Source organism: Cuculus canorus, chromosome 1 (genome assembly GCF_017976375.1).
Source record: "Cuculus canorus isolate bCucCan1 chromosome 1, bCucCan1.pri, whole genome shotgun sequence".
NCBI lineage: Eukaryota > Metazoa > Chordata > Aves > Cuculiformes > Cuculidae > Cuculus > Cuculus canorus.
The window spans coordinates 104,110,538-104,246,627 of NC_071401.1; the positions used below are offsets into that span (position 1 = coordinate 104,110,538).

Below are 136,090 nucleotides of genomic sequence, written 5' to 3' on the forward strand. Positions count from 1 at the left end.
GAGAGAGAAACTCAAGAACTCACACTTAGAATGGGGTGGGAAAGGGGCTCACAAAGGAAGCAATAGGCTATAGAAAGACTTCTCTGATTGCACTTTCATATGTATGGTGCCTGAGTATCCTGATCTACAGCTTGATCCCTCCATGACGGTGAGCATTAGGGCTAGGAGGGAGTCAAAGCCTACAGCTACTTTTGTGTCGGAGCAGCGAAGGACTGGCAAAGTAGCAGGCTACAAAAGGATTAATCATCTGACAGCTTTGTCATCTGGGCTTTGACTGGAGGTTCTTGCCTGAGACTCAGTGAATGTTAAGACATAGTACTGGGGATAAACACAGCGAAGGTTAGGAGAGAGATAAAATTTAGAGATCCTCTACTAGTGGGATTGGAAAGTGTCTGTCAAGGAAAGTGGTGTGCTATAAAGATTTCTCTCCTGAACATTTTTCATTAGGTCTGCTGCTGGAAGTCAAGGGATAGGATTCAGGCCACTCAGCATTGAAGACATTTTTAGAATTAGGAGAGATACAAAGCCTAGATTTTCTTTTCATTTAGACTGTATCTGCAAAGGAGCTTCCAAGGAAAGCCATAGGTATGTTATTACCCTGACAAATTTATCACCTGGGCCACGGATTGGAATCCTGGTGAAAGGCCGAACTCTGTAATGCTCAGAATTAGGATTAGATGTACAAGAGATAAAGCGCAGAGCTCTTGTTGGAGTAAGACTTTAAAGGGAAGGTATGGGCATCTGACAACTTCTTCATCTGGGTTGCACATGAAGGTCCTGAGGTAAAGCCTGTCTCTCTGTGACAGTTATTGTAAAGGAAATTGTCGGGGTGAAGAGAGAGACAAAACCTGGTGCTTGTGATAGAGTGAAGTTGGAAGAGATCTGCCAATAGAAATGGTGAGAAATGGTGAGCTACAAAAATATTATTCTATTTAACATTTTTTTTCAATTTGGGCTTTGCTAAGGGACCCTGTGGCAGGCCTGAACTTTCCAAAATGGTTTGCATTTGGTGCCAGAAGAGAGACAAAGGCCGATGGGGTTGCAAAGTAGCTGCCAAGGGATGTGGTGGTCTACACAACCTTTGTTCCCCTGACCTTTGAGTTCTGTCCATGACTAGGGTTGCCAGGTCAGTGATGAGCAAAGGCCATACTTGAGGGTTAGGGTTAGTGTAAGCATCAAGACAGAGACAAAGCCTAGGGCTCTTATTGGAGTCAAACTGCAAAGGGGCTGCCAAAGGAAGTGATGAGTATTAGTGTCATGACTTTTTTGTCTAGCCATGCACAAGGGATCCTTAAGGAACAGCAAAGGCCAAGGAATAGAGGTGAGGTTAGAGCTGGGTTTAAGGTTATGTTTCAGTTTGGAGACAAAACCTAGGTGATTCATTGGAGTGCATGTGCAAAAGCTGTACTGGAAAATAGGCCAGGCTGCTAAAAGCTTTCTTCCCTGACTACATTTTAATTTATACCATATCTGAGGGTCTTAGGCTAGTGCTGGGCCAAGGCCAAGCTAAACAGTTGGGTTTATGCTTAACTTTACAGAATCTTGTTCTTCTGTTGCAAAATGACTGGAAAGGATCTACTGAGGTCAGTAATAGGTGATCACGACATTGACTAACTTTTGGGTTAGGGTTAGGAGAGTGGCAAAGCATTAAGGTTTAATTGGAGTGTGACAGCAAAGAGAAGCTGAGGGTAGGATTAGGCTGCTAAATATTTCTCTCTTCATGCTGTTTTTGTCAGAGCCATGACTGGTACCCTGGGTTAAAGTTCAGCTCATTCTTCACTTTAGAGTTAGGGTTACAGTTAGGAAAGAGATACAGCCTATATCCCCCACTGGAATACAGCTGCAAAGAGGTTGCTAAGGGAAGAGATAGGTTGCCAAAATATTTCTTTTCTGGGTGACTGCTGTTCATCCTAAACTGAAGCGTAGTCCATATCCACCATTAGGATTAGCATTATAGTTAGGCAAAGATTAGGAGAGAAACAAGTCTAGCGGCTCTGGGTAGAGTGAGGCTGCATAAGGGCTGCCAAGGGGAGGGGTAGGCTGCAAGACCATTTCTTCTGTAATAACTTTTACATCTCATCCATGGTTTGAGGTCCATTACTCAGAGCACAATACATTTTGGGCTTACTGTTAAAAGTACAATGAAGATCAAGTTTAGTGATAGGGGGACAATGTCTAGATCTCCAGCTGTAGTGGGGCTGCAAAAAGGCTGACAAGAGGACTGGTATACGGCAGAACAATTTCTCTCCTGACATCTTTCTTATCTGCATGATGGTTTCTGAGTGTGGAACTAGTCTCAGCCCATCCTGATAGCTAGGGTTAAGTTTAGGAGAGACATAGTTCACACTTTATTTGCTCAACCCTATAATCAATTTTCATTTTCCTTTCTAAGAGACCTCAGTATTTATAGAATATCAGTCCATCACACTGGAAGTTACACCCTTAGGCTGGTGTGATGGCTCTGTATGTCAGGGAGTTAGTTCCTTCAACTTGCTGCAGTCAATTTACTTTTGACAACCAAGAAATTTGATTTTTATAATGAGGCATAAATCACAGAAAAGGGTTGCCTATAACAGACTTCAGCAGAGTTAGAGGTAAGAGTACAGGAGTTCATATCAACAGAATTTTATAATAGAAAGGTGCACACTAAAGGACATACTCTTGATGGAGAAATTTGGGACAGATAGGTTATAGTTACATGGCTTGGAGGTTTAAAAGCTGTTGTTTTCTTGTTATGGTTCATTGTTGTTCTGATATGGTATTTGGTAAGATATATAATAATACCACTGAGCCAGGAGGCTGACTGAAAACAGAAAGACGGGGTGAAGTGCAGCATACCTGAAACACCTGCAGTACGTCTCACTGCTCAGTACACTGTGCTGCATGTTTGCTAAATTGAATTATACCTTTAAATTAATTCCATTGAATGTGAGATGAATGAATTATAAATAATCCTCAGTGAGGCTATAAATATAGCTTGATAGAACCTACCACCACAAACAGGAAAAGCCTATAAAAATATATTTGCATGTTTACATATCATTCCCCTGTGGTGGATCAGCAAGCAGAAAGAAGTCTAAAACCACAGGGGGAAGGTTTAAACAGGATGATGCAGACATTAGTGAATGATTAACAGTAATTTCACAAAGGTAGAGGGTAAGCTGGGCAATTTGTAGAATCTCACAAATGTGTTTTGAACAATTAACTGAAATTGCTCTGCACAAGTTTAATTAAGGCTGCCACTGACTAGCCAGAAATATTTTACTCAGTGTATAGACTGACTATACATACTATGTGGAAGGCACAGCATTAACTATTATGAAAATGTTCAAGTGTTCTTGGGCCTGTCTGGGCCATATACTTCTTTGACAACTCATGTCCAAAGAACAGAGGGAGTCACTCAGTAAACATTACAGAGTTCTTCTGAAAGCCCTCTGGTAGCTTCTGACAGAGTCTTCTTAATAGAGTGCATATACAAATACAGCGTACATACTCAGCAAGCTCTGCGGGCCAACACATGAGCGAATAGGGTCAGATCCCTGTCCCCTTTGGTGAAATGATGGATGCTGCTTTCAACACTCTTGACATTTCTACAAAGCTGCAAAAAACAGACTGAGTCTTGTGTCTGCAAGTGAAGTCAAGGAAGGGAATGACTGGAGCTGTCTCATATACTCTTTCACTCCTGCTTCCTCTAACACCCCAGCTCTCCCCCTCCTTCTTGTTGCTCTTGATAGTTTATGGTCCTGAATGCAATTTGTCCCTGGCTGGTTAAGTTAGTATCTTCAAATGCTGATTACTGTCTTTTATAAGTAATACTCTTTTGGCACAGCTGGACACAGTCATGACAAAAAGTGACACCTGTGTTATTTAATTATTTTTTTTTCCTTTTTGTCAGAAGGAGAAAAAAAAAATAGTGGCTTTAATAAATTATGATTAGAGCTGATTAGGAAATAAGTATTTCCTGGAAAGCATTTTGAGAGGAAGCACAAATTTTCCATTAAATAGATTAAAGAATTCTTTTCACAGTGTTATCAAAATCTTCTTACATGTCTTTTTACTCTGTTGTTAAATGTTCTTCCAGCTTTTTATCTCATATATTCTGTTTTCTGTTTTCACAAAGAGGCTCTGGTTGCCTTTATCCCAAGAGAAGGTTTGTTGATTGTCAGATAGTGGTAGGCCGGGTAAATCTCTCTGATGACTGTTGAATGCAGCTCTTCCTTCTAAACAGTCCCATGAATGTTATTAAAAAATTAGTAGCCAATACGGTACACTTGCATGGTAGACATAGCAACATATAAGTTTAACATCATATATTATCAATGTGCTTTACTAATAAGACCTCTACATCCCAGTCAGAATTTCTGTGCCTTCACAAGAATTGACAAAGATATCTTTTAGAAATAGATCCTCCTGTGACTGAAACCCCTGTTGCTTTTATGCTCAAATCACAGTTTACTTTTGTTCCACCCACTGGCTTGGTGCTTAACAATGTACTTTGAATATATTTTGAATACTTAATATTTTGGATATAGTTAGTATTTTATTTACATGTCTCCTATAGTATGTTGTTTGCAGAGTCATAGTATTACTCAAGCAGTAACTTTGCACATCTCAGAAATCCCAGCATTACTTCAGTAGGAGTTTATATGAATGTTCAGTTCCAAAATATCTCAGTTATCTTGTTTACAATGGTTTCCAACCTAACGCAAATTGACTAAAAAACTAAGTTTATTGCTCCATTAAGAACATCATGTGTCTTGGTCTATATTTGTATCCAAGGCCTAAACTTAATTTCTACTATACCAGCTATGTTATTTCTATTCTTTTATTGAGAGTTATAAAAACTAACTAGTTATCAGCTAGCCATTTCAAAAGCCTGCTTGCATTCTGTTTGTATACCTCTAAAATATTGCTTACAATAGTACAACAAACAACACATAGTCAAGTAGTACAACAGCCACAAAAAGTCTGAAAAAAAAGTAGTTAGGTCTGGAAACCATGAAATAGCTTTGGAACAGGTTAAGGGTGTTCTTATCAACCTGCTTACATGCTTTGTTTGCTCTAATAGCACTTTACATAGTCATTATTAATTAGCTCATCTTCTTCTATCAGTGTCTTAAACAAAGCAGTGATGATATTATTATGGTTTGCTTTGGCATTTATGAAACATGCTATATCTACCTGTAACTGATTGTAGGGGGAGCTGGAAGAGCATATGTTTTAGATTGCTTCATTTTCTGTTATCAGAAAATCTGTCAACCTTAGCTGGAAGGTTTTAGCTTTACTTCAAGGAGGCCTCTACAATGTGTCATGCCCTTGAGAAGCATTTGTTGTTTAATTTTATGAAACAATGCTCAGGTCAAACTGAAGAGTAGCCAAGTCCCCCTACTCCTCCTCCTTTTTTTGTTCCCCCCTCCTATTCTTCAGAGGCCCTGGGGATGGGCAGGGAACTGAATGTAGCTTCTGAGGAGGGGTCCTAGGCAGGAGGCAGAGCCTCACAGGCTGCCATCCAAATTCCTGGGGATGTCATTGGGATAGGGTTGAAGTAGGAAGCAGGGCAGGGAAGCAGGCTGTTGCCAGCAGTTCCCCATGTTCTCTGATGTTTTCAGAATCAAGGTAAGTCATTCTCTTGCCTCTTGAGGTATCTACTTTGGAGGGAGCCTCCCAGTGTCAGGTTTTGTATGCCCTCTCTTCTCCTACATGATCCCTAGGATCACTGTCAATATCGATAACAAAGAATCATAGAATCATAGAATCTCCAGGTTGGAAAGGACCCACTGGATCATCGAGTCCAACCATTCCTAACACTCCCTAAACCATGTCCTTAAGCACTTCATCCACCCGTTCCTTAAACACCTCCAGGGAAGGCAACCCGACCACCTCCCTGGGCAGCCTATTCCAGTGCCCGATGACTCTTTCCATGAAGAATTTTGTTCTGATATCCAGTCTGAACCTTCCCTGGCAGAGCTTCAGACCGTTCCCCCTTGTCCTGTCCCCTGTCACTTGGGAGAAGAGACCAGCTCCCTCCTCTCCACAACCTCCTTTCAGATAGTTGTAGACAGTAATAAGGTCTCCCCTCAGCCTCCTCTTCTCCAGGCTAAACAACCCCAGCTCTCTCAGCTGCTCCTCATAAGACTTGTTCTCCAGCCCCCTCACCAGCTTCATTGCTCTTCTCTGGACACGCTCCAGAGCCTCAACATCCTTCTTGTGGTGAGGGGCCCAGAACTGAACACAGTACTTGAGGTGCGGTCTCACCAGTGCCGAGTACAGAGGGAGAATAACCTCCCTGGACCTGCTGGTCACACTGTTTCTGATACAAGCCAAGATGCCATTGGCCTTCTTGGCCACCTGGGCACACTGCTGGCTCATGTTCCGTCGACTGTCAACCAACACCCCCAGGTCCTTCTCCTCCGTGCAGCTCTCCAGCCACTCTTCCCCCAGTTTGTATCACTGCATAGGGTTGTTGTGCCCCAAGTGCAGGACCCGGCATTTGGCCTTGTTGAACCTCATGCCATTGGCCTTGGCCCAGTGGTCCAGTCTGTTCAGATCCCTTTGCAGAGCCTCTCTACCCTCCAGCAGATCCACACTTCCTCCCAGCTTAGTGTTGTCCGCAAAGTTGCTGAGGGTGTAATCAATGCCTTCATCCAGGTCATTGATAAAGACATTGAACAGGGCTGGACCCAGTACTGAGCCCTGAGGAACCCCACTTGTGACTGGCCTCCAGCTGGAGTTAACTCCATTGACCACCACTCTCTGGGCCCGGCCATGCAACCAGTTTTCAGCCCAGGAGAGTGTGTGCCTGTCCAGGCCAGAGGTTGACAGTTTCTAAAGCAGAAGGCTGTGACAAACTCTGTCAAAGGCTTTACTGAAGTCCAAGAAGACTACATCCACAGCCTTTCCCCATCCAGTAGTCGAGTCATTTTGTCATAGAAGGCGAACAGGAGTTTTATTGGCATATGCAGTGTGAAGCAGCTGTCTCTAAGTCAGCAGGCTTCCCTCTGCAGAAATGGGTTACCTGCCTCCACAGAAAATTCCACAGACCTCTTTTCTCCACCTTGAATTCAGAATGTATAAATTAGGTTTGACAATTTTAAAGTCTTCGAAGCAAGCATCAAGTTTCAGAGAAAGTGCTGGATTGTTGTCATCTGGTTGTGAGATGACAGACTACTGTTTAGCTGGATTTAGGTCATAGGGTGGGATGGACTGTAGTCTTCAAGTTAGTCCCAGGATGTGAGATAGATAGTAAGATGTTATTATGAAATTCAATGTAACAAAAAGGTTACAGAGGAACTCTTTCTCTGGCAGAGTGTTTCAATGATTGTGGCTGTCTTACATGCTGCACTGTGGCTGCAAATTCTTCAAAGTATCTGCTTCTTCCTGTAAGCATAATCTCAATTTTGGCTTAACATGAACCAGCTGTTCCACAACCATATGGTGACCTGAGAAAGACACTGAACTGACTGGATTTCTGTGGTGTTACTGAATGTAAGTTTTATGTGGATGAGGGAAAACACAACATAGAGAAGTTTATTAAATTGGTGTCTCTCTTTCTCTGAACTCACTTGCACTATTGGAGCAGCTGCTTGTACTCAGCCTCTAAACTGACTCAGGCAATTTACTGCAATAGTTTCTAAATCAGTCCCTTTATCTCCAGTGAACAGAAAGCAGCAAAACGCACATCTGATTAGTCAAATTCAACACAAAACTTAAGCTTCCTTAGAGAGAAAGAAATGAGTCCTAACCATGACTGAACAGGTTAATGGCAAATCTGTACCAAATAAACTCATTCTGCAATATGAAAACAGAGTCAAAGACATTAGACATAGGCAATAGCATATTTAAGCTATGATTAAAAGAGTGCCTCAAGCCATATTTGTCAGCAACTATTTCTGCATAAAGAGTATCTTGTAATTAAAGAAAGATTACAATTGAGTCCAATCTTAACACTTTATGTAGCAGATTTTCTGTAAGCAAAGTAATTAGTTTGGCTTAACTCTGTATTCCAAGCAACCTTTAATGGAAGGTCTACTTCACTGAAAACTGCCATCCATCTTTTACATTCAACAATTTTATCTGACCTGGCTTCCTTAAGCATTTTGCTTTTTTCTTTTCAAAGATTAAAAAATACACTGTAGAGTAAAATTATCTCAGCTTTGAAAATATGAAATTGCATCTGAAGCAGTGCTTCAGTATGTAGTAATTTACTATGGTAGCTCTAAAGCACAGATGGGAGAGTTTAGAAAGAGGATTAAACTGCTTTCCATATCCTAAACTTTATCAGGGATAACACAGAAAACTCTGTCATTCATTACTGCCTGGGGAGTTCTTAAGTGTTAACAATTTATCTAGCTGATACACTATTTTTTTTTTCATTAGCAATAACAGACTGCAATAGAAATGAAAGTCAAAGTTGCATTGCAAGAGTTTTATTCACATGCCAAACCAAGGAAATTAATTGCTTCACCTGGAAATATTGATCATAGTACATCTAAGCCAAAGTTTAAGTGCATGGACCCGAGAAATGCACTGCTGAAAAATTTATCTCCCTGGGTCTTTATTTCTAAAAGGCTAGTTTAGCTGTATTATAAATAAATAGTGAAAATAGAAGAAGAATACTTCATGTCATACAAGTTTTGTGTTCATACACCATGCTTCACATCACAAATCCAAAATGTTTTAGGATTAAGTTCAGCATTTATTAAATTAAAAAGAAAAAAAAATTAATTAACATTTAGCAGACTTTGGATCAGGTCTACCCAAAGATTCTGCTGATAATACCAATTAATGCAAGAGATTACAACCAAAGTCTCATTATCCCTTGTAATTATATCACTTCATGTTTGTTTTCACTTGTATGCTTTGGTATTTTTCCTAGACACTACTGTATAAGCTGTGCACTTAGATTTAGCACAGCTTTGTGACTGCGTTAGTTTTTCAATGCTCTCTGAGTTTCTACAAATCCACTTATAATGCTCAAGGGCCAAGTTTACTGTGATTTTCTGTAAAAAGAAGATAACATAATAGAATTCTTGATCAGTTTGTAAATAAACCCATTCAAGTAACATGGATTTTAATAAGAAAGAGAGCAACAGATCTATACTTGCAGAGTTCACAAGCTGTTATTTTAAGCTGGCATATGGAATATATAAACACATATACTTTTCTGCCTCAAGAATAAACACTTCATCCTGAAGGTGGTTAAGTTGATTTAAAAATTTCCCTTAAGATTTCACTGTCAAATTCAGCAGGACTTCTGTGTGAAAGCCTGGACCTCTCATAGACAGCTGCGCTGAATTTCTCTGTTACATAGTATTTATTGCCTCAATTTCCACTGCAAATGTTTGCTACCAGATCTGTTTCTCATCTCCTAGCTTTTGTCCTATTCATCTTTGCTCCCATTGTTTTCTTGTAGGCTGGACTCTAGCTTATCTTCTACTGCTAGGATTAATATAGAATCAACAGGTAACATGCAAGTGTAGGATATCTTTTGAAGATGAGAAAATATCTCTGGAGTGCTTAAGACCACATGAGCTGACATAAAGCTCAGTATACTGAGGTGTTTGGACAAGAACAGATGAGTATCCTGTCTCCAACAGTGAAAGCAATTGTTATTAGTTATATTCAGAAAAATAGTTCTATCCCTTGTATTGTGGTTTTTCTTTTCGACCATCTAATCCCTTAATGACATATTATACTTCAGTTGCTGTATGCGAGATAAATAATACATCCCTTGAAGTAAGTGTAAACCGACACTCAGCAAAGCAACTTATGATAGCAGTAAGAGTTTCCAGTTCTGGGCTAAACTGGAACACAGATACCCTCTCCTATTGAATTTTCACATAGCACCACTATTTTCTCTTAAATAAGATTCCCCGTATCCATTCAATTCAACTGGATTTTTACAGCAAGGTTCTGTTGACAAAATGGTTTGATTCCCCTGTGGTTAATGCTACATCCAGTAGCAAACTACAAGTAATTGGCTCATTGCATTTGGCTTTCCCAATATCTTTACAAAATGGCTCCTTCCTCACCCTGACAGTTTCTCTCCTGTAAATCCCTGAGACTGGGAAAAGGAGGCAGGGAATGAGCAGAGCAAGGAGATAGAGAAAGAAGATGCATGCCCTCCTTTGTTCCTCCAGGGGTCATGCATTGGAGATAATAAAGAAAATCAGAGACTGGCAATTGTACAATATATGCTGCACAGTTTACAAATAGCTGAAGAATTAAACTATTTCCAGTTTTACCCTGATGACAAGCAAGTAACTTTGCTGGGTGCTCAGGGCACAAGTCTACAAGTCTGGACTGCAGTTTATATTTCTGTCTTCATACTTCTTGCTTTAGCGCCTAAAGCTAGTCCTCCAAAATATTTTATTTTATTTGCTGCAACAATTTTCATTTCTGTTCCAGTGAACTAAATTAATATTTAATGTTTATTGAAGCTGGGACTGGGGAATCCAATTGTATCCCCTGTCGAGTGACTGCTGTAGCAACCAGGCCAGAGAGTCATATGCAAACATATGCACACTCCACATCCCTTCTTAGCTCAACTAGTATATAATTAGTCTGTATAAAGCAGAATAGCCAATTCAAGATTCTGGATAAGGACAAAGTCCTTGAAAGGTTGTTCAAGATATCACACCGAAGAGGAAAACAGAAATGACAAAGAGAATTTGAACTCTAATTCCCATTGTGAGCAAGGATGATGCAGTTCTGGGCTGCAGTCAGTGGGCTGTTAGTGAAGAGGCAAGTCCTATCCGCTCCTTTACCTTTATTCTCTACAAAGCTTCACTGAATACGTGTGTTCTGAGGAAAACTGTCAGATTAATCCCTGATATAACATGGAATATGAATGCATAAATTACGCATTCATGTTATGATTTATCTTAAATGTAGGGTAGCTGTCTTGCTGCTCTATAGGCACAAGAATTCTACAGTATCTGGATTTCTTCACAGGCAGACTTTACATTTCTAAGTATATTTAAGCACCTAAAGAGTGAGGGAGAAACTTAAACTACAGATTTGAGCATTTTGGATTCATCATCAGCGACCACTAGATGATATGTATATGGTGATCTTGACAATAGACTCGGCTGTGTGATAACATGGGGATAATACCACCTTTTTCCTTTCATGGTGATGTTCAAATAATAACTGTGTTAAAGATTGTTAAGTCTTAGATCTGATAATAATGATACTGTCTGCTTGCCTATGATTAAGGTGGGAATGTATATCTAGCACAGCCAAATTTGAAGTCCCACCTACACACTGTCCTGGGTAAAACTACTTTGTAGCACTAAACCAACATGAGTGGTATTCCCTAAGCTATTCCTGATGGACATTTGGAGCTTGTTTGTAGACACTACTTTCTGCATGCAGCAGTATTTTCTTTTGTCTGTTATTAGGGTAACAGGTTGTTGATCCACAACTGTATTCAATAGATTTGAAGTAAATCTTGGTTTTTCCATGTTTACCCAGGGTAAAAAAAGTAATCTGTTCCATTGAATCCTACTTGGAAGAACTTGAGTGAAATATGAGCTTAGGGAGTCACAGAGGGGTGGGTCTTTCTTTGATATACAAGTCTGCAATTATATCAGTTGTTTGTGCTCTTTTTGCAGATCTCTGGATGCCAGTCTTCTTCAAGAACTGTCCTGATTGTTCCTTTTTCTCACAAGTTAAGAGACGCTAGGCTACCCATGTAGAAGTTCCTATGCAAATACAGAAATACTGCTGTGTAGTTTCCCCTCTGACTCCCACGTCTATCTGTCTGTAATTCATTAGGATTACATTAATTCTCCTGTTGAAACATTCTGTTCTCCCTAAAGCAGAACAGCACCGAAATTTCCTCAACAGTGGTTTTGATTTGGTTGTCTTTTTTTCTCCTCTAATGTTTGTTTCATGTATGTTCCAGTTTTCAAGTTACCCACCACAGATTTTGATGATTTGCCTGACTTAATCATGTTCTTCTAAATCTGGGTACAGGGGTCAAGAAAGGTTTCCTACTCAATCTTTAATAAGGTTTCAAGAACAGCCAAATCCAAGAATCCTGTTTAACTAGGATGGATTTAAATGAGTGATAATATCAAGTTACTAGTTCCGAGACACTTTGGCAGCCTGAGGTACCAAGAGGACTCAGCTACAGCAAGCAAGGCGGTTCTCCACAGAAATGAATATGCACTGGTATGCTGCCAGGGTTATTCTATGGTTGTAGACAGCATCTACAGTTCCTACTATGTAAGCCTGAGTTTAATGCAACTACTACAGTGTGTATTTGATGCAATTTTTTACCGGCGTGTGATAATCAAATTTAAATTTTGTTTTCTCCATATGATTAAGAAACACACAGATATCCTGTGGTTTTCCTGCAAACAGTCTTGACAGCAGTGTACAGACTTCTTCCCCTTAACATTAGCCTTTTCTACACATTCAAGTACCTAAAGAAAAGCTAGTAATTTTGCCAGTAGCGGATACAGATGATATTTTGCAGGTATATAAATATATGAGTTGCCATAGGGTATGAGGACTGCTACTTTTTTTAAAGGAGCCCTAAGAGGCAAATGTTTGTCTCTCACATGGCATGGCATGTTTGTAGAAGTGAAGGAAAGTGCTATAACACATGGAGAGGCAGTAAGACAGTATAGCAGGGTCATGGATAGTAAAAAATGAGGACACTCCAAGCTGGAGGCTCTGCAGATCACGAGCACAGGGCTGTAAACAGCTTAAATTACCACAGCACCAGTTGGTGTATACTTGCCTCTAAAAAACAGTGCTGTTGCAAAAATTAGCTACATGGCTGTAACTGTTTGGTGACATTGGATGAGCAGACATAACTCAGACTAAAAATATGAAGGTCTGCTAATGTCTACCAAATAACGGCCTATCCACATTAACTTCCAAAGAATATAACAGTCCAAACAGTATGGAACTGTTAAGCTACGTAAAACAGTAAGGTGGGAAGAAGCGCTTTGTGTAGCAACATGGACTATTTTATGTGGTTGATTCCAGTTGATCGCTATATTTGAAGTCCTAAAGTGTTTAGACCATTGTCTTCTTAAGAAAATTTTGTACTTCCTGGTTGCATTGGAGCTCATACTTCAGAACTGGTCTAGAGCATTAGCTTTTATCACTGTATTTTACTAAGTACAGATTGAAACCTTGGCTACAGAGTGTTAGATGAAAGCTTTATTTGGCGTAGGTTAGAAAGACTGTCCTCAGGCTGTATCCAACTTTGTGTGTAAACTGGTGGAGAAACTCTTGAACGAAGTTGCTAGAAGTGCTCAGATCAATAGATGGATTCCTTTTGGCTTCATTTAGCTTTGGATAAGGGTCTCAAGGAAGAAATAGATGACTAAAGTCCTTAACCTGAATTCTCATAGGCAAAAGTGGAGAGGCAATCTTTCTTGCAGAGTGAATTGGAAGACCTCTGCTAGCCTTTCAAAGTTATGTTCTTAAATGCTCATGCAAGGCCTAGGTGGCTACAAACTTACGGAGCAGCATTGATTGTTTGGAGCTGTTTCAAGCAGGGTGTGCTTAATAAGACTGTCATCTTGATATTAAAAAGAGCCATGAAAGTAAAAGGGAAGTAGGGTGATGGGGAGCTAAATGTTTGCAAAACAAGCTGATTCTTTGAATTTCCCAATCCATTACATAACAAAATTGTATGAACTGTGTGATTAAGAATACTAAGTAGTAAGTACAGAAATCAATTCTGTTTAGTGATGATTCAAATCTCTTTGAGGCTATAAAATGTTTTTTAAAGTCTAAGGAGGTGGAGAGTGGCATCTTTCCTATAAATGCATAGAATTAGTAAGCACAGGGGATTTATTTAACCAGGAAACTTACATTATTTATATTGGACATCTCATTTTCAAGGTGCTCCTGGAAGATAATGACTCCTACACCCATAATTCACTGTAGACATCAGTTTTGTCTGATAATACATAAATTCGCCTGACGATAGAATTTAGCAGTTTTCACTCTGAATTGCAGTATAGTGCTAGATAGAAATAAAGAATATGTGGGCCAGATTCACTGAGTTTCAGTAAAATCACAGAGCAGAGGATTTGACCCTCCCATTTAGGAAATACACATTTCCTCTCTAGAACAGAAATACAGTTTTTCATTTGATAAAAAGATGACTGCTCTGCAAAAAATATAAATAACCTGGGAAAAGTGAAAGAACAATGTAATTATTTGTCCTAAAACCAGAGTTTGTTTCAAAGTGTAGCTGAATGCTACAATGAATTGTATAGGAAACAACATGTGCTTTTATGATGTTGTGACTAAATGTGATCAGTTAGCAAGAGAAGGTGCATGAAATTCTGATTGCACAGAATTTTCTGGGAATATTGCCAGTGACTTTAATAAGCACCGACTTTCTCTGGGATTCTGGAAATTGTGAAAGCATTTTACTTACTTCTTCAATTCTGAGTTACAGAATATTGGTTCTTCGTGTTTTTATTTGCTTGATTTTCTGGGCTGACGTAAATGTGATGGCTATTTGTGCTGAGTGAGCTTAAAATAATCTTTAACTGAGCTAAACTTTATTGCAAATCTTTGTTGCAAAGGTGTAATATCTGTTGTGTTGAATTGATCATTGCATCTGTAAAACTGTCTTTTCAAAGGAGGAATGTAATGCTGCAATTTGGCAGGGGTGAGAGAGGTTGAAAAGCTTTTTCTTTACCAATTTTTAATTGGCTGCTGAACATAAAAGGAGGAAATGAAGAAGCTGTCTCTAAATTGAAGGAGATTCTAAAAGAAAAGAAAAATCAATAACGTTTAAAGAATCAGATTTTTAGTTAGTACTTCATGGGTCCTTTCCAAACTATTAAGTAGATGTAATTTAGAGCCAGTGATTGGAACATTTGACTAGGGAATATCAAATGCTAGTAGCTCTTTCTTAGAGACACTACTATGTTTGTGGTCAGAAATGGAGTATTCTACCATTTGGAGTGTCTTCAGGGGATGTTTATGATAGAAAATGTTAAACTTGTTTAATAATAACAGTTTCCTAAATTCAAATAGCAGCTTCTCCTAAAGCACTCAGTCACAGGTTGTGACTTAACAAGGAGAGTGTTCTACACAGAACTGCTTTGTTGTCTGCCTGTTGTAAGGGAACAGGAGGAGGTGAAATGAGGCAGGGGTTTTACACAGTGTGGCACATATATAGTTGCCTTCATATGTTAAAGAATACGTAGTGTATTGAGTAGACGCTGAAAGTAGGCTCAGTCTCTTTCCAATGAGATGGGAGAGCCAGAAGAAAGCCTCTAACTGACTGAATTAATTTCTGAATTTCTGAATCTCCCAGTTTCCACCAGGATAGCCTGTGGAACATAATAGCAACACACTGTTTTTACCTTGAGCTCATGATAAAGTAATAATTCAGCCTTGTATCTGGAAAGAATAGAGAAATTTAACTAATTAGCATATGGTAATTTATGTATTTAACACATACTACATCAAACAGAAGCATTGTTGCTCTCAGTTTTAAATCTGTTTGAGGATGCTCAGATGACAGATGATGATCAGAGAAGTAGACGTACATTTTCGTTAAGGATAGATATGCTATGGGAGGAAAAAAGGAAGGGAGAAGGAAAAAGGGGTGAATAGTAGTTCCATGTTTACTAAAACATGACCAGGTTAATAACTACTAATACATTATTTTTCCTCGTCTAGCAAACCAAGGAAATCTGTGGGATGCAAATCTCTGCTGTTGAGTTCTCCCAGTGACAGATTAAGCCACATCAGTAGAATGGATAGGATAGGACTTGGGAGTCTGGGGCCAAGGCTGAATTGTGAGTACCTGAAACATCGCTTGACCTTAACTGTTTGTATATTTGGCTAGGTTATGGGTTGCCACTTACCACTGAAATCCAGTCTCCTGAACAGGCCAGGATGCCTAGAGATCTCAGATATGAAGTCTTTTCCTTGTGCAGGAATAGAAACCTCAACATACGAAAGCCTCAATTTTGTGAACATTTTTTAATCTTTTAAGGTGTTTGAACTACTTGCAAGAACATAGAACCTGAGTATGTAGAAATCACACAGCAGTGAAAAAAGAAAATTAAATGCTAGCAGTAGTGCAATATTAGATCCAGAAAATGTAGGTTCAGGTATTTTCTGTCTGGTAAAACTGACCTATGTACCCTCATTATAAAGTAGGTTTTCTGTTCTGGTATATTTCTGCTCTTTCAAATTGCTCTATTTATCCCAGGTAAGATGTACATAAATGACAGAACACTGACGGTACCTTTAATTTTGTACTACTTAGTTACAGGTTTTGTAATTATTATAAAAGCTCAAATTCTTTACACAAACAGCTGTGATATCAAGTGGCATTAAGAACTCTTGCTGAGTATTTTATTTATATTATTCATCCTGATCAACAAATCATAAGCTATTGCATCTTATTATAAATATTATAGTGTTTCCTCACAGCTGGTAACATTTTCAGTAGTCTAGGACTGGAACCTGATGGGTAATGCCATCTATAGTTTATACCTATCAACTAACTTGACCCTTACAGATGGTTATATCAGTCAATTAGTAGATGTCTTAAACGTTATCTTTTCATAAGAGGAATCCTAATACTGTAAGTACTCAAAACCAAATTTGCAGTCTTTAGTCTTAGGGTCTTAGTGGCTTGCATCAAGTAGGATCCCACTTAAAGTCTTTACTGAAGGCTATTTCTTGTAAAGCTATTAGCCCGCTGGAAGGAAAATCAAAGAGGGTTAAATTTCTGTTTCTCAAGTGGGATATTTGAACTGAATATTTTAAATCTGACTGAAACAACTTTCACCCAATACTGTCACAGTAATGCCGTCAGTATAGATATATGCAGAGAGCTGATACAGCAGGAAACAAAACGATAAGCACACCAGGAAATGAAATGAGAGTATTTGGGTACTGCGGGTCTGCTTTTCAGAGAATGAAGGAAGTCAAACAAGCCATGTGGCACATCCACTCAGGAGACATATTCGCAGAACCTAAACTGCTGTGACTCCCAGTTTCAATCTCCTGCTCTGCATTTGTGAAAAGCTAGCCTCTGTTTTTACATTTTACTTCAATGGAATAGTGTCTAGCTCACGATATTTCAACCCTGATGCAATCAATTTCTTCCTTCTAAATGGCGAAGCAAGGAAAATCCGAAACAAAAGTTGGCCCACTGCCCTAGAAAGTTTCCAGATGAGTATTTGTCTCTTTCCACAAAAGGTTGTCTTGTAAAGCTCTCCATTTTTGCCATCCTGCATAGTTGCTTGCCACATACGTGTATGTCTATAAGAGTAGATAGAGGATACTTTTAATCTTTTATTATTTTTCTTAAATTATTCTCTTTTCTGCATGTCTATGAATATAAGAAAATAAAACTGAATAGCTCAGCATAAGATCTGTGCTTTCTTAATTACATCTGTGGTATAAAATTAAGAAACTTCCTTCTAAAAGTTTCAGAGTAAGTATGCATAGCAAACCCCTTGCAAAATGGGATGCTTTTGTTAACCCCAAATCAAGAGATTTAATTAGTCTAAATGAAAATCATATCTCCATCAATTACTTACATGTTGCTTCCTTGTGTCTTGTCATTTTACTAATCCTTCCATGTTTCTGGAGTTTTCCAGACAGCAATAAAAAAAAAAGGAAATTCTCTGTATCCGGGACAGGGCACTTTTGATAATTACTTTCATAGTACTTTGCATATGAGGTTTCTGCTGTTATTTCAGCTTTTCCAGGGGGAGAACCTGAGGGACAGGAAGGACAAGAACTTGCTTCCTCACAAAGAAACTACCTAGTCAGTGACAAATCAAATGCAAACCCATCTGTGGCAATCTAGACCTCTCAGATATCTATTTTTGTATGATCACATTAAAAAAGTGTCAGTAGGTGGTAACTGAAAAAATCAGTTAGTGTTCTTTAGGTTTGTAGGAAGAGTAAATGAGAAGACTCTTGTTAACAGGCTTCTTATCTATAATGTTTTTCATGAAGCTCTCCATAGCCAACCCTACATTTCCAATATGTGGAACTAACCTGAAATTATATCTGAAAAGGAGGGATGGGAAAAGCATTCAAAAAGGATTTTTGTATACTTCACCGTAAGTAGGAAAAGTGCAAACTAAAGACTTTTTTTCCTTTTAAAATCTTGACTCTTATCTGTCCTCCGGTGTTTGTTGGCATGCCTTTGTGTTAGCCACCTTTGTGTCTTGTTCAGGGTAGTAGCTAACTTACGTTAAAATATATTTATCCTGCCAAAAAATGGATGTTTCAAATTCACTGGAGTGCAGGATCAAACTGCAAAGTGACTATAATATACTGAGATAGTCAGAAGTATGAGCAATGAAAGACATGCTTGGCATTTACAAATATGCAGCTCTGGGCCCAAAAAAGGCAAATCAAGATCTTGGTCACAAAATAACACTACCTCTCCATTTGTGGTGAATATCAACTTGTCTGGTTAGTAACAATGGCTGCTTGTTCATGTAACCAAATATCACAGCATTCACATAAGAGCTATGGGAATTTAATTGCAGGTTGGAAGGCAATATTATTCCCAAACCAGCCTAATTTCGGGTATTTAATAATCTGAAACAACATGTGACTCACAAGGCTTTCATCATTATTTCTTCCTCAAACTGTTCTACTACACTACAGGTATTTATACCACTTTGTCCACTACAGCTGGTTTATACCAGCTTCTGATATAGACTACTGTTTTTCTTTATAATTGCTAATCCTTTGTCTACCTGTCTATATAGACTGTAATACTTCTCATTATAACCCATGGATCAGCTTTGAATACTTCCAATTTTTTTAATTTCTAGATTTGCCATGTTTTCTAATAGCAAAATTGGTTTAGTCCTAATCTGTATCATTAAGCAGTCAACAAGTCAGAATTATTGTTTAGTGTTCAGGCCCAGGGTGTGAGGTTTTTCTTTGGTTTTGTTGTGGGTTTTTTTGTAATATTTTGATTGTGACACACAGGTTTATTTTCCAAGATCCCTAAGTAAGTTGCCTCCACTCAAAAATGTAGTTAAACAATAATTACTGAATTTTGTAAATTAATTCATTTGTATAGAAAATCAGCATTTTTTAATAATTTCTATCTGTCTTTTGATAATCTGAGTAAACTGAGAAGATTTGCTTTGGAGTTAGCTGTATGTTCCAGTGGTCTTAGGCAGAAAGAGTTTTATTTCTATTAGATGATAAACTAAATGGAAACGCGCTTGCAAGAGAGCATTCCCCAAGTCCATCATAATCATTCAGACCACGCTTTTGTTCTGTTGGTAAACACTGTTCTTTAATTCAGGAAACAGTTTGTATTGGCCTAGGCAAGCCTGTCTCATTTGATAATGGGCTCTGAATCCAGTGGATTATTGCAGGGATTTTATCTTGCGGTAATCTCCAGGGAGAAATGTACAAACAGCTGGGAGAGCAAGGAGGAGCTGCATTGTGCAGCAGGAGTTTGTGGAGCAGAATTTTGGGGTGCTGGAGTGGATCTCAATACCAACATGAACCTTTTCTGTTTTTCTCTGGTAAGTGCATACATGCACATTTTTATTTAGTTGGTTACTGCATTGATAAACTGGACTGCTGGGTGTGTTTGGATGGAAAAAATCAAAGTGTTATATCACAAACTGTGCAAGGGTTGTGTAATGACAGTGAGTCTCTCTAGCATAAATGAAAGAATTAATGTATGAGAAATTGTACATAGCAAAATATTATTCAATAAAAATAAGATTGAGCAAAATGCATCTAATATACTATGCAATATCTGTGACTATTACAAAAATATGCACATTTAAATATGAAGCAGTAAAAAGTCTCAAAGGTATGTTAAAATTACTAAATATATGTATGTTATTATTTGCTTCAAGCTATATTATTTTTTAGATAGTAGTATCTTTTCCTTTCTAAGTAGTTTGGGAGAACTGCTACATTTCACATTTTCTATTAACTAAGCATGAATTCATAGTCATTGGGGCTGATCCAGTCATACAGCAATATTTACTGACAGACAGAGGAGTTGATTTAAGACCCTCTTCAGGCTTCTTTTTTTTTTCACTTTCTCTTTTATTTTTTTCTCTTTCTTTACCCCAAGACAACTGGTCAGGATGAACAGGTAAATCAGGATAGGAAGTGCACTGAAACTGTTTCTGTTTTCAAAGCTTAACCATCTGCCAGTACTCAGAGCTCAGTTTTAGCAGTTGTAATTAGATGACTGTATTTGCTGTAATTACACAGCACAGCGATTTTTTTTGCCCATTTTTCATCTTTTGTCCAGATGTTTAGTATTTCTTCCTCATATGTTTAGAAAGAACAATAAAAATCAATATTCAAACTGCACCAATACAAATTCCAGTAGGGGAACTGCTTTGTGTAAACTTTTGTTTCTGATTGCTAATGGTGTCTTAGTGCAAAGTATGGGTGTTCTTCAGATCATAAGGATTAAAAGCTGTTTCAGAGTACTTAAAGTAAAACACAGTGGTATTTTAGGATTCTGTGACAAGAGTCCCTCATAAAAAGTAATTTCCTGGGAATTCAATGACACTTTTGATGATAGTTTAATGTGAATACCTGTGTATTTGTTCAAAGTTAACAATGGCTTTGTGGAACAAACTGCAACAGCTTGAAAATAGTCATTCCTGCAGACCATCAGGACAAAACTATTCCATCAATATTTTACTGTTCCATTGGGGCAGCTTCTTGCTTTCTATGTAGTTCAATTTTTTTTAAAAAGTGTTGAACGGCATATCAGTTGAGAAATGAGCATTTAGATAAAATGTGGCGTAGATTGAGAGGGTCGAGTTACCGTTTCTCTGTTAAAGCAGGTGTGTAGCAACTGGAGTTTCTCCCAGAGTCATAATGACTGCAGTAATAATGGACAGGTCAAACAAGTGAAAGCTAGTGCTATGATAGTTTCTGTAATGCAATAATTAGTTCTGTTAAAACATTGCTGCTAAGAAGATAACCTTCATTCTTTACAAGCTTTCCGTGGGAGCCATTCTGCCTGCTGTGGTAATCTTTTGAGTACCCAGTATCAAGATCTAAAGATAATTCATAGGTGACTAATGTATTTCGTAAAACTTAGTGTCCTCCCTATGCATGCAACATGGTGCAGTTACTTTCTGTAATCAGATTGCCTAGCTTGGAAATGACCTGGTGATCCAAGTGCTACATTTACTCTGCTGGCCTGTGTGAAAAAGCTGTCGACAAAGTGGTTGAAGTATTGGTATGAGGGTGTTTTTCTCCGCAGGAGCAAGCAAAACATAGTACACAGCAACAAAGTAATAAAGCTTTAAAAGCATCTTTTAAAGATACAAAGGAAGTAGTTCTTTAGTAGGTGCAAATAGCCACTGATGAATAGAAATCATTGCTACTTTACATCAAGTGTACTTCTAGAGTAACTGTTAAACCTGAAACCTTGGAAGAGAAGATTAATGGCAAACAGAATAAAATAAGTTTTCCAAAATAAACCAGTGTTCTCATGGAAGTATTTTCCTTGTATATATTTCAGACTGCAAATTATGTCCTTGTATATACATATGTGTACATATGCATAGATTTTTATGATACCATCTTTTATATAGAGGCAATGGATTTCTACCCTATGGAATATAATGGTTGAAGTAACATGCAAACTGAAGGACAACCTGAGGGAATGACAGAATGTTCTGTTTAAAAACAGGGTAGAAACCAACTTCTGGCTGATCCAGCGGCTGAACTACTGTGTAGTAAAAGAAGCATCAGTTTATCCTGTTGGATTTGACTTCCTGTGTGTTTTGCTTTCTTACCTGTTCATAAAACTGCAACATATTTGTAGCATGAAAGACACAGTGTTATGCAAGTGGTGTCATGGAGCTTGAAGACACTCAAGAATCGCAAGATTTTGTAAGAGTTTTGGAGCTTGGACTGGGCTCTGCCCTTCTCAAGGAGGCAGACAATTTTTTTTTTCCAATTTGTTGCCACCTAGAAGCCCTTTGATCTCCTAGTATGAGTGCTGCAGGATGGGATGATGTCCTTCCAGCAGTGCTTTGCATCCTGATTTGACTTCAGAATGATTTGGTTTCTCAACTGAGATGAATTTTGCATCAGACTCATTGCCCTGGTCTCAAGAGATTTCCTGAAAAATTAGATTTACCTTCAAAACCTTGTGTCCCTTTTCCATTTACAAAATGATCAGAAGCATAAATATTCCTTCTTTTGTAGACCTATGATTAAAAGGTCAACCTTAGACCCTGGGTTTGCAGTCTTCTCTATCTTATGGTGCTTGGCATGTGAGACAATCAAATCAGAAATTCTTTTTGTATTATGGGCAATACACGGAAAGGTGCCCAAATCAAGCACTACTTCTGTATGAATTGCAAGATATTATGTTGCCAAACCATTTATTTTGATACCCTGACTAAAAAATGACAGCATCCTACAAATCTGAGAAAGGATGTTATTGAACTGTTAAGTCCTTTAGTTAAGACAGAAGTTTTTTCTTGAATTACTTTCCTGAATCAGCTCTCCAATTTCCAAGCTATATATGCTGGGGCTAGCATCAATTCCCCTGGAACGCTTTCAGTTTATCCTGTCCTGAGTTACTTTCTTGTCCAATAGGGTATCCTTTTATTGGTTTGGTAGCATTCACTCCTGGAAACAGAAGATATGTCTACTTTGATGGGGCCATCTCTGAACACGGTTGAACACTTAGTATAAATAAGAGGCTTTTCAAAGATTTCTCTATGGAGGTTCCAACTAAGCAGTGCTGTGTGAAATGGAAAACTTTACTGATATTGTGATGTTTTTGTAGACCTAACTTAAAACAAAAATTTTAAAAAAGGAAGCAGAAAAATTCTATTTCAGTTAAATACTTTGTGTCGCCCTGAAAGAAAGTTAGTTCTTTCAGTAATTCCCACTTTCAAGAGAAATATAGTCCTTCAAAATATAAAACCCTTCAACAAACACTTTCGTAAACTGAAGGCACACTCTCTCTTTGTTAGGTGCTTTCTTTCTCACTCTTTTGTGCTTTCTCATGCATGCTTCCTGTCTTCACAACCGTGTGCCCTTTCTTGTGATCCTGTGCTCTCTCTCTCTCATATCCGTGCTTGGGTTCTTGTATGAGATATTTTTTTGCTACCTCACTTCTTTTGTGTCATCTCTTTTTCCTGCTCACTACCTTTCTCTGTTCCCTTCTTGTGCACTTACTTTCTTGAAAGCTTTCTCTCCCTGACTTTACTCTTTCTCTATCTAGCTCCTTCTTTGTCTTATTCTTGCTCCCTTACCTTCTCTCATTCTCACACACAATCACTCTGTGGTTGCTCTTTCTTTGTCACCCTTTCTTGCACCCACACCCTTTCTCACACCCTTACTCCCTTCCTTATGCCTCTTCTCATGCCCCCAGCCCACTACTTGTGACCTTATGCCCTTTCTTGTGACATTGCTCTCGTGCTTTTTCATGCCTTAGCATGCAACTTCTCATACCACTCTCTTCATGTGACATCTTTCCAGCTCTTTTTATTTATACATTCTCTCCCCTTTTCTTGAGTGTTTGCTTTCTCACTCACCCCTTATCTCTCTTTCCCTCTTTCTCCCCTCTCTCTCTGTTCTGCTTATCCTCTTGTGCCTTTTCTCACATCTTCACACCCTTTCTGGCACCTCACACACTTTCTTACAATACTCTGCTTTTCCTTGTAACCTCATGCCTTTTCTCACAACTTTGCACACTAACAGCCTCACATCCTTTCTTACAACCTTACATTCAGTCTTTCTCACAACCTCATGCTTGCTTTGTTAGGCGCACAGTATTTCTTGCACCATGCCTCTCTCTTTCTCTTTCCACCTCTATCCCAAGTGTGCTCTCACAATTTCTGTTCTTTTCTCACTCCCTCCTGCATTTTGTTGCTTGCTCAAGCCCTCACTCTCTCCTGTGCTGCCTTTCTTCTATACACTAATGCTTCCTTGTGTGTTCCTTTTCTCAAGTGCTCTGACTTTCTCATGTGCTCACTCTTCTCTCTGCACTTGCACTTTATCACATATTCACACACATTACACCACTGCCCCCACTTTGTCGTGTCCACCCTTTCCCTCACACTTATGCTCTCTCTCTCCATTTCTCCCTCCCATTTTCTCTTTTTTCTGTTTCTCATTCTCCCTCTTTCCATTATGTCCACTCTTACTTGTGGACACTTGTTTTTCTTCATGCATGCTTATTCTCATATCCTTTTTCTTTACTCTGCACTGTTTCACATAATGACAGTAGGTTTGAAAAGACATTTAAGATCATCAAGTCCAACTGTTAACCACTTCTACAGGTCTTTTAAACACTCCCCTTGTGAGTTCACATGCTTGTGCCCTCACATTCCATTTTTCTCATGCTCTCCTGCTTGTTTTCTCAGGCCTGCTTTTTCTTTCACATGCCATGTTTTCCCAGCACACTCACTCTTTCTTGTATTCTCTCTCTTCTTCCCTTTTTCTTGCATTCTTTCTTTATCTTTCTCTCTCATGTGCAGTTTCTTGCACACTTGCTCATGAATGCTCGAACTCTTTTTGCACACTTTCCTTTTTCAAGTACTCACCCATTCTCATGCTTTTACCTTTCTTGCACTCTTGCTCTTCTCTGTGTACTTGCTTCCTTGTGCTCTCATGCTCTGTTGTCCTCAACCCTGCTGCCTTTTCTTACACACACTCTTTCCTGTGCATTCATGCTTGGTCTCTTCTCACAAGCATTCTCCTTTTTTTTGTGAGCATTCCCTCTCTTGTGTGTTTGCTCTTCCTTTCTCTCATATTCACATTCTCATTCTCTCTCTTATGTACTTTCGCACATGCTCACTCTTTCTTGCATGCAGGCATTCTTTCTCATTTCTACTTTTCTGACACTCTCAATTTCTTGTGCCCTCACAGACTTTCTCTCAACTTTGTGCTTGTTCCCTTTCACAACATTATGTTTACTTTCTCTAGCTCTCTCTCTCCACCACACCCTCTCTCTCTCTTTTTCTCTCCTTCTTGTGCTGTGTTCCTCTTTATTAGTTGTGTTTCCCATTCCTGGAATTTTCCCCTTTCTTCGTGGCCTTGCTTTTTTTTTGTGCTTTTTCTTTTTTCCTCACGTATGCTTGCTGTTTCTCTTGCCACCATGTTCTTATATGCTTCTGTGCTTTACGTCTGTCTTGAGCCTTCCTTTTTCTGTGCAGCCTCTACCTTCCCATACTCTCATACTCATTGCTTTTCCTGTGAACTTTCTTTTCATTTGATATTTCTTATGCACTCTCTCTTACATGTTCTTTAGCACCCTTTGCTACGTTTTTTTTCTCTCTCTTGACCTCACCTTCCCTCTTTCTCTTTCAGTCTTTCTTCTTTTATAAATCTTTTTCTCTTTCTTGCTTTTTTTTGTCTTTCTTGCCCTCTCTCTTTCTGTCATGCTCACACTCTTCTCTCATTCATGCTGACTTTTTCTTTCACGCTTGCTTTTTCTGAACATTGGCACACTCTTTCTCATGCCCACTCCTTTTCTCATGCCCTCACTCTGTTTCCCATGCCTGGTCTCTCTTACACCTTTACTTTCTTTCTCACAACCCCGAACTATTTCTTGCAACCTTATGGCCTTTTCTGCAAACATGCACTCACTCTTTTCCCTGTCCTCATGCTCATTTTCTTCCTTATGCCTTCACTTTTGCACACCTTTCCACACATTCTCTTTCATATGTACTACTTCCCCATTTCTTGTGTGCTCTTTCTCACACGTGCTTTTGCTCTTCAAAGGGATCTGAACAGGCTGGACCCGTGGGCTGAGACCAATGATATGAGGTGTAACAAGGCCAAATGCCGGGTTCTGCACTTGGGGCACAACAACCCTATGCAGTGCTACAGACTAGGAGAAGTCTGGCTAGAAAGCTGCATGGAGGAGAAGGACCTGGGGGTAATGGTTGACAGCTGACTGAACATGAGCCAGCAGTGTGCCCAGGTGGCCAAGAAGGCCAATGGCATCTTGGCTTGTATCAGAAACAGTGTGACCAGCAGGTCCAGGGAGGTTATTCTCCGTCTGTACTCGGCACTGGTGAGACCACACCTTAAGTACTGTGTTCAGTTCTGGGCCCCTCACCACAAGAAGGATGTTGAGGCTCTGGAGCGTGTCCAGAGAAGAGCAACGAAGCTGGTGAAGGGGCTGGAGAACAAGTCTTACGAGGAGCAGCTGAGGGAACTGGGGTTGTTTAGCCTGGAGAAGAGGAGGCTGAAGAGCGACCTCACTGCTCTCTGCAACTACCCGAAAGAAGGTTGTGGAGAGGAGGGTGCTGGCCTCTTCTCCCAAGGGGCAGAAGATGGGACAAGGGGGAATGGCCTCAAGCTCCATCAGGAGAGGTTCAGGCTGGACATAAGAAAAAAAATTCACAGAAAGGGTCATCGGGCACTGGCAGAGGCTGCCCAGGGAGGTGGTTGATTCACCGTCCTTGGAGGTATTTAAAAGACAGGTAGATGAGGCTCTCAGAGACATGGTTTAGTAGTTGATAGAAATGATTGGACTCGATGATCCAAGAGATCTTTTCCAACTTAGTGATTCTATAAACATTGTGGTTGCAAAAACTAGTCCCATCTTTGAACTGGCATTTCACCAGTGCAATAATCTTGCACGTAAAGCTTTACACATTAACAGTGTAACTTCAAATATAAATCTGTATTTATCTTCTGTACTGAAAGAACAAGTGGTTTTAAATAATAATATACCATGCTAATTTCAATAATGTTGCTCTTCTGTAAGTCACACTGTCATTAATTTGATTTGTTTCTTAACTAATGAAGTTAAAATCAGTAATCAGAATTCATTGGGAAAATATTTAGTGCAGGTCAAAGTGACAACATCTAAAATCTAGGATTATTAGTGTCTTATTTTTGCCATCTGCTTTCTCATTTAACTCTTGAATTATCAAACGGTTGTGTGGATACTTAATCCTGATTCTTAGAATTGTGGGATATATGTGAAAATCTTAGATTCTGTTACAATGCTTATATTCCTGGTGGCTGGAAAAAAAGAACACTTACATGTGGCTTATAACATAGAGTTCAAAAAATTGAATGCAAATGGAATTTATTTTTAATTCTACACATTCTCATGATTTTGGGGTCCAAGATCATGGCTTTCAGATTCTGGGAGCTGGCAGTACTTCTGCCATTTTTTTCTAAGGAATAGGGTTAACTTTCTGTGTCAAATCACCTTCTTCTGATGAAGAAAAGGAACTAACTATAAAACAGTTTTCTAGTTTATGTAGAAATTTTTGTGGTTTATAGGTTTTGTTATTTTCACAGGAATTTTCTTGCAGTATTCACATGGAGGTTTACACCTGATTTTACTCATTCTGAGCAGTTAATGTTCATATTTGCTTATGTTCATGTTTTGCTAATGTTCATTTCAGCTTTGCTCCTGTCAATCTGTGTAATCTATGCCATGATAACTGTGAATTTCAGCATTTGGTTAGTTACTATAATCAATTTCTTATGCTTTTTTTTCAGAGAAAGAAGTAAACAAAATACTTCAAAAGGGAGAAAAATTATTTGTAAATTACAGAAACTGCTTTTTTAGTTACTATTATTTCAATGTGTTCAGAAGTGTTCATCTTTGAAAATCTGTTTAAATGTATTTTAGGAGGGCTCAATGGACAGCTTGTATGAGCCTGTCCCAGAACGTCAAGAACCCAAAGATACAACTACTGCTAACAGTCGGGCTAGCAGTCCAGTGGGCATGCATGTAAATTGTGGACTACCTGACAGGTCTATGTCTTTGGTAAGTAAAGTTTAATTGCGGAGTATGCAATACATTGTGCAAAAAACTATTGCTTTGTATGCAGGCACACATGTTCAGCTGGTTTAACTGCCAGTTTGAACGACTTAGGGTCTTTAGAGCCACTGTTCAAATCTCGTGTCTTTAGCCAGTGACCTGATTTCTGTCCAGTCTTAACAAGCATATTTGAAAAACAGGTCATGAGTTTCTATACAGCTAGCAGCAAAGTGAGATTAGTGAAGCTTCACTGTAAGAGGAAATTTCTCTTTGCAAGTAAGACCATATGAAAATGCTGGGTATAGATTTTAGTAGAGTTTATCTCTACAGGATATACTATTAATGTCTCTGATTGTCCTTTTTATTGACAAAATTGCATTTCAAAAGTGTGAGTTGTATGAATTTTGTAACCAATAGCCTCTGGAGCAAACTTTATATTTTACAAGACCTCAATAGGTAAACCTGTGAAGGAGGTTGTCTTCTGGGTTTTTTTCTTCCTAAATAATGCTATCGTGCTTAATTCTCTTTTTATTGGTATAATATATTATGACCACTTTGGCAAATATTTTAACATAGTATATTAAATCTCATAATCTTTTTCATTTCATAATCTTTGTTCTCTGCTTAAAATGTTCTTCAATTTGTAATTACTATCGCTATCTATACCAATATATGATGCATTGAGGTGAAGGAATAAAGAGAAAACAGGGTGTTCATTATTCAAAGAGGAGCGACTGTCCTGCCTTCAGAAATTACACCAGGTTTTACCCATATGCAGTCTGGCTTAGGTAGTGTGTACCCGTGAGACTGCTGGGCCTATGGTATTGCACTATCACAAAGCGGGTTTGCACACAGGATTTGCATGGAGAGAGTGCTGGAGCTGGCAGGATAGGAGAACAGCACGGAAACTGTGGCATGCACTTGTTGAATTCCTAGAGGAATGGAGGTAAATTGTTTTTCTCCAAACCTTCTGCTGCAGCCATCTCATGCTGCACCTGCTCTCTCTTCTGCTATTCACCTTGGTGCTGTAAATAATGGTCCTGGTTTTGAGAGCATAGTAGTGTGGAGATCTCAAGAGGATTCTTCATAGCAACAGTACAGATCTATGAGCCTAGGGTCTGAAATGTACCTGCATTATAATTTTACTGTAGTGGGTGGAAGATGCTGTCCTGTGTGACAGGCTTCTCCCCATTATCTGGTTGTGACCTTGTTACTATAAAAATGAGCCACCTCTACCCTGTCAACAGCTAAGTGTGTTTAACCATTGTTGTGAAATACAACTGTAACCTGATCCTAGCATGCTTGCAGTATTTGGGTTCTTCAAAGCTCTAGCTGCTTGGCTGCTAGGCTTGTGTTACACAACCATATTGAAACATGCCATTCTACTGACAAAGGTGGGCACTACAGTTCAGCTCCTACACCTATTCAGTCGTATTTGCCTTTGCTGTGACTACAAACCAACTTAAAAGCTAATGACAACTGCACTAATTTCTTTGACCGATAGATGCTTATCTTTTAGGAACAGTATTCAGACAAAGTAAAACAAAAACTGAAAGCAGAATTGTTTCCTGGTTTGTATCCAGCGTGTGACAGGTGATGTCCTAATATACTTTGCAATAGATAAGGACTAGAAAGTATCTTTTATCTTCTCCTGGTATGGTTGAGACACATCCCTAACACTATGTGCTGCATCAGGTTTTCACAAAGTGTAAGACAAAGAATTAAAAGACCAGTGATAGTTTACCTCAGGAGTTTTGTTTCCTATTGTTTCTTGATTTGTTCTGTTTTCTGATTTGACAGCATTACTTCAGGCTCTTCATTATATTAGTCGAGAGTTAGACTCCAAAAATTTTTCAGCTAATAAAAGTAATCAACCTCTTCAATGCAGAACTCTATTTTCATTGAGACAGCCTAGAGAAGCAGATTTGCTGCTAGTGTAGGATTAGAAAGTCCTGTATGTTAATCTGAGCAAATACAGCAAAACACTTCACATTGCATAGTGCTGCTTTTGTGAGATGGCACTACATAGTCCAAGAAGATACATACAGTACAGCAGTGAATAGAAAAATCTGGGACTTTGGTTTCGTCTAACTCTTATAATACATTTCTTCGTACCTAAAGGGAATATTTTAGTGATGGTACATGTTTTCATCACTAAATTCAAATACCATCATCAATAGAAGTAATGGTAAATGAGCAAGCAAACTCATTGCATGTTAACAAGAAGCTTTCTAAAACTTACTGTGGGTTCTATTTTCTTCTGTTTTGAGAGAGTATTCAGCTCATCACTTAACTAAAAATAACGGCTGGATGCTGTGTCACTGTGCTGGCCATAGAATCAACACGATTATTTATAAAATACTCTCTAGAAATGGAAAACAAGATTAGTGATGACGTGTTGGCAGTAAGACCTATGGAAAAAATGCTGCTAAGGCCAAAGGACTACGTGTAATCTTATCTGCTATTTCTAGCATGTGAGTTATTAGACCTACACCTTGGATGAAGCCGTTAAGCTTATTAACTGAACCCATTTGTACTTCTCTCCCATTTTTAATTCCGTCACTTGGTTCCCGGCTGCAGGGAGTCACCTATAGCATGATAAATTCAGAACATTATTGGCTCCCTCGGGCCGTGATTCAGCCATCTATCATTATTCAGTAATGCACATACTTAACTGCACTGCTAAGTAGGTATGGGCTACAGTGTATGTTTAAATGGTCAGCCGAACCATGGCCATGCAGATTCCACGGACAAAGAGTGGAGCAGTCTGGCACGGCACATCTTCGTCTTAGAAGACTTTGTCCCCTTCCTTTTTTCTATACAATTTTGTCAATCAACAGGACAGGCGTTCAGGTCTGCCCCCATCAACTTAAAAAAGGGATATTAGTGCTAGAGGAAATTCTTCCTCATACTGCAAAAAGGTAGTTATTTTCTTGCAGCTATCTTATCTGTTGAAAATTGTACTAATCGTAGTTGGTCTATATCACTCTTCTGGAGATGTGATCACTGAAGCTGTGCAGGACATAATTCAGTGAACTTACTCTTTGAGCATATTTTTAGGCCATGATAACTTTTGCTCCTAATCAAGTATCTGACCAAATAACACATTCTGGATTAAGAATAGTTGCTCTTTATTATATACTGCTCTTCACATAACTTAAAAGAACTGTTTAGTATATCAAATGTTTTGCCTGCAATGTTCCTACTGCAGATTCGTACGGTACTGTCTTATGCCTGTTATACATTGATTTTAATCTTCTTAAGGATTTGGCCTGTTAACTTTTTGATTACTTTGCCTCTTGCTTAGCTCCAGTAATATTCTCAGACAGAAGGAATAAAAATACATTTTTCAGATTGTTTTTGAACCTTATACATAACAAAACTGAATTGAATCATCCTCAGAAATAGTTGGTAGCCAACACTAGTGAATCATACAGGTACTCTTTGCCTTAATTATGCTATAAACTGGGAAAATGAATTTCTACCACTTGTAGCTTGGTTTTACAGTCTTCAACCACATCAGCTGTATTAAGCTTCTCCAAAAAATGTCTTCAGTATTAAAACTATTTTCATATATTTTCTGTCAGATTGTAATCACCAAATGTCATGAGATCCACATATTTTTCAACTGCTGACAGAGATATGATTGACTACCGTGTAAATCAGAAAAGTGCCAAATAATTTATCAGTCTTTCTAAGCTATTGCCAGGAAAATTACAGTCAGTCATGATACCTGCTTTGATCTGCAGTGTTATAATTGACATTTGATTCCAGTGAGGAAAAGAAAAGGGCTACTTATCTGAAATGATATTTTCTCTGTTTGCAAGTCTTAACAGACGTGGGAGTTCTAGCTTTCCCAGACAGATTGTAAACACCAGAGGGACACATTCAATTCTTTAATCCAGAGTTATTAGATAAAAGCAGGGAGTAAAGATCTCTATTAATAATTTAATAATGTTGAGTTTCCACATATGCTATTTGTTTTTAGGAAACAAATTGTTCATATTCGGGATAGGAAAGGAGTGAACCATACTCTTAAAAAAAGGTAATTTTGCCCTTTTGAGAATGTGGAGAGCAGAGTCTAGATGAACCTTAATTTACATCCTAAGATGAAATATGTTTTTAGAACTGCCAAATTTCTAGCTTCATATCAAAGTTACATATGGTTTTACGTGTAGTCAAATACTGAAAAGATATTTTTAAAAAAAAAACACAAGCAAGATTAATTTATTCCTGTACCCCAGTTTAGCCAGCTGATTCAGACATAGCAGGAAGAGGTGTGTCAAATAAGAGGTGCCAGTTTTAAATGGCCATTTAAAGCCACTGTTGTATTTCGCTGTGCCACTGCTCCCTTGACATCCAGTGAACTCACACGAGCATCACTTCCATGTATGATCTAATGCCATACATGCATCTTTTCCTGAATCTTAAGAAACTAAGGCTGAAGTACAGGTTTCAAATCAGGAGAAAAAGATTAAACCTACAGGTCTGTGTTTCATGTTCCACACTAGGTGTATGGCATATGAAGCTATGAAGTAATAGTCTTTCCAGGTATATGGCCACACTGAGCTTTAGAAAGGGATTGTCTCCATTTTTTTCCCCTGGTTCATATGTAGATTTTAACTTACAAAATAACCTTTGGTCTCTGGCCTCCATGCATAACATTTCCTTTAACAAGCCTCTTTGAAATCAAATACATAGTATTTTTAATGAGGTGTCGACACTATCATTTTAAAAGAAAGAGCCTTAAAATCACTTTTTTCAAAAATTTCGACTTCTCCGTTTGCCTGTACACCTCATCTAGTCATTTCTTTAGAGCTATTGAAAAGATTTGTCCCAATACTAAAATGCTGATTTTTTTTCAGCAAGAAACTTATCTTGTACTGCTTGCAGTCTTTCAAAGTAGATGATAAATTCTGTATACTTTTTTGATCTGCACATAACATCTATGAACAAATCCGCATGCAAAAAATATTCTGTGGAAACTGATTACAATTATTAGCATTCACAAATATCCAGGTGCTAACAGAATATCCTACACTCAGCTAAAATAACTTCAGTGCAGTAACCCAGCTTTTTCTTGATGCACTTTCCTGAAGGAGCTTAAAAATATCTATGACGGATTTTAGTGAGAGGAGGGGGAAAATAGAAAACTCAATTATGCACTTATATCATTTTATGTAGTACAAGTTTTGGCTTTTCATCAAGCAACCTGGATGACATTTTTAAATTATTGTGGTCACAGCCATGCAGATGTAGATAGTAATACACGAAGGAAATAAATTAAACATAAGAATACGAAAAATAGGTTCATACATTGAAGTTTTCTTATTTATAAAATAATGAATGCTTATATATTTTTTTTAATGTCTCTTGTTGGATAGTGGATTGAAGTGGCATTCATCATGGACTTTTTTATCCTAGTTTCTGCTTTCCAGGCAGGAAGAAATAGACATGAAAGTGATACAGTGCTTTGATATTCTGTCTCAGGAGATATCAAAATAGTATAGGGATCAGAGTTCTTTTCTGTCCTAGCATGACATCCTCAGGTTTTCTTAAAGTTAAAATTAACTTTAAGTCCCAGGGTGACTACAACAGCAAAGATGCAGTGAGGTATTTTGGCACAACTTGCATAGTTAGGCACCCTTTTGTTCACTCTTTCAACACCCACATGGCTCTTCCTTTCCTTCCCATATCTTGTCAGGGTACCTAAACCCTGGGCCCTGGAGGCTATGTGATCTTAGCTCTACGGCAGTGCTTGATTCTGATTTGATGTCCCTAAGAACTTTACCAGACTGACTTGCACAACTTTCAATTTTACTTGCAGATTTTCCTTCTCTTTTCCTCATGTAATGGGGTTACAGAGTCAGTGTCCATTAGAAAGCCATCCCATTGTAACATGTGGGTATTTTATCCCCATAAAATTTAAAAGATTCATACTATGGAAGATGTAAAATATTCATTCTTGAGGTAAAAGTGTATTGGTTTATGTTTTTTTCAGGGATATTGCAGCTGGGATATTGAAGCCTTTTAAAATCAGGACACAACTACATGTACTTTCTGCTGCACTGTGCCCACCACAACTTTAGGTGTTAGAGAAAGAAAGGCTGGAAATACTATTGGATATTAAAAACATACATCAAAATTACATAATTGGGTGTCTTTCTAGTGAGGAAAATATTATATTTGGATTAAACATCTTTGATTTTCATAGACTTTTTTTTCTCTATCTTTTTAAAAGGAATTTCCTGACTTTGAGAACACAGTGACCAAAAAAAGAAAGTAAGTTGAGACCAGTTTGAGGTCTACACAGTATCACTGTATTTGTCTGTATCTTTCATCCTTGTTGTTTTATTAATGTTTTCCAATGTTGCTTTAATTCTTGTAGAGTACTTGTATTAATGTTGCAGTTGGAAGCAAGTAACAAGCTTGTAATGCACTACTAAAGCTCTTTTGCCATGATTTTTCCATATACATAAAGCTTTCTTCCAAAATATCAGAACCAGGACAGCTGAAGTAAAATGCAATTAAGCTAAGCTTGGTTTAACCGTATGTCAGCTTTTCTGAAAGATTGAAGTGGTAACCTATTTTATAGCATGTTTGTACCATTGACCTGATAATCTCCTGAAGAGTTTTTTGTCTGTGTTTTTAATCCAAGCAAAAAATTAGTTTGCAAAACGATTCAGATAAAGCAGGTCAGACTGTACTTTATCAAGTATATTTGTAAAAACAGTATGCTTTGCATCCATTTGTTAAGACACGATGTTAAGGTTTGAGCTAATGATTAATATATATTACCGTTCACGGTTTTCTCATATTCCTTTAACACTTTTAGGGAAGCCAAACCACAGCACAGGGCTTACCTAGAGTTTGTTTTACCAGGCTTTACCAAATACGATGCAATCACCTATCTGCCTAAAAGCCTCCTGCTTAGATCAAAACTAAGTCTGCCTCAGGAATAGAAATAGAATTCTGTAGCTTCAGTATCAAATCTTACGAAGCGAATAAGACTATTCTATTCTAAAACTGATCGTATTATAAATGAATTATCAGAATTTAGAACGGTTGTCAAGGTAATTTTACTAATCAATATAGAAAATGAACAAGCTGGATGAAATTAATTTTTTTCAAAATGAAAAGATTTTGAATGAAAATTATTTCATTGTAAGTGTCCAGCCCATCACTGTCCTGGCATGATATTCCTACTGATAATGCAGATATTTTCACATTGGCCTTTTCTGTAGATGTGGAGAAATGGAATGAGGAACTATCATTCTCTTTTTCTTACAATGGTGCCACAAGGAAGCATCAATGGAAACACAGTAGCAGAAATAAAATAAAGAAGTATGTCTTATTTAGAACATAAGAATTAAACTGTGGAACTCTGGAAGCAAAAGAAATACAAGTGGTTTCAAATGAAACTAGTCTTTATGGACCAATTCATAAAAAAATATAAGTACAATTGTATGCTCTTGCTCAAGAAATCCTTCAGCACCTACCTGAAGTTGGGAGATGCATCTCAATTTTTGTGCTCTCTCCCTTCTGCTGATCATTGTCACAGATTAGAGAATCTCTGGTCTCATCCAGTATAATCTTCTGGTTTAGTCCTCTAGCTCATAAATTAATATAATTAGGGGTTTTCTTAATGAATAAAGTGAAACTAATTAATTCAAAGATTTTTTTTTCTTCTGCTAAGTTAGCATATTCTTTAAGTCATCATCTGTAAACCACTGTCTGCAGCTGGGAGCATGGGTTAGAACTGTCCCTTGATGTAAATGTACAAAAATCTCAAGGTTTATTTGCACAATAAAATGTCACTCAGTGTCATGGGAATGTTATGTTCATATGTAGCTTTTTGATTCAATCCATTATTGTGTCATCAAACTTCAGACACTAATTTCTAAAAGTTGTAGGACACTTCATGTTTAAATAAAAGTATCTCTTACTTTCATACTGGTGGGCTCTCTGTCTCAGTCATGAATTCTTCATTCCAGAAAGAAACTTGAATAACATATTTTATAGAATAAGAACTCAGAGGTATTTAGAGTTTTGTGTGGCATGTGGGAGCTGATGATTGGGTGAATGAGAAAAGCCATGTAACTCCAATTAAAGCCAGTGGGAATTGCACAGCTAAATCCCTGTGCCCTGCTTTGAAGAATTAGTTTGAAAATATCCATATTTGATTAAATGTGCTTTCGTTTTTCATTCTGAGTTTCAGCTAATGGTAAATTCTTTTAATTCTTTTAGATCCATCCAGAAGTCCATGTCTGAAAATGAAGCATTTGGTTAGTAACTCCTTAAATCATTTACTGTATGCTTGCTAATCTCACAGAGCCAACTTTAATTAAGGGCTTGATTTGCTTTTCAAATATTGGAGTAAATGCAAAAAAAAAAAAAAAGAAAAAATACAGTTAAGCTACCAATATATTCCTCTCAATTCCCCCACTTTCTACAGATGTATTTGTAAGCAGATATTGAAAACAAACTAGCTAAACCTAGAAACAAAACAGAGATTTAAAGAACTTAATATGGGACAGTATGAGAAATACTCAGCATGTCCAATGTTTCTTTTAATCATTTCAATAAAAAAATAGAAATATCTCTGGTCTCTACCCTTGACCCTGTTCAAACACTTTGCTTCAGATTTCAAAAGCAAGTTAACCAAGTGAGAAATTCAGGGCTTATTTTTTTCCCAACCTGTCCTGATACTGCATATTATTAACCACACTTGTGATTCAACTGATGTTGTTAATAAATCCTCTGTAAGAAATAATCATCAGTTTCTTAAAAAGTAAAAATTCCTATTTTTTTCAGCAAGAGCTTCCTGTTAACATTCTATTATTTATTTCTCAGTTTTGGCTTAGTTTTTGTATCTACCAGTCACTGAGTAAAATGTTAATACGTTTGCCTGTAACAGTGCAGCTATATTTCATAACAACATGTCTCAGATATCTGAACAGTCCCCTATGTTAAGACTTCATTCTGTAACCCTGCACTGGGAAGACTTTGATGCAGAACAATATCGTCTGGTCTACAGCATCCAGGCTGTAATGAATTCCCAGCGCTTGACAGAATTGTCAAGTGCTTTCATGAAGAAAATTTTCTGACGTAGAGTGAAACCCAACATCAAAACAAAACCAAACCAGAAAGCACAAAAACTTAATAGTTATGAATATACTGTGAAGCCTGGCCACTTTGAAGGTCACTGAGAGAACAGGAGAATGGCCATCTTGTTCTCAAAGCCAACCTTGTTTCTCCCATTCAAGCTGAGACATTATTAGCCTTGGAGTTTGTGTGACATAAATGTGGGCTTTGATGCTATTTCTTGCTAACACATGAGCTGGTTATCTGTAAAATTAACTAATAGTTATACAATTCCTGGAAGCAAAATAAAGGCACAGATGTTCTGCGGGCCCCTAGGTCTTAAAAGAAGGGTTACAATAACAATAATTTTAACGGTATTAAATGAGGTATTAAGTAACAGCAAAAGATGATAAAATTTGAAGTCTGTCCACAATAAATACCATCCTTCCATCAAATTTCTTATTTTTTAAAATCACCATTTCAATTCTGTGTTTGAGCAGATGCTACAGTGTTCTGCAAGCTTGTTTGATTTGCATTAGGATGCTATTTTTATAGACTTTCCTGTTATTTCACAGGTTTGCTATGAATTTAGGTGACTGCTCTCTGTGCTTTTACTTTAGACAGGAAAAATGTGAATGGCACACTTTGGCAGGGTTCCAGGAAACAAGAGAGTGATTCGTACATCAGAAGGCACTGTCAGCTTGAAGGTAATTGCTAAACATATTTCAGCTGATTTTGCATTTTCCACAAAGTATTTTAAAGGGCACCTAGGAAAATTTCTCATTTTTCACCAATAATCTAGCTAAATAATTTGTCAAGCCTTTTTGAGATTTTATCATGTCCTTAAGGACAAAATAAAAAAAAAAAAAAAGAGTTAAAGTAAATTTTACCTTAAAACTGGGAAGCTAAGAACACATTCTGTGGCCAGTTCATTCTGTAGTCCATGGACCAAAGAACACTTCTACTACAGTAAATTGCCATAGTGTTGCATAGGGCTTACCAACTGTAATACGAACCTATAGTAGGAATCCACATTCCATGTGTACTTTACACTGCCTGAGGTATTCAACAGGGAAAGAGTAACATTTCCCAGAAAAAAAACCTTTATGACAGGTGCAAAAGAGAGATGGCAAAATTTTGTAGTCAAGCGTTTTGTCCAAGTCTCTTTTTGTCTGTTTTGAATGACTTCATTGAAGCAACTATATAGACAATACAAGAGAAGCTGCTAGTAGCTCTATTTAAGAGATTACAAGCATAATTTAATTAAAATAACTATAAGCAATAATGAATGAGCAGTCACCTTGTCTATTTAAACATAAACTAGATTTTTAAAAATCCAAACACATTCATAGTCTGCTTGATATTGCTTCCAGGAATTGAATTTGTATGTGTACTTTTAAAAGTTAAAGTAAATCCATTATAGTTGCCAAATCAGACAAGATACAGCAGAAACAGACACCAAGACAAGTGAGATTAAAGTAGGTGCTTGTTTTCTTCTCTTCTTAGGCCAACAAATTGGGAAGTTGATAATTGCCTTAACTTTTAAAGTCTAGATATCTAAATATCATCCACTGTTAAGAGTTTCCACTGTTACCTGGATATACCGAAGAGGGGAGGGAATCAGCTTTTCCTCTGGGTTTCACTCACTTAATCACTTGAAGATAAACTCTTAAATGCTCAGAAAACAGATCAGAAATTAATGTTTGTTGCATTTGCCTGTATATGGGCAAATTTGATTTCTTGGAACCAAAACCAGCAAGTGGAGATGACAGGAAAATTTAGAGGAATTCTGCATTTGCAATGAACTGATGGGAGGAAAAGGACCCTTCAGTGAGTCTCTTTGGCTTGCAAGAATAAAGGCTGTAATGATAGGTGAAAGAAAATTTAGGCATTTCTCTCCAGGTGTTTTGCTTTTAACCAAAAGCATTATTGAATAGTTTCTCAAACTACTCCAGAGGCTGTAAGCTTGGAGCTGGAAACAGAACTTTTTGACCTTCCTCCAGTCTTTTCTACTCAAGACATTTTTTTACCCCTTTTAAATATCCAAAAGATGCAAAAGAAGCAGCGCACATTTTGAAAACTGACAAGTGTTGTAATTGAAGGGCAGGGGCCCAGAGGAAACAGGAAGCAAAGCTGGCAGCTAAATAAAAATCTTCCTTTCCCCTGCTGCAGTAAAATTATTTCAAGGGAAGTCCTCTTCACAAAACAGTGAAAACCATTGGAATTAAATTTACAGTGTACTGCTATTGCTCAAGATAATTCATCACTATTCATCAAATCTTTCTCTTAACAGAGATAATCTTTCAAGGTCTGCAAGTCTATTGCATAATATGAATTTCTGTTACATGCAATAAACCATGTGCAGTGGCTAGCGTAGACTTCTCTGCTTACTTCAGAGCCTTATTCACAAAGCCGACCCAAATCTCACTGAAGTTAATGGAAAGACATCCTCGGATGCTGGCAACCTTCGGATTAGGTCCTTGATGCTGCTGTGTGTATATCTTCTACAAATCGGTTTTCTGGTCCAAGGCAGTAAAAAACATACATATCCCACAAACACAATAGTGGGAATACCTGTCTTTGCTCACAAGCCCAAATCATCAATATCAGGATCTGCCAGCCTAAAACTACCATTGCTGAAAAAGTCAACTATGCAAGTCTGTTGGCTTCCATGAAAGAGTATTATGTAAACAGAAAAAAGCTAACAACTGTCAGAGTTAGCAGACCTAATTCTCCATTGCTACCAGCTCACTCCATGGTAAAGTGATTAGCACCCATTGTCAGACTAGGAAGAGAAGAACAATGCAGCTGTGCAGCTTATATATACATATATCTTTTGTATCTTTTTCTTTTTGCCCAAATAACCTATTCTGTATATATCCATATATATCAGTACATTGTAGAACTGATTTAAGTAAGATTTAAGAGTACAGCAGTTGTATGTTATTATGACTAGAAAAAGAGATCATGATTGGGAGTGAGAAATAACAATTAAGCTTTGCATTAACAACTTGCTGTTGTTCTTTCAGTCTTGAAAAAATTAAATTAAAAACAGCGTCACTGTAAGTAGTCTTTCAGGCTAAGTTATTACAACTTGCTCCACAGTTCTTCGTGATTTAACTGCAAACAGCTGCCAAATAATACCAGTTTGGACGAAAGTGTAAGAGGACTTGGGGGCACAGGACTGAACACTGCAAGACTTAACTTTTACAGTAGGCTTACAGAGCACAGGGGCACCGTGCGCATAGATGCCTGCAGGAGATGAAAACAAATTAGCCTGAGGACCAGAAACAACCCAGTTATGTTAAACTGATGCGGCATAAGCATTGCTTGACTTGAGTTATCCTGCTTCTAGAAGAACAGCTAGCTCTGTATTTGAATAAATCACTGCATTGTCAGACACTTGGCCCTCAGTGACTTCAAGGAGATTTGCAAGCACTTGAGACATCTTAACTATGCTCGGTCATGTTAGATTTTGGAATGTAAGATGCTTTTTGGAAAAGCTTTTCATTTTATTGTAACCACATAGTCTTTAGGAGAAAGACACTGCCCTATAATCATGAAAGATCTTACAGAAGCCTCAAAAGGCAAAATCATGCAATAAAATTTTCTGTGACTCATTTTTCCTCTTCCTGTTGACACACATTGCAAATGAAGGAAATTGTTTGACGGGGTTTTCTATGCAGCTGATCTATGGTTTCAAGGCGGAACTAGGATGTGAAGAGTTACCCTTTTTTGCCTGATGCTAAGATTGTAATTTGTGAGTTTTAACCCAGTCTCAGCATCCAAGTTGAAAATCATAGGGAAGATTATTGGCTATTTATTCCAATTTTTGTTAGAAGAGACTAAAAAAGTCTCTTGATTCAGAATTTGCTTTAAAAATACCTTGGAAAACTGTGTGTTAACTTGTGGCCCCTTTATTGTGTCACTCACATGATTTTAGGGGGTTTTGGGCTAGCTTTATACACATTGTGGTCTCATTTTGTTCCAACATAGGAATAGGCATTTTAATGACTGGGATATTACTTACCTCTTTGAATATAAATTTTAATGGTCATGTTCAAAGACTTTTTTTTCACATGATAGCTGAAGAACCTCAATTACTTGGAATTACTCACTGAATTAACCTTTCTTTTTCTTATTCTGTTGATTGTAGACAAAACAATGGAATCAGTCTCACCTACCTAGAGTCAGCCTTTGTGACTCTATACGTTGCTAGCTGTCTTTCCGCAAACACGAGATATAAAATTTTCCTCGGCAGTAGTAAGGAGGTCAAGTTAGAATTCATGAGGGGAAAAAAAATAATAAAAACAAAACCCCAGCACATTGCTACTGATTTCTAGTAACTTTGGAAAAACAGCTTAGCACCTTGGTCTGTAATTAACATATAATTTTCTGTGTCTTTCCTGCAAAATAGCAGCACATTGGTTATCTGTGTTTGTGGAATTGAATTGCTATGACCTTTTTATGGTAGTATAATGGTGGATGATTTTAGCCTTAAGAATGGGAGTAAGAGCAGATCTTTCAAAATGGATTTACAAAACCTAAACTTTTCAAAGAGTTGTTTGATCTATTACTGCTCAGTGTTGTAATGAATGTAAATAATCTCGCCGTGCAAAGCATTAATTTCTTGGAAGAAACATGAGGATGTTCATCCTTTGAAAGCAATTTCTAATCTAATCTAATAAACAGATCTCAATTGCAAAGATAATTTTTGCCTACGGCCTTCATTATTTATACGAATATTCTACACTCCTGCTGTAAATTAGCAGCACAAAAGGAAGCACTTGGTTGGATTCTGCAGTAGTAAAGAAAAGACTAAGTACAGATGAAGAAGTAAGCATGAATAAGTTTTCTTGAACTGTGACTTAGTTTGCCAATTTGTTCTGTAATCTTTAAAACAGTTTGAGATAAAATGCGTGCTTAAATGATATATTAACTTCAGAAAGTCAAAATGTCAGCTCAAAACATCTAGTACTATTCACATGATAGTCCTCAGAATAACTTAAAACAGGACATTTTAAAGCAGATTTCCTTTTTTTATCATAATTCACAGAAGGTAATATGATTGGTGATGGGATACATTTGCTGCAAGGAAAGAAGACAGAAGAAACCACGTACCAGGTGAAAGAAATATTGTTTTCAGAATCTGTTTTCATTCAAACAAAATGTATATTTCTTGCTTCCATTCAGTATTTGCCTAACCTAATCTTCATAGTGCATATTTTAGAAGCTGAGTTAATAAGATGACTTTGGTGACTACTTGAGTTGTGCACCATTTTTGACCATATGGGTTTTAATACTTAGAAAACTTTTCTTTCCCTGAGTGAATACATTTCTGTTAAATTGATATGCTGTAATTGTGTCAAGTAAGATCTATACTAAGTGTTTAGATCAGTCTTGCATAATTCATACTAGCATAAATTGCCTAATGCTTTCTGAATTTCTACAAACATACACCGTATGTCCTCTCTGTGCAACAACATTAGTTATCCCACTACTACGAGCAATTAAGGAATTCTGATCCTTGGGTTTGCAGAATACTGATAACATAAAATAGGCAACAACTCATCAGCTGATGAGCAGCAGAGAGGTGGGGAGAAGGACTTGTGTTTCCTAAGTTAGAACAACTGGCATTTGCTTTTTATTTCATTTCTAGAGCCAGTTCATCTCTGCTGCAAAACAGCTTAGCTCTACTGATTTCACACGACACAACAGTTTATGCAGTTTGGGAATCAGACGAAAACTGTCTAACACACACTTATACATGTGTGTGTCCAAATGAGGAATAGTTAAATTAAATTCTTTGAAAGCTGAAAATCTGGTAAATTTTCCTTTACAAAAGATTATTACATTCAAGGTGAATATTGAACTTTATAAAAGGCTCCAAGCCGATCTTTCTCTGCTGATTCTAGAATGTCAGGAGTCCTTTTGAATATTTAGGTTGAAAGCAAGCAAAAACTGTACATGCATCACCCTGAAGGCACCTGAGATAAGACAGAGAGCTGTGAAGATCCAGACTTTAGGCAGTGCTCTGCTCTAGTGTAAGTGAGAGACACAATCTGGCTTAAAAAGAAGACAAGTCAAATGATCTGTGTATCAGGGGACAGACGACCGTATTAATGACTTTAAAGCCAGTATGTTCCAGGGTTCTCCTCCTTTCTCATAGGCTTTTATATGTCTTTGCCAGTTTGTTCCCATGATTATCTCCTTTCGCCCCTGCCAAAAAGTAGGTGGGGAGCAAGGAAAGCAGGAAAAAGTTCTTTTCTCCTCTGCATCTCTTATTCTCTCTGTTCTCTTCCTCTCTGCTGCTATGTATTAAGAATACAGATTATTCTTTGATTTCCCACAGCAGTTCTTCCCTTAGTGCGAGTGATCTCTGACTCTGCCCCAATCCTACCATGGCACCCTCTGGGCTGACTCCTGGTTAAGATTCTGGAGGCCATTCCTCAGACATTGGAGAATATGGAGGAAGAAAGGGAAGAAGAAATAATCAGGAATAAGACGTTTGCTTTAAGTACAGCTTCCCTTAAAACATCTTAAAGCATCTCTCCATGAACCATTTGCCCAATTTTAAAAGCGAAGTTCTAATTTTGACCTCTAATTTTTTGACAATGCTTTTAGTGGTATGTGAGTAATAAGCTGTAGAGACTTAGATATCTCCAAGCTTTAGTACCAATTTAAGACCTATTGAACTTGGCTTTTATAGATTGCTTTTGAAAATTTTCAAATTTTTATGGCATTATTTTGAGTTTTCGTGGTTATTACCTCTGGCTGTCATTTCCACTAAGATAGCAATGATATAATGCTTGCTTAATCTTTCAAAATAGTCTGGTTATTTCTGTTTTCATGCACACAAAGAAGGAAATACTCAGAAAATAGCATTATGCAGGAAGCTCTCAGACTTCTTCAAAATCAGCATGACTGAGTGCGCTTATGAAGTGTTTGTACACTGATGCATACAGCATGGGAATTGGAGGTCTGCATGCAGTTGCAAGGTTGCAGCCTCATCAGGATCACAGAAATGTGGTGGTATAAGCTGCACAACTGGAGTGTAAGCTTCCATGGATGTCATTTTTATCTTCAAAGGCCAGAAAGAGGATCTGGGGAACTACAGCTCAGTCAGTCTTACTTCAGTGCCTAGGAAGGTGATGGAGGAAATCCTTTTGGAAACTATTCCCAAACATATGTAGGACATGAAGTTGTTTGGTAGTAGGCAGTGTAGATTTCTGAAGAGGAAATCATATCTGAACTGTCTGAGTCAGATACGATGAGATGATCAGCTTGGAGGAAGAGAGGAAAGCACTGGATGTTGTTCATCTTGACATTACTAGGGCTTTCATCAATGTTCCTGTAATATCATCATGCAGAAACTACTAAAATAGGGACTGGAAAAGTGAACAGTGAGATGGGTTAAAACCAGGTTGAACTGTGGAACTCAAACACGTCATTAATTGTTCAAAATCCCACTGGAGATCATTCCCAAGAGGTCTGCACCAGAGGTCAATCCTGGTCCAGTACTGTTTATCATCTTCATTGATCACCTGGTCAACGCAATAGAATGCACCTTCAGCAAATCTGCAGTCAACGCAAAATGGAGAGGAGTGGCTGAGGCACCAGAGAGTTGAGTTTGCTCACCACAAGGCTTTCAACAGTCTGGAGAATTGGAAAAACAGGAACCTCATGAAGTCAAATAAAAGGAAGTGCAAAGTCCTGAAACTTGGGAGGAATAACCCCTTGTGGCAGTTCAGGATGGGGAACAATTGGCTGAAAAGCAGCATTGCAGAAAATGTCCTGGGGGGCGGTCCTTATGGACACCAAGTTGACCATGAGCCAGTGATGTGCCCTTGGAACAAATACACCAAACAGCTCTTACGCTGTGTTAAGCAGAGTGTTGCCAGCAGGCTGAAGGAGGTGATCCTATCTGCTCAGCAAGCTGACCCACTACATATGGGTGCTGGGTCCAGTTAATATCTACCGGTACAAGATAATCAGGGAAACAGAGAATAAATCCAGTGAAAGGCGAGGAAGGTCATTAAGGGACTGGAGCATCTGTTATACAAGGAGAAATTGAGAGAGCTAGGACTGTTTAGCCTGGAGCAAAGAAGGCTCAGGGGATCTAATCCATGAGTTCAAACACCAGATGGGAGAAGCAACAAAGAGAGCCAGAGTCTCCTCAGAGGTGCCCAGTGACAGAATGATAGACAATGGGCACAAACTAAAATACAGGAAATTTCATTTAACATAAAGAAAGCACCTTTCTACTGTGAGGGGAGGTCAAACACTGAGAGAAGTGTTCCATAGAGGCCATATGAAGTCCATCTTTGGAAATACTCAGAACATATCAGGACATGGACCTAGGCAACTTGCGCTGGTGGACCTGCTCTGTGCATATAGTCAGAATAGAGAGTCCTCAAGGGTGGCTTCCAGCAGTAGCTGGTCTGTGCATCTGTGATTCTATAAGACATGAAAAGACCAAATTTACCAAAAGGAGTAAATAGAATAGATGGACATTTTAGACTTGAATCACTCTCTTTCTCAAAAATAATTAAAAAAAAAAAAAAAAGGAAAAAAGAAAGCCAAAGAATTTCCTTGAGTGTTTCACAAAAACTTTAATCTCTCTCCGTTTCCTAAACAAATGTTCATTTCATTCCATTCATTCTGTAAGTGCTGGAAAACAGGGGCTTGGAACAGAAGTACAGGTTGAGGGGCACTGCATGAGCGACACGGTAATAATTGTACCTTACCATAAAAAATAGCCTCACTTTCTGCATTTATTTTTCATACCTTTGTTCTTGTTTGTTCACGCCTATCAGGGCTCCCTTGATGGCTTAAACCCTTTGTAGCATATTGGAAAGAACATAAAATATGAAGTAATACAGTCTTTGGGCTAATACATTTTCAAAAATGTTTCATGCCTCATTTCTCACGTAAATTCTTAGGTTGCAATTCAGCCTTCAAAGTGTCATTCATATTCATGAAGAAAAAAGGCTAGTGTTCATTACTTTCACTGATAAGCTGTGAGCACTGTCAGGCTTGCTCCCTAGAGACTGCATCAGTGCCCCAGGAAAAGTGTATTCTCATGGTGTTCCTACCATGAGAACATTGTGACCAAGAAATGGGTTATGGGCAGATGATGAAAGTGTATATAGCCTTGTCTTTGCTTAGTTCTGAGGATCCTCCCATTTTCTCTGGATTGTTAATCCAATTCAAACTCACCCCTGCAGTAAAACATCCCAGACAAAATGAGGCAAACTGAAAAAGGCTCTTTTTAGAAATGCATCAGTGTCTCTTGTTCCTCAGCTGGGGGGTTGCTACTGAGGAAGGTCTTCTGTGGCTTTCCTGTTTTCCTGGGGAAAAGAAAGCCAAAATCTAGGATGGGACTCAAGCATGCCATGGCATAACACACTGCTCTGCCACTGCACCACATACCTCCAAGATGTTACTGAGTCCCAGATAACTCAGAAAATTAACACAGCTCGATATCAAACTGATTTAAATGAGTGTAGGCTAGTGTGTATCAATCATTGCTTTTATATGCACACAGTACTGGTTGAAAGACTGCTGAGCTCATCAGTTGTATTCAATGACATGATACTAATTAAACTTATTCACCTTAATTACGTTGGATTGTTTTTTCACTTTTGTTACCATCTAGGTGATAAACTATGAGCAGTGGATTCCACCACGAGTTCACAATCCAGCTGTAGCTGGCAGTGGTGAAATGGTGAGTAGCCATGAAAATTGTTTATTTTTTTCCATCAACAGTTAGCAGCCTAGAAGAACATGATGTTTTAATCAAATTTCCTTTACTCTATGTTGCTTCCCCAAAAGTTCAAAAATTTTTATCCATGTCCACACTATTAATCATATCTCATTATCTTTTGTATAATAGCTTATTATTTCTCTGCTATTACTATGATATTTCTTTATCTTTTATAGAATTTCTTACTATTCTTCTGTGATTCCCAGGAGAAAATCTGCCTGCAATCCTAGCCTGCTTAGTTTGACTCTGCAGTCATTTTCAAGTACCTGGATACCAGGCTAAAATAATGGGAATATTTAAAGATAGATATATATGGTTAGGAGGATATGAAAAAATTTTGTACAGTGCTTGTCTGTACATTGGTTGATATTGACTTTACTGACACTTTTAAAGTAAATTTATCCAAATTTGGTGCATTTTACAAAATTAACTCTTCATATAAATAGAGCAGCAAGTTGTCTATTATAGTGTACTATTTTAATACTTACTATGTGCACCATTGACACAGTAAACATATAGTAATGTTTGTCTTCATGCTATCATACTGTACTGTTAATTTAATTGCAAAGGTAATTGAGATTAAATAATTGCATCTCTTTCAGGAAGGCAAACTAGTTCAGGAAAAATCAGTAGAGGTTAGACTCTACTGTAACTAAGTTTTTTATGCTGAGAAGTGACATACTGCACAAGTACTTTTATAGAAATTAATGCAGTTACACAAAGGAAAGAGAGTGCTTAACATGACTGAGATTGCTGGAATCTGGCCAACAGTGTTTTACACTTAGCTTTCAAATTGCTGTATTTCTGTCACCAGATTAATCCCCATAACACCTCAGTAAGCCAAGATTTCTGAGGTATTTAGATCATCTTAGGATGAACTGGAAACAGTTTATCAGGCACAATTCAGGATTTTTTTTTATGCAATACATTTTTATAAGTACATTTTTAAAATATATATTTTTTTGTCCATAAGTATTCATGCATACTTCATGCAAATTATTTGTGAGTAAAGGGCAGCTTGTGATTTGTTTTGTTACACAATTCATTTTTATTTGTGGTGTGACACCGTTTTGCATGGCTAAAACCCATTAAGCAGGGAAATAAAAAATATTCTTGTTAAGGAGCGAAATCTTTCTTTACAGACCACTTTGCTTACACATTGGGCAAACCACAAGAACAACTACAATACTCAAGTGAGCAAATGCTTCGATCCTAAAACATGAAGGGGGGGGAGATTTAGAAGTCTTTAAAAGTGTTTTAAATGAACAGCTTTTATGAGCGGAGATTCACTGCTCTGTGTCCTGATCTTCAATATTCCCCTATAGTTCCTTTTGGAATATCCTTCCACAGGAAGGATGGTACTGGAAAGCAGCACACTCCAAATTACATTACTGGTCTGACCAGTAGTGTTGACATTCTGTCACTGGACAGTGGCAACTAGAGATACCAGTCTCTCACTTTTATCCTTGCTTTAACTAATCTATGGCTGAGGGTTTCCAGGAAAATGTACCAAAACTGTGACACCAGGATGGTCAGTTCACTCGATAGTGTGTCTGTTTTCTACATTAAAGAATATTTTACTTCTGTTTGGATAGGTAACTAAACTTCTGCATTTGAATGCTTAAGTAAAACAAAATTATATACTGTAAATTTAGAAGTTGTCACATCACGAACTGATACTGCATGAGCTTTTCTCCTGAAAAAAAAGGGGGGTTACGGTATTTATTATTTAAGCAATTCTGATGTTTTACTAACAACTATACCAAATGAGTAATTTTAAGATAAAGAGGATTAGGGTTTGACATTAATAAAATTATCCAAATCTGTTTGCTTTGAAGCTTCCATGATAGAACTCCCAGATCGGAACTCAAAGTCATCCTGTTGTTTTTATATCATTATTTATAAGTGTACAAATAATTATTACTTCAAGAGATATTATATTAGAGAAATATTAAACCCACTGGGGCTTATTTTGCACAGACATCTCTCAATGAGAGACTGAAAAATTACACTTTGATTTCTCTCTTTAGCTAAGCTAAAACTGCAGTCCTATTATGTAGAATTTGGAACAGGGGAGAGAAGGCATGAAATACAAATCAGAGCACAACTAATCTTGGAATGCTTGCATTTGGCCGACAGTGGATGATGAATATTCAGATACAAGCCTTAAGGTGGATGTGCTGAGACCTTATAGAACCATAGAATCATAGAATCATAGAATCACTAGGTTGGAAGGGACCCACTGGGTCATCGAGTCCAACCATTCCCAACATTATCCTACAGTGAAGATCCTCAAGAAGACCTAGAGGGTTTTAAGCTCAAAATTGTTTGGTTTTATTACTTTACAAAACAAAATAATTAATTCTTCAAATTACAGAAATTGAAAGCACTTAGATTTGACTATATTAGTAACCAGCACAGAGTAATGTGCGAGTATCAGCACAGCAGAACAGTTATTGCTGATGAGCTGATGTCCACAGTATATGCATTATGGGAAACCTACCTATGTTCTGATCCTCTCTGTTGGACACCCTATAGTAGCTGGAGTTCATCAGGTGAACTTCTGGACAGCCTCTTTCATCTTAATTTCTCCTGTGATGAATTCAGTTTGTGCCATGTTGAGACCAAAGCACAGCTCACAGGGATAGCTGTGAAATTTCTTTCAGGTATATGCCTCTGATTGAAACAAAAATACTAGTGTAGCCAGAACTTAGAAAAGACACTGGAGACATGAAAATCTGTTTACATCCAACTGTCTGGCTTCCTGCTGTGTTCCTGTGGTTGAGTCCCAGCTCCCAGGACAGTCTGTAGGCTTCAAGAAATGTAGCATACTGCTGAGAAGAGGGGAGTCTAAACCCAAATGCTATCCACCATGGGAACCTTTGCATTCACTGTGTTTAGCAAGAGGACTGCTAAGGTCTCATCCTAAAGGAAAGCAGTCGGCATAGCTTCATCAGCGTAAATGGAATCATGCAAACCTGTACCAGCTGTGAAGGAAGCTGTCAAAGGTATATCTAGAGAAATAATAATTATAACAACAACCACCACATTAATTCTAATGTTTTACATAGCTAGGAACATTTCATCAGAAGAGTGCCTGAAAGAATAAAACTATTTCAGATTTCTTTGTGTGTAATTTTACACACGTGAATATATGTTTATTTCACTAGGTCATGCATGGTTCAAGGCAATGTTTAACAAGTCTGTTAGTCAACTGGTCTTACAGGAAGAGGATATACCAGATTCTGTAGGTTATTAACTCCCTAGGCCAATTTACAGCTGACAAAGATGAACTAGTGGTGCAAATCACTTGATCAAAAACACTTTCAAGGTTTGAAATCAAACATCTGCATATACAGGGGAACATCTCACCTACTCTTATGTAGCTAGCAAAAACTCTATGCTTCACCTTATTATAATTTCAACACAATTCTCTACTGATACAAAACTTACTAAATACACATAAAAATGTCCTTTGCCTGGACATAGAAGCTTTGGACTTGTATTTCTGCTTACAGACTTCACGTCTTCATAGAAAATTATCTGAACCTTTGGCACTTGGAGCAGAGATATCTTTATAAGCAGTTATCTGTCAAGGAAACAGTAGCCTTTTTTTAAAATCTAAAATGAACATGCCTCCTTTCCTTTACCATGACTACACAGGATGGATGGATGTAACCTGTAATACGTGAATGCTGAGGCTTCAGATGTGCTTCATACTAAGACTTTGCAAAAAGCCTCTAACCCAAATCAAAGCCGAGGAGTTCAGACTCTTTCCAGACCCATTCCTAAGCTGACTGCCTATTATATGTTAGAATGTGCAAATTCCCTGATGATTTTGCCTCAAAGGATATGCATATGAGGAAGCGAAAAAGGATCTATGATGTGTGACCTAATTGTTGAGGAGTGCAATGAAAGTCTCTGCATTTCTACCTTCTGATAACATCAGCACTAGCACTTAATCACTTGCAATGTTGCCAAAGATACATAGCCAAAATAGGCCAAAGCCATTATCTGTATAAATAGGTGAGCATCCATAGAAGCCAGACAATATTGTTCCAAAAAAGTAGTCATCAGTGAATTACAGCTTTACTAATTTCTAATATAGTTAATTTTTTTGGTTTCTAATGAAAAGCAGATATTCCAATTGAAACCCAGAGTACAACTATGGAAGAGGCTTTGTTTGCTGTCGAAGTATGAAATTTATCTTTGAAGCTCACAGAGAAGTCCAGAGTCAGACTGGAAATGACTCAAGTGTTTCTGGACTGATTTGCAAGACAGCTGGTTTAACCTAAGTGAAAGTGTGTGAGATGGCTGTACACTCACGAAGTTCCTGCTGTAGGAGTCAGTAGTACTAAAACCTTGAGTTTCCTCAGTAGGACGATGTTGGAATGTGCAATAACAGATTTGAATTATTTTCATTAATGTCATTTTATCTAGGAAAGGGAATCACACCTTGAATAAAGGAAGACATCAGTATTTCAGAACACACTCTCATACATAATTAAATGCAATGGCTTCCCACATCTGGGTTTTCTGTGTGTATATAAAATGCTTCTGGATAATGTTGTGGATGCATATATTAAAATGTTTTCTGGAGCTAATCTGGAATTAAGTAATACTGGAGTATCAAAGAAAATTAATATGTAAACAGTAATGTGAACACTAATCTAAGTTTGATGCCTCGTGTGACTTGCCTTTTTTCCCTTTTTCTATATATTCGTCCCAAGCAAGGAAGCACCTAACTTCTAAAGCACTGTGTAGATTATTAATTCTTTGAATCAGAGATTCTGTCATTCTCAAAATAAACACCATGTTACCCTTAGGCAACTCATGTGTAGGGCTTGAATACTTTTAATGGCTTTCGGTTTTTTGACAGGTTACAGAGCCAGATGACAAAGTGGAGTCCATGGGAACATTAAAACGATTGCAGAAATTGGTCCGAACCAAAAAAACGAGTACGCAAAGCTTGGAGGATGTCAAAAATATTTTGCTCCCCCTCAGTAAGTAAAGTATCATATCAGCATTCTTTCCAGCATTTGGTAAATGACACTGTATTGAGCATAACTGTAAACAATCCTGTCCTGCCCTGTCATTCACCACCCACGATTTTCAAACCCCAGCTGAGATGTTACTGTCATAACGCTTTAATGCTGACTTCCTCATAGCATAAAAACCTGTTTCCTATCACACTATCACACAGCTTGAGTTTTGTCACAGTATATCTTACAAGAGAGGATTTTAGCTAAATAAATTTGTATAACAGTGAGGCCTCCACAGTGGGGACAGTTGGTTTTTCAAGTAGTTCCCAGTTTTGTATCACACTGCAGATCAGGACAGCAAAACTCACAAATGCAAAGATAACTTTTCAGTGTTAACCAATGAGTCAATAGCAGCTGAAAGCACAGGAAGGTCTGTGGTATGAGAAGCCAGCAGGTCTCTCATCATACCTGATTGCTTAGGGCCACAAGACATAGGAATTCTAAACTGATTCTTGGTTCAGCTTATTTTCTCAAGCTTTCTATAGATCACTGATCTGACTACACAGCAGTTCTTCATCTAAACTTGTTTTGTAACCGTTAATTTAACAGTGCACGCATTGGTTGTGTAATGCATTTGTGCATATGGTTCTTTCTAAACCAACACTAGCAAAATTAATTTCAACTGATGAACTACTACTCCAGTTAAATCATTGCTTGGCCTGAAATACACGAAGAAATTTAGTTTTCAGCAACTACTTTGTAAATACAACATACATACTGGGAAGCAATGGGAGAGGAATTATCTGGAAAAGATTTGCAAACTTTTCCAGTATTTAAGCTAAAGTTGTACCCTCTGCAACTATGCAGCAATATGACATTTAATCAGCAAACTTTCATGTTCAGTGCAGAACAAGTATAATTTCCAGCTTTTGCGGGAACAAGACAAATATACCCAACGGAGAATAAATCTTGATCTTGGCTCTGATGTCTGACTCAGTACAAAACCCTTTCCATCTCCCTAGTTATCATTATTATTTAGGAGTTTTTTTATGGAGTCCTTGGCTTTTGCATTAAATAGAACGCAACAGACAGTATTAAAAAAAAAAAAAAAAAAGAGAAAAGTGTGCTATGAGAACAACATACAATAACAGAAGTATTTTAAAATTTTTAAAGATACATTAGAAGATGCTTATCTCTCTGAAGAGGATGAAGAAGCACTAACATCTTGCATGAAACTGACAAAATCTCAGGAAAAGAAATCCTGGAAAGACAATATGAGGACAAAAGAAGGGACTGATCCTAGTGCAGATTTTATTTCTGCATCTCTAGGTCCATCACACACTTCCAGACTTAATAACTTAGGAACTATTTCAATCCGTTCGGAAACTGAATTTCACTTGTGGAGTGAATGGAAGCCGTTTCCTGATAACCAGCTTTGTCCTTGTGACTTCTTGATTTCAAAAATAGAAGAATGGGAAAATTGTACTTGTTCTTCTCATCAGCCACATCTTACATATTCCCTAACTGATATGGATCTACAGTACTCCTGGGTAAGTAGAAGTACTTTCTTTTATGCTGATATGCATAAGAAGTGGAAACTTTTTGCTCTGATTCAGTATTAAAGAGATGCTGTCATCTTCCATGTGGTTATGAAATGCAATAAACCACATTCAGATTTCAGGTAAATGTATATGAATGTATTGTTCAGGCTAACACCAGCGGTTCATAAACCCCTAGGTAATTCATTTTTAACTATGCAGACATCAGCAGCATTGAGATGGAAGGCTTTAGGCTATTCTGTTTCTCATCAGACACACCTCTTTTTTTCACCTGTACATTAAATACCCATCCTTCCAGGCTTAGAAAACTTTGTGGAAGTCTAGGGCAAGTCTGTAATGGTAAATGAAGCCAGTGGGCTTGGATCAGGACCCTAGAGGTCACTGCAATAGTTGTAAAGGACACTAGAGTTATTTAGAAGATGCATCAGAGATTGAAGAGGCATTAGGGTTTCTGCCTTCTTACATCGAATCAAGTGGTGGAGTCTATTTTTTCCAATTACCTTTGTGGCAGCAAGAAGGCTTTAGGGCCAGATACAAAGAAAAAGAGTTCAGTCTTCACCTGAAATTACCTTTCTTGATAGCTACCTAGAGGAGGCTTTTCTATTTTAGTTGCTAGCTTTTTTAAAGAGGCTGTTTAAAACTAGAAAAACAAAACCAAGAAACTCTTTAGTTTGTGAACTATACAAAATATGAATATTGCAGTGAGGGTTTTCTCCCTCTCCTCACTGGGCACAACAGATCTTCTGGCCCTCCACATAGTATAAGCACATGGACAGTGACTGGTTGACTGAAATATATCAGGAAAAGAGTAAAGGGTAGCCTCTTTCCCTTTGTGCCAGTTCCCTCTACAGTGCTCCAGGGACAGAGCTGGCTCTCACTTTGCAATAAGGCTGGTCCTAAGGAACGTGCATCTAAACCACAGGAGGCAAGATATCTGATGAAACCTGCCAGCTGAGTGTTCAAATAGACACTTGAGTAACCATAATCTTAGAACAGAAAGTATCCTGCTAAAACCAGCATTTTCTCTAATGTGTGCTTTTATATCATTAAGAAAGCTATACACACATAAAGGTGTGAGGCAATATTGCAACCATACTTCTGAATACAAGGAGGTAGTCATTCAGTTAATGATGCAGTAGCTAACGTAATAACAGGCAGTACCTGAAACATGGGATTTACCTAACTGAATGTAGCCTAGAAGATTTTCTCGGGATTTGACATAGTAAACAGATAGCTTTAATTGATCATCCTGTAATTAGAAGAGAGAGAGAAAAAAATAACCCTAAAAAAACCTGAGAAAGATGCCATTGTGAATCCCTGGAGAGCCTCAGAACTGCAAACTCCCAAGGAGAACCTCTTGAGACAGATCTTTGGGGTAGAGTCTTGGCAGAAAGAGGCGGGGAGCTGTAAACAAAGACTGTGGTCTGCTGGGTGAGTCCTCCTGTCTTCCAGTAAATACGACTCTTCATAGAAACCACATCATGCCAACGATGCTGCAATCTATCATATGCCTGCTCCTAATGAAAGCAACTTTCAGCATCCCAAGATAAGTCTGAAGTCCCAGGGCAAAATAGTAATAATAAATGTGTTGTTCAGATTTATGAAAGCATAAGTGTCAAGTCAAATAATTTTATTTCATTTTGTCACAAACAGTCTGCTAATGTTCTCTACCCTGGTGAGATTTGTCCTACGCATGTTACTATTAAGTGCTTGCAAGAGGTTTAGAGTTTTTTTCTTGCATTGTTGTTTATTTTGCCATCTGCTTTCCTGATGGGCTCCCTGACTTTAATGTATCTCTATAGGCTTAGTGTTTTTAGATTTAAATTACAGGCAATGGCAAGACATCACATTGTTTGCATTTGCATTCTCCCAACAGGCTTAATTGAAGATTACAAAGACTGGATTTTTTTTGTTTGCTTTTTAAGACTCAAACAAGCTGACACTGGTGGTTTTGCTATGAGAGGATCAGACATAGGGGTTGATGCAGATGTTCTTTCTGATGTTGATTTACTTATTAGAGAAAAACCAATATATTCTATAATACCCTTTCTGATTATATGAGTAAAATATCACTTCATTTTCTTGTCTGACTTTGGCTTGGCTACTACTTTACTGTATTTACAGCAGCACGATATGGAGAGGCTAACCTGAAATGTATTAATGAAATGCTAATTGCCACATCCTGAATATAGGCAAAGAGGCAAAACTGGTAGATGCAAAACTAAGGTCGGAAACTCTGCCATTCCATTAGCAAACTGTGGTTGATCTGGTTTGGGGGACAGACAGATATTTAGGTTGGACACATATTATCCAGACTCATCTCAGGAACATACGTAAAGCTGAGTGAGCCTAGTCTTAATCAAAGCTTGAATTGCAGATAGTAAATAAAACAGTGCTTTCCCATAATCAGAAGGAAAAACACCTGGATCTCTTCATTATAGATTGCTATTTAGAGAGTCAAAATATGAGGGGTCCTAATTCCCTTCCCCGGTTTCTTAATTCCTTTCTTCCACTTCCTTTCTTCCTCCTTAGCACCTTACACGGACTCCCTTATAGTGTTTGAGATTGCCATTGTTTATTTCACCTAAAACAATAAAATGGCTGACAGAGGTCATCCAGGCTGGTCACTTAAACAAGAACTGTGAGAACAGACTACAAAAGTCACATCCATCTTCAGCAACAACAGGCTCACCAAACTACTCCAGCTACTCTTCCTTCAGCCTCTCCCAGTTGCACAAACAATAAACACTTTAGTTAGCTGATTGCTTTCAGCACAGGGACACTGGAGATAACTTAAGTCTCACCCATCCTGTCCACCTTCATGTATCATGAAAACATTTTAGAAGTCTGCATTTCTGTCCTTTAATTAAATACAGAACTAAGTGTGCTGCGTTACCATTTTATAGCCACGATGCTCCTATTAGCAACTTTGTGCAAGGTTAACTTAGGCATAGGTAATTTTTTTCTACATTGTTCAGCTGTTTAAAATACAATTAGTGGTTGGTCAAAATTTCGCTAGAGGCAACACGGAGAATTGCTTTTTTTGGTGTATGAAGATTGCCATGTGAAATTATTGTTACTGATATTCTTGCTAAGAAGATATAATTTGTAAATAGTTCTTCCTTAGAAAGTGGAAGAGTACATTTAAGAAAATAATGGATACTTCAGAACAAAAGAAAACAAAATTGTCTAGATAAAGAAACTACTACGCTGCATAGTTTCATATTATTACAAAATATACTGGGGAGAGAAATAAGTGATCCAGGCTGGTGTTTGTACTGCTATGAATCAGCTGGAGAGGATTGTCCAGACACCACTTCAACAGCCACTTGATCTTAATGTGAAAGTTTATTGGATTTTATACATCTTTTCATTCCTCAAGCTTAGCCCTGCAGAAAACAGTTCAGCTGTCTGTCTCAGACTGTTTTTTCTCGTTTTTTAAAAAAAAAACCCTGACCTTCTGCTATTTGTATGCTAAGGTCTTCACTTCCTTAACAAAGTAGTAGAGTTAGAAGTGCCATGTCCATATGACTTTTATATAAGACATTTCAGCCTTCTGTTGTTTTTTTTTTCAATCTGTGCAATTGCATAGGACTTTATTTTGGCATGGAAAACTTAGAGTCAGAAGCTTGGAAACCGTAGAAGTTTGATGGACTTGACTGGCCCTGAAACAGGCACAGAGTGAAGCACTTAGTGAGAAAGGAGACAACATCTGTTGGAGACAAATCAGAGGATAGCTACTGGAAGTAGGTTTTTCTTCTTGCATTATCTTAGAAGCATGATTAGATTTAACAGCAGAAGGATTTAGTCATTGATACCATTGCTCGTGGCCTGACTTTGTTGCCAGACAATCCATTTTTCAGTATCTCCTTTTGGCCCTTTGCAGACAAGTCTAGTTTGACACTAATTTCTTTAATAAAGAAGCACTCTTCTTCTTAGCTCTATTTTTGGACATTTTCTTGTCCTAACTTTTCTTGACTTATTCTACTCAATAAGTTCTGGTTGCCCCATAGCAGCCTTGCTTGCTTGCCATGCTTAGCCTTACCCTGCGTTCTGTGCTGCCTCTGCTGCTCCTGATCATCTTGGTTCTCAAAGGCTGTATATTGCCTTGAGGTTTATACAGGATATTGGATCTCTTGTGATTGGATCTTTTGTTTCAGCCAGCAGCACTACAATGCTGTGGGCTTTAATGGGCTTTCTGGCTGCTCAATTTTCTTAAGCAAGTTGACTGTTTTCTGCGTTTTTTTCTTTCTTCAGCTAATGTGTTTCTGTTGAGAGACACCTGAACAGGCTTTTGAAGAGCTTTCTGTATTACACTTTGAGTCTTTATCTAGTACAAATATAGCACTAAGAAAAAAAACTGGAAATCCCCAAATTTTTTTTTCTGAGACACCAATTTTTAACTGCTCCAGTCACTCTAGCTGCTTCAGGGTCAGTAATAAGATCCTTTTAAAAGCTGTAGCTCTTATTTGTTCCTATTTCAGTGACAATACAGGAAGCTAGATCTTCACCAAATATAAATATATTTTCCACTGCTATTAGGAAGTCCTTCTCAGCTGTACCCAAGGAACTCTTTGCCCAGAGAAGAGATGAACAGCTGAAAGGGTGGCAGTAAACAAAGAAGTCAAGACCATGATGATGAGTGTTCAGGTGATAAGCTGTGGCTTAGACATGAAAACAGTATTTGTGTTCTAAGATATGAAACTATCCCCAGGTGCTTCTCTTTCATCTTGTCATACATTCATTTACAAGTCTCCTGACAAGTTTCTTGTTGCTTTTTATAACATTCTAGCTAATTTCCTCTGTTACCCTGCTCTCCCCATCAGTCCACCAGCCCAACCCTTCACCCTGTGTACTCAGCACCTCTCGTGCAGGGTAAAGAAACAGCTAGAAATACCTTTGTGCTACACAAACTGGCAGGGTCTTTTAAAATACATAAACTGATAGACAAAAGTGAACAGTGCTACAGCTAAATCTAGCACACGGTTAAATTCAAATGCACTCACTATTTTCCCAGTTCAAACCCTGTCCCAGAACTTTGTGAAGGCTTATTTTGAATTTTAAGTCTTGTAAGGAAGGGAGTGGGGATCAAGATATATTTATACATCTGTTGTAGTCAAATGCTGATGAAATTTGAATGGCTTTCATTTTAAAACTGGGGAAAGTCAAGATCCATGACTGAATTTTCAACATTTACTTTTCATGAAAATACTAAGCAAAATATGGACACAGCCAAAAAAGTACAAAGGCCAGCGCTCGTTTTCCTGGTGATTCAGTGTCTCTACAATCTATCCTTGTCTCCTATTACAGGAAACTTTGTTTAAGAAGCTGTTACACTTGGAAGTTGGTAAATATTGCATGGCTTGCTTCAGTTAAATACAAAAAAATGGGAGAAAATCACATCTTAGAGCACAAGGCTTCACCTCTTCAAGTTTTGTTCTTGGAAGAGGGGAGCCTGGGAGAGCATCCAGCTTCTCTATAGATGCACCATTGCAATGTGCTGACAGCAAAGGTCTGCCACTGACATTCTGCATCCTATAGTGATTTTTGCTATTTCATGTATAATAATGTGAAAAAAAAATAGAAATTTAGTGGCTTCATCTATTGTGACTTTGACCATGCAGTCTCAAAGCAGGTTTTAAAAAATGTGAAAAATCTGATGCTGATGCTCTTCAATACAGTAATTCTTGTCCTTTCTTATATTTTTCATAGCTTACTGGAATTTTCATAGCTATATAGGGAATTATGTCACATTTTCCATTAATTTTAGAGACACGTATGCCTAACTACTAAAAAGGTTAACAATTCCCAGTTTTTCTTTCCAAACATTTCTGGACTGTTGGATTGCAAGTACTTGCTGGTATACATCAGGCAGAACAATAATTAAGTGAATTTATTTGCAGTGAAAGATATTTTAAAATAGCACAACATCTTTAACACAATTATAGATAGCTGCAGAAGAACACTTCAATTCACCTCAGCAGATTTCATGGGATTACTTCTGACAAACCTGTTAAGTACTGCAGAGCTACAGCTAGAGAGGGAAAGAAAAGGCTGTTTGGGATTACTGTTGTGAAATTAATATGAATTAAATTAATATAATTGTTGAAATTGATGGGAAAATTGCGCATTTCATACACTTATTCTTTGTAGATGGCACACGAGTTCTTAAAAGAAAAAAGGAAATCATGAAACATGATGAAGAGTCAAAGTGTAATTAAACTAGGTGCAGTTGTTGATAAATTGTCTGATGAAAGCATAACTTCCTGTTAGCATCTTTTAGAATTGCCAAAATGATGCACTTTTGCATACCAAAAGAAATAGACTGTATTGTCTCTCTGCTGCTTTACATACCTATGCTGTGATAATATTATCCTTTTGTGGATCTGCTGTCAGTACAGCATTTTATAATTGACATTTTTCTTCTTTTTTGTTATATTAAAAGAAAGTTGTAAAGCTATAATTTCTTCCCATACACTACTCAGCCTGAGCTGTGCTTCTGTCAATTGAACTAGCTAATACAAGCTGTGTTTTGATCCTGTGTTTTGTTAATGCATGAGTTCCCGGTGCTGGCAGGAACATTTTGACCAATAAAGCCATCAGGTGCCTTGGCATCTGCCTATTCAAGACTGCAACTTTTAAGTGCAATTTATCTCCTTACACAAAGTAATGCAGTTTTACTTCTGCATAGATCCACTTCTGAAACCTAAACTTTGGCCTGATCTTGTGCTTGTTGACTTGGTGACAATCTTCCTGTTTGTAGTCAGAATATTTAATCTTATCTGTGCCTGCATTAGCTCAGTATACCTTTTATGTGTGCTCATCTTTATTCAGGAGAAGTAAGCTTAGCTTCAAATTTCTTCAGATGAAGTTGAAAGTAAAGTGCTACCCATGTGACTAATTCGGTAGGGTTTTTAAGGTCAAGTCTTTGCTAAGGAAGCCACAACCTAAGATGACTTAAGAATCCCTACTGATCTTAAGTTACAAGAATACGTAGGTGGTACATAGCAGTGGATACAACAATGCCTGATACCCCTTGTCTCCTTCCCTAGCTAATTTGAAGGACCTTTCTTTAGGGAATATTAGTTTTCTGGAAGTATAAAGCTCTTTATGTTTGCTTGCTTGTTTTGTGAGTGCAGATTGAGCTAGTTATTCTCTTTGGTAAGCCATTTTTTAATGCTTTATAGTGTTCCCGTAAAGCTTATTTATGAAATAATCCTTTCATAAATCAGAAGAAATTAGTTCTGTTTTCACCTTCCTCACATAGAAATGTAGGAAAAGTCACATGTTATCAGTGCTCAGCAATGGCGTAAATGGAAGAGTGAGGATTTTCAGTGCCCGAAAGACATTAAGATTACCAGGGCTGCAGCATTATTTTAATGAATGTGTTTCAAAGCCCAGTAAAAGAAGTACTTCTGTTGTGACATTCTCCAAGAGCATGGTATGTCTTGCATGTTTTCAAACCTATTTTTAAAAACTGGAAATTTAATTCGTATACAGGATTTTCATCCAGCTTTTAAAAAATAATTATGAGTAAAATGAAAAAGAATAGGGCCTAAAACCTAAGATTGGAAGTGAAATAATGGACACATGGTGGACACATCTCTAATTATGCTATTTAAATACTTTCTAGTATATGAAAAGGTCATTAGAAGACAAAGATGGGTTTTTCAGAAGGAACTGGACGATGATTTGTATCTCAGTATGCTGTTTTATTTTGAAAGGAATTTTACCTATGGTAATGAAATTTCTGAACTGACTTTCTGTAGACATTTAATTGATTGAAGAAATTCACCTTCTCTAATGCCTACGTAAAGCAAATTAGAAACTTGACTATAACATAATTCTTGTTGGAAATGCTTACACTCCAATCCATTTGAAGAAATCTGGCTGAAAATTTATTGTGAAAGGACCAAATTAATTAGGTTAAATGGCATGAAACTTCACGTTCACTTCTACTTACAAGTAATATTTGATAGCATACTACAAGAAATGACGACAAACACTACAAAGGAAGTGGGAAAATCAAAAGTTCAGATAGTTTAAGATCATCAGATAGAAACTTCTGCAGACATTTTGAGGGTTTCTATATTTAGTTCTGGATTGTGTAGGTGTTTTTATACCTAGATTTCACAGATCGTACTTGCTTCCACATAACTCCTCTAAAAACTAACCAGCATGGCAATACAGCAATATGTGTGGCAAAACCTATGACTGTGAACTAGCTGTGTGTTAGCTGCCATGCTAGATCACAAGACAGTTCTTGTTCTTAGATAAATATAAATGACAGCTCACCTCCTACAGCAAGAGATGTACAGGTGGAAAAGGGCAAAATCAGTTAATTCTGGTGGCCATTTTAAGACAGGCAGGACAATATTCAGATTTTGTGTTCTGGAAACTTTGACATCAAACTCTCAAAACTTCACTTGAAGCTGTATTTTCTGCCTACCCAGTCTAACCACTGAGTCAAAACCTGATGATTACATGCAGTCAGTGAATAAGTTTTATCAAAATTTCTTAGCATTTCATTGAACTATATTGACAATTCTTATTCCCATTCTTCATAGCAGCATAGCTTCCTTAACTCAGTGAACCACGATTAAGTGATTAAGGATGTAGATAATGTAGATTTAATTTCCTGTACTCCTGCAGACCTCTTGTGTGATATTAGACAAATCATTTAACTTATCTGCCTCAGACTTCATTTGCAAAACAGGGATAGTGTGTTATTTTACATATAAGATGTTTTTACACAAGTAAGAATAGCCATACCAACTTGTGCACCAGCAGGGCTGGAGTTCAAACAGTATATTTGCACTGATACTTGTATTTAGATTCAGTGCCTGCACTGAATGAGACGGACTTTCAGTAGACAAAATGAGGTAAATATGAAAGCTGTGTCATTAAATCTGCATCATAAAACATACAGGCATAGGGTTCAGATTCGGGTATCATGGATAACATTAATTCTGCCTTCTCTTGGATTTAAAACTTGGTTTTCTTAATATAATGAGTTTATGTGTGTATGATTGATGAGGGTGATATATTTCAGGGGTTTAGGCATTACTATTTAGGTTTACAGGGGTGTTTGTACCCAAAGATGTTTCGAAGATTATTGTGAACTTTCCACATCCTAAACTAGAGGAGCATAATATTAACATTTCTGTTTACTAGTTTGTATGTATATTAAAAGAATTACTTGCTATGAATTAATAAGCCTATATAGCTTCCAGTGTTTTGCTGCTCCTGGAATAAGAATCCTCTCCAGTTTGCTATCTGTAGCTCAGCAGAACTTTTAGCAGATCATTGAGCTGATGGAGAGGAAGGTTTCATTACCTTTTTGTCAATCTCTGCTTTCTGTCGCAGCAGCAAGGCAAAGGAGACGAAAAGCAGAAAGGATCAGCTAGGTGAGAGCAGGAATTAGAAGTGCTGTGTAAGATGTGAGTTAAAAGCTCAGAGACTTTGCAGGGAAGTGAGAGGGGAAGAATTTTGATAATACAATGAAAAAAACATCAAGACTGATGGAGGGAATCCAGAAGAAAAGTGCATTGTTTTTTTTTAAGAGGCAAAGTATCCACTTTTCCTTCCACAGAGCACAGTTTTGGAGACAGTCTCCCCTTTCCATTCGCTTCTGTCTGACTGTCCCTGTGAGTGCTTTTCGCCCACAGCTGGAGATAAAGCATGTTATCTTCAATCCTTAATGAAATAAATATATGACTGTGCTTTACTTCATCTTGTTGATCACTAAGAGCAAGTTCCCACTCTGTTAGTAAAATGCAGGTGACTTGGGGCAAATTACTCATTTGTGACCATTCAGCCACAGCCGAAAGCTTGCCGTGAAGACCCAAATGAGGCAAGCAGGGCACTAACTGTGACTAGCACAGGATGCAGCAATCACCTGGACAGCCTCCTCAGTGAGGGACTCAGTGCTGAAATCCAGGAGGAAAAGTGCCTTCTATTCTTTATTGTGGTGCTCATCAGGGCTACAGTTTGCACACTGTCCATTGCTCCTGCCCTGGAGCAAGTGGCTGATGCATCCGGGTGACCACCTACACTTCCCAGACAGATGTACAGAGCAGGAGGCAGTACCCTGCAGTGAGGTTCAGGCCTGGCAGTGAGTATGAGAACAAATCAGCTGCTCAAGTCTCATTCCAAGTAAGTGTGATTTGGTAGATCTGCTGATGGAGCATTCCTGACCCACATCTTGCTTGGTTTTGAAGGAATTGTCATTAATGTTAGCACTTGAATCAAGTGTTTCAACACATAAGCCCACAGATCTGGTACAGAGTGTACTAAGAAAACAAAATAAAACATAAGATTGAGATAGATCATGTTGATGAAGCATTTTTCAGTTTTGCTGGCTATCAAGCATCACATCAGTTAGAAGGGTAGAAAGAAAGTTTTAAAACCAATTACAAATAAAGCCATCTTGTCCCCTTCTGTCACTTCCGAATTATTATTTTCACCCATTTGAAACCATGTTCAAGGAGAAAGAAAGAAAGAAAGAAAGAAAGAAAGAAAGAAAGAAAGAAAGAAAGAAAGAAAGAATAGCATTTTTTTTCTAGAAGCAAAACAAAACTGAAGTCCTGTAAGTAAATATGCAGTGCACCACACTTTATTTCTTTTCATGGTAGCATTTGCACAGCAGTCCTAATGCTGTGATAGCCCAGCAACTTGACACTCTGACATCAGCGAAGAAATTCAGCAGGAGATGTTTACTGGTGAAAGATAGTTCGGACTACAAAGAGTTTCCTGACAGCAGGCTGAGCATTAGAGTTAATCAGAATTTACTTCTGCTGATCTTGATTTTAATCAGAGATACACTGGCAGACATCATGTATATACCTTGAAAAAAATCCCCTGCTTCACTGCCTGTGCTTATGTATTAAGCTGGTCTTCAAAACGCTGAATGAAACATGTTGTCTTTTTTGTATAAGATTAAAACAGAGCACCTAAATTTATTTTATATCAGTTTCCTTTATCAAAAATCTCATATTTGGGCTTTCTGAATATATGCATAAGGCAACAGTCACTCTTTATCTGTAAATGCATTTCTAGGAGGCTGAGCTTCAGTGAGATGACTATAAAACAACAATCATGTAAACCTGTAAATTATGTGGGATAAAATGCCCTTGTAGCTGATTAGTAATTGTAGTGTTCATTAGCAGAATCCTTTGAGATGTTCTAGGCATGAAGATTGTGATGTAGCTTTGACTATGTTTTAATATTTGTTCTCAGAAACAGCGTGCTGTTCATTTACATGCCTGAACCCACAGCAGCATCATCCTGCCAGTTACTTTCTGTTATTAATCACAGACAGTAAAGTGTATTCTGCTTACAATAAATAGTACAGGAAAACCACCACTGACGCACATATTTCTGTTGAAAATCATTACACAGATGCTGGATAAGCCTGTGGCTGTGTTTTACAAGTCACCAATGGTGCTGACTTTGAGTTTTCCCAACAGGAGAAGATATAGCTACAACTTTGGTTCTTACTCTTCAAGGTAATAAGAAAAGGATTTGTTCACTAGGTGAAAGCCAATCTCCTTGAGAATCCTTCTGTCACAATAGTATAGATTTTTATTAGTGTTAGTGCTAACCTGACATAGTGTAGGTATGACTGATCCGTTCATCTACCACTAATGCAAGAGAATGTGTTGGGATCAAAATTTGACACAAGTTCTCGGTACTTTATTTTCCCTTTCAGCCAGGCTGTGTTGGGAGCGTGCCAAGGACACAGTCTAAGGGCCTGGCAACGAGACACCTTTTCTTACTTACAGAGTAGCAACTGCTTCTTGTACTAGACACATCTCTAAATTCTGTAGGAGCTTTGGTAGTGATGCTCTACAGCATGTCCCTGACATATTTCTTTGTGATTCCATTGATCTTAGTGGCAAAGGATTAGCATAAGAGAACGAGGAATCACAAGAATATTTTTTTACATAGAGAAGGAAGCCAAATAATCTGAGAGAGGCCAAATTCACAGTTCTGGAACTCGTCATGATGAGAGTATTCCTGCTGTTCTGCACTCAGATGGGTGCCTAAACAAGCTTAGACTACATGATGTTGTTACTCCCTCATGCTCTTTCAGTGGACGTATGGCATTAGAGATCTCTCCCCCAGTGCAAATTATTTAGCAAAGATTGAGTTTTTGAAGAAAGCTTCAGATGTTAATTATTAGCTTTCCTGAACAGCCAGTTTCTGCAGGCTCTGTAGAAATTATGCTTTGTACAGGATAGGAGTCTTCTTGATATAGTGTCAAAGCACTGTCAAATCAAGGGAGTAAGCTCAAAATATTCTTTAATCTGATTTTGTCTCTTGAAGATTCCGAGTTTCTGTAGCTTCTTCATTTTTTTATGCCTAATGAAAAGCACATAGGATTTTATTCAATAGGAAATTACATACTTTGTTGCATGAAGACCCTAAGCATTTTGGACAATTTTTCAGCACTAAGTTCTAAGCTCACAGTGATAAGTTTGCAGTGAGAATGGGAGTTTCAAAGACAAGACCTAAAGTGTCCAGCTTCATTCTCCAGCATCCAAATGGAAATATCACAGCTTCAGTCTTTGGAGTTAAAATTAAAAGCAAGTGTTTTGTTTAAGGAGTTATAAAGAAAGCCCAGCCTACAATCTCTGACTTCTTTCATGGGCTCTTAGCAGGGAAAGAAGGGATCACTTTTTCACACTTGTTCCTTTTATTTTCCACAGAGTCTTTGTCATGCTAGTACGTGGAGAGAGCTCTGCTGAGGAGTTGCAGTGAGTGTAGCTGTGGCTGGCCCTAGCTCAGGTTAGACCAGGAGAGGGAAGTATCTAGCTATCTTCTGGGCCATAGTTAATATATATGAAGAAACTGTGTCCTACTTATGAATGTTCCTTGAGGAAATAAAGATTAAATTTGTTAAGTAAATTATTCACTGCAAATTATTCACTCAGCTCCACTTGCTATCCGAAGATTTCTGCGGTATCTGAAAGAGCTAGATCATACAGGGAGAGGCATGGCCATAAAAGCAGAGGCTGAAGGCATGATTTCTTTCTTGTACAAAATGTAAGTCTTATTTTAACTAAAATAAACATACTAACGCACTTTGGGATTGTTTAGCACTGTATAGCCTCAAGGTATCTCTGAGGCTCTGGTTAAACTTGGACCAGATTTGTCCAAGAAGGACAAAGAAATATGAGCTGATACTATGAAAAAAGACTAATTTCATTTGCCTTTTGACAGGTGGCCAGTATGCTAAACCTTTTAACCTACTTTTTAGTTTTATCAGAAAACTCAAGTATTGAAAGGATAAGTTTACACTTGCAGTTTAGCCAAAAGTGATCTCTCCTTTCAGAGTAAGGATGGAGCCACTGAGGGGGCAACTGTTGTGGCACTTGATAGCATGTGGGAGGGAGGCACATGAAGGAGTTGAATATCCAGAGCCATTCATCATGGCCATTCATTAAAGCTGAATAATGATAATAACAAGCTATAAGGTATGTTGCTTTCTATAAATATAATGACAGTGGGAAACCTTCTCATGGGGGTCATCTTAATTATTTTTAAGTGGATAGCCTTTTCCCCATAGGAGTTCTGAGACAGAAGAGTAGCATTGCCTGGGCATTTCAGGATGGAAGAGTCAATCTAAGGCCCATAAAATTCACCTGAAAAACTTCTATTGATTTCAGCAGGGTTTGGATCAGGTTCAAAGACCAACAAGGAAATGGAATAAGTTGCCTGTGGTCATGTCCAACAAAAAAACTAAGTATGAGAATTTTTTTTAATCCTATGTAGATTCCCCTTTGAAAAATTAGTTTCACATACAGAGGATATAAGCGCATATAAGCGCTCAGCTTATTATTAATTTTCAATTCAAAAGAGCTCCTTTTGAAATGTATTAGTTAACTAAATTTAATGAACTTCATGTCATATGCATTTGATTTTCTTCACTTTGTTACTTTTTCAAACTAGTGTGGGTCAAACTTGCAAGGGCAAGAACATAATCAGGTCAGCTTTCAAGCCGCTATAATTTTTCTGATATGTGGATGAGGAAAGGAAATAGATAGGGGTGAGTACTATATCTCCTGAAACGGCCTCTTTCTTCCTGTTCAACAATAAATATTCTACAGAAAGGAAGCTCGTATATTACTCTTCAGATGAGTTCCCATTTTATTAATCATGAAGATTTTAACAGTGGCCTGAGACAGGAAATCACAGTCTAATGATCGGCAGTCTGATTTAGTTCTCCATTTCGATCAGATTAAAACAAAAAACAATATACTGCAAACTCCATCTATGCAGATAAATAATCAGATTTAATTACTATTAAACATATACGCAGCTTTTGTAACAACATATGGCCCTACTGAATTACTAAGGCTAAATAAATGTCCATGGTAAAACCTCCTTATGTTTAGCAATTTAAAGGGATATTTCAAGAGGTGTTATAGGAAAGAAGCATATCCCTCAGAGTTTATCATGATTATTTATTCATTATTGATTATTAATAAAAAGATGATAAATTGATTAGTGATTAATAATAACAAGAAATTAAAATCTATTCTAGATTATTGTAGTTCTGATTAAAACGTAAAGTGAAATATCTTGGTTAATAAGTTGAGGTTCAACGCATCCTCTACTCTAATCCAGTCACCTAGAGAACAGTCTTGCATTATATTGGTCAAAATTTCAGCATCTTAACCCTAGTTCCTCTTCCTCCTCTTCTTACTAACCCAGTTCTTAGAAGGTCTGGAAAGGAAAATCCATCAGAGTCCAAGAAGACCTCCAAAACTTTTCCTAAACATTTAAATAGAAATCCAAATAGCAAACTGAAATGAGAATTCATCTGATGATCAGTGTTTTGTCCCTCCCTGGAGTATTCCTGTCACAGAGGAAAAAGAGAGTAAATTCAGCCAAGAGACTACCTGCTTATCTATCATTGCTGATGCATGCTTCAAAAAATTAGAAGTGTTTATGGCACTGGGAAAGGTAATTCTAAGAAATACGACCTGTGCATTTCTTACCAGCTTTTAACCATTAGTTTCTCTGCTTTTCAGTTTGGATGGTTTCTTGTGTTAACTTTCCTTGAAATTTGAGTTCAACCAAATCTAATATTAAGAGAATGACACAGAAAAAGAAAGGTTTGTGCACAGAGTATTTGGATTCACAAGGACTTCTGAATTTTCATCTGTGGGAAGACACCTCCACAGTGACTAGCTTTTATGAAGGAACTTTTATCTATGCAAAGCTTGAATAAAAGTTGCCTAGAATATATCTGCTTTGAAAAAAAAATGAAAAATATTAATAAAATATTGTTTTAAAAACAATTTTTTTCTTGATACTCTTGAACCTTTTTCTTGAAGCTAGCTTAGAAATAAATTTATTTTTCCTTTGTAGTAATATTAAATTAAGATTTAATTGAGCTTCCTGTGTGATTCAAAACTTTGAGTGTTGAAATTTGGAATTTTCCTCCATCTTTCCACAAAAAGTTGGGAAGTTTTCATGGTTTCAGGTTTTGTGGCCTGTGATTTATAACAAATAAGTTTCGTCTAGGATGCTCAAGACTTTCAGTTATTTGACTTTGGCAAATAATATCAAGAAAAATGAAGCAGAAATTCAAAGCTATCTTAGTACATCCACATTTGTTTGGCCTCTGGGCTGTTTTTCAAAAGGGTATAAAGGACCTTTGCAATTCTCCTCTGTTTCTTTGTGGTAATTATTCTGTTACACTTACATTTTCTCCCTGTAACTTTGTCACCAAATCAAAGACAAAAGAGGACTGAAAAATGTTATTTCATGGAGACCAAATTCATGATCCATGGCAAAAACAATTATTCCATCACACAAAAGAAAAAGAAGACTTTAGAAAAAACTCCTTTCTTTACCAAACAGTGGCCTTTAGTCTCATCTGTAGAGCTAACAGGAAAAGAGAGGTGTTAGGATTATCTAGACCATGTACCATAGTGCAGTGCAAATCTGATGGGCAATATCCTTCGGTCTTCTGAACAGCAGCATGCCTTCTTCACATTTGCGGTCCAGCACAAGTTGAAATGAAGGATGCAATCAGTGCCACAAGGCTGAGTGGGGAAAAATAAGAGAAGAAAAGAGGATGATGTTCTTGAGTTTGTCCAAAATCCTACTGAGACCTGAAGGAATAAGTTTTAAAGCATTTCTCACTCTGAACTTTGCCCTTGTTTCCAAATCATCTCCTTAGTACTCCTCTCTCTTTCTTTTTCCTGTTGCTTCCTCCCCTCCTTGCTCACTCCCTCCCCAAACAAAGATTTCAGCTCACTCACGCATGCTGCAAAGCAACTGTGTGAAGTCATATCCTGACAGAATAAGGAACTGCGTAACCGACATACACTAGTGTAGTATGCTTCATTATACTTAGTTTGATTACAAGGTAGTAGCGGTCACACATCAGCTGGACAACTGTGAATTGAAAATGTTGAAGAGAAAGCCATCTAACGTGTCTGATAAGGAGAAAAGTCAAAAGCCAAAGGTAAGAATGTTCAAATTTCTTATCAATTAATAATAAAAGAAATACTTAAAAATTTTTAAAAGGAGGATTTCCTTTTAAACGCTAGCTTCAGGATTTCCTGATGAGCTAGCAAGTGCCTCAGTGTGATAGTCTCAGTAATCTATTTGTATATATTCACTTCATTATAGTAATGATCCAATTAAAGGAATCACCATAGTGAAGATGCCATAGCTGTGTTAAAGATTCCTGGTATTGGACTTTGTCTATTGTTATATGTTCTGCACCAGTCTTTTAACAGAAAAGCTCATAAAAATCTCCTCTCTCCCTTTCATCTATGATAAACTGATGGTGTCCCATGAATAAGTGTAAGAATCGGTGAAGAATCAGAAAAGCTATTGAATATGTTCCTTATTTTAATAAATATGCTTTTGCATCACCATAACCAAAGGAGGAGAGAGTACTTGGCAATCAGTGTTCACCATCTTCACTTTTCTGGGAATGATTATACTTTTAGCCTGAATGAAATACTCTTAATAAATTAATAATGTGCTACAATACACACTTTCCATAATCTGGAATTGCAAGAAAGAAAATGAGAGCTTTGCAAGATGCATAAGGATGTATCCTGTGCTAGAAATTTATCTTCAGTCCCTGGACTGGGTGCAAAACAACCCTTGTAAGTGTATTGTAAGCCAGAAAAGAAAGGGCTACTGCTAGACCTGAGCACTTCAATGTTCATTTCTACCTTTACTTATCAGTGCTGAAAACTTAACTAAGAGACTAGAAAAGCCTTTCAGTATATGTCTGCTCTCAGTAACTCAGTGTCTCCTAGTTTAAAGACCCATCTTCTCACTATTTGGGAATACAACTCAGTAACTTCTGGATCCTAAAATATTATTGCAGATGCTATTCCAGCAGGAATGTCTTCTGTTTTTACACAGTACTGGCTTTTGTATCTTGCACTTGCAGTTTTAGACTAAGACTTGTTAACAATTAAGGTTTTTTCCCATGGATTTGAAACAATTTTTAATCCATTTCCCCAGAGGTTTTAACTTTGTTTAGACATTTCACTGATTGGTATAGTATGGTTCAATCATCATACTGTTTTGAATGTCAGGGAAGAAGTATAATTAACATGGAGATCCATCACAAGTGGTGTCCCTCAGGTGTCTGTACTGGGAACAGGTTTTTTTAGTAACTTCATCAATGATATAAACAGTGAGATTGAGTGCACCCTCAGCAAGTTTGCAGATGACACCAAGCTGAGTGGTGCAGTTGCCACACCAGAAGGATGAGATGTCATCCAGAGGGACCTGGACAGACTGGAGAAGTGGGGCTTTGAGAACCTCATGAGGTTCAATAGGGTGAAGTACAAGGTCCTACACCTGGGCTGGGCAATCCCTGTTTTCAGTACATGATAGGGGATGATGTGATTGAGAGCAGTCCTGCAGAGAAGGACTTGGGGATGCTGGTCGATGAGAAGCTCGGCATGAGCCAGCAATGTGTGCTCACAGCCCAGAAGGCCAACCGTATCCTGGGCTGCATCAAAAGAAGAGTGGCCAGCAGGGCGAGGGAAGTGATTCTGCCCCTCTATTCCTCTCTTGTGAGACCTCACCTGGAGTACTGTGCCCAGTTCTGGAATCCTCAATGTAAGAAGGATATGGAGCTGTTGGAACGGGTCCAGAGGAGGGCTACAAAGATGATCAGAGGGCTGGAGCACCTTCCCTATGAGGACAGGCTGAGAGAGTTGAGCTTGTTCAGCCTGAGAAGAGAAGGCTCAGAGGAGATCTTACAGCGACCTTCCAGTACCTGAAAGGGGCTACAAGAAAGCTGGGGAGGGACTGTTTACAAAGGGTTGTTGTAATAGGACTAGGGACAATGGCTATAAACTGGAGAGGGGCAAATTTAGACTAGACGTAAGGACTCTCTTCACTATGAGAGTGGTGAGGCACTGGAACAGGTTGCCCTGGGGAGCTGTCGATGCCCCATCCCTGGAAGTGTTCAAGGCCAGGTTGCATGGGGCCTTGGGCAGCCTGATCTAGTGGAAGGTGTCCCTGCCCATGGCAGGGGGGTTGGAACTGAATGATCTTTAAGGTCACTTCCAACCCAAACTATTCTATGATTCTATTCTATGCTTATAATATCTAATTACATTGTAGGTTAAGCAAGAAATGACCATGAGAGACTCTTTGGATGGGTTTAGTTTTCCTGTCAAATGTTTTCAAAAGCCAGTTTTGCTCACTCTCTTCTTGCATAAGATGACATTCCCTAACAACAGTGAGATTTTCTTTCTTTTTTTTTTTTTTTCACATAGCTATTCATTATTCATTCATGAATGCACTCTATGCTATTAAAGTTCTGGCATTGTGCCTTCTCAAATATATATCATGGTCATGGTTTTGATTCACTGTATCTGTAAAGCAGGGATAAAAACAGTCCAAGCACTTGACTGTGTCAAATCTGCTGACTGTTCTGTGCTGACTTTGTCTTATTGTGAATGTTTACAAAACCAGAATGGTCCTGGTAAAGTAGCTTGGAACATCTTTCTGCCTCGGTAGTGTGCTTTGGAACACTTTCCTTAATGTAGTCCCACCTTTTCACAGAATTGTGTAAAATTTCCATGACAAGAACGTTATTGCTGAATGTGCTATTTACAAAAAGGGCACGGGAGGAAATAGGCCCAAGTCATACAGAATAGAAATCTTAGCTTGTTGTAGCATATTTCGAAACATGCCCTGTGGAAGCAACATAAATACTTAAATTGCTTAATACTGAATTGGGTAACGTGGGGCAGAGGTCCTTACCTCCAGACAGAAGTTACAAGATTTCTCAAGTGACTTCCCTAGATCACTTCCTGGCTATCCCTGTTGTGTTAAGGCAACATTTGGTACCTCATCATACTCAGAGGACAGAATGCTGTTGTCACTGTGGAGGTCTTGGTCTACCTGACCTTGCCTTTATGTGGCAGTCCTGGTGCTTCCAACACATCCACATGGGGCTGACGCAAGACCTATGTCAGAGCCATAAGGTCTGGAGTATTAAATGAAAATCAGGTTTGCTACCTTAGGCCCTCAAAGAGGTCACCAAAAGATCTTTTTAAGCAACTGAATCTTAACCATGGTGATCAGTTATCTTTATCATGATTTTATGAATTTCTGTGCATTAATTCAAGTTTCACCAAGATTTTAATTTTAATCTTTCTGAGTTTATTATGTTATAAAGAGAAAAATATTGGAATCCAACTAGGGCTTACGATAAAGATGAAGGAATACCAAGGAAAGCTGGTGTTAAAACCTTTATTGAGGCAATTCACCATCCCTTTATAAAGCTTCTAGTAGAGGCAGGCAAGTCAATGACCAATGCAGGGACAATACATATTCTCAGTATCCAACTGCCAGCTCTCTGTGTGCAATGCATTTACTTTATTAGTAACTGTGGTGCTTTAAAGACTTCTGCAGATACGTTAGGTGCTACATAGATGAAAACTACCATCTTATGACTCTCGGTGTCTGCTATGGAAAGGTAGATACTAAGCCATTAAACAGTAATGTTGCAGATTTTTTTGTTGTACGGCAGGATTTCTGTAGTGCTGCAGTCATGCTAATAACTTCTTTGTATGTCTGGCATCTTATGTGCATGCATGGATATGCATATGATCACTGAATGCATTATAAGTAAACTATACAAAAAGACACTTATTGTTAGGCAAAAAAACACCCAGTGTCATCCCAGAGGAAATTGGGAGAGAAATGTGAGAGAAATGTTTTCAAAAGAGATACGTGAAGGATTCTGATCCTTTGCGAATGTTTATCGTTGTAGCTGCACATGCTGCCATGGAACTGTACCTTGTACATCATCTGAGGATCCAGGTAGCTGAACTATAAAGGAAAAGTCTTAAGGCTTAAAAATACCCTGCTTAATATTAAAGAAATTCAACCAATTGAAGGGCTAAGCTTTCTATTTCAAGGCTGTCTAATCTAACCTATCTGTCTACCCAAGGACCTTAAATGACTTTCTGACACAACAGAGCCTTTTCATGTCCCATCCACTAAGAGGCAGCTCCTTCCCAGCACTTTGTTTCAGTCCTTACCTGCCTCCCTTTCTTTTCCAGCAAAGGAGACGTGTCTTGTTTTACATGGCATAGGCGTTCTGAGCTGTGGTATTATTTGTGGGTAGGTGAGGTCAAACAAACTAGGTCTTACACCTAGCCCTGAGGTTCACGGTCATGCTGATGGCTGGAGTCAGTCTCAGCTCTGTCAGCTCACTGCAGGGAGATCATGTGTCTCCTGCATTGCTGCAGTTGTAGTTGCAGAGCAGGAAAGTACTATAGCAAGTGGAGGAAGGATGCTTTTAATAGATGTGTTTCAGCTATGAATTTGTGCAGTATGTTCTAACATCACTTAGAGAGCTGGGAAGGAGGAGAGCAGTTGACTTGGAGGATGAAAGAAAGACCCCCTGAAATCACCTTGATTTTAGCCTCTTTGGCCCTTATGATGTTACAGATGTCAGTGCATATGGGGAGTGGCATGGAGCAGATCTAGAAAGACAGGAAGAAAAAATGTTCTAAGAAATTATACAGGATCTAGTCTTCTCTTTTGTATATGCTTCAGGAAGCACCATATCCTGGCACCATTCATATAAAACACTATGAAAGCATTTTGCACTTACTCAGCATTCCGCTTTGCACTGTTTTACACATTTGACTAGGTGCAAATGACAATGGAAGGTGCAAATAATCTGTAAAACATCACTGCATTGTCTTGCCCACTTAACAGGATGTAAAGTGTTGGTCAGAGCCCTCTCTCACAAATTCCTAGGGGCAGAGGAAACTTGCAAACTGCCTGATGATTCTTGGCTTTACTTCAAGCTGAAGCAAAGACAACTTTGTGCCATGTTTTCTGGCTTGACTGAAGGAAGTCTTGTGTCATTATTCCTCTTGACAGTTGATCTATGTTTATGCTAAAGGTTTGAGACATTTTTGTTTGCTTATTCTACTTCCAAATGTACTTGGTGCTTGGAACTCATCTTACTTCTGGTGTGTAAGACAATTCAGGGTCACTGCCTGTGCATTTTGTTTAGGCAAAAATATGTCCAAGATTCTAATTAAATCAATATTTGCTTACTTAGTTGATAAACTATTATTTGTTTCCAAGGTTATGAGATAATAGTGGCAAATCCAATGGTTGGAAATATTTTCATGTGTGACTTTGTTCTCTAGTAATATTTCACACCTATAATTTTCCTTTTTAAAACTTAAAATGAAACCCTCCTCCACAGAAATAGTGCATATTTTTGCCATAGACTTGAGGCCAGGATTTCCTCTTTTTATATGTTTTTCACAGAAGGTCTGATCTTGACTCTGAAAACACTTAAATGAATAAATTAGCTGTAATTCCATTGATTTCAATGGGACTTGTCATCTGGGTAAAGTTTACCACTTGTCTAAGTATTTTGAGCCTGTAGCACAGGTAGATCCTATAAGTTTTTTGGTGCTGTTTTTTAATTTGACAGTGGCTTGTAACTCTCTAATGGGGAATACTTATTAAAGAAAATAAAATACGTGTGGCAAACTTAAACACCAAAAATAATTCAATATGTAATTACATTTTCTGTATATCAAGATCTGCAGTGACAAGATTGCTCAATGTTAAGGAATATTAACTAGGATTTATCCTTGAGTAGAGAAATCTGAGGGTTCTAATTATATTTCAAAGGTAAAGACTCATAGAACTCTGAAAATGGCAAGTTTTGTATACTTTTCTTTCCCCCTGAAATCTTGAGTGCATAACAAAGGAGCCACTGCTAATGTTACAGATGCTAATTTTCACAACCATGTCTGAAGTGATGTTCGTTTCCATTTGCATTTCATTCTAACAATGATGAGAGGTGATGAGTTGATGACAAGCTGTTTTCACTGTACTGCCTGCTGTGCAAATTTATGCTTATAGGCAAAGATGACACATAGTTCTGTCATTAGAGGTCTTTACTGCATTGCCTCTTGAAGAAAGATGGTTTGTCAAAATCCATTTGAACGCTGTTAAATAAGCAGAAAAGGATGACAACATCTGGGAAGAAGTTTTAAGAATCTGGTTTATAGTGGAAATACCTGTGGGCCTTTATCAGGGAGGATTCAGAGAAAGAAAAAAATGAAACTTGTAACAACCACATACGTATATATAGGGGGAAAAAATGATTGCAGGTGACACTTCAGAAGGTGTTTCCTGTCTCCCTTAGGCTTCATAAAAAAAACAGAACAAGGTTAGAGTTAACCTTGGGTTGTTTATCATGTGGGAGTGGAAGGCTCGGCAATCATATTACTGTTCCTCATACCTTCAGTATTTTTTATTTATGTTATCATCTTGCATCTTGATCATCAACCATTTTTTTTTTTCAACAGAAGTTTCAGAAAGTTTTTGGCGTCTTAATATATATGCTAGCATATCTCTTCTAGTAAGATCTTTAAATTTGAGGAATTTTGTTTTATCACAAGGAAGGCAGGATGCAGAGTCTTTGTTAGGGAAAGAATAGCTGTCTCTCTCTTCTCCCTTGCCAGGAGGCTGATTAGGATGACCAGACTCCATATTTCGATGCTCAGATCAACACATAGGCTCACTGAGGGCTCACACAACTCTTCACTAGCTCATGAGACAAAGGAAAAAAGGACGTTATCTTTTGTGTGTTCCCTTGATTACAGCACATTTTAAAGTTTCACCAACTTTGCACAAAATTCAGGTAATTTCTTATTTCTTGCCTGTCTTGGTTTTCCTTCATTAGCCAGGCTTAAATCCTTAACAGCAGAATATTATTAAACAGGTGAGAGCCAATTTCCTGAAGAGAACATTTTCACATTAATATTCATCTTGCTTAGAGTAACAAATCCAGTTTGGTTCTTGGTTTGTTTCCCTAAGCATGAAAGAACATTTCAGGAAGTATGTCTGAACCACCTTCTCCAGCCATTTTTAGAAACCAGACTAACATTCACATCATTTATAACCGTACTCTCTGATAAACACTATAGCACAACTCCCAAGATCACACAAATCAGCATTAGTTGCCTTCTAATTTTTTAATTAGCTTTACTAAGCAGTGGACTTACTTCAATAATATGTTTCTAGGAAACTCAGAATACCCCAAATTAAACATTGGCCAGGGTATCTGTCATTGCTGGAAAAAAGCAGTAACTAGGTACAGACAGGACAAGCGGCGGATGTGGCCTACAGTTTTCTATAGGTTTGAACACTCTTCTAGTAATCTGTGTCGTAGTATAAGTCCAGACTGAAGTCATTGTAGAGCCATCACCAGCCAGCTTGTGTACGTAATTTGTGAGTGGCTACAAACACTTCAGCAAGAGGAATCAACCCCTTGATGTGTGGGTGGAAATCTCTGGCAACACCCATGCCAGAGAAGAAAATAAAAGCCTTCTGGGCCTCCGTAATCACAATATCCCTTAAACTTTATCTTCTAAAATCTTGCAACAGAGACAGCAGAGTTAGTTCAGTTTTTAGCAACGTATTACTCTCTTCCACAAATAAGCAATGTCAGTATTTTTGCTAGACATGTTGCTGCTTGACATCAGGCTACAGATTATACATGCTCTGAGCATTTAAGAAGTCCTTCAGACCATCCTAATGCTTCGTGAATCAGACAAAAATGTATGTTGTACATATGTTGATATTCCATAGGAAGACGAATGACCACCTACTTTCTCCCCAAGAGAAATCTCTTCTGCACCCCTGATCACTCTTACCTTTCTAGCTTTTTCTATCTTATTCCACTTACAGTGCACCCAAGAGCTTTTTCAGACGTTTTTCTTCTTCCCAAACCTGAGGCTGAAATTCCAGCCTAGGGAAAATTTTGGAGATTTTTAACTGCTTCAGGGAAGCTGCTTCATTGACTATACATATTATATACCATACTGCCACTTCCCCCCCATGCTTCTTTAGTTTATTTCATGGATGCACAGAAAGCTGCATAACGACTTCACCCGTACACAGTCTCTAGGCTGCTTAATTGCCAGTCGTAACACATACTGGCCTCTTTCTTGTAAGGTGAATGTCAACAGCAAAGGGTCTCTAACCATCACTGAGCACTGAGGCTGACAACCTTTCTTTGAGAAGACGATCTAGTGATCCACCTACAGTTTCAAACCATTATGTCTTCTGGATAGAGTTCTAGTCCCTTTCCTACCCTTTTAGGTCTTCTGTTATCATCTTCACAAGAACAACCAAGTAACTGCACACTCCTGTACTTGATTTTCATGGGATGCTGAATGGTTACTTCCTAGAGAAGTGTAGCAAGCTGTTAGTTCCTCTACTTGGTCATGCTGACACCATTCAGAAGCCGCAGTAGGTTTTCTGTTCTTTCGGGTATGTTGAAAGGCAAGTGAGATATGAGGCTACTGGAATACTTGAGTACTTAACTTTCAGTTTTTATGCAGTGTTTCTCATGGCTTCTTCAGGGAGAAGAACTATCAGAGTGCTGTTCAATCGGAAAACATGGAAAAGCTATGGTGCAGTTTCATGTCTTCCTTCTACAATTATGTTTGAGATAGAGATGGAGCTTTGTCTCTTAGATCCTGTCACTGTGAGCTAAAGTAATTCACTTAGCAACAGCACAGCCGAAAGCAGATGTGTAAAGATGAGATGAAAAAATGGCCAAGACAGCTGAATGAGCTCATGCACCTTGGTTCTCTGCTGCCTTCACCTTTGCAAAGAGGATGCTGAGCACCACTCAAACTGCTTTCACTGACCACAGCTGTGCTGTTTTTCTCCTATGCTTCTGTCTGTCTGCCTCCATTTTTAAGATTAGATGGCAAGTCCAGAAAGGTCTTTTTCCAGAACTGGAAAGGGAAGATGGTTTGCTGATGGATGAATAGCTCAGAACCTGTGTAGAGGGTGCATGAGATGAATGACAATGGTAGAGCAGGCATTCAGCTCTAGTCACAAGTACATGGCAAGAAACTTCTGATATTGTCAGTGTTTTATGATTTTCTGCCTGTCTCTATAATGGAGCTTATATTTGCTTGATTAACATCTTTTGGTATTTGTAATAAAATGTTTGAAAACGATGTGTTTAGGATTTTAGTTAGTATCTGAAAGAATGGGAAGAGGCAACATGCTCCCACCCATTCATGAAAGCTTAAAACCTTGTAGCTGGCACAATTCCCTTTGCAGTGATAGGCTAGATTTCAGCAGGATTTAGTGTATGGCTTTTAGTCTGGGGTTCAAAGAACACCTCAAAGCCCTCACTGCTGTCTGTGCCTTGGTAACATCATCTCGTTGTGAAGTAATCTTTCAACTGCACGTAGTTTTCATAGAGGCTATGGGAGCAGGGGAGGAGTGAAAAGCTCATTCTCAACTTTGTCATGTCTCAGAATGGAAAAGCATTTCAAGGATCTGGAACATTTGTTTTTCATGAGACGAAACTGTAGTTTTCCACTGAGCTGTCATTGCAATAACCTCATGCCACAGAGATAATCAAACAGAGAGGGGAATCAATGTGCTCCCATATTAGACTGGTACCATTTGCTGTATCCTGAACCCATAGTGAGCTGTTGATTGTATTCATTCCTTTCTTGCATAAGTGCCGCATGAACAGAATCAGGATGTTATCGTTCTCCAGACAACTAGATTTTCTTTCCTGGAATTGCAGTTATAAAATTTATGCAACAAAGAAAATCCAGAATTTTACAGATAACTTCTGCACTAAGTAGTATTCTTACACTGTGCTAAATCAAGAGGAAACCCTGAGCTGGAAACTACCAACTTCCATACTCAGACAAATCCAAAAGCTTATTGAATTGGTTTTATGAGTTCAGATTTCCAAGGAGCATATTTTAGATTCCTAGGCACATGTTGTGCAAGCATATCCAATTTTTGAAGCCTGAGAGTCTGCAATGAAATGCTGTGTGTGCTTTCTATAACTGCACAATTAGGATAACTTTGGCCAATGGTTGGCAATTAACCAACATTGGAATTCAGTCTTCTGACAAAAGAGGACACATGGAGAAGAAAAAGTGGTGACACTGGTCATAATTTTAAGGGAATCAAAAGTTAAGCTACTGTAATGAGTGTAGTCTTTTATTATTTTGATGTTATTATTTTCAAAGATTAAAACAATGTGAATAAATGGACATAAAGATTTGATGAAACGCTAAAATTCACAGTGACTGATGACAGATACTGCACCGAGTTTTGCTTCTCTACTGCAGTGCATCTCCATTAAGGCAATTTCAGCTAATCTCACTATGGATTCATTAATCAAGTGTAGTCAGGATGTCTGAAGGGAGATAATGAGGGGGAAAAAATTGCCCTACTGCTTGGATCTTATTCTTCAGCTAGTTAGTTTGTTTATCATGTTCCATAATATTTGAATCCCGATAAATAAGTTCCAGTTTTAATTAGTTATCGTAACAGATGACGAACACATCTTTATTTATTTACAGGTTCAAAATAATTCCATTAATAGATCAATTAACTTTGTATTCTCTTTACATCACATGCCTGTTCAGACTTTGAGCCTGTAGTATCAGTTAACAGTGAAATGGAAACACGGTAAACCCGTTGCATTTTGAAATTTCCTCCCTTTTAGCCAAAGGTGCAAGCATCCATGGAGACAAAGTCCCTGATCTTCTTCTCCAAGCATTAAAATCCTAAATGCATACTGCAGTATGCCTTCCAAAATTTCCCCTCTAAAAAGCATGAGAAAAGATTTGTTCAATTTTACTCATTTTTTAGTAATTTAGGATTACATACTGTATATCTGCCCCACATAAAGCTGTCATTATATTACTTAAAAAAAAAAAAAAGAAAAAGTTGAGGTTCCAAGAGCCGGGTGGGATTGGAGATTGCTGAAGATGGGAATGTTTATAAGCTCTGTGATATTAACTGCAGCACTCAACCTCAGGTGACATAAAGCATGCAAAAAAGAACTTTCTGTCAGTTTTATTATTTCTAAAAAGGTTCCCCTTGAAAGAGAAGAGTGACCTTGCTCTGCTGAGCTGACATATGCCACTGAATTAATGGCTAAGCTTTGCTGTAGGGAAGCTTGCAGAAACATTACAACTCCAATGGCTGAGTTTGCTGTGAACATTAATCAGGGGAACCAACATGATGTATCAAACACTCATTTAAAAGTAATAAAAACTAACTCTCTTTCTCCCCCCTCCCCCAAGTTTCTTAGAATTAGCTTATTGTTCATTACCTGTTGTCAAGGATAAGACTGCAGGATGGCAGTAAAACTTGTGTAAGGGTTTTCTAAAGTTTGCTTACTCTTCAGAAAAACCAAACGAGCTTTTGGGAATGGTCAGATCTGACCAAGACTTAAAGGTTATTTTTTAATCTTGTTTTCCTCTGGAAGGTCATTTGGAGGAACACTTTCCACTGAAAATGTGCCTCTCCATTGCAAAGAATGCAAAAACTGCCTTTCACTCACTCCTTGGGACCATGATGATCTCCCACTTCATGCATGAAAGAAGCATAAGATAGGCCAGGAGTCTCTCTTTGCCATTGAAATAACACCTGTGAAGGGTATTCTATGGCTATGGTACAATGGTTGAGTGTCAGAGGCTCTGACCAAAACACTGTCACACCAGGCAGGAGTATTTTCTGCCTATCCCATTGCCCCAAGCCAAGGTGGGCAGGCAAGTAAGCTGCAGTCAGCAGCCATGGCCCCTTCTCAGGCTTGCCAAAAGGAACAACAAAACCCTTGGACATGCTGTGTCTCCCCACGCTATTCTGTGTGTGGTTTATGTATAGCAAGACAAAGCGGTAGGCTCCTTATTGCTGCTTCTGCTCTGGCATAGGTGCATTCATGGTAGTCGCATTTCCACCTTCTCTAGGGGAGTATGCTGGCTGCCCCACTCCGTGTGTGCTGGGCAGGCACAAGGGTTCCTTTAAAACTAAGCCCTTGGGGCCTACATGCCCCTCAGCTCGTCTTTGGGTATACTTCAAGCCTGCAAACACACGTGTGTAATTTCTCTGGCACAAGAAATCCAGCTGAACCCTGCAAGGTCATGACCCAGATAACACAGAGCATTAATACAATTGTGCTGTATAAGTAAGCAGGGAAAGTACTTTAATTGAAGCATGGTGTTTTGTTTTTACTATATGCGAATTCATCTGGTTCAGAGAGGAGAAAGTTTCAGGAGAGGAAAGATGTTAGTATTTAAGAGATTAAAGATCAAAGCCTGCAGTCCTCACATAGCGTTCAACCAATCTTTACTCAGACAGCATTCCCTTTTTACTGCAGTCACAGGCCTACGTAGTGTGGATTTCCAGGTTTCTCCCTCAATGTTTCTACCCATGTGTAAATGAAGGGTAAAAAAGGATAGAAGGGAGCTAGATGTGCACATCATGCCAAGTCCTTAACTGTCACTTTCATAGCTCCTCTGAGTTTGTCACACATCCTTAACCTTCTTTTAAAGTCATTTTCTTTTCATGGTTTTGTGTGCCACTGAAAGTCACTTTTAATTAAATGTCATATAAATAATAAAGTCTTAATTACATATTATTGCAAATACCTCTGTGCACACTCCCAGAATTGGACAGACTGCCAGAGAAGCACTTGGAGTGACTTTTCTCACTGGGAACTGTGAGTGCTCTGCAGCAACTGGCCAGCAATGATGGTGCTCAAAATTCAGGGTCAACATGCATTTAAAGAAACAGGGGTCAGATCCCTCCCCCTTGCACATTTTGCAACACTCGGTTGCAAAAAATATTTCTTAGTGTTAGGAGCAACATTTCTTAAATTGCTTCCTTACTCAGTTCCTCACAGACTTGTTTAATCAACACAGCACATTTTTTTCCAGATTAAACTGCCTTTTTGCTTATATTTCCTACCTGGCTTGCCTCTTCCTAAGGAAGACTTACAGACCTTGCAAATCATCTCACCCTCTTTTAACTTCACGGATGGTAGCTTCTCCCTTGTTCTAAGCTGTATTGGTGCCTGCCTGCGTGAGCTGCCCTTTGAAAGCACTCAAACCCAAAGTTTCTAGTGGAAAGTCTGACTTGCAGTCTGTGTTATCAGAAACTATGTGTTTTGTGCCAGCATCAGTTCCGGCTTGGGAGACCGAGGCTGGTACCAGATAGCAGTATTGATAAAACAGCTGCTTGGTGTTTGCTTTGGAGAGCAAAGTTTGTTGACCTGGAGGAGTGTTAAGTGTCATTAACTCATTATTTTATACAATTTTACTTTTCAGTGATTTCCCATCACTAAAATTAGAGGGTTTGCTCTGATGCTTCATAGTAGCACTTTTGTTCAAAGACCTCTTTGCTCTCCTCTTCCCCCACCTCCACGCATTTACTGAATACCAGGCCATGATAACAACCAGTCTTTTATAGAGTCATTTTTAAGCCAGTTAAAAATGCCATTTCAGTAGATTGCCCTATTTGAGTTAGCAAGAACAAGCCGTACCTTTTTTATTGCTTTTGACTGGAGAAGTACAAGGTTTAGACCATGTTTCGTTTGAGCTATAAAGTTATATTAATAGCTTGGTTAGTGGTCAGAAGTTCTATATGTGTAACTAATGTGTAAATAGGGAAGAAATCCCTGAGGCAGGGAGGTCACGTCTTCTTTTTTTTTTACTTCTGTAATATTCTGGAGAGTTACCGAGTCTTGCATGCAGATTCTCATTCTTTATACAGAAGTGGTAGTGGTGGTATTGGTTTTCATAGAACATCCCAAAAGCTAAAAATTGCTGTCTTGCCCTGTGGGAAAGTAGGAAACCATTTCATTGATTATCTGTGCAAGAAGATAAACTAGCAGAGTGGCAATATTCATCCCTACTTTGTTAATAGTTACTTTGGTAGCTATTAATTTCATTCTCAGAGTAGTCTCCCCCTTCAGAAGAGCCTAGGACCACCACAGATTAGAAGAAACTATTCAAATCCTGAGCTCCACCTATCTCCATTGATCAAAGCAGCAAGCACAGATTGTCCTCTTGGGAGCTGCTGTGGCTTCTTCCAAAGAGAGAGAGAAGTGACTGTAGCAGGTGAGGAAATTGACCAACATGCTGAGCTACCTTCTTGTTACTCTTAGTGACTGCATTTGCCCATGTATTATATGGTCTGGGTAGTCTACGGATGAATGGAAACCAAGAATAAGAATGTTTGAAGGCATTTGAAGAGATGTACTTGTGTGAGAGGGCCAGTACAAAGCCATTATGTTATGCTGGACTTAAAGGCTATTTTGAGCAGGACTTGAAGCAAAAATAATGGACCAGAATTTCTCACAGCAGGGAACTGTATCTCTGAGCAGTGTGAACTGTCCAGAGGAAAATATGAGCTAAGTATCACCCATAATGATTATTCCATAAGGATAACTGCTGTCAGTTTTGACTCAAAGGTTGTCTTTAGACACAGAGAAGCTCTGACTAGTTTATCATAAGAACTAACTCATTTCTCCTATGATATGCCCTACAGTAGAAGGATGTTTTATAACAGAAAGACATGCATTGCAGAACCTCTTCTTGTTGTTTTTCTATTTGTATACCATATCATTTTCTATTTACATACAAACTAGATGCCAAATACAGATTTTTCCAAACTAAAATAAACAGCAATTACATAGCATTTACCGGTTTAAAATTATTACTTAAAGTTCCTCAGTTTCAGGAAACTGAAACTATAGGAAAAGATGGAAGAAGGATTTAAAATACTGAAAAATATCTTTGAAATTTTCTATTATGCCAATTTGGTATACCAAAGGGGAAGGAACGAAAGTTAATACATTGATTAATTAGAATTATTTGACTGATCCTTGTGTGGAAAAATAAAAGTGTTTCTCCTCCTGCCCGTGCCTACATCAGATTGTACTGAGGAAATTTGTACTTGCTGAATGTATCCAGTGTTATCTCTTGCATAAATCCAGCTACAAAAATCACTTAACTTCATAGAATGCTGAATCGCAGTATCAAAAGTCAATAGCATTTTTTCTCCCAGTAGCTTTGCATTTATTTTAAAAGCTTCCCTTCACCTGGAAATGAGGCCTATCTGTGTCTTCACGAAGTAGGTGTTCCCTGACACTAATGTAGTGACTGACACTACTGAAAGTGATAGTCCTGCTCCCCTTGCAGCCCAGAGCTCCTAAATCTGCTTTTTGTTATCAGTATAATGGGGTTGAATACATTTTTAAAAGGTGGTAGCTATTGATTACTTAATGGAAGAAGTTAGTATGGAGAATTGCTGAAGCAGCCCTATTTAGTGCTCTCCAGTGCAACAAGACCATTATCTAGAATAGTGGAAACCATCCTGTAACCCTTATTAATATTTAATAGGGATGAAGCAACATTGAAGTACACTACAATATAGCCCAAGGCTTCTGCACATGTAGGATATAAGGTTGTTTCAAGGGTCGAAAAAGAATAACTGATTTCCCTGTGCTCAAGCTGTTTATAGGTAAGACCAACAATAAACAATGTTTTTCCTCTTGTTCCTTTTAAAGTATTTGCAACACATCTGCACTTTAATATACAGTTATTCCTACTAGACATATTGAAGTGATTGAATGCAACATAAAGGTCGGTGTATGTTTAGAGATACTGCGTGAGACTATTTTATACTTTCCCAACACTGCTGTGAATCCCAGCCTCCCTCTTTCTATCCCTTCTGCTCCATGCTGCAGGGCACATTTGGCTGGGTTGACAAGGCAGTGAAAGGTGTTAATCCTGTCTAATAGAACCATAATCCTTGGGGCTGTGTTTTTATAACATACTATTGAGCTAACCCCTTGTCACAGGATACTGTTCATCTACTTAATAGCAAAGTTCTTTACAGGAATTTTAGATAAAATTAAAATGTAGAATCTAAATTGTCCTTTTCAATTTCACAGGGTAAAAACAAACAAATAAACCACAATGTTTAGCCAACAGAGATTTTCTGAGAGATTACAATCAATTAAGAGGAGAGCTGTGTGATTTTTTTTCTTCCCCCTCAGTGAATAGTAAATGTCATTTTACTTGTCCAAAAATATTCACAAATCTGGGTCAGCTTCTTCAAATAACCGTTGGCTGAAAGTGTTTTTCAGGTTAGATGTGCCCAGAAATGTAGTGAAAAAAAATGTTATTTCTTTTTCTCTTAAGCTGCAGTGGTTAGAACATGGATACAAAATGTGGGTGTGCTTTCCTTTTCAATCTGATTGTGCTCAAGCCTCTCTCACTGCTATGTCTATAATTTTGGGGGTTTTTTGGAAGGGGGTAGCTGGATAATAAATAAGTGGGGGAAAACAAGGAAATGAAACAGCAAGGAACTTTTATTATCAATTGCATTCCAACTGATACTCTTCTTCTGAAATTGAGACTTTAAGACACAAAGTATTTGCACATGGTTTCCTGTAACTTTTCTTTGTCATATATTTTTCCCCTCTGCAAACTATTTTTAGTTTAAAACTGACTGTGTCTTATAGATAAAGGAGCTAATATGGATAGTAACCCTGTGATTTATGAGCAGGGACAGAATAAGATGGGGTCTTTACTGGATGGAAACACCTAGGGGAGGCATGTGTGTGCTTCATGTAGCTGGTATCATTTTGATTAACTCTTTCCTTAGGACCACAGTTGCAAAGCCTAAATGCCACCTTGCCACCTTGTGCAGCATCTGAAGCCTGACCCTGTTATTGATGAGTCCACAGAGGACTAACTGCTGCCAGGAGAGGAGAGCTTGAGACAGAGCAGCAAACAGCGGCTCTGTAGCTGTGGGCAGAACAGGTACAGGAATGCCCCAGCACTCGGAAACTTGCCAGCAGCTGAAATCGTTACTTAGGTCTTCATTCAAAGAGGTCTTGGGTTATTCAGCTTCCCAGAGGATAGTACTCCCACAGCTTTAGTAACCCTACTGCCTGGGTAGGGAAACGGAGGACAGGCGTAGCAAGGATGGTGTTCCCTGCAGCGGTTGGTGTTTGGGCAAGTCTGCTTCTCTTACCAACACCAAGAGAGTTCTCCTTAGATTCTCTGGAAGCAGGTTCATACCAGCATTAAGTGTGTCTGAAATGCAAATGCAGATAACAGAACCATCTATTAAAGCAATCCTTTTCTCATCCTCTTATGTTGCTCAAAGCATAGTCTACCTTAGTTGTCTCTGACGATACCTCGTGAACACTCTTACCTGGTAGAAAAATATTGGAAAGATGTAATGGCAAGGCAGAGCCAGGAGCTTGCAGGCCATTTTGAGGCTTGAGGTATTCCTGAATTGAGAGTGAAAAGAAGTAGCTGAAGATGCCAGGGAAAGGGTTAATGGGTGCTTTAAAAACCTGGAAGGAGACGAAAAGATGGATTGTGTGTCATAGGGGAAGAAAGCAGTGGAGCAAGGTGTAAAAATAAGCTCTTAAATATACTGCAGAGTTGATAAATGTCAGAACTCTGGCTGGTACTAGGGCCACACTTATAGGGCCTTCCGTCTTGTCATCAATGCCAATTTTATGCAGTTTGCCACCATGGTCAGTGCAGAGCCAGACAACTTTGTCTAGGCATGAAATTCTGTTTGACCTCTCTTGCATAAATATGCTGTGCTACTTCCTTACCACGTCAATCGTCCACACAGAAGGGGTGACAATAAGAAGGAAATAAAAGCAATCCATTCACAGTCTTTTAATGTACAGCTCAGGTGATGCAGGCTTTCTTATGTGCTGTAGCACTGAAAATTTGTACCCATATATGTTTAAGAATCAGATTTTTTAATCAGGGGACTGAGAAGTAAAACACAGGGCCTACATGATTATACTGTTGCTTACTCCCTCCGTACCATATGTATTTTGGAAAATAGGTATTCATAATCCTCCCTGGTCCTCGCTGATTCCTGTTGGTGAAGAACCGTAAAGAGTCTCCCTAGCTGTGAAAGTAAACTGTATAGGTTATAGGGACACCACCATAACCAACTCTTTAGCTCATATAATACTTATGGATACACCTTTATTCATCAACTCACTGACAGCAATCTCCTTAAAAGTAACTCATCGTAGATGCCTATGTATAATTGATGTGAAACCAATGATAGAATGACAGAATGGTTTGGATTGGAGGGGATCTTAAAGATCATGTAAAAGAACTCAGTCATAGCCATGATCTAGATAGTATTTGAAGCAGTATTGGTTCACTTATTCATGTTTCTGCTTTTGGCTATAGTCACAATTTTTTCCATGTAGTCATCTAGTCTGTTTCTAGCTGGATGTAGCAGTTCATGGTCCATTGATCTGGGAGGAATTTTTAGCAAGAACAGGTGACTTGACAGTTGTATTTAGGTCTTAATAACAGAACAAAACACCATCAGTGAGTCAAAGTTTGTCTCTTTTTTTTACAGCGCACAAGCAGCTTTGGAAGCTTTGACCGTTTCAGGCATCATTCGATATCAAAGACAGATGATTCGGCTGAGGTCTGTATAATACAGAGTTTTACTTTTTTCAGGTCACTTTCCCGTGACAGTGATGCCATGGGGAAACTGTTGTGCAAATTTTACATTGCTGAAAACTTTGCTTGTGTACCTGGATCTGTCTGGGTGATCGAGTCCCTGCTAAAAGAAAAAAGAGAATCATACCTAAACTTTGGTACTTTGATGGGAAGATTAAAAAGAGTTTTTCAAGAAGACAAAAGTAGTACACTTCAGGTTCGTGCATGCCCGAAGTAACCAGCCTGTAAATGCAATCCACAGATGTGTCATTTTTATTTTCAAGAACCTATATAAATCCCCTCAATTCTTGTTTAGATTAAGGACAATAACCAATGAGAAACAACATTTTCTAACGTAAAATATATTTTCCTTCTGTCATTTACACATATAATGATGTGCTACAAACCTATTCAGGTACACAATTCCCCAGGAAAATGTCTATGAATGACTTTTGTCACCCTAACTGCATTGATGTCCTTTATACTTTTCTGTAGTTCCTATTCCACTGCATTGAATTTCATTTACATAGTCGGTTGTTGCTTATTTTTCATTTCAGATGTCTGAGTTGGAGACTATAAGTGACATTGGAGATGGAGTACAAAATAAAGCAGCAAATAATGGAGGGAGTTTGGGTAAGAAGATGAGAGCCATTTCCCTTACCATGAGGAAAAAGATGGGTAAAAAGTACATCAAGGCACTCTCTGAGGACATGGTAAATACAACTTAAGAATCTTGGTTTTGATAATAACACACGTGAAGCAAAAATTTTATGTGCATTTTTCCTGTTCGTGTTTTAATTGTCATCAGTAATGATAATCCATGGAAACCTCGTAGCGCATACTGAATTAAAACAGTTTTCTGTACACACACATGCACATATACAATTGAAATATCACACATTGAGGGCACAAAATAGACATAGGATTTTTACATCATTACATTTTGCTTTGTCATCAAGAAGCATTTATGTAAGCATGACAAAAGAAGTCTCTTGATGTGGACACAAGGAAGTATTGGATTAACCCCTTCAGCGGTCTGATAATCAAACTCTACAAAATGCTTCATTAGAAGAATTTATCTTTCAATACAAGAATTATTTCCAAATTCCATTCTGTAGAGGTCAGCCAACATCCTAGAGCATGACAACTGATTTGCCTTATCTGCTTTTACCTTATCTAATCTTAATGATTTTATCTTCATTAAACGTAAAAAACATAATGTTTCATACACTGCAGACCTCGTTTTCTCAATGTTATGTCAGTGAGTTCCAAATTTTAAAAAACATAAGGAAAAATTACTTGTCATACTTACCCTAAAAAATCAGGCTAATCCACATCCTATCTCACACGTGTCAACACCAAATAAGCAGGGAAAATAAATAAGAAACTTCATAAGTAGAAAATAATGTTTCAAGGATAACTTTAGACAGTTTCTGGAGGTTAAAGATAAAGATTCCATTTGTTTAGTTCACACTTTTTGCTGAAATTCAAGAGGTTGCAATCCATGACTTTTATATTATGAGAAAGAAAAATTATAATTTCAGCATTTACCTTCTGCACATTTAGAGCACCAGTTCCCATGACGGAAGTTCAATCAATTATCTGGTCGGACACACATGTAGCATAATATTTATTCCTGCAGGAGATGATGATAATCAATAGCAGCCTACTGATTAATCTACAGGTTATACTGCTGACTGGTATAACAATCACTGTCCTTGTTGAAAACCGATATAGTCTTTCATTTCAATGCTATGTCTTATACATACCTGTATGGTTCTCTGCATCACATATGCACTGTCATCTTTGTTCGACTTCATCAGCCAACTGATGAATAATTACTGTTTCTCCAAATGAAACATAACAACTAAGTACTGTAGGATGTTTCAGTTGCATCAGAATATCACACACATTGACAATGTGATGAAATCTGCTGAAGAAATTCGTTCCTTTGAAAGCTCCTAATTATTTCATTCAGTTGTCACGTTGTCCCTAACTTACCTGTGATTGAAATATGGATCTTATTGTTTTGGATGGGCTGTGATTCTTGAGGTGTGATTTAATGTTATAAACTCAAAGGGCCAATTTCATACACCATTAGATTTTGTAAGAGAAACATGCATGTTAATTCTGAAATGTGCTGGAATTTAAGGCCGAAGTTTAGGTCGGCAAATGTGGTGAGCATAGTGTTAGAACTTACCAATGCCATACACGTATGCATGTTTTTCAGAAGTTCAACACAAAACACAACGGCGTCAGCTAGCACTTCACTTTATGCTTTCAGAATTAAACTTTATATTTCCTCCTCTGAGACAATCAGAAAGAAACACCTTATCTGGCTCCCTGCAAATTTCCTGTTACAAGCCTTTGCCACTGCTGTAGTATATTGCAGTCTTCTGAGATGGAGAATCAGTTTAGTTGTTTGAGTGGAATGAAGTGAGTGGGGCGGAGAGGAGACAAGGGTTTTCTCCAAGATCATTAGGTGCTAGGGATGGTGCTGGGCCTCCTTAGCACCAGGCATCAACTTCAAAAATACTTTCTCTCATAGCATGATTCTTGATAAAGAGTCAGGATGAGATCATCTCCAGTGATGTTTCAAAATAAGAAAATAAAAAAAATTGTATGAAGTACATCCCTTGGTGGTTAACATCTGATTTTTGTGTTAAAGAATGAAGAAGGAAAAGATGACAGTGATCCTGGTGGTGGAATACACCCTGAGAAGGTCTCCCTAAAAGCCAGTGACTCTATGGAAAGTCTCTATAGTCTGAACAGTGGCCAGAGCTCATCTAGTAAGTACAAGATATCCATATCTCTTACTCAGTCAGTGGATCAATATTGTTATTGCCTAAGTCTGAGGTATCAGAGCTGATGATCAAAAATGTGATAGTCTTCAGTCTTGCAGACAAAGTTGTAATTGAGTTAAATGAGTGGCAGCTAGGGTAGCTATACCTGTCTCCAGAAATAAACTGAGTGTTTTTAAGAGTGGAAATATTAAAGGAAGTAAAAAAATAACATGAATCATACATGCCATAAATGTTTCTGGGAGTTATCACTGCTACAATGCTAGCACCCACAGGGTTGCAATCATTGGGTGCAGACACACAAGCATCCTTTCTGGGAGTAGTGGCTCTAAGCCCACCCTTCACCCTGCAGACGTAAGACAGACAAAGTGAGAGGTCTCCCTGAGATGATGGGTGATGGAGGCCTAACCTGGAAGCTTTGGGTCACAATTCAGAGAGCCACAGTCTGCTTTTCTGCAAACCCACTGAATACACTCCCCTCACAGAGAAGTCTCAGTCAGAGGGTAGATGAATCTCTGATGAGAAGTGGAGTTTGCCTCCACCTCTTTACCTGTCGCTCTGCTGTGGATATTTGCTGGGCAGTAGACCATAGCTGTCCACTATGACATTGCTGTGCCATCTCTGCAGGCACCAGGTGAGCTCTTAAGTGGGGACTGGAGCTGCAGTACAGACCATTTGCACTTAGTAGTTAATCTGGCGTGGGACAGAGCTGTGCACTTAAGCAATCACCTCAATCAAAACCATTTTTATGATCATTTTCCATGATGTGATTTGTGAAAATTGTATATGGGAGTTTACTTCCAACACACTGCTGCTCTTATCTAAAAACATATTTGGATGGGATATTGCAGAGCTTCTCAAATTTGCTTGAATGACTCTGCCGATATTTTATTGCTCATCTTGGGTAAAATGACAGGCAAAAATGTTGATAAGATTAAAATTTTCCTCTGCAATGCAGGTTCCTTTGATGTTTTAGCTAGGTCTGAAATGAAATAAAATAACTTCCACAGCACTTGTTTTCATTTCTCTGAATAAACAGCAGAAGTTCAGCAGAATTAATCCCCTAAATTGCACTTTTAGAATACATTTTACTAATCTGCACAGGTAGTATTTCAAAAAGTCTGTAAGTAAAATGTGTAGTCTATTTGTATCATCACTGAAAAAAAGATTATTGTAGGGAAGATGTTAATGAAAGATCTCCTACATATTTTCTGCAGTGATTTGTGATATGCTTTTTATTGAATGTATTTTTCCTGGAATGTGTCAAAACCATACAGGGTGCACTTTTTCTCTAATTCTGTGCTTTTGAACACTGTCCTCTCAGCTGCTGCACAGAATTGTACGTCTGGGCATTTGATGCAGGAGATCTCTCAATTTATTCTCTTTAAGGTGGGGTGACCAGCTGCTCAGATGGAACAAGCAACAGAGACAGCCTCCGATTTGAAGATGAAGTCCCTTACACCGGGCCCTTCTGTGGTCGAGCCAAAGTTCACACCGACTTTACACCAAGCCCTTATGACACTGACTCACTGAAAATAAAGGTAAGACAACCAACAGGATTTCTTTTTTTCCAGTAATAATGCTAGGGGCACATGTCTTACATGTGAAGAATACATTTCCTAAGTTATTGTTAACTGTTAGGCACACGTAACACTCTAAAAGCAAGACAGATCTGTTTTTACAATGTTTGTATAAGAACTTTGTTCAGACAATGCTGCAAAGCCAACAATTGCTAAAAGCTTTCTAAGGCACAGACTCCAGGCAGGTAACTCATTGTGGTATCTACCTGGATTCCATGGCTTTCCCAAGAGTAAAACACGTGTTCCTTCCCACGTACTAGGAGGTCTAGAATGAGAAAAACTTGATTCTCATAAGATGAAGAGTTGCCTTCCTAGCTTTTCCAGTCACAGCTAGGATATATCAAAAGCTCAGTGGCACTCATTGTCTTTAATGCAAGCAGTTTTATTTCCATTAAGCCTTTCTTTAAGCATACCTTTGGGCCATGAATTTTCTGTGGCCCTGACAATACGGCAAGGTTGTCCTGGCTGTGTGAGTTAGAAAAAGATGTTCCAGACCTGGACCCCATTTGTACACTACTAAAAAAATGCAGCCCTTCTCTTTTCTTTCCATCCACAGATACCTTCAATATCATCATCCTTCGGACTAGTCATGTCTGAACTTCTTTCTTTTCGTCCTTTGTAAACACCTTCATATCCAGAAAACATTCACACTTCACTATCTTTTCTTTTCCTCCATAGCCTATTTCTTGTTAAAATCCTCATCTGTATCTCACTGCAGTAGTCTTCTCCTCCTCTCTGGCCTATATATATTATACTCACTGCTCTGCCAGTACTTGCAGTCTTCAGTGCTTGCCCTCCACTTTGACCCACACCTTGACCATTTATTTCTGTTTAACTGGTCATGAAACAGCAAATATCTGCTGGCTTTCATAGATTCCTTTTTATAGTCACTGGGATGTTGTATTTTAGATTTATAAACTAATACTTAGGGCTGAAAGACCTTAAATTTATGTCCCAAAATTTCAGTACCCCAAATCTGAATTCAAAGCATGTCTGCAGCTTGGCTTAGAGCCACTGCCTAATCTTGATCTGCATCCATGTCTGAAGTTCCTGAGCCTCCATGAGTGTATAGAATAATATGTGTGCTTATAAAGCTTTAAACAAATGTTTGCTTAGTTTCCATTTCAAACGTGCTCATAGCTCTAAGCTCCATGTTCTGACAAAAACACATAATCGGAACACAGTCAATTTCATACTTGGGTATATACCAAACTAGGGTGACCACTTTACTTACTTGCAATTTCTCGACCATTCCAGAATTGATTTTAAAGTCTTGAAATTGTTAACACATATTTTATTAAACTGAGTTTGATTTTTAAGTTTATAACAGAATCTCAAATGAAGTATGTATGTGGGGATTTGTTGGACAACTCTTTAAGGACTTTGAACATTTTTATAAGTTCCATGGCAACTGCCCAGAAGAGAGGACTCGTGGAAGCAAGTTGTGTAGGGGGTATGACTTACAAGGGAGGCTTTTCACTAAGGAAATTACTCAAAGTGGTTATTTTGCTGAGTTGAGACCTTGGTTCCCACAGTATGGTTGTGATCACCTTTACCAAAGAACTGTCTTGAAATTACTCTGTTGTCACTCCTATTTCTGAGCAAATGTGTAATTGTGGAGAGCTGAACCCTTTAGTTCTTTCTGCTAAGGTGCCTTCCACTATTTTCTCAGTTAATTGAGTGAATAACAGTGGGACAATTTGTCAATCCTTGGGAAAGGACAAACAGGAAGATATTAAGGGAGTTAAATGTTTTTGATTGCCTTTGAGAAATGCAGCCAGTGTTTTTTACTGTAAAAATCTGTAAAATTCCATCTTTCACATAGCTCAGCTATCAGTTCTTGAAGATCTTTGAGATGCTGCATAGTAAGATTATTTGGAAAATAACTTCACAGTGTTCCCTTGTCTTTTGCCAAAGCTATGCCCACTATCCCTGGCAAAAGTTGATTGCTGATGCAACCCTACCTATTTCAAGAACAAAGTAGAGCACAAAAATGGTGAGAGGGGTGCTTATGCTCACTTGTCTTTTACAAATGTTTGAAGATAAGGTCAAGCTTCATTTTCTGTAATATTTTGCTGGGATTTTATAAAAGGAAAGGAATTAAATCTAAGTAATTTTAAAAAGTTACGTTTCATTAACTAGTTAAGATTCTCTGCTGTCTCTGCTGGTTTTGGTCTGTGGAGAAAATGCTACATATAACAAACCAGATATGTGAGCAGTGGTGAGCTTTTTGTTTTTTTGTTCTAGAAAGGAGACATTATAGATATAATCTGTAAAACTCCCATGGGCATATGGACAGGTATGCTGAACAACAAAGTAGGAAACTTCAAGTTCATTTACGTGGATATTATCTTGGAAGATGAAGCTGCACCCAGAAAGATAAAGCCACACAGAGGAAGCAAAAGGACCAAGCCTAAAACATTGCAAGAACTCCTGGATTGTGTCCATCTGCAGGTCAGCCAAGGCATTTCCCAGCTTTATGTGTAACTCATTTCTGTGCACTCAGATTTGCATGCCATTTACAAGCAGACATAGAAAGGCAGGTTTCAGCAGTTTTGATGTCCACAAGATAAAGCAGCTTCATGTCGTCTGTCTTTTATCTCACGCGAGTGGCTTACAGATTAGCATTTCACCACATCATATGGTCTGGCTAAGAGACTCCATGCAACAAGGCACAGTGGTGACTTGTCAAATCACCATAACCTGGTCACAGTTGTGTAGCTGAGGGTAGGAAGTGTGTGAAAATAGACACCTCAGGGGCAGGGCTGCAGTATGACTCCAGTGCCAACATTTAAAATTTGGGTTTCTTATTTCTCATGACCTTTTGGGGAGCACAGTCTTTTTACATTACAACCACGTTGTTGTGCATCTCTCCCTCTCTGCAATCCTAGTTCTTTATTGAGTATCAAAGCATAATTAGGTCATGATTTATAGGTACGATAATAATGGTTATTGCTTTGGTGCTGATATAAACAATTATTTCTCTGGAGTTTGCACGGAGTTTCTTACTGCTTTGACACACAGCTCTCATGTGTGAGACAGCATGGCTGAGAGCTCCCTCAGCTTCTCACCCTCACTTATATCGAAGGACTCCTGTGCACGCCCTACCTCAGAGCGCCCTCCTGGACACAGCATGGAAGGCACTGATGAGGTGATCCACAGAAGTCCATAAGCTTGGCAGATTAAGTCATTTCTGGCAGAGCACTGTCCTTGTCCAATTTGCTGCTGGACTCTGTTAGACAACTCAGCCACAGATTCTGGGATGTCTAAGAGGGTCCCGAGGCATCTCTGCCTCTGTCTTCTCTAGCTCTCCAGTTCTATTTTTATGCAAACTGGAGAATGGAGCCCATTTCAACCTGACAAAAAAAAAAAAAAATAAAAGAGAAATTGTACCTATCCCACTACTAAACACAGGGCTTCTTTACATGAGAGGATTTGCTTGGTGTTTTTTATTTTCAGGAATATGCCTCAACCCTCTTGCTAAACGGCTATGAAACTCTAGAGGATTTAAAGGATCTACAGGAGAGTCACCTGATTGAATTAAATATTTCAAACCCAGAAGACAGGGCAAGACTCTTATCAGCAATTGAAAATCTACAGGACTATGACAGTAAGTGGTTAAGCTTTATTAAGAGTCACCTGGAAGTTTTAATTAAAGACACGTATTTAAAGAAATAAGAATTCTCATACTGATCTGTTAAATTTTTCTTTTTAATATGAAACATGGTGTCAGAGGGTTTTCTTATTCATTCAGAGAGCAACCCACACATCTTCTACATACGTATAGGATTACTATATCAGTAACAGAAGTGATTTAAAATTTCATATTTATAAGTCTTACACTAGAGACTGGTTGCAACTATTGCTTAAGAATACCCCTATTTATGGTTGGGGACCCAACCCCCATAGAGGTTAAATGACTTCCCAAAAGTCACAAGGTCTGTGCAAGAGCAGAAAATAAACCCTCCCAGACTCTGTGCTAGTGTTTCAACCAAAACAGAGATTATTTCATATAGCAACAGTAAAAAATTTTCTTTATTTAAACAACATTCTGCAGAAGAATACGGTTTTTCCTTCCCTCATTTCATCCCACACTTTAATCCTTATCCAAATCAGTTTCTTTTGAAGAAGGTTTTGTAAGAAAAAAAACAAATCTCCATACTAATAGCTGGTTTGCATTCCTTTTTCAAAAAGAATATGACTCAAGTTCCAAATGAGCTTCCAAAAGCTGATCATACCATGTGTATAGATACATATGTATCAATCACCATTATGTTTTCTTCACTTCTTCCCCTGGGAGCAGAAAAGCTAGGATACAGTACAGAAAATACTGTTCTCATGAGATTTTGATCATATTTTCAACCTGACTTATAATTTTAAATAATTTATGTTAAATTTCTAGAAACTACAGATAAGCATCTACTTAATTAGACACTCAGCCAAAACAGGAGGATATTTTCCTCTTCATTGGTATTTGCACATACTCACCCTTATGCTGAGCAGTCATTTAATCAAATGTGCACTCTCAATTGAGAAACAACTGAAAGAAAGCAAGGGAGACCTGGAAAAGCAATGCCTTTCTAGGATATTTTAATATCAATTCTTTTCAGGTGTCCACTTTTTATCTCCTCGTAGATACATAGCTTTCCAATTCTCCCATTGGCACATCATAGTATCATAGTATAATTTGGGTTGGAAGGGAACTTGTTTTTTACTGTACGTTTGGACTTTTTGGGGACTCCATTTGTACGTGCAGTCTTTCTTGTTCTTAGTCAGCTTCCAGGAAAAGGCAAGGTACTTGCAAACCTGCTAGACAAGCATTAAAAGGGTTTTCTTTGCCCACCAGGTTCAGTAGTTCTTTCTGATCTATAGCTTTGTGAGATGACAGGATAGAAAAGGACTCTTGAAGGGCTGTCTGTGTAGAAGTAGTGATTGAAAGACTGAATCCAGGAAAAAAAAAAGGTTACATTTTCCAGTAATTGTATTGCAAGGATCTAGCTGCAAATCATCCAAAAATATGTTTCTCTAGTTTGCCCTTAAACAGAGTATATGTACTTCTTGGCAACTTTCTGCATATTTTATTGTGTATGTTTCTCTATATCAACATTTAACACATACACACAAAAAAAGAAAAATGTTAGATTTTCATTTTGTAGTTTTGCATCAGTGTGAAAACCAAAACCAAAACATAATGGTTTTAAATAGACCACGTGAGTGTCAAACTATTTTAGAATAGTGAGGGTATGGCTTACTATTTATATTCCTTGTATAACAAAAAGCATAGCAAGCAGCCTTAGACACTCAACCTTTTTAGAAGATGATAACAAGTGGGGTTTTTTTTCTGAAGATATCTTAATGCTTAATAATCTACATACACTGTGCAAGGACCAAGCCTAAAAAGGTCCTTACCTAGGCCATACACTGAAAAGTAATAAATTTACCTTAATTATCCAAATAGTATTCTTTCTAATTGGCAGCATGGGATTAAGTCACTTCACCAGGCAAAGTAGTGTTTCTGATGTTATCTGTATGGTAGTCTAATAGTTTAAATTTTTATAATGGTTCTGGAAATAATAACATTAAATCTTATAAAGTGGCCCATGCTTCAAGATCAGTGATGACACTGTAGCCTTAGATCGATAGATGAAATGAATATTTGCTTCACATCCACTGTAGATAGGTTTAGCCAATCTTTCTAGTATTGAAATTCAGTAAAAATAATATTCCCAGAATTTGTGAATACTCACAGTGACCAGATACAAGACATCTTTTTGTATCATGCCGACTATGAGCAATCAATTGAGTTCCATAAGACTCATGTATAATTTTACGTAAACCATGTATAAACACTTTTCTGGTCTGGGATATGGTCTTGAATCAGGACCAAACCAAATCCTGGCCTTGTCTGCTTGCCAAAGGTTCATAGCATTTGTTATGTGACTGGTAGTGACAGAACAGAATTTAACGACCTGTTCTAAAAAGGAAGATACTGAAGACTAAAATTGATAGAAGCTATCTGTTAAGTCGCTATAACAAAAGACAGGGAGTCAAGATGATCTTGAGGATAAGCTCATCATGAGTCTGATTTCGTCCAAATCATTTGACCTCTTTGTCCTTCTGTCAGTCCACTGGGAAAGTTGGGTTGAAAGAGCTGGGTGCTACTGTGAATGTGAATTCTGCATCCAAACTGAACTTTCCTAAGTAAAAGTATGTTTTTTTTCCCTAAATGGGCATGATTCAGTCCAGAATAAATGATTTTTTTAATTAAAATTGATTTTCTGCACTGCTTAGAAGTGAGCAGCATAATTACCCGCAGCTACAAGGTAATCTGTTCACTGGCCAAGAGTATCCTAGGTAGAAGTTCAACACTATTCCAGGTAAAAGTTCACTCTTTTCATAAGCTTTGTGAAAAAATATAGTAAGGCCACAGACCATACTCACTGTTCTAAGCCCATGTTTCTCATAGAGGTTCGCATTACATTCATGAAGCATGCGTTTGATTAATGGAGGGAGTCTCAGGTATGGTCCAGAGTGGAAATGCAAGGGTTTCTGAGTTTTTCTGACCCTGCCATTACTCAGAACAGCCAAGCATGCTGGAACATAGCCTCATTTTACTAGATTCTACTACAGAGTAATAAAACAAAATGTAATACTTCTTTAATGTGATAACTGATATTGTGAAATCTCTAGATGTCTTTACATGGCTTTTCATTCATTTTTCTTCCCTTTGCTTTTTCTTGACATTTATTGTATGCTATATTAAGTGATTTCTTCATGCTGCATACATACTTGTGACTATACAATTCATGCTGCAGAATAATTAGTTCTATATGTTACTCAACAGTTATTGAGTTTTCTAACTACAAGACCTACAGCAATAGTTTCCATATTATGTGCTTCTTAAAGCCATCCAAAATGTAGGATTTCTGGCAGTGAGATTTTTTTCATCTCACATTTGATTTAGACCTGAATTATTTTGAAAGGAAAAAATGTACCCATCTCACACCAGGAATTTAAAAGTACGTTTTATTTTGGAACTATTACCACATAGTGTTTTTTAATCTGGTTTGTCTTCCTAATAGTGCACTATCTCCTTTTTACCTTTCCTGGGAATCCAGGCCCACCATCTTCAGGTACTGCACATAGCAAGGCTATCCTAGAACTGCAAGGTCTTGTAAGCTCCTCATGACCTTCCCCAGCCCCCTAGATCTCTTTTTAGATTTTCTATAAGCCTATCAGACCTATATATTTGGGAAAAAATGACTGGTTTCCATGAATTTATGTCTGGGGAGGAAAAAAAAAAAAGCTCTTTTTCATAAAGTATTTCTTAATAGCTTTCCATTCTTCTCCCAGATGGCTTCTAGACAGGAGATGGATGTCTGTGATTTTGTAGGATGCTATTTTTAAAGTGAAGCAGTTGCTGGATGGTTAATGAATAAAGTAATAAAAGAAGTTTGGAACTTTTTTCCTTGACTGTTTCCACAGACAGTTTTTTGTGTGTGTAAAATGGCCTTGATTCTCTTCTCACTTAGATGATGCAAGAGGTTCATTCCTGAAGTCCAGTGAATTACATCAGTCTGAACCTATTCTGAGTTAAAGAAGAGCTAGACTTCATTTGCTATGTCCCTACAATTCATTATGTAGATAAAATAAGGTACATATGTGTGATTTGAGGGATAATGTTTCATGCCTATTTCCCTAAAGCCACTTGCTTATTTTATTTTTCATATTTAAGTTGCCAGATCACACTCTAAATTCCACTGCCAGTACCAGATAAGGTTTGTTTCTTAGTTCTTGTACTTGGACAGCAAGATACTAGATAGACAGCTGAGGACACGACTTTCCATTCTCACTTGCATTCCTTGCATAAGAACGTAGCACCAAGAGTATGATTTTCCACTGGGAAGTCCCTTTGAGTATGTGGGATCATATTAAGGTCAAATAGTGCTTAAAGACAATCTCCCCTTCTGTACTGTGATAGCAGCAACTCATTGACCTGGGCATAACATTTCAATATTTCCCAAGGAAGTTCATCCTTGCATAAGAAATATTATGTTTTCACCTTTTTTTCAGGCACATCTGTTTGCTTCCAGATTTTAGAGGGAAAAAAAAAAGCTTCTCATTTATGTTTTCACCATAGACTCTCCTCTCAAATCGGTTCAATATCCCTCACAGAAAAGTTACGCCACTGATTTCAGTGAACGCAATTTCTAAAAATGCATGTCTGTAAACATCCACAAAAGGTTCAGTCCTTTGAGTCCCCAAAGTACTGCATGTGTATACAGACCCACTTTTCAAGTAGTATCACCATTTACTGCTTCAAAATGATCCTTTCTGAGTCTGATGTTTTGTGAGCTTTCATTTCATTTTAACACTTAGGTAATCTGACTGGTACAGGCACCGCAGGTTAATACATGACCTTCATCCATACCTAGGAGGTCTGACATCAGCCTTGAAGACACACTTTGTTCTACTTAGCTATTGCACTGCACTACTCAGTTAGTTGCTGCTGCACCTTCCAGAAAGGCACGTAACCGACTCAGCTCAAAGCATCCTACCCCTATCCCTGTTCTTCTTGTAAAAATGCATGAAGGCAAAGTCTCAGAGGGCACAGTCATGAAGTTGAGCTTTCTGCTGGGCGATCTTTTTCACCCGAGACAGAATCCCGGCCTCCGGCCAATCATCTGGTTTAAACTGCATGGGAGTCAGCGTGACTTCAGAACGTTCTTGAGCTGTATTGCCTTAAACCTAAGCTTAAAGGGCCTTCCTAATAAGGACTTTAAACTCATTAAAAAAGGAAAAAAAGCTGGTGAAGGAAAAAAAGGGCATGTCACGCACATCTATGTCACTGAACAACAAATATTCGTACAAAGATCTAAATAGCAAGGAAGATAAGTGTGCATCATATGTCTATTACCAAGACTAAAGGCCTCACATTTTTTTCAGAAGTCTGAATATAATCCTACAACCTAAAGTAGTACTAGAATATTTGTGTCAAAATGATGCATATCTTGGACTCTTCCGGCCATATCATAGACGACAGTGACGGAAAGCTATTTATCTTACATGAAACCGCTCTACTGTAGAGAAATGATAGGACTTCTATTTGTTGATAAGATAGTTATTTCTGATGATTCTGCAACATTTAATGGCAGTTTAATTTTATCAATTCCCATTTCCTTTGCACTGTATCTTTCTTCTGATGTCCAAAAGATTAAGACTGCAAATTTACCTTTACTAACGTGGAACTTGAACATGCACGTGTTAGAGGAAGGAATTAAGTAGAACTGAATGTAAGAGCTATACCTAAGAAGAAAATAAAGAAAAAAAAAAGTGTGGTTTCTTTTCTCATGAAGCAATACCAAAATCTGTAAGTTATGTATGTTTATAATATGCGGTATCCTGTTTGAGTGATTGAGTAATTACTACATGCTATTTAAAGCTGCTTTAAAGAGACACAAAAAAGGGGAGGGCTTAGGTTTGCTTTCAGTATTTTGTTCAGAAAAGTGCAGAGGTTCTTCAACATTTTTTGCTCAAAATGAATAGCATTTTCACTGTCTCAAACACACGAACATTTTTGCTTTTCAGTCTTTTGCGTAAATAACTCTTCAACTGTTATGGGAAGAGACAGAAGTTTTACATTTCTGTAAGTTTTCTAAATAGAAATTTCTTATTCTCCTAACTAATCTAAATTCAGATTTTAAAACATCTCAGTTCCAGGCTTGTTTGGGTCTTTTTCCCTGACATACACAAGGGAAAGACATTGCTATAAAAAATTTTAGGATCTGTTTTTCACATAGTAACTACTCAGATTATCATAACCAGTTAGAGGGCACTAATACACCGACTGAAACTGTAGTTGCATTTTAATGAACTAGTTACTTGGTCTTTCTTCCATTGTAAAAGAAATAAAATGGATGAAGGTTCCTCTTTGACCTTGAAAATATAAACAGGATTAACGCTTTCTAGGTCAGTGCTTGCCAGGGCAGCAGATGATGCTAGAGAAGCTGATAGAAGTCCCAGCATTAGGCTGCTGAAGGGATTAGAGCGGAGGGCAGGGGAGCCCTGCCTGCAGCCACACAGGAGGACTTCAGCCAACCACTGCCTGAGGTCTGCCAGCCCACAGTTACCAAGACCTGGGTCATCTTGGTGCCAGTGGGATGGGTGTGAGGAGCTAATGACACGGTTTAGACAAGGCTTTATTGGGGCATCTGCTGTCATTTTTGCCAAACTACTTCTGTTGCTGCTAATAGCAGCAGTAATGCCTTCACTGGTGTAATGCCTTTTGTAATTCCTTCCTGACTTAAATCAGAAATCAATCGGACCCTATGTGATCAAATATTTTCCCTGCAAAGAGAGATAACATTTGACATGACAAACTATGTATTGTAAAGTGAGAAGGAGATCAAACAGCTACAGATATCAATTAAATCTGATGAAAGGTATACTCTTTCATGCAAAGACAATTAACCACTACTTTATTTGGGAACAAGGTGGGAATTCTATTCCTTGGAAAGCATTTAAAGTGATCCAAAATCTTTTTTTTTTTTCTTAAATACATACTATTATGCCTATAACCTATTGATGCAAAATATGATAAAGTTGAGATGTTGGATTCTTTTCTTCAAATTCAGATTAGTTTATTAATTTAATTAGTCAACTGAAAATTAGAAAATACTAAACAGAATTAATTGATCCAAACAAATCTACAAGACTTCTGTTAGGACCTAGAAATATTTATCAATATATGAAAAAGCCTTGTGAAATATTCATGCAGATCTCATGTCATGAAGAAAGGTCCTGACTCTCCTGCTGATGCATTGCAATATTTTCAGCATGAAACATTTCAATTTTTTATTTTTAATTCATTCTTTATTACACAATGTAACACAAGATTATTTAAAAAAAAAAAAGTAAAATTTTAAATCTTTCCCATATTGCCAAAACTTATAATTTCCAACAATAGATGCAAATGGTAGTAGAAATTTTCCTTGTGGAAGTTTTATAGTTGTAGGATTCTATCCTAGAGCTAAAATACATTAAGATAAAATTCTTCATGTATTAGGACTTCTATTCTGCCTCTACTTGAACCAAGACAGCTTAAATCTGATTCAAGATTCAAAGCTAACTATTTAACCATGGAGTAACAAGCCAAGTGAAATAAGGGAACTTTCTTTGCAAAAGGAAAAAGCTACCATTTTTCTGAAGGGCTAAAATGTAGGGTAAACCCATCTGTGAGATGTGTTTCTTATAATTTGTTCAGAAAGCAAGACAGTTTGAAGTAAAAATACAGTTACAGAAGGGCAATAAAGAAAAATAAAAGTATGAAGGGGAAAGATTTTATATTTTATACCTTGTTTTCTGAACAAATTCACTGTGAGTAATCATCATGTATTTCACAGCCAGAAAATATGAACATGAACTTTAATCACAAGATATATTATATTCATTATATATTGTCTGCAAGGCACCAGCTTGTTGAGCTTTTTTGGAGAGATCTGTCAATACTCTCCCTGAATAGCAGCTTTATGAATTTGAATAGACTGGTCATACAGCAGCTAAACAAGGACAAGTTATTCACAAGTTAATTTACTTCTACTTAGTTTTGGTACAGTGTTCAAAACCACGCAACAGGAGTTAGGCATCTTAACTTCCCCTTAACTTAGGAAGTTTCCATTAGCCACCCACTCCCATTGAAAGGTTCAGTGCTTTAGAAAACACAGCACATTGTGTTTCTCTATGCAGGGCACAGAGTAGGTAAAATGGTGGGGGTTACACTCAGAAGACACAACCTCTATAATGCAGCGTGTTATAAAGAAGGTGCAGGAGGCTTCATGATGGATTGCATGAGCAGGCTCTGGAATACGTGAGTGTGGGAGGGGAAAAGCTGGCAACTGTATTATGGGCATGGTGACTCTTGCGCTTGTAGACAGAATAAAGGGCCTCAGTCTAAAGGATGAGACCATAGTTTTCAGCATTCATCTCTGAGCAACATACTGCAGGATCAAAGCGAACCTCAATGGCAACATAGACATTGTTATACTCATGTAAGGATAATTTTAGGTCTTTGATGCGGAGGTTTCTGTTTCTGATAGACAAAAGATATTGATCTAGTCACTTGTATATTACCAAGTCTGTTTCTATAGTGTTCAAGATCAATCATGTTGCTGTCTCAAACTCTTTCCCAGGATACTTATTTTGACATTTTTTTTCCCTTCCTTTCTTTTTTTCTCCTTTCCAGTTGAACAACAGCAGAAAAGTGAAGATGGCCAAGAGAAGCAGAGCTTAAGCCCTCACCACGGGTTTAACAAATCACAGTTAAATGACTGTCCAAGAGATTCTGGCTGTTACACCTCATCAGAAAATTCAGATAACGGTAAAGAAGAAGCAGACTCAGAAACCCTGTCCGACATGGTGCAGTCAATAGCAATCAGTGAGTGAAACTGATTCAGTCCTGCTGCTTTTGCAGATTTTCAGAAAAGACAACCAGATTTGCTGGTACGATGTCACAGAAGCAGAGTGCAAAATATTCTGAAGACTGAAAATCTGCTCCTGTCTGATGTAAAATGTTTAATATGTGGACACTTGATTGCTAAATGTTAGCTGATAGTAAAAATATCTCATGCTTTTCTTTTCAACGAATTCACAGATATTTTGCTGAAAAAAGTTTATACATATGTATTTATAAATATTTGTACAGCAAATGCATTTTCTATAATAATAGAGAATTGTTTTAGGTAGTGGTACGTAATCTGGACATGTTCATTTCTGGAACTGTCAAAAATGTAAATATCTTACATATTTATTTTAAAAATATAAGGATTAACCACACTGTCTCTATTTTCAGATGTGTTTTGCTGGTATTTGTACAGAACGTAATTTCATTGATATATCATCATAATAAAAAGATGGGTACATTCACATCTTACTTGAAAAGTACCAAGCTAATTCTCTTTAATATTAATGGTGTTCCACACCCTTGTTCTCCAAACCAGGATCCAAAGTAGACTCTCATCCCTTACACTTTATCCTGGAGGTACAAAAGAGCTGTAGTGTGTATCTGAATCAAGCTCTCTATATCCATTATCTTTTAGAGAACGTAGCCATCTGAATGGCTTATGCACTGGCAGCTTCTTTATTGTTATTTTCACAACTGTTCTCATTCTTCCCAAGCATTATAAAGAGAATGCAAGCTTGGAGAAAAAAAAAAAAAAAAAAATATCAGTATCAATGCTATACTTTTATGATCATATTTTGTAAAGCTCTTGCCTTTTGTGCGTGGTGTGGTTTGTTAATACAGTATCTGTTTGTTTACAACACTCAAGTTAATATGGTTATTGTGCACCATTGTCTTTCATATGAGATTTTATTGTCATTTCCCAGTATATTTTGCACTTGAATACACATTTTAACTGCCTATCTTCTTTTAGAGTACTTCCTTCAAAAATAAACAGAATTATGAGTTTGAGTCCTTCATAAGTTACTTGATTTTTAATGTGGTCATTACATTTCAAAGACTTCTCTGTTCTAAGACTAATACAGTAAATGGCAATTCCACTGAGCGTTTTTAACATGCATAATAATCTCTGTATCAAATCAATAGAGAAACTTTTTGATCACCAATTAGTCACAGGATTTTAATAATTTAAGGCATTTTGTATTCATGTTAAAAAGTTTCCATGTACTGCTGACAAATTAAAAGAAAAATCACCTTCAGAGGAGATGAAGCGTAGAAAGTTCTACCCCAAAAAGAGTATTTCTGAAGAAACTATGAACAAATGGAAATCCTTTCTCCATTCTTTTTTTCCCTAATGGAAATGCTTTTTGTAGTTTTCGTGACCCCTTAAATGGCTACTGCTGTCAGACTCATATGATTTGCTTTGAAGGCTATAGTGTAAACATGGCAATTTTACAAAATCACATTAACTACATTGCAAAGTTTTGGAGTAAATAAACTCTGTTTAGAAAAATAAACAAGAATAGAAGTTCATAAGATTTGTTTCTGGTTTTAACTTACTTTTACGCTGGCAACAATCATCATCATTTAGCAGCAATAACTTGTATTGTCTAGCATGGTGGGAATGCAGAATCCCTGGAAGAGATGAAGTACAAGAGAGCTTGTGTCAAACAGCTATATTTGTCTCTTAACGCTCTTCCCACCAGTATTGTGTTTTGACACACAGTACTGACTTTACTTAATATGACTTTAATAACTTTTTCTCAAACTATGTTGTTGGATTGGCTTCTGTCTTCTCATCCTAGAGCAGGACTAAAGTTGGCTGAATTCCTCTAAGAGAGGCTTATCTTTTGGCTTATGTGGCAGTGGCACTTAGTCTTCATTTTGCTCCTATCTAAACATCTATGAAACTGCTGAACTTGTAAATATATCTTGAGGTAAGCTTAAATATGATTATGACTGTCACAAAAGAGCTAAGTTAGCTGGGTCAAGGACTAACAACCTCAGTGACAAGAGATGTGCTGTGATACAAATACTATGAGAAATGTATGCAAATGAAAATAGGCTTCCTTAACTCGTTACAGTGAGACAGGCAAGGCTTTCAACAGCACAAAATACCAAACAGCTGCTATTATTTTACAGGAACCAAACTCTGGGTAACTTAGGCTGATGCCAAGAGGATAAACATGTAAGGTTAATTAGTGGGTAACCATGGGCATGAGCCCATGGTTTAATCACTCCTGTCTCTAATCAGTAAGGCTTTGTCCAAAGTGCTTCTTGTTCTGAAAAATGTGTCAACTGAAAGCTTGTTCAAGACATTTGTAAGTCTCTATGAAGGCAGAGCAGATAAGATCTCAAACTGAGAAACTTCCGTTCCCTCGAGCTATTCTGAGAAAAAGAATGAGGAAATTTCATACCACAAAGATTAAAAAAAATATATGTTTCCTACAAGAAGCATACACAACCTTCTTTGGTCTCTCATTGCTCTTGTTAATCACTCTGATTGTGGATTAAATCATTTGTGATAGCAGAAACAGTTCTCTGACCAGCTTTAGTGCTGGATAATCTGAATAAAAGATTATTCTAGAAAATGTTGGAGAAAGTCAGGTGGAGAACTGAGCTACTTTAAAATGTCCTAGAGACAGGGAAGAGAAGAAAGCAGCAGAGGCTTTGCTCCTCTCTGTCACTTGCTCAACGGTGCCAAGCCCCTTTTCATTTTTACTAACCTCCCTCTACAATTAAGGAGGGAGGTTTGTAAGTCTCTTACTTGGAGATAACTGAGAGTCCACAGCTCCCTGTGCTTATAAAGCGTACAAAACAATGCAAACCAGTCAGTAATAATAGATGCAAAGCTAACAGGGCTAGCCATACCAGCCTTTAGCCAGTGGGGATTTCCCTTGCCGCAGAGGGCTGGTGCAGGTGCAGCAGAGTTCCCCATGGGGTTGTGGTATTGGGCTGGCTGTTGGCACGTGGACTGCCACTTGCCCACAGCAGAAATCCAATAACTCAGAAAGGCTTAGATGACCCATAGAAAAATTCAGGTTGTGACAGGTGCCTTCATGCCCAGGGAGGAACCACCTCTGGTTAAAGTTAACATCACTTTTCCTGGTGTTGTCTCATGCTCAGCCACGTTTTGACTGCTGTTCACATCTGCCATCAAGGTAAGCGAGGGCTGCTCCGCCATAAAAAAGGGCAGCAGCTCAACAGATCACAGCCCTGCAATCCACATAGATTAGCCTGCAGATCCCAGGGGTCAGCACCCTGCTCTCCAGGGTTTGTAACAGAACTTCTAAGCGCCAGTGGGCATAAATGCATCAACATGCTAGTAACACGGAGGGATTTGCATTCATTTTGCTAGAGTACAAATGAACACATGAAGCATAAGGCAGAACGTGAGCATACCTATGGAAATTTTGGAGGAGACTGATCTCTGAGGGACTTGGCCAATTACCGGCTGCCAGCTGGATTTTGCAGTGGTCATGCAAGTCTCCAAGCCCAGCAGTTCAGTCAATTTTCTACTCGCCTTACTGCCCAGTTATCTGTCCCATACTTCACTATTCCTAGCACTGAGTGGCCAGTCTCTCCTGTGATGTGAGGAAGCCCACAGCTCACTAGCTATGATATAAAAGAGGCTTTTATACCATAGCACTTGCTCCCAGGCAGTGGCAATTAAAATAATTTCTGCATTGCCAGGGAATCTGCATCACAATAGTGAAGCCACGACAAAAGAAGTCTAGTGCAGAAAGCACAAGGCAATACTGAAAGAACTAAAAAAAGGATACCTCAAGTACTGTGAAACAGACAGGCCAGATTCTAGATGTTAATTTGTTCACAGGATGAGTACAACCTGCCTCTTTTCCTGAAAATCAGCTGTTCCATTGAGTCAAGGTCAACACAGTTCCTTTTGCCCACATATACCCACACATGTACACACAAAAGTCTGTGATGTCAACAGTTAAAGGAAGATATACCATCGACTCTTTCAGCACTCTGGGTCACATAGGCAGCTTGTTGTCTGTCCTAAGACAGCCTCAATGACAGTTTTGCAACTGAGTCACAGGTCAGCGTAGATGGCTGAGCCTTCTTTCATGCCAGAGTGAAATAGTTCCCTAATGTCTGGAAACTCTCTGCCTCTTTTTCACAGCTCGAAACTGAGGGTTTGGGTTATGTTAGCCACTGAAGAGGTCATGTCCATCATGCTCTGATGTCTGCTGACTGTGTATGTTGTACTACTGCTTTATGCAATGAGGCCGTTTGGTCAGTTCCAGGAATATGATACGTAGGATGGTATAAGCACCTTCTTGTGGTCTAAGATGTTCACTTGCATCCCTGATCTTTTGTTCCTGGTAGGCAACAAGCAGATTTTCCCATACGACTTAGAGGAAAACGAGGAAAAGACTAGAATATGGCTACACAGAGTATTCAGTCTGTGTGTCTTCAGTGTCTGTCTTACCTGATGAACCTATCAGCCTGTAGCTTCTTATCTGCCTCTAAAGTCCTGAGGACTGACCAGATAGGTGGCACTAGGCAGTAATTCTGCAAAGCTGTATGTATTACCAGGCTCTAGAAGAAGGGCTTGTCTGTTCACTGGAAGACCAACAAAAGCAGTGTAAAACCTTCTAATTCCCTGTCTAGGAAAGACCAAGAATTGCCACTACAAGCACATGGCAAAAGGGACTAGGAGATAGTAATACATTGAGGGAAACAGAGATGTTAAATCTACATTCATATCATGTATGCATAACAACGCTCATTGCAATGAAGCTGAATTTCTTGGGAAATATGTATTCTCTCAAAGGAGGAAACATGTAGGAGGAGGCCCATGATAGACTAGAAGAATCTGAGATGGTCATTTTATTTTTTGCGTCTAGGCAGAATTTGGCCTGATGTGTCTAGCAATCTCTGCTAGGCATGAGATCTGCCTGGTGACATCAAAAGCACAGAAAATCTGCCTGTGCTGAGAAGTCATGTACAAATGAGGGACAAGGGGGCTGGAGTGCAAGTGGTGCTCTTAAAAGTTCACAAACCTTGCCTGCTTAATTTAAAACTGGCCAGTGTCCCACAATGTGTGTGTTAACTGGGTAAATCCCACCAGTCCTGACTTCCTAAGACCCATGCCCCCTGTCAACCAATTACATTAATGCACCCCTAGACACTGGTGCTCTGATGTGGGGCTGTGGTGAACCCTGGGCTTTCTCAAATGATCTACATTCAGAGATCTCAGATTTCAAAGTTTTGATTCTCCATAGCTTCTCTATGTTCACACCGACAGAGGGTTAGATGCACCCTTACTTCTGTCCTATTACTTTCCCATTATAAAAGCTGCACAACCCACATCTTTTTTAGAATAGCTGTCTCCCTTCCACAGCCACGTTTTCTGGAGGTATTCTCCACATATGAAAGGACTGTCTCATTGTGTGCCGAATGTGAAATCTTTTGGTGGAACATCAAAAGTATAGAAGCCTCGTGCAACTCAGCATTGGTACATGAAGACAGGTCAAGAGTATGTGGGCCACAAGGTAGTTTTGTCAGACTGTGGGCAATCTGGTTGACACTGTCTGGCTACCAGTCATGTCCATATAGCCAAGGGAGGAAGTGGGAGGACTTCAACCTGAATCATTCCAAGCCTTAGCATTCCTGCAGACAGAGCCAAACTGCGTGAACCACAGCTACCCTAAGTGCAATCTAACACACAAGCATTAAGAGTTACTTGGTGACTAGGGATCGAGTCTGAATACAGCAGTATATAGTCCACTGCCAAGACACACAGACTCTGCTTCTTCTTCTCTCAGTTTTCAAAGCACCCTCACCCGCACATTACTGACCTGCTTTGCTTGGATATCCAGTACCATGACTGCTCCTGGAGCTGCTTAGCTCAGTAGAGCTAAAAAGCAGGCCCCAGCCTTTTGGCACTTTTCTGTGAAAAGAAATAAGGTCCTTGTAAGTTCTGTCTGTGACACACATTATATCACAAGTCTCTCTATAATGTTTAGTGTCATATTTGAGAACAGTCCCTTGCTGGCTATCAAAAAAAAAAAAAAAAAAAATCCTCCAGGGAAAGCACTTCTTAAAATACTATCAGCAATAACCTTACACTTTACAGAGTGCAAATGTAAAAGAAATGGGAAGAGAAAGCCACTCATGTGGGGAAAATACCTTTTAGAGAAAAATGAATACAGCAAAACTGAGGAACCTGAATGCTTTCAAAGAAATCTCTCTGTATATTACCTAACTACTTTGCCTCCTAAGTTTGCTCTCATCTCTAACATAAGATGTGAATGACTAGCATCATTCTTTACACCAGCATATTAAAATAAAATGTAACTTACTGGAAGAAGAGTTATTTCTCTTTAAATATCTTTGTGGTGAAAATATACAGAAAATACTTATTTTATTTCCTTGTCTATTCTGCATGGCTATTTAAAGACAGCGATGAAGTATCAAAAGGGAGCTAGAAAATTATTAGTGTAACTGATAGCTCTGCACCACTCAATTAATACCATGAACATGCCTACAGGATGTCTACCTGTCTTCTTAGTTCTGCTTTATTTTTAGACAAAATGTATTAGCAATCTTCACTCATTTTAACTTTGTTAAGCAAAATGTGCCATGTAACCTAGAAAAGGCTTCTTCCATCTGGGGCTTTGGAGGACTTGCTGTCTCATTTTGCTTTCAGAGTGAAAGGAAAGGCATCATTAGTGGAAGCAGTGGTGTGAACAGTGACTTTGTCAGCTATGGCTCACCTTCATTAGAGAGTAAAATAGGAAAATTGGATGGCTTGGACTGAATTTGTAGACATATGTAGAACCTAGTTAAGTGATCAAAAATACTGTAAGTTGTGAAAAGCATTAAGGTTGTATTGGTCCAGGCCCTACAGGTGGTTTGTGTGGTCTATGAAAGGAAAGACGATGGCCAAGTGTCTGGCAGAACAGGACCTGTGTATGAGACAAGCTGATTTACTCTTATTTATGCTTTTAATATAGCAGTGAATACATGTTTACTGTAACACTGGTTTGTCCTGTGAGACAGACTGACTACCTATAACTCTTGCATAAACTCAGTCTCTGCAGCATCTGTTTTAGTCTGGAGAAAGATGTAAATATTGCACAACTTGCAGAGAATTTAGACATTATTTGACAAAAATAAACAAATTTGTGTGAGACAGTTCAACAATATAAGATCCTAGATAACAGGATTAGCTACATACTATACAGTACTTCACAGTCCCAAAATTGAGTACAAGGGATCATTTAATTAAAACTTATTCAACTGAAAATCCTATTTATCTGAAACAAATGTTTGTCCTATCTATAATATCAACAAACTATTCGCATGAACAACTAGCAATAAACAACAGAAAGATGCACAATGAATGTCAATTAACACAATTTGCTTTCAAATAAACTTGCAGTTTATGTATACAGCTTTAGTACTGTCCTGTGTATCCATTATAAAGGTCAATTAACCTCAATTGCAGCTAGTCAGCTTGTTCTAAAACAAAATCAGCATAAGATACCCTTTTTTTTTTCAAATCAGCATCTCAGAAACTCAGTTGCATGGCAGTGAAGAATTTAACTGCTAAAATTCTTTGCTAAAGGTTTTATGTTAGGAAATGTCAATTAGAAAAAAAAAGAGAGTGAGATTGGCTGAAATCAGTGAGGTGTCACAGTGTGGCTACATACAGCTTTTAAAAAATATTCATTATTCAGCATATAATCACACAGATTCAGAATACAAAGAGCTTTGGTATATGTGTGCTTCAAAGGATGAATATCTCCCTAAGTAAAGCTTTCGATGCATACGCTAATCCAAGACTACACTAACAAATCTCTTGAAATGGAAATCCTTGCAGAAAATGTGCTTTAAATACTATCAAAGATTTTTTTTTTTTCCCCTCTCCTCTTTGGCTGCAGAATGTCAGCATTTATGGTAAAAGGCAATCGGGTGCTCACTTGTTCTGCTTAATCAGGAAGAAATGGTACCACGTGAGCACTGGGAGCTCTCATCTGGAATTGCACAAGCATCACTAACTCAAAGAACCATCAATGCTGCAGAAAGCAAAAGGAAGTGGTTATAAGTCTGACATATTGGTCTGTGAAAGAGATATATGTGCAACACTTTAAATGAGAATAATTGCAATTGCACTCCGGAAAACACAGGTGAAATACTGGTCTTAGAGAAAAGCTTGTTTTCTCAGATGTTAATAATTACATTGCTAATTAAACAAACAAACAAACCTTACCACCATGGGAAAAAAAAAAGAAAAATAAAAAAAAAATCCCCAAACTGAAACCCAGTATGGATTTTTGATCACTTTGCACTTTGCAGGACATCATCCAGTAGCTATTCCAGCCACTGACTACACCAATCATTGACTCAGTCTCTGAGAGGCTGTTCAACTCCTACAAAAATAATGGGAAAGGCAGCGGCTAACATCACGAACTGCGGTGCGGGCCCTATCAGATGTTTCTACAGTCTTTTGAAAGGTAGTAGTAGTCATAAAATTACTACAGTGATGTCTTCTCTCTCTAGAAAAGAAAACATATAAAAACTGTACAAAGATCTAGGGGTAAAATAATTGCTTTCTTGGAGTGTACTAACAAACCTTCATTCACAGAAGGTTAACAGCGGCTTTGTGCTTTCTCTGTCCTTTATCAACATTGTCTTTGCTGTAGGCAGACAGCATTCAGTGCTACAGTGCAATTTTTCCGATGCTACTGCTATTGAGGCTCATGAAATATAAAAATGATGCTAAAAATTCAGAACATAATTATACCACACATAAAAATGCAGGACAATGGTTAGTTTCCTAGGTAAAATTCAGCTGTGTCCCTAAGGCCTATAAAATGCTTGCTTACTATTGCAGCCTGAGATCTACAAGGTCTCTTAACTACCTTAGAGTATCCTGACCTACTGCTTCATCCTACTAGAATGCTTACGCCTTCCTAAAGGTGATCTTTACTTGCCACTTCATTGTAACAGCAAACAGCAAACTTCATTACACTGCTTAACTTACCAGGATTTCATCAGTAAAAAGAGCAACTATTCTTCATAAAACAGTAAGAATCATATCTCTGGCTGATGAGTATATGCTTTCAAATTTCGGCTACAAACATGACAAGGTTTACAACTACCGAAGAACTGAAAATTTTCTTTTCATTTGTTCACATTCCTAAAATAAGCCCTCCTAAAAACCAAAACAGTGTCTGAATCTTAGCATTATGGTTTCAGTATGAGACAGCAAAACCAGATGCTTGGCTTGGCTATCTAATTATTAATGGTTGAGCCGTACCAACTAGGCTAAAAATCTTCTGCTAATCCCTAAGTTTTGTGCAGAAAGAGCATATGTGCAGTTATTGATCCAGAATATGCTAAGATGCTACAGTCCCTTTAACTGAAAAAAAAAAGAAAAAATTACTATGATTTCTCATTAGTCGAGAAACTTTTCAATGAAGCAGTTCTGTACCTCCACAGCAACTACTTGCTAGAGGAAAATGCTTCATAAATCATGGGGTTTGCTCTGGTACCTTTGTAAGAAATAGACTATCTGAGTCAGACAGCTTGGAGTAAGGTAATACCTCCTAAAAGGCATCCTGAACATCATCAGGGTCTTGTGAAACAACATTTTGATTAGCTAAGTGAAAATGAATCACAAGTGTTGGCATACAGCTATGCTATCATTTTATTCAAAGAATGATCAATCGGTAGCAGAGTGATGAAACATTAAACAGAAAGATCAATTCAAGACATTATATTCTTACAAGACTCCTAGATTCTCTACTCAAGACCTGATAGTTTCCACAAGACTTATCAGACACGGACGATAATTACAAAGATATGGTAATTGAGGGCATTAAATCAAGCATGTGAGCTAGATCTGCTGTCACAGCAAGAACCTCTTCACTGAGAACTGGCAGAAAAGGATTCTCTTCCCCTTCGACTAGCACAGCAGGAGCCTCATCCAGCCACTGGCAGAGTAACAGGTTCCACTTTAAATCTATCCTATCTACACCCTTGTTGAAGTAATTCACCTAATTGCATGCATCAGTCTTTTGAGAAATCTTTCATACTGCTAGTTATGTCCTTGGATGCATATGGTAGCAATCAAGCACTGCGGTGGCACACAGCTGCCTGCTAGATGTGGAATCACTGCTACAGAGCCAAGAGTCCACTTAAGCATCAAAGAACCAAGCAGACCACAAGATCATCTAAGATTTTCAATGCTATAAATTACTCAAGAAGAGGAGTGCCGTAAGCAGAAATGTTCACCATGGTGCAAAGCATTATATAGGGGAAAAAACTAGCCAGAGTATGACTTGACAGTGCAGAGTTTGATAGTAATGTTAGTTTATTAAAATTCTTTTTTAGTGTTAGGAAAAAAATAAAAAGAAGAAAGGGAGAGAGAAAGAGAGAGAGAAAGAAAGAGAGAAAGAAAGAAAGAAAGAAAGAAAGAAAGAAAGAAAGAAAGAAAGAAAGAAAGAAAGAACAAGTAAAACCAAAAGAATTGCAAGGCCAGACAAAAGGTTTACTCAGACAGCTGAGACACAGTTCTTCTCCAGACTGTGCCAATATTGACTTCCACGTAAAGTCCTATTTTTCTACAGAAAAGGTTAATCTTTCACAATTTACTTACTCATGAAATATAAGGTGAACAGAGACACTGATGCAAATGGTTCAGTATATTAAAAAATGCATTGAGCCAGGAAACATTCAAAGTTCTGTTATAAATTATCTTTTAAAGTCTGAGATAGTAGATATAGTGACTTGCCAAGCCTTGTTAACTGGAATATCTGGATTTAGAAGGAACATGTTTTGGGGGTTTGTCTCTGAAAGACAGAGGGATTTCCTGTCTCACTCATCCTTTAAAGATTATTTTTAAAAAAGGTTGTAGACGGCCTATCACATTGTTAGGAGCTCAGTACCTAAGTAGACATGGACAACTGCAAGTATATATTTCAAAGGAGCAAGGAATAATAACAATTGCTTTATCCTATCCTATCCTATCCTATCCTATCCTATCCTATCCTATCCTATCCTATCCTATCCTATCCTATCCAGGTTATTGCTATAATTTATATGGGTAGGGAAGAAAGAGGCTGAGTTGGCTTGGTTAACTTTTGATATGAATTGAAAATGTGGTTTTCTTCCCCTATTGCTCTCATACAGCATTCATAGTAGTAACCAAAGACAAGCAGAAAAGAACTGAGTTTATACACTGCTGATCTGAATAACATTTTTCCACTTTTCTCTCCAGTCTAAGAGAGCAGACAGATGAGTTCGCCTCCCCCTCCTTTATTTTTAACTATTATTCCACTGAATCAGAGAAAATGCAGTAGTTCTGAGAGTTTGAAGGAGCAGGAGCCCATGAAGAAATTCCCCTAAAGTTCCAACTGACTGGGGAGCTAAAAGGCCTGTAGGTGTGAGGTCCTATCTTAAGGCTTCTTTGCATGAACTAGCCCAAATGGGACAGTAATACTGCACCAGATCTCTGTGCAAACAATTTTATTCTGCTGTAACACAACAATTCCTCCCTCTTTATGAAGAAAATAGGGTTCTGAAGGAAGGTTTTGTACAGCACATCAGTACCAATTAAGCCGCAATTACAATACTCACAAACATATTTCTTGAAGGAGGCAAATCTTCACAAAGAGAAAATTGCTAAACTCCAGAATCAGAGCTTAGAGATGGGATGAGTACCCCTCTCTAAATGACTGTCCCTCATTAGTTAGGTTCACAACCTGCCAACATTTTCTGAGATGAATGGAAAGATTTTGATACCTAGTGGGACAGTCTTTAAAATGAGTTGTACCGTTCCTTTAAATGTGAGTAATTTGCTAGCTGGTGAGAAGTGAAAGGAATGAAAACAGAAAGGTGAAGAAAAAAATCTTTCTTCAGGTACAAGATGTGATATAGAGATATTTCCCATTATAGGCTGTTCTGAAAATCATCTAACTCTTTGGAGGGACCATTCTGGTCTTGCTTACCCATCGTGATTAAGGCAGAACAGAGTTAGCGTTGGGACAGCAAGAGAAATTCCCAAAGAAAAGGATTTCCTCTGATAGGTGTATTGACCCTGCCTAATAATAAATGCCAAAGAGATGCCAGATTTGAAAACAGGTTTGAGGAGACCTTGCTCCAATGTTCCCATCTTCAGTCAGCTTATGTGAATCCAGCGTCCCATACCTTTGCAAAGTGAAAAGCAATAGCAGACTACACAGTCAGCTGGGTCTGACAGTTCTTTTCCCAGTACATGAAACTTTTGCAAGCACCATGCAAGTTCATCAGTCAAGCATGGAACAAGTCAGACACCATGTCTTCACATGTTCAGGCACTCTTTACAAGCTGCCATTATTTTAATATTGTATGATATTAACTAGCCAAAGCTAGTTTCTCCTACTCTGGCTGACAGAAGGTAAATTAGCAGTAGCAATTTTTACAACTATACTTTATCAGTTATTTTAAAGTCAGTTGGTAACTTATGTGTTCACTTTCTTAGCAAGAAAAGTACTTGTGCAGTATCTGCTATACATGCTCTTACTATCTGGCATTTAATCATTCTTTTTAATTTAACTGAGAAAGATAACTCCTCTTGTGTCTAGTCTCTTCAGGAGATTACTTACTTCCTGTGTAATTTCACTTTGTGCAGCATGAAAAACAACTATGCTGTTCATCTTTTCCTGTCTTCTCATTTTTAGCTCCAAGGTATAGAGCTCGGTACTGCTGCACATTATGCCAGAGGTCTATTAAGCAGCATACTGGTGCACCGATCTGGAAAAATGTAGCACTCAATGATGCTGGCTGCATTCAGCACGAGCCTCGTAAATTGTGGGCACGTTCTCTGCATCGCTTAAGAGGTGCTGAGGTAAAAGAAAGAAGCTGTGCTACCTGCATGCATGATTGATTGCCAGCACTGAAACATTCTCTCAGAGCATGCTGCTGCTCCTTTGCCACCTTTGCTCCGAGGGGCATGTCAGCAGAGGAGGCAGAGACAAGAAGGACAAAGAAGGGCAGAGGGGATGCACCCAGGTTAAGCCACTGTCCATCTGTATTCATTGTGACTAAGGACTTGGAGATGCTGCTAGACGCTAGTGTCACAGCAGCTCTCTGGCTGCTGCAACCTGGCTGTAGGACGGCGGCCAGGCAAGGATTTCCTCATAACCATAACCAGTTCCTCACTTTGCTTCCACAAATGTGGACTCAGCAAACCTGAAGCTCTGGCCTAGCACCTTTGCTGAACACAGAGCTTGGGCTGTAGGTGTTTTTACCGCTTGCATTCTCCCTTAAAGTCTGAGACTAGAATAGTTATACAGAATTCATTTGCTGAGTTTTTAATTCTTTCCAGCGAAACTGGTGCATCAGCAGGTATTGTCTTGCTCTCTGAAAGAAGTAATAATTTTCAGCAGCCCTTCCAGTAGGAGCATCTCCAGAGCTGACTCCAAGCTCTGTGAAGTCAAAGAGATGTTTGAAAGAAAGGGCTCTGAATCCAGCTCCAAAGACTGTCAGACATTTTAGGTATGCCACAATGGCATTCCCTGGAAAGCATTGCTGTTGCTGTATTATGGGCATAATCTGTAACGTAAAGAGACCTAATTTTGCTAAAGGTCCCTATGCAAAATGGTCGTGGCTGCTATTATGAGTGATACCCCATGTTTCTCTGTGTTCTCCCTGGATGATGCACCTTTAAGTGTATCACTGTCTCAGCTCCCACTGGTGTGAATTGCCACAGAATTTGGAAATAACCTCTTAGCTGCCATTGGCAAGGGCACTTTGAAACAGTGCCTGCCAGCCAGCAGCGGTGAGCTACCAGCTGCGAGGCCACGATGCCCAAGCAGTTCCCATGCTGCCAGGCAGCCCTTGCAATGCAGTCTCATCCTTCAAATCTTCCACACCAAGTGCCCAAACACGTATCCAGAGTGATGCCCAAGCAAACAGTTCACAGTATGGGCACAAAACCAAAATAACACCCCTTGCCTTGATAACCATGTCTGAATTAAGACAAATACATCCTCTGCTCACTGGGTGTGACTGAACAAATCAATGTGCTCTTCCTCCTCTGACTATGCTGTTTCTGTCAACTCCCCTCCTTCCCCAGGACCATCCTTCCTGTCTGTGTGAGGGTTCCTGTGCACATCTCCACAGCCACAGCCACAGCAGACTAGGGAAATGCAATGGCCAAGCCACAAGGTTTGACTCCTGGCAGGCACAATGGGCAATAGCTAATCCTCACTAAAAATGGTGCGGTGAATCTTGTCCAAAGGTGGTCCCTCGCCTGCCCATGCACCATTCTGTGACGTGGGCTTGCATCAGCTATCCTGGGCTCAGCACTTGTTTTCACCCCAGAAGTAACATCGAACTGCATGGTGAAGTGGGAAGACAGTGGTGAAATTGCCAACCTCACACCTGCACGAGGACAGCCAAGCAAAAACCTTGCCAAGCAAAACCTCCAGAAAAAAAGGGTGCTCTTGCAGCTTGTGGTCATGGCAGTGCTGGTGCCCATTAATGGCCCACAGGCAAAGTGCCCTGGGCTGCAGGGACTGCTGTGAGCAGAGGACAGAGCATGAGCAAGGGGAAGGCATGGGAGGTCATAGAATCATAGCCCCTGGGCAGGTGTGGGGAAGGGGAGTGCATAGCTGTACATTGATGGCTTGTGGCAAGGGCGACCAGTGGGGTGGAGTGAGGGACCTCAGAGCCTCTGGGACCTCCCTGAGATCTGACAGTTTGGCTGCCAGGTCCTCCTCTATGTTTTAAGCAGATGGGGAGGGGAGAACCTTTCCTTTGGAAAGTGGGGGTAATTGAGACATCAGAACTTAATTTATTTGTCATTGCCCTAAAAATATTGCATTAGAATGCTCCTGTTTTCTGTGGGGTTATAGAGGACAACAAATGGAGGGAGAGGCCACAGGACCAAGCTCCGAGGCCAGAGCTGTGCTGAGGAATACCTCATGTTAAACAAGCAAGACAATTATTCTGCTCTACTTAGCACCTCGTTCAGAGAATGGCATTCATTTTGGGGCACCACATTTTAAAACAGACAGAGAAATTGAAGAGAGTTCAGATGAGAGCAACAAAAATGATTAAAGAGTTAGTAAATAAGACCTTTGAGAAAAGGTTACGAGAGCAGGGCCTGCTCGGTCTGGAGGAAAGAGGACTGAAGGGAAGCATTACTGTCTACAAATATGCAAAGGGCTGTTATGGAGACAGTGTAGACCAATTATTCTCATTAGAGAACAAGGACAGAACAAGAAGTAATGAGTTTAAGAAGCAGCAAGGGGGAATTTAGATTTAATATTAGGCAAATGTTATAACTACTGGAAAAGCTAGGCAACAGAACAAGTTTACAGGGAAGATTGTGGAATCACTCTTACCAGGGAAATATGTATCTGAAATTGGGGACTTTCTTGTAAGGACTAGGCTAAGACTAATGAAACTCAGAATTCTTCTCCAGTGCACAGGGATGTTCCTGAGCCCCTCACAGGTGGATGATGAGGGCTCCAAATAAAGAGCTACCTATAAATTCAGAGGAAAATGAGAGGTTTGTGTAAATACACGTGCATCTGCATGTATATGAGTACTGCTGAAATTAACACTACACAAAGAAAGAAAGAAATGTCATCAGTAGTCACAGCCCTTATTGTTTTGTCCCAAAACACCATGCCTCCAAATCAGTCTTTCTCTGGCACTATGAAAACCATGGCTGTGAAGCCATATATACATTTTTGAGTCCCAATTCTGCATTGTTTCTCCCCCAAGATGAGAAGTGTGGCAAGAAGTTCACAGACCTTCATTTACAACAAAAGAACACAAAACATGGAAGTTACATGGCTACTGCTATGGATGCTAATGAGACAGCTTTGTCATTTTCACCCCTATGTCTAGTTCAGATACAACTGCACAACAAAAAACAGGTCTTTCCTACTCAATGACTACCTTAACTGCATGCCAGAAATCATCAAAGACACAAGTGGGAAACCACAGATAGTAATGGAAGCACTGAGTCACTCCTATTACTACCTGCAATGTTTGAACAATATAGAGCCTGATGTCACTTTCTCCCTACGAAAATGGTGCCAACAGAGAAATAGCAGTATCTGAAACTCAAACATTCCCCTATATTTAGACTGTCACTACCATTTCTGTGAAGTCCTAAATGCTTTGAAAATCAACATAAGCAACCACTGTGCTTTAGAAGCTTAATAGTCATCAATACATTTCAAGAATTTGTTGTAAAACATTGATTTCATTTTTTGTCATCAAAAGAATGTATACACAAACCAAAAATGTTCACACAGTCTGCAAAATTTTGCAAATTTTGGACTAAATACAATTAATAGCAGTCAGTCAGTTGATGTTCCATTCAGCCTAGAGTGAGGTTTTATGCTGAAGTTATAAATTCATTTGAAACAGAAAAAAAACCCAAACAGGGTGGAGCTATTATAAACAAATTGTTAGTCCAACTGTGAAACGCTGAAAAGGGTGACAGTGTAGATGAAGTGCAAGCGCAAACTACTTATTTGCTAATACATTGTAGTCATTTGGAAACATTCCTCTCCTTGCTCTATGTCAGGGCTCTGCAGAGGTTATCATCACTGACCATGCTCTTTGTAACATTTTTTGAGGCTATCGTAAATGCAAGCAAGAAGCACGTGTTGGTAAAGAACTGATTTGAAATGTCAGCCTTATGAGAGAAGGTGCCAGCAGAGCTAGCTGGGATTTCTTTTCTTTTCTTTTTTTTTTTCAACAAGTACAACAGGATTAAAACCTTCCTGGTCAGGAAGGAAACCCTGAGGAAAAGAAGTCAAAAGTCTGACAGGGCTGTGAACCTCATAGCCATAGCAATAATTTTGCAAATGACTAATAATAAGGAGTCGATAATCCAACGGATGATCTCTGAAGTGAAGAGCACCAAATTACTTCGGGGAGAAAATCAATTATCTCCATTGCAGTTTTGTGGCTGCACAGCCTACAATATGCAAATGCACAGAAGTTACCATAGTCACAAAAACCTGAATGATAAACTTAAAAGAAAAAATCCAAGGAATTCTATAAAAATCACTGTAAAAATATCCTCCTGAATGGGTGTATATCTGCTTTATTGACACACCTACAATGTTATTCCAATATTCTTCATTACAAAAGCTGACAGTCACCTAGAGATGTCAGCATCTATGAAAGGGATGCTGCATTGTGGTGAAAGCAGAATGGGGTGACCACGTCTGGGAGGCAGTACAGAAATCAAACTATGATCAAATACTCTGGGCAGATTTTTAACATCATTTCTCTTGCTGAGTGGTGTCTTCCTCCATAACTGGGTCACTGAAATTAATGGAACTACTTGTAAGTAAAACAGTACTCAACGCGCCTTAGAGCATCAAAGTCTGACCCACAGTACATATTCAAATATCATCTTGTGTTTTAATATACCTCAGACTTGAGGGGGGTTTTACATTATTATTAATTTAGAAATAGATTCCTTATTTGGATCAGGCTCTTTTTTTCACTAGAAGCATAAATGTCTTTAGAGGAGATGATGTCTGAACATTTGGCCACTTGTTACTAAAAATCCCATTTCCATGCATGTATAATCCACATTCCCTGAAGGTTTTGAGAGCAAGGAGATTATTGTTGATGAAAAGGGAGAAGCACAGCCTAAGGGCTGCTTGGGAACTCCAGATGGAGGGAGGCCTCCAAGGGGAGGGTGCACTCCTCAAGCATCTGCTGGTGAGCCAGGAAAACAACTGTATGGGACAGACCTCATTTACATTACAGTTAAGCACTGCTTTTGGGTTCTTCAGTTAAGACGCATTTAACCCTTGGATTTAAGGATAATAAAATACTGTTATCCCTGTTGAGGGATAATTGGCAAAAGGACTGTATCAATTGTGCTTGGAACGAAGAGTTTCCTTAATTACAAGCACTCCCTTTATGACCACACAAGCTTAACCTCTGAAAGGGCTGGGAAAGAAATGAGACAAGAAAAGTTTCTTTCAGAACAGTTTATTTAGGAGCAAAGATTTTTCTCAGCCTCAGTGTATCACTGGTATTTTCTAAAAATGGGAACAGAATTGTGTCACTTCTGAGATGTCAAAAAGAGCTGAAAGTATTTGGACTTCAGCCATAGAGAGAGAGTAACCTAACTGAGGAACATGGATAAGGACCTCCTAGCCTTATTACAGGATCTGAGAAAAGGGACAGACACTTCTCTCAGAGTTAAACAACCGAACAAAAAAAGCAGTGAGAAATCTTTGTGTCTCACAGATGAATTTCCCCAATTCTGGACAAGAAATGTTTAGATGTAACAAAGAAGTAGGAAAAAGTATTTGCAAATTGCCTCAGCACTTATGGCTGTGAGAGACTGACTGTGGTTAAGACTTCATTTGTAGAAGGAAGTCTCATCTAACACCATTTCACTGTTTCCCAAGTTTATTCTCTGACACCTTTTATACTTGCCAATAAGGGGCTCTTCAGAGACACCCACCTGCAGTGAGTACATGGGGCTGGATAACACCTTCAGAAATAACCATTTAGTGCCCCAGGCTGCAGGGATAGAGCACTAAGCTGGAGTATTTAAATAGTCTTAAGGGAAAAAAAAAAAAACCAAACCTCCTAAAAATCTTAATATAGGCCTCATTATTTGCTGAAAGCATGGTGAATTGTAAGAAGATGCAAAGTTGTTCCATCCAAAGCCCACTCAAGTATATGTACTCCCCAGGCCACCTGCCCTGAAACCAAAAACTGCCACCAAGCATGGTTTAGGTCAGCCCATGAAGTTCTGGGCTTTCAGACATCCCCTCTAGGGTGTGGTTACTGAGTTAATTTTCAGTCCTGAATTAAATTCACACAGCATAAGCATGAGCACTAGCCTCCAACAAAGGGACTCTTTTTTTATCATTGCATAAAAAGTATAGCTGAGAGGCTGTCAAAATAAAAAATTATCACTAAAAACACAGGCAGTTGTAGCCAAGACAGCTATGAGGACAGGATGAGAACTACTGTGCAAGTACTGCCTCAACTACACTCATCACTCTTTTGGAGCAGAACTGTGTTATGCATAGTTAGTTGCTTGCTACAGTATATGATGCGTTCCAATATTGAAAATAGGTATATGGAAGTAAATACTAACAGCAAGATTTAGAGACCACATACCATATATCATGCCACTGGGCATTCCCTTCCTTAGGCTCAATAATAACAAGTATTACCATACTAGAGAAATACACTGGTATGACTAACATAGCAAGTGAAAAGAAGCAGGTGCTATGAAATACTGACATATATTAATTCTGTGAAAGTATTTATGGCATACATTGTTCCTAGAAAAGTTTTGTCCTAACACCCTATTTGTAGAAGTTGACCAAGGCTCTGCAACTTGAAAATCATTATCCTTTCTATCAGCTTCTGTTCTTAATCTTTTTGCCAACCCAAAAGCCCAATCTGAGGCATCCACAACATTTACCCTTTTATAGATGGAGCTAATCAGGAATTCAGTTCACCAAATCTTGACAAGAACTTTTTTTCAAGTAGCATAGGGAGTATGTATATATATAAAGATAACACGGGAGTTGGTTGCCTTAGTAACAGGATATTTCAGCCATTGTGTTTAGTATTTACTCAGCACTGGAAATGTACACTGTATTGAGAAGAAATGTGGTATTTTTATTAGTCTACCTCAGTGTATATGCTCATCAGCAGCAAATGCATGCTGTGTAGTTTGACTTTCCATTTCTGGGCTATGTGAAACCTCTGAGAAGAGAACATGCAGAAATGAAACCAGGGCACCTGGTGCAATGTATTTTTATTGAAAGTATTTTGAGAGCAAAAACAGTTGTGAGAGTTGAAAGCACAGAACTAAAGATATTCCTTGTCTCACAATTATATCTCCAGCAGCAGCACAGTGTGAAAGCATTTCTACTCCATGGCTTTATATTCTGATGAAAAAAAAATCTACAGAAAATAAGTTATGAAAGAGGGTATTTCTACAGTGCCACTTTCCACAGCTGTATTAATGTGCAGCACCAATTTAACAGGCACCATCAAATGCTGTTTTACCTGACATTTGGGACAGAAGGGAGTATGGGAATACAAATTTAAAGGGCTATTTCAAAGCAAGACATCAGTTACAGCTGCAGCAATTAAAATGCAGGAGAAATTAAGTAGAATAGGTCCGTTCAATTTTGGGTCCAGCCAGGAAGCTAAAAGGTTTACATCTCTTCTTCTGCAAACATGCCATGGGACTTTTCATCGTCCCAGAAAGACATCAGTATTGCCGGTAGATGCAAAACTCTGCCACCTCCAGCTGCCCAGTCCCTCCTGCAAGGATGCAGGGATGGAGGCTGGGCTGACTGGGGACAGAGTGCCACCTACCGTGGCACTGAGACCCCTCCTTCTCTCCAGGGCTGTGCAGAGGCTGGCATCAATTTGCTCTGAAATCACACGTAAAATTCCCCTGAGCTTTGACGGATTTGGGCTCAAGCCTTAAGGACTGCATCAGCCCATTGTCACTCGGCTAGCGAGATATGACAGGATCACAGCATGATGCTGGTGGAGTGAAAGCACTCTGACCAGGACCTTACAGTCCCAAATGCATTGCGTTGAAGCTGGAGAAGACTTAACTGCATGTACTAACCCAGCTGCCTTTTTATAGTCTGGGCATTATACCTTGCTTCTAGGGTAACCAGCCTATTGCACCAACAAGAAATCCACTCCTGAGCTGCTTTCTCTCACTGCAATTTCAGATAGTGTTAAACACTTCTGTATTATATCAATTTAATATCTGATATTGCCTCTGTCACGGTATTATAGCATACCCTTACAGAATGATGGACTGCAGTCTAATATAGCTTTTCCTTCTCTAACTACTGCGATCCTCTATCCGTTTTGCCATTCAGATGGAACACAGCCTGCTCAGACAGAAAAGCAGAATGTTATAGTCATATAGAATAACTGAAATGTAATGGAAGACAGAACATTTATTCTAGAATAAAAAAATCAGAGCTGAAAAATAGATGTGGAAAGGTGCAGTGGTGGTGAGAGTAGGCTGAACCAGCCAGTTTGTCTGGTTATCCAACAAATGCAGCCTTTTTTTTTCATCATGAAAAGTTTTTTCCTCAATCCTGATTTTCTCAATTTTGTATAGCTCTAAATATTGTTGCATAGATGAGTTTACAATGGACTTCTTTGTTAACTGTTAACTGTTAACTTTGTTAACCTGAAAATGAGTCAGGAAGGCTGTTACCGGATGGTATTATTAGACTGTACGCTGCCCCCAGGAGGCCAGGCACATGATTCACCATGTTTCACATGTAGGGCTCTCCTAATGCTCTACAAGCTGGAAAAGCTGGTGGTGCCACACAGCACAGGTGCAAGAGAGGATGCAAAGCACCCAGCTCACTAGACATCAGAAGCCACAGAGAGGTGGATCAGTTTCCCATCAGCAATCACTTCCCCCAAGTAATTTTAGATGTTTAAAAATAAAACTGTTTCTTTTTTTTCTCTCCATTTCTTTTGCCATCTTTTACTACAGGATAGAGAAAGCTTCATGCTTCTGTCAAAAGAGGAGGGGAAAAAAAGATAGATAATATACGATATTTATAAATGGCATAGCTGATTTTCCTGACAGACCTCCATGAACTATCTCATTAAGATTAGGCTACAAACTAAACCACATTTGTCTTAGCACTGCCTTTTACCAGAAGAGCTCTTCTCCTAACTGTTCGTCACACATTTGATCTAAAATCTATCAATCTGCACTAAAAAAATTACAGAGTTCTTCTGACAACCGGGGAACAGCTTAAGCTAGTGAAGCTTTTTGGCTAATGAACCTTACAGAAAAAATAAATAGGCTTTGCTTGTCCTAATCAGATTTTAGGGCCACACAATTCAAAACTAAAATATACAAACCAGCCTCACATAAACAGGCTTATCCATAGCATCCTTACTCACACACAGAAATTGGAATGAAGAAATGGAATTGAAATTAATTACTAGGCCCCAGTAACTGCAGGTAACAGTCAACTCAATGTTATTTTATGGGAGACCTACTGTACAAAATCAATTTACCAAAGAAGGTTAACTATTTGGCTCCCAATCACATACCCTTTGGAATTATCTGGACATGCTATGTTTTCCCTATATTCAGCCAGAATGTGTAATCCAGCTTCAAAAAGCTGCATATTATCGTTCCCACATACAGCATGACATACAACTATTGTTTTGTTTAAATGAATGGAATAGCAACAAGGATGCAGACACAGATCTTTCAATTTGGATTACTTATTACCACTCAAACTGCAAAACCTTTCTTTACCATTTGGTTTTGGATTATGCTGTTGATATACAAGTATTGCCAGTACTGTAGATGTCTAGCAGTTGCCTAAATATATTCTTTTTGAGTAGCACATCATCATATTTCCACATCTATCGTACATTTCTTCTGTGATACCTAACTGCTTCTGAAATGAAAGCATGGAAGCTGGTTACTGTAGCATCCGACAGACAGAGGACAGGTAGCAGGTTGTACTGTTCCTTGGATTCTTTTCAGCAAAGTGAGGGTAACATATTGCTATTGCATGATATGAACTGAATCTATGTCTCCTTGTGAGAAAGAGGACAGCTACAACAGGAGTAAACAGGTAACAAAAAAAAAAAACCAAGGCAGACGTTTGATGTTCCTGCAGCTGAAGCTGTCAAGATCCTTAGTAAAGGGAAAATCGGAAAGAATCGACATCTGTCAGCTCTGCTCACTTTGGGACTGACTGACAGCAAGAAAAGAGCTATTATACTGAAACTGGAAACATTTGGATCTTCTTCAGGACATATGAAGAGATGCATTCTCTGTCCCCAAAATTCCACAGAAATTATTATCCTTCTATTATATTTTTCTGGGACTGCAAGGTCCGTCCCTTACACTGCTGATTGTAACTATCAGTACCACGGGAGCACCCCAGCATGCCAACAGCCCCAGCCCCCTTTGCGCTATTTGCCAAGAAGAGCAAAAAAAGAAACAGTCCTGCCCAATGAGACTGTTTGCACATAGTCATAAATGCTTCTTATAACCACAACATAAATATACTGTTGCATTTTTATCAGTACTTCATATTTGGTAAAAATATTCTGAAGCTTAAGGGCTCAGTGCCCACAAATATGCTGGCGCGCAGATTTCACATGTCTTTTAAAGTCTATTACTCTTCGGGTGTGTGCATATGCAGTAGCTTATTTTTCAAACAGGCAAAAGCATGCACTTGCATATCCAAGCAGAAGGACTGAGCCAAAAGCATGGCAATGAATTATTGGCTGCAAGAAGGTATTGATGCAGTCCAGCAGACCTACACACAGCACAATCATTCAAGAAGGAGAGAGAAAGCTGGCATGGGACTTTTATTTTATTGTGATTGCAGAAAGACTCATTTCTGCTTCTGCGGATGGATAATTTTCTGTAGCAGTGCACGCTTCTCTAGAATGGCTCTAACTTTACAATATCTGCTTCCAACAAACTTATCTCCAGGCTAAACAGACACTTGCTACTCACATGACAGTGCATGGGGGAGTGATGCTGAGAAAAGAAGACATGCTGTGGCTAACATCTTTGCATGTCTTGTAAGAGTAATCTGACTAATGTCGAAATGATTCCATCAATACTGTCAGAAACAGGTTTTGAACCCTCCAGGTATGTTGCAAACCTTGGCACAGCAACGACTAATGCCAGGGGGATGCCAATTGACCAGAGGTTCTGGGAAGGTATGAAGCAACACTAGGGACCTTGACTTAGGCTGATGGGCCACAGTTTTCTCCTTCTATGTTCTCAACATTTCTTTTCCTATTTCAGATGGACTAGAGTATATAAGAGGCATTGTAGGATATGCTGTCAAGAGCTATTGGTTTAATATATTGCATGTAGAAATAAAACCAAACTGAATTACACACTAGAAGATGCTCACATCTTAGTCATATTTGAACTATGTATCTGTTAAACTGAAGTATGCTAGATAGTCATACAATAACGACAACTCTGGTTTCTGCAGGACAGATAAGGGCTATAAAGATCATTAGGAAATGCCACCAACACTTTGCCCAAAAAGCAATTATAAATGAGGACACTTCTCTCTCATCAGATTTTTGCTGAGCCTCCTTAATATAGACTCCTTTCCTTAAAAGAATGGAAGAAGGTTGATCTTGTCGTGAGCTCTCTGGAACAGTATTTGAGACATCTCGCTTCAAACTGTATTAGGCCTCTGGGCTTCTTGTTTGTTCTTGAGTCATTGAGTCACTGAATCTCTGTGCTGCTCTGCTTCACCTGTGTAAAGAGGAACAGTACATTCTCTTATCTATTATTTCTCCTGTATACTCGGAGTAGAAACAATCTGGGTCAGAGACTACCTCTTCTATGAAAACAGGCATGGCATAGTTGTTCCTAGAGTACCACAACACTATTTATAAGAGATAATTGAAATAGATCTTCTGTGTTAGTGGAAAGATGCATTGTAAAGTCACGAAAGTTCTTACCCAGTGTACAAACCTTCTGATGCGCTTCAAGTGAAACCTAAAGGAATACAACAATGATAAAACAGATATTCTGAGACTGTAGCATCAGTACCCCAAAAAAAAGAAAAGCAGGATTTCTCTATCCTCACACATTGTAAAACCTCTTTTCTTTTGCCTGGAGAGCTCACTGTTAAAGCAACTATATTTGAGTGCATTCCTCTGTTTATCCTTTTGTTGTCATTTCTAATAGATAAAATTGACAAGCCTGACTGACATCTGTACGAATTGCATATACACAGCAAGAACATGAATGAGAAAATGGCTCTCTAGGAGACTGCTGGGAGTCTTGTTCATTATCATTATCACTGCCATGATTCATGCAGATTATGAGACTCCCAGCCATATCATCCTCCTTGTGCTCTAGGTTGCACTTTGCCACGCCTTGTTGTCACCACTCCATTGTACAAGCAACCAATTTTCCTATCACTCCCAGAGTTACTCTGCTATTGTTCTCCCAGGACACCACAGATGAGCGGAAGATGGACGTTGTGCTCCAGACATCAGCACAAATCCAAGCCAAGACACGATTCAGCCCCACTAACCTAGGCTGCCAGCGGCTGGGGAGAATTCAGCCAATCTCACAGCTGCTGTTCAGCTGTTAGCCTTGCAACACCTACCGAAAATGACACTTTAGTAAAGCAGGAAGATAAACTCTCAGTTACCAGACTAGAAAGCACCAAACCTGCCTCGTCTCTTCAATAAAAGGTCTCTAGTTTTTTTTTTTTTTATTTCACATCACAGCAAACTGTATCAGCAAGCACACCAACTGAAATTCAAGCAGAGAAGTGGGAGAGAGACGTGAAAATCTCATTTCTTTTCCAGACTGTTTTTTTTTCCTGGACATCTACTGTTTTTTGTTATATTGTTATCACTGCAACTGCAGTTATGAAAGAGGAAACAGTAATTTCATTGTTAATCTTAAAATGATTTCACAAGGGTTCAGTGAAATGAGTATGTTAAGGCAATTAAATAAACTGTAATGGAAAATGAGGCACCATTTTCATGACTTATGCCTTTACAAGAATTTGGATAACAACTGCAAAAGGTTAATACACTTTATATGAATCTGCAGTTATCTGCGGAACACCGAAAGCAGTGCGGAGAAGCAACGCTGCATGGCAGAGACATCTGCTGGAAGCTTCTTGCATTTGCCTCACACCTCGCGTTTCAGCTCTTTGAGGCGATGAATCTTCCCAGCAGCCCCAAGCTGCTCCTACTGGCTCCATCTGGGGAGTGGGTTTCTGGCTAACGAAGAATTCAATGCATACCTGCCTGGCAATGGCCAGTAAGCCGCTCAACGGGAAGCCAGAAGCCTTTAAGCTAGACGCTTGAATTTAAATGGAAAACATAGCATCTAAATTGAAGGTTACACTTCTCTTCTAGATGCCTGACATTGAACTGTCTGTCTGTCTGTCAGAAGAAGACTGGACACTGGTGAAATCTTTCCCTTCCTGAATAGCAGGAGAAGATCAACTTTTTAATTAGGGAAAGGAACTATCCGTGAATTTCTCTATAATTTTGTTGATATGATTGCACCAAGAACCTACTTCACCCATGTTACAAATATAAAACAAGGTTTCAGATTTTAGTGTCTAAATAAATTGCTTCCCTTCCAACAGAGACATTGACTACACTCTCCACCCAAGAAGTGGATCCAAATGCCTCTCCCCCTTCCATCTTCACAGTGGGAAAATGCAGTCTGATCATACTGGGGCATGGGGATCAAACCATGTTTTCACCATACCCTGTCCCTGTGTTTTGGCTTTGGGCACTGGTTTGAAAATTATTAAGAAAGTGCAGAACACAGTCAATGAGTAAACCCTGGAAAAAGGAAGCTCTGTTTTGTACAACAGCAGAAAAAAGTATGCTTTGCAAACTCAGTTCCCTTTTCTCCAAGTGGGGGATACAGCTGATGCAAAGCATCCTACAAATGAAGACGAGCTGTATTTGATTCCATGCACACTGAATGCTTGAACTGTGTTTAGCACATCACAGGTCTACGGTTTGAGTGATACTCCCCAGTGTAGCAGGTTTTTTCCTGCAGACACCAGTTCACATCTGATGGGAGATTGTTTTTAAAACCAGCCTCCGCTCTTACATTGTAAGAACAGCTCCCTCCCTCAAGCTACTTTCAGAGAAAACCGTGTTTACCTCCCCCTATCAAAGCACCAGGGGAAAACAATAGCCCTTGAAGGAAATTAATCTGCAAAAGCCTTTTGAAATGTTATGAACAGCTTAACTACCAGAGTGAATAGATGCACTAATATGGATAAACAAGCACTTGACCCAGACCCTCGGAGGGAGTTAGCTGCATGCCCGCTTTCCACTCAAGTCAGCGGCAAGCGAGTGTTGAGGGCCCAGTGGGTGGTCACCAAGGGCTGGTTGATGGCTGCACAGCCAGCACAGCCCAGGTAACAAAGCCAACAGATACGAGAAGCTGTTGAGTTCTAGCAGCTCACATCACCATAGCACCCTGCTTACCCTTGTTCAGCTACATCTGGCGAAGCTCTATCACAGTGATGGGCTTTTTCAAAGGAATTGTATGGGTCTGAACTTGCACTGACCACCCTCAGGCGAGGATGTTCAACATGGCAGTACGTGTCTTGCCTGCTGTTACAGGGAAGTGGCTAAAGCACATCATTTCAGGGAAAAAAAAAAATCTAGTTTTCCAGCGTCTGCCTCTAACCATGTTTACGTACTCCCCATGAGGCAGTTTGTGGGGCAGAGGCTACCCACAGATCTCCCCTCTCAGACAAATAAGCTTCTCTCTCTATTGATCAATGAATATTTAATTATTCTGTGCAAAATCAAGTGATTTTCTCCAGAAACAATGAATGTTCCCTTCTGCTCCCAAACAATCCGCTCCTGGGGTAGCAGCCCCTTAATTAAGGGAAAAAAACAGAAACAGGTCTCACTCACACAGACAAGAGCTCTGTGAGGGTAGGTAAAAGAAGTTGATCCAGCAGACATTCTAGTAGTGCCCCAAAAAACAATGGCATGCTCACTAGGATTAGCTCTGTCAGTTTTGCAGATGCAAGAGAAGTCTGGCATCTCTGTGCAGAGTCCAGGAATATCGATGAGCAGGTCCTGATAGATCATTGAGAAGATGTAAGGAACAAAATTAGGCATTTCTGGACTTCATGTGAGCATGGATGATGAAAATCAAATGTTGCTTTCAAGGGACTGCAAGGTACCTCTTGCCTTCAAAATAAACAACAGCCAAAAACCAGCTATAGGTGGCTCTGAAGAAGTTTCTGGCATGATATACCTTTGCAGCAGGGCAGAAACCCTGCTGAGATGCTCTCCTTTATTTGACTCCCAGGCAGGTGGACTGTGCTGTGCAGTTCTGCAGGGAACAGCCAGGCCTCCAGGGAGTCAGAATCAGATTCAGGTGGGAAGGCTTTCACTAATAAGCTGAATTCATTAAGCAGCTTTGTTTCGAAGAAATAGAATGGAAGCAATGTAGGAAAGGGCATTTGAATTCTGTTCTTCAGCACGTACGTTATCAAGCGATCCCAATGTCTTTCAGAGTTTTAACCTCAAGGACAAAAAACAGAGCCTGACCTACGCTTTAGAAAAGGAAGAAATCTGTGAAATGAGGTTTCGTATCAATGTTTTTAAAAAACATCCCCGCATACCTTCATTCCACAGTGTGACATTTCAAATGATATCTATGTATTAAATCATCGAGCTGCTACTAAATGTCAAAATTATAAGCAAAATCCAGCTTAATTGTGTGCCCTATTTATGCTACAGCTCCTTTTTCTGCTCACCATCCACTGACAGTTGCACAAAATACAAAGTGCCTGCTCTTCAGTCATACAAGAGAAGAAAAACTGTAAACAATGATTACAAGTTTTTCTTCATTTAAATAACTGAAGAAGGAGCACAATTACAATGGTATCACTTCAGGAAACATGATTAAAATATCCAACTCTTATGTATGGAAAATAAATTAGTTAAATATGTAATTAGAAACCAGTCAGATCATGAGACACTAAGAAGGCTGCACGGCTTTACCTCCTCTTTCCTTACCAAGGAGCTTCTACCTTCTCATGCAGACAATAAACCATATCACTGTGTTAACTATAAATGGAGGATGCACATATTTTTGCTATAAAATTAAAGTGGTACTGCTTTTCGCATATAGAAGCAGCTTACAAGAAGCAAGCTCCTAGAAATTACTTTTGGGTTATGCGTCTTTCCATCACTTAGGAGAAACAAAGATGATAGATATAGTAACTACAATAGAACTTAGCCTAACCTTTCTTCCACTACACTATTTCTTACCAGCTATTCATTCATTAATATTTTCTGTTAAAAAACATACAACATCTAACAAGCCATTAGCAGAGTTCTAGAAGCCAGTATTGCAGAAAATAAAGCAAGTTTAAAGAGAAGACATCCAGAGGTATGGAGTGACTCTCCAAACTCTTATGATTGAAAGTGTTAAGACAACTGCTGTGTAGGATTAAAAATGTTGGCAACACATGCTGGTTTAGTGCTGTCATTCAGGTAAGCCCCTCTTTGATTAGCTATGTATGCTCTTCATTGCATTATCTCAGCTAATGTGAGGCAAGTTACCTTGTTTTAAGTGGATAACTTAAGATATCTGTTTTCCTGGAAAGTTTAGGCCACAGTATGATACATTTTTGAGCATTACTTATTTATTGAATCTCTTAACATGTTCATTCATAACTGTGATTGAAGTGTAGAAAGTACTGTAGCATAACTAAGCGAAGCTTCAAAATGTTTCTTACTAAGAAGTTGTGGAAGACAAGGAGTTGAGCCTGTGAAGAACCTGGGTGTCTGCAGCTAATGCTGACATCAGTGACAACTGTGGATGCCTAAAAGCATGAAAATCAAATTACAGACCAAGAACAGATTTTTTTTTTTTTTACATTAAAAGGAATGCACACATATGACTGAAAGGAGGTGGTTGACAATGGAGGTAGGTAGAGGAAATCATAGCAACAGAATCTGAGGAACAGGTTGAGGGAAGTGATTCTGCTCCTCTGCTCTGCTCTTGTGAGATCTCACCTGGAGTACTGTGTTCAGTTCTGGAGTTGTCAGCACAGGAAGGACATGGATCTGCTAGAGCAAGTGCAAAGGAGGGTCCATGAATACCATCAGAAGGGTGGAGCACCTCCCCTATGAGGATGCGACAAGAGAGTTGGGGTTGTTCAGCCTAGAGAAGAGAAGGGTCTAAAGAGACCTTACAGCAACCTTTCAGTACTTAAAGGGGACCTACAGGAAATCTGGGGAGGGGCTTTTTATCAGAGAGTACAGTGATAGGATGAGGGCTGATGGTTTTAAGCCGAAAGATGAACACGAGAGCTCTGTTCAGCTTCATGTGTTGGATCAAAGCCCCTTCCCACACCTCAAACTGCCTGGTTCTGCCACCAGAACAGGCATCAAGAGCAGAAGCCAGGCCCTTGGCAAGAGGTTTCTTTGTCTATGGCCAAGGCCACTTCACCACAGTGCGTGGTCCTTTCCCAAAGAGCACTGAACACAGCTGCCCTGCTGTGCCAGGGTGGCATCCACCACTTTGCTGCCAGCTTCTGCCAACATGGCAGCTGCCCATCCGCCTTAGCCAAGGCTCTGAAACACCAATGCTGATACCATATGTGGAATAATTCAAAGTGGAATACTTTGATGTAAGCCAAAGTACAAGTTACGTTTCGTCTAAGCAGCTGTGGTTTTTGGAAGTTATACAGAATGTCCCTCTGATAGCATGTTTTCCTTACAACGGTGGTGTTTTCTACATATTGTTTGTTCCTTGAAGATGATAACATCTTGTGTTCAGTATGCTTTGTGCTGAACAGATGTCTCTTCCGTGATCACCTCTGTCTGGAGTTTCTACATCTCTTAAAAGCCAAGGTCAAGCAGAGAGCTCGAGCCAGCTCCAAATTTGCAGGAGTTTTGACTGTTGCAAAGTTTCATGACGCTAAAATGTAGCCTTGGAAAGTAATGGAATATGCATAAGATTTCTGGGAACATTTATACATATGCATGTAAGTGGGAAATACATTCTGTAACCAGCTTTTGTCTCGTTGCACCACAAAGATGATCAGAGGGCTGGAGCACCTCTCACACGAGGACAGGCTGAGAGTTGGAGTTGTTCAGCCTGGAGAAGAGAAGGCTCAGAGGAGACCTCATAGCGACCTTCCAGTACCTGAAGGGGCTACAAGAAAGCTGGAGAGAGACTGTTCACAAAGGCTGGTAGCGACAGGACAAGGGGGAATGGGTATAAACTGGAGAGGGGCAGATTTAGACTAGACATAAAGAGGAATTTCTTCACCATGAGAGTGGTGAGGCACTGTCACAGGTTGCCCAGGGAAGCTGTGGCTGCCCCATCCCTGGAGGTGTTCAAGGCCAGGTTGGATGGGGCCTTGGGCAGCCTGATCTAGTGGGAGGTGTCCCTGCCCGTGGCAGGGGGGTTGGAACTGGCTGATACTTGAAGGTCCCTTCCAACCCAAACCGTTCCATGAATCTGTGTAGCTCAGGCCCGATAAAGGGTGTTTGCTTTCTGTAACTCCAAAACGAGTCTTAAGAGAGTTTTATTTGCCGGCATTTTCCGTATCAGTGCCAGCCACAATAATGAAGAAGAGCAATCCATTGTTTTATTACACGCCCAGCACCTCTAACGCGCTGCCTAGCGGCGCTGCGGCCGCGGTCTCTGACGCCTCACGGCGGGCAGAGCCTGCTCAGCGGGCCGTCCCGGCCTCGCACGTCCCCGCGGGGCAGACA

The 136,090-nt window shown here is 38.6% G+C and overlaps 2 protein-coding genes across 4 annotated transcripts; both read left to right on the forward strand.

The window, feature by feature from the left end:
• The first annotated feature begins 18,009 nt into the window (after nt 1-18,009).
• On the forward strand, nt 18,010-47,242 carry LOC128851640 (putative uncharacterized protein ENSP00000383407). The gene is made up of 9 exons (XM_054061638.1): nt 18,010-18,083; nt 19,394-19,520; nt 27,605-27,742; nt 33,978-34,018; nt 35,984-36,021; nt 37,441-37,527; nt 41,877-41,944; nt 46,479-46,547; nt 47,189-47,242. The coding sequence occupies exons 2-9, from the start codon at nt 19,497-19,499 to the stop codon at nt 47,240-47,242; spliced, it is 519 nt and encodes a 172-aa protein (XP_053917613.1). The 5' UTR covers nt 18,010-18,083; nt 19,394-19,496.
• Nucleotides 47,243-51,446: 4,204 nt separating this feature from the next.
• Nucleotides 51,447-106,420, forward strand: LOC104061591 (SAM domain-containing protein SAMSN-1). Of its 3 annotated transcripts, none has more exons than XM_054071890.1 (9): nt 51,447-51,589; nt 52,742-53,118; nt 87,880-87,951; nt 88,523-88,678; nt 90,634-90,754; nt 92,156-92,307; nt 94,594-94,800; nt 95,806-95,956; nt 104,588-106,420. In XM_054071890.1, the coding sequence occupies exons 1-9, from the start codon at nt 51,496-51,498 to the stop codon at nt 104,785-104,787; spliced, it is 1,530 nt and encodes a 509-aa protein (XP_053927865.1). In that variant the 5' UTR covers nt 51,447-51,495; the 3' UTR covers nt 104,788-106,420. The 3 variants fall into 3 exon arrangements, with proteins under 3 accessions (XP_053927865.1, XP_053927874.1, XP_009561839.2); XM_054071899.1 differs by having other exon boundaries at nt 51,481-51,589; nt 52,898-53,118; nt 104,588-106,419; XM_009563544.2 differs by lacking the exons at nt 51,447-51,589; nt 52,742-53,118 and adding an exon at nt 68,498-69,610 and having other exon boundaries at nt 104,588-106,408.
• The last annotated feature ends 29,670 nt before the right edge of the window (nt 106,421-136,090 follow it).

What these genes read in the sequence shown, in the direction of transcription:
- LOC104061591 (XM_054071890.1), top strand. Translation starts at nt 51,496, where the DNA reads ATGGGAACATTAAAACGATTGCAGAAATTGGTCCGAACCAAAAAAACG. An exon ending in AAATATTTTGCTCCCCCTCA is followed by an intron (nt 51,590 to 52,741) that starts GTAAGTAAAGTA and finishes AAATTTTTAAAG; the next exon opens with ATACATTAGAAGATGCTTAT. An exon ending in AAATCTACAGGACTATGACA is followed by an intron (nt 95,957 to 104,587) that starts GTAAGTGGTTAA and finishes TCTCCTTTCCAG; the next exon opens with TTGAACAACAGCAGAAAAGT.
- LOC128851640 (XM_054061638.1), top strand. Translation starts at nt 19,497, where the DNA reads ATGAACCTTTTCTGTTTTTCTCTG. An exon ending in CAGAAGAAACCACGTACCAG is followed by an intron (nt 41,945 to 46,478) that starts GTGAAAGAAATA and finishes GTTACCATCTAG; the next exon opens with GTGATAAACTATGAGCAGTG. An exon ending in TAGCTGGCAGTGGTGAAATG is followed by an intron (nt 46,548 to 47,188) that starts GTGAGTAGCCAT and finishes CATCTCTTTCAG; the next exon opens with GAAGGCAAACTAGTTCAGGA.